General features: G+C 42.7%; 1 protein-coding gene across 1 annotated transcript; it reads left to right on the top strand.

Moving 5' to 3' along the window:
• Nucleotides 1-5,845: 5,845 nt before the first annotated feature.
• LOC120936193 (fibrocystin-like) lies at nucleotides 5,846-93,263 on the top strand. Its single transcript, XM_040348361.1, has 10 exons — nucleotides 5,846-6,034; nucleotides 8,779-8,875; nucleotides 12,317-12,451; nucleotides 24,255-24,390; nucleotides 28,089-28,335; nucleotides 40,221-40,398; nucleotides 43,352-43,547; nucleotides 90,722-90,790; nucleotides 92,686-92,811; nucleotides 92,999-93,263. The coding sequence occupies exons 1-10, from the start codon at nucleotides 6,015-6,017 to the stop codon at nucleotides 93,112-93,114; spliced, it is 1,320 nt and encodes a 439-aa protein (XP_040204295.1). The 5' UTR covers nucleotides 5,846-6,014; the 3' UTR covers nucleotides 93,115-93,263.
• The last annotated feature ends 50,916 nt before the right edge of the window (nucleotides 93,264-144,179 follow it).

The following is a 144,179-nucleotide window of genomic DNA, read 5'->3' on the forward strand; positions in this document are numbered from 1 at the left end:
GTAGATAAGCAGACCTAACTCAGAATCTAAGCCGACTTATGTTTAAGTGTATGCTCAAACAGAGATACACTTAAACATATCTAAGATACGACGGCTTGCGCCGTCCTATCTTAGATTGTAATATTTCGGATGGCCGATAGGTGGCGCTTCCATTGCGGTCGGCGTAGAATATGTAAATGAGTAGATACGCCGTTTCACGAACGTACGCCCGGCCGACGCAGTACTTTTACGCAGTTTACGTTAGAGATAGGCCGCCTAAAGTTAGAGCTAGGCCCTAATGGAATAGTAATGTTAAGTATGGCCGCCGTTCCCGCGTCGAAATTCGAATTTTTTACGTCGTTTGCGTAAGTCGTCTGCGAATAGCGATTTACGTAGTTTACGTCCACGTCAAAATCAATAGGCCTGTGCGGTGTACTTAGCCGCAATGCACACTGGGAAATGTAGGCGCCCGGCGCATGCGCAGTAAAAAAAAAAAGGCAAAAACGTAAGGTCAAGCCTTATTAACATAAAACACGCCCCTTACGCCCGCTTTAAGCTACGCCGCCGTAACATAGCAGGCAAGTACATTGTGAATCATGTACTTGCCTAGCTAACTTACGGCGGCGTAGCCTAAACACGCTAAGCTATGCCGCCACAATTTTAGGCATCTGTACTTGAATCTACCTATTTATCTTTCCCAAGAAAAATCCCCCACTCTTTACAATCACATTCACAATTATTTTCAAGGATGAAGCACACACAGGTCAAAATGAGAACCAAAATGTCTGAGAATTCATGAAACAGATATTGTATACTGTATACTGTATCTCACTACTTTTATTTTGCCTTCTTTTACTTTTATAATATAAAATATTAAAAATGTTTTTTATTTATTTAGCTTTATTACTCAGATAGGTACAGTGAGGAAAAAAAAGAATTTGATCCCTGCTGATTTTGTATGTTTGCCCACTGACAAAGAAATGATCAGTCTATAATTTTAATGGTAGGTTTATTTTAACATTGAGAGACAGAAATATCCAGAAAAACACATTTCAAAAAAGTTATAAATGATTTTGCACTTTAATGAGTGAAATAAGTATTTGACCCCTTCGCAAAACATGACTTGGTGGCAAAACCCTTGTTGGCAATCACAGAGGTCAGACGTTTCTTGCAGTTGGCCAACAGGTTGTACACATCTCAGGAGGGATTTCGTCCCACTCCTCTTAGCAGATCCTCTCCAAGTCATTAAAGTCCCATAAGGGGGAAATTCCTTCTCCACTTTCTAGACTTGTGGGGATGTAGGCCCAGCCTGTTGGTCAACCACACCACTGTCTCTTTTTTGTATTAAAGAGGAGTTCCCCACTTCCCTAGTGGGGGACTTTTAATTTTAGGACACTTACCTGTCCTGGAATCCAGCGATGTCGGCACCCTAGCCAATGTTTCTATCGGCTCTCGGGTGCTGCCGCCACCATCCAGAGTGAGGAATAGGGATGAGCTTTATGTTCGAGTCGAACATGAGTTTGACTCGAACATTGCCTGTTCGTCCATTCAGCGAACAGTGAACAATTTGAGGTGTCCGCGGCAAATTCGAAAAGCCGCGGAACACCCTTTAAAAGTCTATGGGAAAAATTGAAAGTGGTCATTTTAAAGGTTAATATGCAAGTTATTGTCATAAAAAGTATTTTGTGACCTTGGTCCTGCCTCAGGGGATATGTTTCAATGCAAAAAAAGTTTTTAAAAAGATGATTTTAATAATGCTTAAACTGAAACAATAAAAGTGAAATATTCCTTTAAATTTTGTACATGGGGGGTGTCTATAGTATGCCTGTAAAGTAGTGCATGTTTCCCGTGTTTAGAACTGTCCCTGCACAAAATGTAATTTTTAAAGGAAAAAAGTAATTTAAAACTACTCGCGGCAATACAGATCAAAGTCATTGAAAACAACGGCAGGGGTTCCCACCAGTCCATTTCCAGGCCCTTTGGGTTTGGTATGCATATTAACCCCTTAACGCCCGCCGCATGACTATTTACGTCCGCAAAATGGCACGGACAGGCAGAAGGGCGTATATATACGTCCTTGCCTTCTAGCGGGTGGGGGGTCCGATAGGGGAGCGATCCGGGAAGACAGCGCGGCTATTCGTTTAGCCGCTCCGTCGCGATCGCTTCCCGGAGCTGAAGAACGGGGAGAGCCGTGTGTAAACACGGCTTCCCCGTGCTTCACTGTGGTGGCGTATCGATCGAGTGATCCCTTTTATAGGGAGGCTCGATCGATGACGTCAGTCCTACAGCCACACCCCCCTACAGTTGTAAACACACACTAGGTGAACCCTAACTCCTACAGCGCCCCCTGTGGTTAACTCCCAAACTGTAACTGTCATTTTCACAATAAACAATGCAATTTAAATGCATTTTTTGTGTCAAAATTGGCCGAAGTGTCTGCCATAATGTCGCAGTCACGAAAGAAATCGCTGATCGCCACCAATAGTAGTAAAAAAAAAAAAAATGTATAAAAATGCAAAAAAACTATCCCCTATTTTGTAAACGCTATAAATTTTGCGCAAACCAATCGATAAACGCTTATTGCGATTTTTTTTACCAAAAATAGGTAGAAGAATACGTATCGGCCTAAACTGAGGAAAACAAATGTTTTTATATATGTTTTTGAGGGATATTTATTATAGCAAAAAGTAAAAAATATTGAAATTTTTCCAAATTTGTCGCTCCTTTTTTGTTTATAGCGCAAAAAATAAAAACCGCAGAGGTGATCAAATACCACCAAAAGAAAGCTCTATTTGTGGGGAAAAAAGGATGCCAATTGTGTTTGGGAGCCACGTCGCACAACCGCGCAATTGTCTGTTAAAGCGACGCAGTGCCGAATTGTAAAAACGCCTTTGGGCATTTAGCAGCATATTGGTCCGGGGCTTTAGTGGTTAAGGTTGTAACGGAACCCCAAATGGGACAGGGGTTAAAGCCGTTTAGGATATTCCATTCCCGCACACAAGGCAGCTATCGACACCCCACAATCCGGCGAACATGACCCATACAAATTCTCCCATTAACGAGACACAGCTCTGTTTGAGGTTCAACAGGAATAGACCCTTTATTGAGAAATACAGCTCTTTATATACAGTTTAGGATACTGCAGTAATCAAATGAACAATGACCCAACTCCACCCACAACATCACACAATGGTTCCTAATGGGCCCCAATACACATCTTTTAGTAGACATTCTGACTCCGGCTCTGACCTAATTTACATGAGCTAATTAACTACAGCTGATAATTCAGACACCTGACCTTTAGGCTGTCTGTTAACTCACAATACACATTATCATCAATAGACCTTCACACAATACAGGGTCAATTAGCACAAGCCACAATGAAAGATCCTTAGAAGCCATCCTAGATTCATTTACATCGCAACAGAGAGACAGGTGGACTGCAGTCTAAGACATATTCTGCATGTCCATTATTTTCTGGATTCAATACACATTTATCACAGTAGCAGACTTACCACAGCAAGCTTTATAGTACACAACAGCCAACACACAATATATATACAATATATACCGCATTAAATCTGACTAGCCCAGACCATAGTGGGGTTCTCATTCACCCTGTGCCCCTATTAGAGACACAGGGTGATCTACACATAAGAGGCATCAGGGAGCTTCTGGGTCCCACGGGCCCTTCCGTTACAAAGGGGAACCCGAACCCCCCAAAAAAGCATGCCCCCCCCCCAAATTCCATTTCAGGCCCTTCAGGTCTGGTATGAATTTTAAAGGGAATCCTGCACCATTTTTTTTTAAATGGCGTGGGGTCCCCCCAAAAATCCATACCAGACCCTTATTCGAGCACGCAACCTGTCAGGCCGCAGGAAAAGAGGGGGGTGAGAGAGCGCCCCCCCTCCTGAACCGTACCAGGCCACTTGCCCTCAACATGGGGACGATGGGCCTCATTCCCACAACCCTTGCCCGGTGGTTGTGGGGGTCTGCGGGCAGGGGGCTTATCGGAATCTGGAAGCCCTCTGCTAAAGGGGACCCCCAGATCCCAGCCCCCCTTATGTGAATTGGTAACGGGGTACGTTGTACCCTTACCATTTCACAAAAGAAAATGTTAAAAACCACACAGACACCGTTGGGATAAGTCCTTTAAGCAGAGATCCACCCATCCGCTCATCGGATTCTCCCCCCCCCTTCCGGTGCCACAATTGGTACCTTTCGGGGGGAGGGGGGACAGGATACCTGTCAAAGACAGGTATCCTTTCCCACTTCCTGGAGTCCGGCCATGGTCGTGACATCACCACAGGCCTCCCTCCTCCTCCCCTGGCCGCCGGGCTAATAGGAGAGAGGAGCGGAGCCTCGCGCATGCACAGTAGGGTTCTTGGCGTGAAGCCGAAAGGCTTCAATGCCGGGTTCCCTTACCCGCAATGGCAACTGCAGCACCCAACAGCTGCGGTGCCGACATCGAGGGACACCAGGATAGGTAAGTCTCCATTTATTAAAAGCCAGCAGCAGCAGTATGTGTAGCTGCTGGCTTTTAATATTTTTTTTTTTGCCCGGGGTTGCCTGGAACACCCCTTTAAAAAATAAAAAATAAAAAAACATTCCAGCGATGTAATCCATTCTCTATGTCCCGCGGTGATCCATTCTCCAGCGATGCTCCAGTCTCCACTTCACACGAAACCCGCCTGGCACGTAAGAGGGGGCGGGGTCACTCATCCACGTCATTGGGTAACCCCCGGCTTGCATAAGGAGAAAGCCGAGGGGGTTACCCAGTGTCGTGGATGGGTGACCCCACCCGTGACATCATGGGGCGGGGTCACTAAGTTGCATATTAACCTTTAAAATTAGCACTTTTGATTTTTCATGTTCGTGTCCCATAGACTTTAATGGTGTTCGCGTGTCCGAACAATTTTTTTGCCTGTTTACATGTTCTGGTGCAAACCGGGGGTGTTCGACTCATCCTTAGTGAGGAAACCCGGCAGTTTACAGCCAGTTCCCTACTGCCCATGCGCAAAGCACGCTGTGCTTTCTGAATGGCCCGACAGAGGGGGAAGGAGGTGGGAGCCGAACTTCCAAGTGATTGCAACGTGATTTCTCGTAAGTGGGGATGGGTATCTGTCAACTGTCGTTCCCACCCTCCCCCTCGGCAGGTGCTAAATGTGGCAGAGTGGGGGGAGGGGGCAGATTAACAGAGCTTCTATTTTTGGGTGGACCTCCGCTTAAGGTTTTGAGGCTGACGTTTGGTAACTCGAACCTGCAGCTTCCTCCATATATTTTCTATTCGATTAAGGTCTGGAGACTGACTAGGCCACTCCAGGACCTTAATGTGCTTCTTAACCTCTGCATTGGGTACATAACACACTCCTGAATTTTGCACTCTGTACGTAGAACACCCTGTAGCCCTTTGTGGGCAACCATACTGCTCATGCAGCCTGCAATGTAATTGGGCTTGAAACCCCTGCTCTAAAAGACATGTCTAGAGCTTAGGGAGGCAGAATTCAGAAGGAATCTTGTCTGGAGAAAGGATTGTCCCCCTCACTGGGAGGTGGCCAGAGTAAGCTGGAAGGTAGTAGCTGTCCTGGGGTTCAAGGGTAATGCCCCCCGAATTGATTGTTGGTGACTGGGTGCTTTTGGGGTATACTGTAAGTGCCAGTGGAAGCTTTGGTCTGAGACAGCCTCTGTACTGTTTGGGAAAGAACCAGTTAATATCAGAGGCCCCTGTGGGAGTAGCGCTACAGCTGTATATTGTGGCATGTCAAGAATTCATCCATGCAGACTTATAAAGCTACTTTAAAGCTGCAGCTTTATTGATAAAAAAAAAGATATTCTTCTCCGCAGTTCAATTTAGAAGGTTATTTTTTAAATGCATTCAATCACAAAATGACTTGGAGCATGACTTGAAGGATTGTTGGACTCTCTTTGTGCTTATGTTTTAGGATAACTGGGTGTGCAGCTCTGGTTATGGCTATTTCTATCATCTGTCATCATCTGGACCTTCCCAAGCGGTACTGGGCTCATTCAAGAACAACATGGCTGAATCCTGTACAAGGTGAGGAAAGAACCCTGAGATGAAACTGGATGTAGTAATATAGTATCACTAACAATTTGTTTAGTCACTTATTAGTTATATAGTCATGTGGATTTCCAGCCAAAGTCTAAGATGGAACAGCCAGGGGTTCATTTAGGATACTGGACAAGGCGAAGTACTGTAAGTCAAGCAGAGATGCCTAGGATGGAAAAGTTGGCATTACCAGATAGAATGGTCTGTCTGCCTGAAGGTCATAGTTGGATGATGTGAAATGCTGGTGGCTGTATATCCTTAAAGGGGTTGTAAAGGTTTGTTTTTAATTTTCTAAATAGGTTCCTTTAAGCTAGTGCATTGTTGGTTCACTTTTCCTTCAATTTCCCTTCTAAATGTTTTTTTTCTTTGTTTGAATTTCTCACTTCCTGTTCCTCCTCAGTAAGCTGTTCTGTCTGACTAACCCCCAGGGGGTGATGGGGGTAAGCTTACAGGAAGTGAGAAATTCAGAAAAAGAAAAAGAAAATTTAGAAGGGGAATCGAAGGAAAAGGTATGTGAACCAACAATGCACTAAAAATACAAACCTTTACAACCCCATTAAAGCTAAATTCCAGGTATGGATATTTTTTCCTAGTTAAGTTGGTCTAGCTTAAGCATGAAAGTCCATACCTGGCTGAGGAGGTTGAGAATTACTCTAGTAGCCGCTGCTACTACAGTGATCCTTGTTGTCCACCAGGTCCCGCCCTGAGCAACTGCCCTGCCGTGACCATAGGGGGTTGCTTGATTGACACAGGTGACAATCAGAGAACATTTTGCTTTTTTTTCTCAATGAATACAAGGAGTTTTCTGATTGGACAAAGTTGAGAAAGTGGCGATTGTAATGTCACTGGCATGCCTGCAATCAAGGAGCTCTTGAGAGAAATGCAAAGCATTCTCTGAATGGTGCATATGTCGAGTGAAGAACCCCCTGTGCAGGGCAACTGCTTGGCATAGGACCTAGAAGAAGAGGATCACTGTAGTAATTGTGGCTATTACAGTGATTCTTTGCTTCTACAGGGTTCAGTCAGGTATGGAATATGTATACTTACATTGGTCCACACCACATGTGTAGTCAGGCGAAGCAAAACTTCAAACAAATGCAATAGTTTTGGCATAGGCGTGCGCACATAGGGTGTAAGGTGTGCCTGGGCACACCCTAATCACCCTGTACTATGCAGATTCCCCCTGCTGCCTGGCTGCAGAGAAAGGGACTGGGGAATCTCTGTCCTCAGTCCCTTTCTCTGTCTCAAAAGTTAGACATTAGGGGTCTGTTTAGACCACTGATATTTCACCAAAGCCCCCAAACAGGGCTCCTAAAAAAAAAAAAAAATAATAATAATATTAAAAAATAAAATAAAAATACATTTGTAAAATAATAATAATAATAATAATAATAATAATAATACAAATAAAGATAAACTACTGACACCGATCTCTGCCCTGCTGACAAAGCCCTACTGACTTGGCCACTGCCATATATGGTATATTACACACGCATGTGTGTTTGAGCTTTGGTGTGCACACCCTAATGCAATAGGCTGCGCACACCTATGAGTTTTGGCTAGATGGCATTCCCACTGCAAGGCTTTACTCAGTGCTTACCTGACAGTATCTCAATCCATAGAAATACAGAAAGGAGCACCAGACCAAAAACAGAACATTAAGATAATTTTACTTGTTGTTAACTAGATCAAATAAAAACAGCCAACGTGTTTGGGGGAAAATCTCCACCCTTTCATCAGTGCTCAATACAGGATTAAACTTAGGGTGTGGTGGTCACAAGGAGGTCCAAGAGGTCTGGTCCCAAAACGACTGAGGGTAGCTCAGGTTGTCCACTGGAAAACAAACAAGGGAGATGGGAGAGCCCTTACAGTGTAGTAGGTTGGCCCAAAAAGAGACATTTATCGCAAAAGGTTGGATCACTAGGAAAAAAGAGAGAATAACGTACATCTGTTAGCAGTGCCGGGACAAAGTCATCCAGCGCCCAGGGCAAAGATGCCAAACTACGCTCCCCCTTTCCCTTAGGGTTAAGGTCAGGGTACCCCCTATCCATGCAATAAACCATTGCGCCAGGGGCAGCCTGCCCTCCTGCCCACTCCTCGCCACGTCCCTGTGTATTAGGATCGGGTCACTATGTAGGGTAGAAATATGCATCCTCCACGCAGGATGAATTTGGTTGCTCTTGATGCCACAGGGGTCCCAATCCTGGATCCACTTGTGGGGTTCTTAGGTGGATGGTTAAACTAGATAAGTTGGCTGAGGTCTAAAAAATACTTTTGGTGGTCCAATTGGCAGAGGCGCCTTTTTTTGAAGGATAACTCATAGTCATCTGATTTAATGAATTAAGATACTTTATTTCACCAATAAAATGCATTTTTGTTGCTTTAAATGACCACTTCAGGGTCAGGGTGATACAGATATATTTCACTTTGTTGTATCACTGTGTGTTGTCCAGTGGATGGGTGAAATCCAATCCATGTTTTGGATATTTTTAATCCACCTCCAGTTAAATAGATCTTGGATATGTTCACCTGCCACTTCTTTCTGTTAAGCGTTTGCACAAATTAAGGTGTACTACAGGCAGAACTTCCAACCTCCATGCAGATAGAACCCATGGTGGGAATTACACCCAAGACCCCACACTTGCAGCAAACCAAGGCAAATACTTGTGTCACATGTTTTATGACATTCCGAGTTCTGATTACAAAAAAAATCATATCAATTTCTCCAACAGATCTGGCTTCTGGATCCACCCTGAATACATGCCCATCAGCAATGATCCGGCCATGTTCCAAGACTTTACGGCCTGGAAAAGCCGAGGTGGAGCTCAGGTACCAAACGACGAACCCTATCTCTATCTCGAAATTGCGTTTAATTAGGACATGTTTCAGTGCCACCGCTTGGCACACGCCTCACAAACTGCTAATGTTTACTGCAAATCTCCAAATGTCTTTTACAAATTGGCACATAGAACGGAGAAAGAAACGAGAGCTCTTTCTTCGAAATCACACAAAGACATGAGGAAAATGGCATCCCTCCTAAATGGGGAAGATTAACATACTTTAGTGTTGCAAACAATCTGGTTAAATGATTCTAATTCTCATTTCTGGCTTGGCTTGCAGTTTAAACAAAAGAATGATTGGCTACAGTTCAGAGCGGCATTAGGAAAGATTAGTAGAGACTGGGGAAAATATCCAGATAAACCTGTTAAAGGGATACTAACCTAAAATAAGGTTCTGTGGTTAAAATATAGCTAAAGCCAAAACTTTTTTCCATTTTGGATAGAGTAGAGGAGGGTTAAAACTGTCATCAGGTTTTTTTGCCATCTGTGTCCCAATATGGAGATCTCCCTCTACTTCCTGTTCTGTAGACTCAACAGGAAGTTATGGGATATCTTGTCACTGTTAGAGCCTAACTACAGCTTTGCTATCACGTAAAATTATTTGGGAAAATGTACATGACATGCTGCCACTGTCAGTGCTGTGTACTGTATGAGCTACATACAGTGTACAGCAATGTTCTGGCAGCAGCACAGAGACTTCTTGTCCCATTGCTGGAGCTAAACTGAGTCAGTTCAACCATTCACTGGAAGCCTTGTATTTTTAATAATAAATGCACAGCTTCTTCTAATTGGCTGAACTACAGACTGTGACATCACCCAGCCGCCTCTTCACCTGTGTTGTGTTCATTGATAGGCTTCCTGTAAATGGTTGATAGCGCTAGCCTGACATGATTTTGTTTTGGAAACAGGATGGTAAGTCTCAGTGCCGTATTCTGTATAACCACCTCAACTCTGGAAGGTTTCGCCCCCTTCACGACCAGGCCATTTTTTGCTATTCAGCACTGCACTACTTTAAATTTCAATTGTGAGGTCATGCAACACTGTCCGCAAGCGTAATGTGTATAATTTTTTTCACACAAATAGAACTTTCTTTTGGTGGTATTTGATCACCACTGGGTTATTATTTTTTTTATTATATAAATGGAAAAATACAGAACATTTTGAAAAAAAAAGCAATATTTTTTTACTTTCTGCTATAAAACATATCCAATAAAAAAACAAAAAAAAACAAAACAAATTTCTTCATAAATTTAGGCCAAAATGTATCCTGCTATATGTCTTTTGTAAAATAAATCCCAATAAGTGTATATTGATAGGTCTGCGTGAAATTGGGTCTATAAACTGCAGTACATTCCCTTGAAAAAGTATTCATATCCCTTGAAATTTTCCATGTTACAACCAAAAAACGTAAATGTATTTTATTTGGATTTTATGTGATAGAAAGACACACTTTTCAGATATAAAATTTCTGTAGTTCAGCCCCACTGGAAGAAAAGGAAAAGTCACTTGATTTCCCCATCCATGTTAGGATGAATTGCAGTGTCAGCAAATTCTGAGGCCTCGTACACACGACCGAACATGTCCGCTGAAACTGGTCCGTCGGACCAGTTTCCGCGGACATGTTCGACCGTGTGTAGGGCCGACCGGACAGTTTTCCGGCCTAGCGGACAGGTTTCCAGTGGACAAATGTTTCTTAGCATGCTAAGAAACATGTCCGCTGGAAGCCTGTTCGTCGGACATGTCTGACGGTCAGTACGACTCATCGGAAATGTCCGCTGGCCCGAGAACCCGCGCATGGCGTCGAAGAACCGTTTTCATCGGACATGTCCGCTCGTCTGTACGAGGCCTGAGAGCCATCACTGTAGTGTAAGTTTCTGAAATTACTTGGTTTTAGCCTCTTACAGTTCCATATAAAGCAGCGCTCAGTGTGTGAGAGGAAGAAGCAGCACAAGGAACTAATCAGTTCAGGTTCTAACAAAGAATATGCTGCTAGGAGGAGAGAGTTGAGTTCATCATTGTGCCATTTCCCCTTTACTGTCCAGTCACAAGCTGGGGGGTGGATCCGTGACAGCCTGGGTTAAGAGAAAGTGGGTTGAATGATGCTGGCTGTCATTCAGCTTAAAAGACTAATGCCGCGTACACACAATCGGAATTTCCGACAAAAAATGTGAGCATTTGGTCGGAAATTCCGACCGTGTGTAGGCCCCATCGGACATTTTCTGTTGGAATTTCCGACAGCAGAAATTTGAGAGCTGGTTCTCAAATTTTCCAACGGCAAAAGTTCTTGTCGGAAATTCTGATCGTCTGTATGCAATTCCGAAGCATTAAAAATCCTACGCATGCTCGGATTCATTGAACTTAATTTTTCTGGGCTCGTCGTAGTGTTGTACGTCACTGTGTTCTTGACCTTCAGATTTTCAGACAACATTTGTGTGACCGTGTGTATGCAACACAAGTTTGAGCCAAAATTCAGTCTGTAAAAAATCCACGGTTTTGTTGTCGGAAATTCCGGTCAGATGTACACGGCAGAAGGAGATTTGGTGGCATAAAAAAAAAAACTGTGTAGGACAGCTCGGGAATAAAGGAGGGTATTGTTTTCCAATTCACTACAAGTGTTATGCCGCGTACACACGGTCAGTCCATCCGATGAGAACGGACCGATGGACCATTTTCATTGGTTAACTGATGAAGCTGACTGATGGTCCGTCGCGCCTACACACCATCGGTTAAAAAAATGATCGTGTCAGAACGCGGTGACGTAAAACACAACGACGTGCTGAAAAAAACGAAGTTCAATGCTTCCAAGCATGCGTCGACTTGATTCTGAGCATGCGTGGATTTTTAACTGATGGTTGTGCCTACTTGACCTATCGGTTAGGAATCCATCGGTTAAATTTAAAGCATGTTTGCTTTTTTTTAACCGATGGTTAAATAACCTATGGGGCCCACACACGATCGGTTTTGACCGATGAAAACGGTCCATCAGACCGGTGTCCTCTGTTTAACCTATCGTGTGTACGAGGCCTTAGTCGTGAAAAACAATATGGTCATCAAGGACCCCACTGACTAGTGACCAGCACAGAGGTCCTGCACTGCCCCAATGAAAATCAAACTCCATTGGCCCCTTTGATTTGTGATTTACCCGAATGTACCAAAAAATGTTATAACTAAGATGCATTAGGGTGCAGCACAAGTCCTCCAATCAAGCTGCACAGCAGCTGTATGCCTTAAATGCTCGGTTTATTGTTATCAAGAGGATCCTTTAACAGTAGAGTTGCTTAACTTACACAGGAAGCCCATAAGACAAGACTAAAGGAGAAAAACTTGACTTTTGTGTTGAAGCTTCCCCTGCCTCAGTACAAAAGCTGTATGTTAATATGGAGAATATCTTTACCGTGCCTTTAGCTGTCAATATGCTTTTACTGCCTAGATCTCTCGATGTGGAAACATCTCATTTAAAGGCTTCAGGATCTACTCCTGCCAAGAATTTGGGATTAATATCAGCGAAAGTAGAGGGAACACCGAGATTTCAGATAGTTTATTGCTTGGCCATTTTGATGGGGAGGTAAGTGATGAAATTTAATCTTTCCGTTCAGAGTTAGCAGGCATAAATAACCTTTTGACAGTTCCACTAAGACCAACCCGTCCGCTATGCTGTTGCCATATCAAAAAACAAGGCGAGTATAGCTCTAAGCTGTGGAGACAAATTTGATAAAAAGTAAGATTCCCGGCTTCACTTTTACTCATGTCTCAATCCTTCAGCATGTTTAATAACGGCAAAAAAATATTGTATTTTATTAGCTCGACTAATAATAACACTGTGTTTTTTTGTCCTGGAGCATATAGGTGATGGCTTGAACTGTATTTCATTATTTCACGCTCTCTAGGGATTAGTGCGATATACAAAATCTTGGGGATAAGCATAGCATACAGAATATATATATATATATATATATATATATATATATATATATATATATATATATATACTACTTCTGGGAAATACTTCTTGGTGCTTGACATGTATGACTTGTTGTATGCACATTAGAAATGGGTAAAAATCCACTCCAACACTGGCTTGAAAGTTAACTTGACTTGAACTGATGTCCATGGACCTCATAATGAGTTAATTTTTGCTTTCCATGCCTCCCCATGCTAAAAATGTCTTTCTTTTTGGATAGTGTGGGGAAGGATTAGAACCTCTGTCAGGATTTTGAGTATGATTCCCCATGTCCTGCCCTGTAACCACACAAAAAGTAAAGGGTTTGCTTTCCAATGAGGGCACCGACAGAGGTTCTAATCCCCCCACACTCTATTCAAAATGGAAGAAAACCGATCAATATGATCAATACTACAAGTGTGCAACTGGAATACTAATCCACATATCTTTCAACCACATGACTGCAGTGATGAAAAAGGTGTAAGTGTCTGCGCTGTGAATTAAACTAGTGATTGGGCGGGCAAAGGGAAGGGAGGGGGGGGGAGGGGAAGGAGTGGAGTGATGTGGACCTGGGGAGTGAAAAACGTAACAAACAAAATGGAAGGGACCTGGACGGTGATCTATAGGTGCAGACCTGACTGGACTGTGTTAAAAGTCCATGGTGTAAATACTCCAGTGAGAAACCATATACATAATGGAAAAGTGTAAATAAAAAATATAAAACTAAAAATTAAGATAAAAATAAGGTTTACTATAGTCCCGGATTAATCCAAGCAAACAAAAAACCACAGTCCCAGGTGAAGTTGATGACTGCAGCGCCACTCCTGTCAGAAGAAGCAGCAGTCAATAGCTGCTGCTGGAGGGAGGATTCAGCTTTCTCCTTCGTCCAGCCTGCATGGGGAGGAAATGAGCTGGCGCTGAGACAGAACTGTCCTCAGTCTCAACATGGCACTGATAAGGAAGGAGCAAGGACTGTGTGCTTGACCGGAGAGAGGAAGGACACACTGTAATTTCCATCTCCCAGTACAAGGGGGAAAGTGGAGGGGAAACATGGGACATTTGATGTACAGGGGTGCTGTATTGGGGACACCTGATGTAAAAAGGGAACTCTATTAGGACCACCTGATGTGAAGGGGGACTCTATTGGGGACACCTGATGTAAAGGAGGACTCTATTAGGACCAACTGATGTAAAGGTGGACTCTATTGGGGACACCTGATGTAAAGGGGGACACTATTGGGGACACCTAATGTGAAGGGAGACTCTATTAGGGACACCTTATGTAAAGGGGGACTCTACTGGGGACTCTACCTAGTGAGGGGGATGCCACAATTTGCCCTGAGTGCTTGATGACCTAGACCCGGCATTGATTGGATGAGAGGTAATGTCAAAGTAAAGCACCTTGGATTTCAATGTTGTAGAGTTGACCTGGTCTGACTATGCACATGTTAAAGAACGTTCATGTAGGCCTTTTTTCTTTACCCTGTCGATGCCCTCAGCTGTCCCCCACCATTCCCTATAGGCACAAACAAGGCACAAAGTTCTCATCAGTTAGATTGTTCAGTGACCATATCCTGCATTCATTACTCTCTGTCTGTAGGCAGCTTAAGGCTCTGAAAATCAGCTGAATCATTGGCCAGAGCCATAGTGATTAAAGGAGAAAGTCCAGAACAATGGTGAATCTATCTAGACGAATGTCACCATTACCAAATCACTCTATGGGCGAGCCCTAAAACTGCAAGTTCAAATAACTTCACAATACATTGGAGAGAAGCAAGATAGAAAAGTATAATGTAAAACATGGGAAGATTCATGTGCAATTCATCAAAATTATAATGGGGTTGCCCCCCTAATTTTCAGCAAAAACAGGTTCCATTATTTTGGGAAGGCTTTAAACACATTTTGGAATATGTCTCTGGAAATCTACGCCCATTTAGCAAAAAGAGCATTTGTGAGAACACATACAGATGTTTGAAGAAAAGGCCTCAGTGACTGGAATTTCAATTCATCTCTAAGGTGTACAGGAGGGTTGTGGTCAGGGCTCTGTGCAGTCCACTCAGATTCCTCTACACCAAACTCAACAAACCACAAGGTTTTGGATTGTGTCTGTGGGAAATGGTGCCTATCTAGCCAAAAAAGTTTGTTAAGTACAGATGTTGTCACAATTAGGCCCCATTCACACCTGAGCGTAGTGTTTTCAGGCAGAAAGTTGCGCGATTTTAAAGTGGTTTTGGCGCGATTTTTGCAGTGTTTTTTTACTGTGATTTTGAGGCATTTTTGCCGCAATTTTGTACAGGTCAAAAGGTCACCAATGTAAAAAGCAGAAAAACGCCCAAATCTGCCTAAAAAAAACTCCCAGAACTTGTTTGAGTTTCAGGCGTTTTGAAGTGGAGATGTGAACCATCTCCATAGAGGAAAATTTTATTTTTTCCCCCTCGTTTTGTAGCTTCAGGCTTCAAGCTACAAAACGCTCAGGTGTGAATGAGGTCTTACTGTGTTAATTTCATCCAGAGGTTCAGTAGGGTTGAGGTCAGGAATCTGAGCAGGCCACTAGAGTTCTTCCACACCAAACTTATCAAACCATGTCTTTATAAAGCTGGCTTTGTACAAAGGGGCAGACAGAAAAGTGCCCTCTCCAAACTGTTTTCACAAGGTTGGAAGCACAGAATTGTCCAAAATGTTTTTGTATGTTGTACAAGTAACCATGTCCCTCACTGGAAAGAAAACCCCTAAGCATAATAATTTGTGAGGGAAGCCTACACACTTTTGGTCATATGTAAGTGTAAAGGTCAGGTGTCAACCAACCTTTGGTCATATAGCTGCACAGAGCTTGAAGTCAGATTACAAGAATCCATTTAATTAGTAATTATTTTTCAAGTGAGATCATTTTGCATGGATAATCTCCCTTGCACACTGGGCATTTAGCCCTAGTGCAAAGGGCCCTGGCGTTCTTACTCTCATAGAGTATTACCTATTTACAACCCTCTGTTGTGTATGGTTTAAAGCTTAATATCTATGCCAGACATGAAGGGCCTGGTATGGAATTAGGGGGGACCCCCACGCAATATTTTTTTTAAATTTGGTTTGGTTCGGGGTTTCCCTTAATATTCATACCAGACCCAAAGGGCCTGGTAATGGACTGGGGGAAACCCATACTGTTTTTTTTTCAATTACTTTTATCCGTATTACCGAGACGCAACAATTCATTATAGCCGCGAGTAGTTTTAAATTAGTTTTTTTTCCTTTAGAAATGTAAATTTGTGCAGGGACAGTTCTAAACACGGGAAACATGTGCTACTTTACAGGCATTCTATACACCCCCCAGGTACAAAATGTAAATGAATATTTCACTTTTATTGTTTCACTTTAAGCATTATTAAAATCGCTGCTCCCGAAAAAAAATTCAATTTTTAAACCTTTTTTTGCATTGATACATGTCCCCTGGGGCATGACCCAGGTCCCCAAACACGTTTTATGACAATAACTTGCAAATTAACCTTTAAAATGAGCACTTTTGATTTTTCACGTTCGTGTCCCATAGACTTTAACGGTATTTGCGTGTTCGAACACATTTTTTGCCTGTTCACATGTTCTGCTGCGAACCGGCTCATCACTAAAAATATGTATATTCATATACAGGTGTTACAGACCACTAAAGTACAGTGCATTGGTTGACACTACATATAAGCATTGGGTTTCCATTCAGCACATACACACTGCACATTTTCACTTATACAGTACAATAATTTGTAGTGCAGGTCTTAGCGTGTGTAACTCTTCATGGAAAGATTTTAACCCAGCCTTTGCATTATCAAGTGATTACAGCAAGTTCAATTTCCCCACCTCACTTAGCATTACTTTTAGAAAATACTGGTCTATATTACATTCTCCAGAACAGAAACAGACAAGAATCTGCAATAAAAGTTGCTAAAATCCTTGTAATTTACAGTATATAGCCCACTGGGCCCAATTAGCTGCAGCCAATGATGTATCCTGGCCTAGGCCAACAAGGCCCAGGCCTAGGGCAGCACTTTCCAGGAGGGCAGCACCGAAAGAGTCCCCGCCGGATTGCGCTATACTTTATGGGGCATACTGGGCTGAGAGGCAGATTAGTCTAGCGCCCCCATATGCGGGCGGTCGGCATTCTGCAACTGTAGGGGGGGTGCCGCTTCTAATTTTGACTATCTTCTCATCCTGGACCACAAACCTTCCTCACTGTGCTATATGTTTTCTGCACCATTGGCATGGTTATATCTTCTAAAGCCCCGTACACACAGTCGGACTTTTGGCCAACCAACTTCAAAATCTGCAACTTTTCGAATTTGTCCGACCGTGTGTACGTTCCATCGGACCAACTTTTTTGGGTTTCATCGGACAAAAAGTTGGGTCTGCGAACGGACCAACTTTCCGGCAACAAAAGGACAAAGTACAAATGTGCATGCTCAGAACCAATGTTAAACTCAACCAACAATAGCAGAAGTTAACCAAAGGGTGGCGGTAAAGAGCAGAAAAACCATGTGATGTTGGGAAAGTGTTAGAAAATTTTGCAGAAAAGTCTGAGCGTGTGTATGCTATGGGTGTGATCGGACAAATCAATTAGGACAAAAATCGAAGGGAAATGTTGTTGGATGTCCGACCGTGTGTACGAACCTTTAGTCCTCCATAAAATTATCAGAAATTTGTGCTTACACTAGAACAATAGGCAACACTATTATTTTCATTTTGGATAGAGTAAGGTAGGGTTATAGCCCCTCTCAGTTATTTTTTTTACCATCCCTGTCCCATTACAGAGATTTCCCTTCACTTCCTGCCCCATAGCCAAACAGGAAGTGAGAGGAAATCTATGCAAATTAAGGGAATCCACTGCCCCCCAGGCCCTCAGAACTAGTGTCCCCACTTGAAAATTTTAGGGCGGGTCTTAAACAGCAAGGGGTGTGGCCTTGACAGGAAGGGGTGGATTATATTTAAATTAGGGGGTGCATGAGTTTAGTCAGGCCTAGGGCAGCACAAAACCTAAATTCACCACTGGCTGCAGCCATAGAATTCCTCACCCTGCAGCTACACATAACAAAGGGACGAGGTTGCTGGTGACATCACTGACCTAATACGGCCACATGGACACATTTGGTCATTGACGTTGTCCAAATATGACCATGTAGTCATAGATCAATGATGTTACAAGAATCCTTTTTTCTTTGTTATATGTGGCGGTGGGGCGGAGAATTCTATGGCTGCATCCAATTGAGTTGGCAGGCTCCCGCGGGTTCAGCCAAAACCTTAGCCCATCCCTAAACCCCACCTTTCTTACGTTGATGTAGAATGGTTGTTAGAGCTTGAACATTGGGAAGGCAACATGGCACCCAACGTTCAAAAGTGTTTGGCTGCTCAAGCACAAGTACTGTCACATAGGGGGGGTCATATGCTCCTGCATACCCATAATCCCTGATTTGATAGTGGTGCATAGCGTGTGGTGAACCATCAAGTAAGTATACATGCCTGAGGGGGTGGGCTATGTGCAGACATAAATTTGCAAAGTTACAGTGTCTCTTTAAGCACAGGAAATCATAACTGCACACTGATGGAAATGACTTCTCATAACTCCAATGTATTTTTAGCCTAACTAAACCGCTGTGACTTCATTACCGCTGTTTCTAGGTCAGGTTCCTGAGGTGTGCAGGGTTTTTTGTGAAAGAGGCGCAGTCCTCCTTTTTTTTTTTTTGCTATTGTTGGCTGAATGGTCCTTTCCAGCCCCGGAAAGACTGAAATAGCTCCGGCAGCACATGTGGCTTTTAATATTCCTGGTAAATTCAGCAGCTCGCACAGTGCGCGTGTTGGAAACCTTGGGGAAATGAGACACTTTGCCGTGAGTTTTGCCAGGGGTTCAATTATAATTGTTATTATCTTTGTTATCTCATAATAACATCCCCTGTGACATAATTTGCATCTTAATTTATGTAACGCTCCCATTAATAAGGATGTCTACTTTGCATCAATTAGGTAGCAGTGACATTCACGTTCCTCGCTTCTGCCACAGAGGCAATGGGACTTATTGTAAGATAAATATCTGGAATTAAAAAATATGTCTCTTCGTACAAGTAATTGCTGGAAATCAGATTAGCCAGTTAGCAATAATAGGAATGTGATCATTATGTTTTTCCTCACCTTCTGTTAATGTTTATTCTCTAGAAGTAATATGAACATGCATCTAATGATACTAAAGAGAACCTGTTTTGTTAACGTCTACCATATCCATAACAAGACTGTCTACCATACTATATCAAAACTAAGATCATACCAAGATACCATGGGGCAGATCCACAGAGATCTGCACCCGCGCAGCGTATCAGAGATACGCTACGCCGCCGTACCTTACATGGCTTTAGTTTGAATCCTTAAAGATTTTGCGCCATAAGTTACGGCGGCGTAATCTATCTCTGGCGGCATAATTCAAATTGGCGATTAGGGGGCGTGTTTCTTTCAAATGAAGCGCGTCCCCGCGCCGAATGAACTGTGCATGCACCGTCCCTAAATTTCCCGCCGTGCATTGCAAGGACGTCATTGTTTTAAACAAAGACGTGAATTACGTCCATCCCGATTCACGGACGACTTACGCAAAAAAAATTAAAAAATTCAAAATAAACGCGGGAATGACGGCCATACTTAACATGGCAAGTCTAACTATACGCCGCAAAACACCAGCTTTAACTATACGCTGGAAAAAGCCGACTAGAGACGACGTAAGAGAATGCGACGGCCGCACGTACGTTCGTGGATCGTCGGAAATAGCTAATTTGCATGCTCAACGCGGAAAACGACGAGAACTCCACCCAGCGGACGCCGAAGTATTGCATCTAAGATCCGAAGGCGTACGAAGCCATACGCCTGTCCGATCTAACCCAGATGCCGTTGTATCTTGGTTTAAGGATTCAAATCAAAGATACGACGCAGGAAATTTAAAAGTACGCCGGCGTATCAGTAGATACGCTGGCGTACTCGCTCTGTGGATCTGCCCCCATATCTATAAATTGCCTTGTGGTTCACATGAATTAATAAAGTCTCTTATGCCATGGTCATCTACCATATTTTACAGAGACCAGCTATCCTACTATACCAAGACCATATTAGGACTATACCAAAACCATCAACCTTACCATACTAAGATTGACTACCATACCATACCAGGACTATACCAAAACCATCAACCATACCATAGCAAGATCGTCCACCATACCATACCAAAACCATCAACCAAACAATAGCAAGTCAACCCAGTCTGCCTTAAGTCCTCTCTACATGAGAGCAGGGCTGAGAAAAAATAGCTGTATAGATGCTAATGAAGCCAATTTTAAGGACAGACTGCTTTATTATGCTTCCAGGGCTGTGGAGGTGAATGTATTAATTTGTGATGCAGATGTCTAAATAGCATGAAAGTAATGCCCTGTACACGGATGTTTTTCCCGACGGAATTCCACTCAAGCCTGCCTTGCATACACAAAGTTCTGTGAACTTTTGACTGCCAAGAATGCGGTGACGTAAAAGACTATAACAAGCTGAGAAAATGAAGTTCTATGCTTCTGAGCATGCGTTGATTTGTTTCCGAGCATGCATCGGAATTTTGCATGTTGGGATTTGTACATACGATCGGAAATTCCGATCAGTTTTTTTCCTGACGGGAAAAAAAGAGATCCTGCCCTTTATCTTTTTCCAGCAGTTTTTCCATTGGGAAAAAGTCTGCTGGAGCATACACATGGGCGGGAGTCCCGAACCAAAAGCTCTCATCAGACATTTTCCAACAGGAAAACGGATCGTGTGTACAGGGCATAACTCTTCCATGAAGGGAATCCAAGCACCACAAGGCAAAAGGTGGGCTCCAACCCTGGCCCCCATAACTATTTATACTTACATTCCCTTGCTCCCCTGCTACTCCATTCAGCTGGAGAAGAGAAGTGACATATTTGGTATTAGGGAATAGAACTAGAGCTAGGGTATGCTATATGTAGACAGTCCCACCCTTCTTTTTCATGATTTAGCCTCCATTCCCCACATGTACAGTATGCTGCTGGAGCCACACATCAATGATTTTTTTCTGGTGTGCATCTATTATGGTCTGCACAAGTTTTACAGTCTGCAAGATGTCATTTGGATCAAATCACTGTCTCTTAAGCTAATTAGACTGTAAGTTAAAGCAGAACTTTATCCAAAAGGGGAAGTTTCTGCTGTTCTTCTTCCTTTCCCCCTTCTCTGCTATTTTTTTGGGTGTGGGGGTACCTAGTTTTGACAGGTACACACTCCCACTTTCCCTTGGATCCGGGCAGAAGTTCTCCTCCCCCCTCCCTGACCAATCACAGCAGATCACATGACAATTTTACATAATGGTTGGCTTTCATTCATGACATCCATTGTGCACTATTGTGTTGATCTCTTTGATTGGTCACAGTGATCACATGGTACAGACAGACAGGGCCAATTACAGCTCATCTGCACCATGTGATAATATGTGTCCAATCAAAGTTAACCACAGTAGTAAACACTGAATCAATTTAATTCAGTAAAAATTGTTGCTTTATATAAGCACTGGTTGAAATTCACTGGTATAAGCAATCATGGTGTGTAAAAAAATTAAATAAAATCCTGATAATTTACCCAGAGTAGTACAATGTTATTACAGTAACACTGTATTGCTCTGGTCACAGTATGTAAATAGTAAAGAAAAAAAAAATGAAAAAAAGACAACTTCAAAAAACTTGTCATGCCTCTTACTAAATACCTTGAACGGTCTACTTTACAAAAAGGGGTAATTTGGGGGATATTTGTACTGTTATGGTGTTTTCGGGCCTCAAGAAATGAGGTGGATGAGAGTAAATCAGGATCGCTCAATTCTTATATATACGAATATACAGTGGCTTGAAAAAGTATTCACACCCCTTTAAATTTTAAATGTTACACATTTTGTCATGATAGACCAACACAAAGTGGCACATAATTGTCAAGTCGAAAAAAATTATAAATGGTTTTCAAACTTTTTTTGCAAATACAGATCTAAAAAGTGTGGCGTGCATTTATATTCAGCCCCAACCAGAGTCAATACTTTGTAGAACCTCCTTTCCCTGCAATTACAGCTGCAAGTCTTTTTGGGGATGTCTCTACCAGCTTTACACATCTAGAGAGTGACATTTTTGCCCATTGTTCTTTGAAAAATAGCTCAAGCTCTGTCAGATTGGATGCAGAGAAGAGAGATAGTGGTATTTAGGACTTTGAGTGAGATAATGGCTATAGGCGGCCAATGTCTCCATCCCTAGTAGTTGTATGTAGAGGGAAGGGAAGCGGGCAACATGGAGGGGTAGGGAAAGAATATGTAAAAAATAAAATAGCAAGGTAACTAAGGGACTATGAATGAGACAGCGGCCAGTGAACTAAGCCATGGTCTCTAGTCCCAATACTTGTAAGTATGATACCTGGGGAAGGGATAAAGGGGGGAAGGGAGGGAAGGTAGGAAAACCGGGGTGATCGGGATTGTGGGACTTTAAAATGAAAACACCACCGGAATATAATGAATCAATTGGTGAATTAAAATAACATTTATTGAGTACATCAGAGTATACCAAGCTGGATGCAGAGCGTCTGTGAACAGCAATTTTGAAGTCTTTCCACAGATTCTCAATTGGATTTAGGTCTGGACTTTGAGCTATTCTAACACATAAATATGCTTTTATCTAAACCAGGGATCTCCAAACTGCGGCCCGAGGGCCAGCTGTGGCCCTTTGCTAGCAGTTATCTGGCCCTTGGGGCACTATTCCTCCCACTGACACGAACAATGGAGCAATATTTTTCACCGATACTGATGATGAGATACAATTCCTCTTACTATTAGGGGCATTACTCCTTCTATTGACCACCAACTCTGAGGCCATATTTATTTTCACTGATGCTGGGCCCCTGACATTTTCTGCTCCCGCTGGCAACAATTTGGCAATCCTAAAGTCTGAAGGACAATAAACTGGCCCTTTCTTTAAAAAGTTTGGAGCCACCTGATCTAAACCATTCCATTGTAGCTCTGGCTGTATGTTTAGGGGGCTTGTTGTCCTGCTGGAAGGTGAACCTCTGCCCCAGTCTCAAGCCTTTTGCAGACTAACAGGGTTTCTTCTAAGATCGCCCTGTATTTGGCTCCATCCATCTTCCCATTTATAACCTAACCCCCCCCTCCCCCACCCACTTGAAACTTCTCCACAACTTTATGCCTGACCTGTCTGGTGTGTTCCTTGGCCTTTATAATGCTGTTTGTTTTCACACAAAGGAAGCAAACCAAAGAGAACAGCATACTTTTTCATACAAGTGCATGGTACTGATTAGGTGCTTCCTTCCCCCAAATTGTGGCTCCTGCCCTCCAAACCATTACAAGCAGACCGATCAGGAATATAAAATGTTGGGTTTACATATTCTTTAAGTAGTGAAGTAAGGATGAACTTGGAAGTCGTGGAGCTTACACCCTCAGCAAGAAGTCCTCAGGGGCAGATCTCGTGATTCTGTTCTGACAGGTTTATTTTATGTCATATATTGTACTTTCATCATAAGTCTAATTTCAATAAATAAAGGCCAAATGTCGGGACAAGGTTATTCAGCGCCCAGGGCAAACATATAAAATTGCGCCCCCCCCCAGTGATTTTGCTGTCACTACCCCTGTCAGCCTTGTAACAATAGCAACTGGCACAGGGTGCCCCATCCCTCCAATAAACCATTGCGCCCTGGGCAGCCTCCCCTCCTGCCCACCCCTTGTCCGGGCCCTGGTTACATGTAAGTTACCTTTTTTATATTTTTCCTTTATTCAGAATAATTTTTGGAGTGTGTAAAGGGATGTTTAAGGTGCCAAACAAATCAATACTACATCATATTAAAATATTATCAGTATTATTACATATTTCAACATTTAAAATCATCATAACAAGTCTCATGCAATTTAGATTTAAGTACAATGGTTTCTGCCCAACATGTTTCACCAAGATATGGCTTCTTCAGGAGGCTTTTGAGTTACTGTACACAATATTACTAGAAATATAGAAAAAAAAGAACCAAAACACAATAGAAAAACACATTTTATAAAAATGTATGCATCCATACAAGGCTAACTTCACAGATAGCCAGTGTATTGTGTGATATTGTGTGCAGTACCTCAAAAGTCTCCTGAAGAAGCCATATATTGGTGAAACATGTTGAGCAGAAACCATTGTACTGTACATCTAGATTGCATGTGACTTGATAAAAATCTTTTTATTATGACTTTAAATGTTGACATTGTTAATAAATTGATGCACTGGCTATATGTGAAATCAGCTCTCCAAATAATATTTTTTCTATTTCTTAGGATGTGGTGCCTCTGTGCCCGGACCTTTGGTTGATAGTCAATTTTAATTTTTCCTTTATTCATTCACAGGACATGGCTTGTATGATGTCTGGTGTTGCTACTCCGAAAAGGTTCCAGTTGGTCATCTCTAACACAACATTTGTGAACTTTGACCGTCAGACGTGCAGCGCTCTAAGCACATGTACCGGCTGTATGAGGGGACAAGGTGAGGGGGAGGAGATACACATTTACACACTGCTTGAAATCTGAGCTCCAGTCAAATATGAAAGACACAAATGAATGCAGTTCTATATTCATTAAATTTATTTATGGAAATGCACTTAGTGTAAGTACCTGAATGTGACTTGATATCAGCCTCTTGCATCCCCTGAACAGTACAGCACAGCTCAGACTGTGGGAGGGAGAAGCAGCACACAGAGCCAGTCAGTTAAAAAGCAAGGAAAAAACAGAGTGACAGAGCTCATTGCTGTGCTGCTACTCTTTTCACTGTCCAGTCACAGGCTTAGGGCCGGTCCATGAAATGTTTTGAATGATGCTGGCAGTCATTGAACATGGATGACTGAGGACATCTAGTGGCAGAAACAAAGTACTAAGTGATACTTTCTTTTTTTGGGGGGGCCCAAAAGCATTCACTTCTTCACCTATATTCCAAAACGTTCAGCATTGAAAGTGAGGATGTCAGCATAAAGTCCTCCTTTACATAATATGAAATGTGACCTCTGGCATGTGTGTGTATATATTGTTACTGCCCCTGGCCGCAAATGTAAGCTAGGTCTCATAAACATTGTAAGAACATCCATAGGGGCAACAGGGAAATGTACTAGGTTACAGGTAATACTTTTTTTTTTTTGTTGCGGCTTTGCAGCCGTTTTTACTTTACTTTATATTATTCGAACATATCAAATAGGGTTGCACCGATACCATTTTGTATCTGCAAGTACGTGTGCCGATACTTTGCGGAGTGATTTGCGTCAACACAAATAAATTTGGTGCAAATCTGACTGCAAAGAATCACATGCAATTTGAACAGGAATGTGGTGCGATTGCTGTCCGAAGTCCATGCAATTTCTCCCACTGCTCCTGTGTGTCTCTGTGTGTTTGTATAGTATGAGAAAAGCACCATCTAGTGCAAGGGTCTCAAACTGGTGGCCCTCCAGCTGTTGTAAAACTACAAGTCCCATCATGCCTCTGCCTGTGGGAGTCATGCTGGTAACTGTCATTCTTGCAATGCCTCATTGGACTTGTAGTTTTGCAACAGCTGGAGGGCCGCCAGTTTGAGACGCCTGATCTAGTGGGAAGTTTAATAAAAATGTTAGAGCTCACATTACATACTGTATCTGGCCAAATGCAAATTCTGCATAGGTGTCCCAGTCCAGCCGATGGTAGCAAATCACGACCGCTGGAGGTGCTAACAGGGCTGGAGGAGAAGTTCCTTGGCCCCCATGGGTACATCTCCTTCAGCCATTTGAGCAGCTCCAGTGGCCATGATTTACTATTATTGGCGGGACCGGAACACCTCTGCAGATTTAGTATTTGGCCAGATATGTACTGTGAGTTCTAAAATTTTTAATAAACTGCCCTCTAGATGGCGCATTTCACTTTCTATACACACACACTGGAGCGGTGGGGCAAATTGCATGCGATTTAGGCAGGAATCGCACCACATTCCTGTTCAAATCACATGTGATTCTTTGCAGTGTGTTTCCCATTAATTTTGTATTGACGCAAAGTATAATTTTTGGTATCGGGAGCATTTGCACAACTACCGATAGTCCTGCACTGCCGGTATCAGTGCATCCCTAATATAAAGGAACATTGGAATACAAGCATAGTCCGTTCCAAGAGAATGCTCATAATCCAAAGGCTCAGGAAGTATTTCCGAGTTTTTCTGAGTATTTCCAATTGGCTATGTTTGGCTCTGCTCCGGCGCCCCTGCACCTCTGGCCAAATGTGGTACTGCACACCACTGCGGCTTGAATCCTGCTTGTTTTGCGAGACAACACTCGCAAACCGAGTCAGGATTTAAACATTTCCTTAACCGCGCTACTCGCAATCCGAGGTTTCACTGTATCAAATATTGCTGTTAAGGAAGACCTGTACAGTGGGAGCTGTTATTTTTAAAAAAACAAGCAGCTGAAGGGGTGGAGGAAGCACAGATCCACAGAACGGATAAAGCAAAGGCAGGTAGATGCTTGCACTGCCAGTACTCAGGTACATCTTCTTCTCCAGCAAGGAGAACAGTGATCAGAACACTACTGACATCACAAAATCTCGCCTCATATATGGTGAGACTGGCAATCAGAGGCTACAGTGCTTTAGATAATCTCAAACTGCGCATTTCTAGCTAAAGGCCAGGAGCGCCTAGCCATAGGAGATGCATAGCTTTATTTCAAAAAGTATTTAAGACAAAAGGGCTCTGCTTAGGCAAAATTAACATTTCTAGATAGAACAATGAATAAATCAGCCAAGGATGAGTGGAGCAAGGCACAAAGGAAAATTGGGGAAGGGGACTTTAAAGGTGCCTGAAAAAAGTAGGACTTTAACATGAATAATAAAATTATTAAAATGTTTACATATATTAAAAAAGATATAACAATCTTAGTAAAATGTTGAATAAGACCAAAACATTCATGGTTGTATTGTATTACTGTACAGAAACGCAATTCTCGACATGTTTCGCTTAAGTATATAGCTTCTTCAGGAGTTCGTAATTGTCTTTGTACAACGTATTCACTGCAGTACATAAGAAATACATATGAGAAAATATACAGTAAAGACAAAAAATTATCCTAAAAAGAATAATTCCCCAATATATATATATATATATATATATATATATATATATATATATATATATATATATATATATATATATATATATACATACATACATATGCAAAAAACAAAATTATATTGTATCGGACGAACTGAAGCTGCTCTTACCCCTAAAATTGATTTCAGACCAGTATGCACCAGGACCACCAGACCAGATATACAGTGTATATACAAAATTGTATTGTATCGGATAAACTGAAGCTGCTCTTACCCCTAAACTGAAAAACTTCTATCATCATAACTCTTTGGCTCCCTCTGGTGGTTGATGAAGGAAATTCCAGCTTCCAAGTCTTCCAAGCTAGCTCTGTACATGCTTTAGGTATTTATCATCTGAATAGTTTACTACATAGGCAGATACCGTTATTGGAGCTCACTGGGGATTTTTTTCTAGTATATTGTCAATGATCTATATATGTCACAGTATATATTTTGAATTTTTTTAGATTTTAAAATGGGCACTGTGCCCCTCTTATGACATACTGATATCCTATTATTTGGTGGCCTGGTGGTCCTGGTGTGTTTGAATACTGACCTAAAATCAGTTTTGGTGTAAGAGCAGTTTCAGTTCATTCGATACAATACAATTTAGTTTTTTTGTATATATGTGTATATATGCATATATATATATATATATATATTTTTTTTTGGGGGGGGGGGGGGTTATTTATTTTTAGGATAATTTTTTTGTCTTTACTATATATTCTCTCTTATATACTCTCTTATGTATTGCAGTGAATACGCTGTACAAAGACAATTACGAATCTCCTGAAGAAGCTATATACTTTAGCGAAACATGTCGAGAATTACATCTCTGTACAGTAATACAATACAACCATGATTTTTTTTGTTTGAATCAACATTTTACTAAGATTGTTATATATTTTTTTTAATATATGTAAATGTTTAACATTTCCCCTTCCCCAATTTTCTATCATTTCTAGATGTTCCCTATAACGCATCATTCTTCTCTTTTTGAGTTCAAGTCTACTTCAAAGAACATTTTTTTTCTTCTGTTGCAGTCATTGTTTATTTCTTGATCATACCACATCTTCCATATATTTGTCTTAGGTGGATTCACAGTAAAATCCCAGAGACTTTTGTTCATAAACTCGCCCAGAAAACTGTTCTTTCCACGAGCTCATAGTGCCTTAATGGAAGACATTGATGGCTCTTTCTTTGGCTTGGAAGGGAGCCACCTGCTGGCCACCACGGACATCCTCCCAGGCTGCTGCCTCGCAAAGGCTGAAATCAGCAGTGGCAAACCAGCCAGTGTCTGCCCAGCCGACAATAAGTTCCACCGAATGACCATCTCTCTGTAAGTAATGGCAGCAGATAATGCGAAAATTCTAAATCCGGCTTTTCTTAAAGTATAAACGTTTCTTTTGGCTTTGGACAGAGTGGGAGGAATTTCAGCAGTTGTCTGTTATTATTGTTGTCTGTGCCCCCCATTTTACCAAGATTCTCCCTCTCTGTTTGTCCTGTTTACCATTATCAAAGAAAGTAAAAGAAAATCCCAAATTTTGTGTTGTCCCCAGAACAGGAATCTTCCAATGGAGACACTAGTTCTTGTGACCGCGGTGTCCCCAAGGAATTCCCTTAATTTAAAGACATTTCCTCTTACTTGCTATTTGGCTATGGGGCAGGAAGTGAATGGAAATCTCTGCAATGGGACCCCTTCTGCTTCTGGGCCCAATAGAAGTTACATGGTCTATTATGGCTCCAGTTACTGTATGTTCTTGTACCTAACAGCTTCTTATATCCCTAAAGCTGAACCCCAGGCAAACATCTAAATACATCTAACTGCACAGATGACACACATACAGCATATAGTATATACAGTGCAATCCGGAAAGTATTCACAGCGCTTCACTTTTTCAACATTTTGTTATGTTGCAGCCTTATTCCAAAATAGATTAAATTCATTATTTTACTTGAAATTCTACAAACAATTCCCCATAATATTAATGTAAAAGAAGTTTGTTTTAAATCTTTGCAAATTTATTCGCAGCCTTTGCCATGACACTCAAAATTGAGCTCAGGTGCATTCTGTTTCCGCTGATCACCCTTGAGATATTTCTACAACTTGATTGGAGTACACCTGTGGTAAATTCAGTTGATTGGACATGATTTGGAAAGGCACACACCTGTCTATAGAAGCTCCCACAGTTAACAGTGCATGTCAGAGCACAAACCAAGCCATGGAGTCCAAGGAATTGTCTGTAGATCTCCAAGACAGGATTGTATCAAGGCACAGATCATCCGTAAATGAAAGAAGTTTGGAACCACCCCGACTCTTCCTAGAGCGTGCCGCCCGGCCAAACTGAGGGGAGAAGTGCCTTAGTCAGGGAGGTGACCAAGAACCCATTTGTCCCTCTTACAGAGCTCCAGCATTTGTCTGTAAAGAGAGCAGAAACTTCCAAAAGAACAACCATCTCTCCATCAATCAGACCTGTATGGTATGAGTGGCCAGACGGAAGCAAATCCACAGTAAAAGGCACATGATAGCCCACCTGGAGTTTGCCGAAAGGCACCTGAAGGACTCTCAGACCATGAAAAACAAAATTCTCTGCTCTGATAAAACAAAGATTGAACTCTTTGGTCTGAATGGCAAGCGTCATGTCTGGAGGAACCCAGGCACCACTCATCACCTGGCCAATACCATCCGGTATTTCAGCGGCAAGAACTTGGAGACTAGTCAGGATCAGGGGAAAGATGAATGCAGCAATGTACAGAGGCATTCTTGATGAAAACCTGCTCCAGAGCGCTCTGAACCTCAGACTTGGGCGAAGGTTTACCTTCCAACAGGACAACAACCCTAAGAACACAGCCAAGATAACAAAGACGTGGCTACGGGACAACTCTGTGAATGTCCTTGAGTAACCCAGCCAGAGACCAGACTTTAACCAGATTAAACATCTTTTGAGAGATCTGAAAATGTCTGTGCACCGACGCTCCCCATCCAACCTAAAGCAGCTTGAAAGGTCCTACAGAGAAGAATGGGAGAAATTGTCCAAAAATAGGTGCACCAAGCTTGTAGCATCATACTCAATAAGACTTGAGGCTGTAATTGGTGCCAAAGGTGCTTCAACAAAGTATCGAGCAAAGGCTGTGAATATTCATGTACATGGCATTTATTTTTTTAATTTTTAATTTGAAAATAATGAATTTAATTAATTTTGGAATAAGGCTGTAACATAAAATGTGGAAAAGGTGAAGTGCTGTGAATACTTTCTGGATGCACTATGTGTGTGTGTGTATATATATATATATATATATATATATATGTTGTGAGGGGTTAGCTCGGTAGCGGGGGGTGTGACCCCTTGGATGGGTTCACCACACACTGAATTTCTACAGACTGGCAGTCGAAGACGGTTGAAAACAAAGTTTTTGGATTATTTTTCCACACAGGAACCTATCTATAAAGTCTAACACAGCCTACTGCTGGGTAGACAGTGCTGGCCATACAGCACAAAACAATAGTCTTTTGATTTTTTTTCACACAGCAAAATCAATCCTCTTCTCACCTTCACACAAGGCTTTCTGGCACTGCTCTCCTACTCACACAGACTCAGGATGTTGCAGCCAATCAGTGGTAATCCTTTGGACTTCTTATAGAGGCCTTTAATTGCCTCACTCTGAACAGCTGGAGTCTTCCAACGGCCCCTAGCCTTCCTGGCTATTTCTGCAGCCGACGCCCAATAATGATTGGTGTATTGTCTAAAGAAGGCAGAAATGTATGTTCCATCTGTGACAACACCCACAGATCTACCTGACTTCCTGTCACAATATATATATATATATATATATATATATATATATATATATATATATATTGCAAATAGATAGATAGAGTTATATAGGTATATATAGGAACATGTTTTTTCTCTGCTGCAGCAAAGTAGTACACCTACAGTACTCCGTCCCCAGCCTTTGAATGGACAGTGAAGGAGAATCAGCAGACCAATGAACTCAACTTATATCTCTTTCACTCTGCTGTCTCCTCCCATCAACATGGTAGCACATGTACACTGCAGCACAACTGACTGGCTCCTTGTGTTGCATATCTTTTTCACAGTCTAAACTCTGCTTTTTCAATCACTATTAACCCTATACAGGTAAAGTAGCGCTATAACATCCACGTTTGTATCCAGAAAATAAAACACACACAATTGTATATAAAGGAACAAAAATGTAATGAATATATGTAAAAAATTACAAATTAAAAAAAAATATACATCCATTGTCCACACGTGATTAAAAAGTCCAAAATAAACAAAAATATCCTGCGTTGTAGATTAAATCCTGTTCAACAATCCACCACATGCTTTAGTGACACCCACTCCCTGCAGAACACTCACTCACCAGAATGTATTGCTTTTAATTCTTATGATAGGCCAAATGCACTTTTATTCCTATAGAATTTATCAATCATCAGCTGGGTCATCCACTCATCCCTCTTTTGATGGTTATACTCTGCAACAGAAAAAGAAGGAAATCTAAAATAGTGTGATATTGTTAAAACACCTTAATTGAAATTTCCCTGCCATCACTGGGGCAGATTGAGGTACCTGCGCGCCTAGTTACGGCGGCGCAGCATATTGTATTTACGCTACGCCGACGCAACTTACAGGAGCAAGTGCAGTATTCACAAAGCACTTGCTGCGTAAGTTGTGGCGGCGTATGGTAAATGGGGCCGGCGTAAGCCCGCGTAATTCAAATGTGGAAGGGGGGGGCGTGTTTTATTTGTAATGTATGATGACCTGACGTGATTGACGTGTTTTACGAACGGCGCATGCGCCGTCCGTGTACATATCCCAGTGTGCATTGCTCTCAAGTACGCCGCAACAACGTATTGGTTTCGACGTGAACGTAAATTACGTCCAGCCCTATTCGCGAATGACTTACGCAAACGACGTAAAAAATTAAAATTTCGAAGCGGGAACGACGTCCATACTTAACATTGGCTGCGCCTCCTAATAGCAGGAGCAACGTTACGCCGAAAAAGCCTTACGCAAACAACGTAAAAAACTACCGCCGGGCGCACATACGTTTGTGAATCGACGTAACTAGGTAATTCGCATATTCTACGCCGAAAACAACTGAAGCGCCCCTAGCGGTCAACGTAATATTGCACACAATTATACGTCGCCGCATTCAAGTTATGTCGGGCGGAGGAAGCCTATTTTTTTAGCGTATCTGCCTTTGAGAATCGGCGTAACGGTACGCCGGCACATATTTCAAATTACGGCGCCGTATCTGGAGATATGCCGCCGTAAAAGCTACCTGAATCTGCCCCACTACTACTCACAATTAAAGTAAAAATAGCCTACTCAGAACATCCACCATAGAAGTAACCAACATAAATTCCTCCCTCCGCCAGAGCACCAAAGTGTGGGAGCATGGACTGGTGTAGACAGACACTCTCACTATCTCTCCAGAGCCAATACCTCCATCAAATCTGGTATGCCACGTTCAGTACGGTGTATGTCGCCACTTCCAGTTGTCGTACAGCCATTGCTGATGCGTTTCGTCATTACAACTTCATCCAAGGGGATTGGCTGTACGGCGCTGCAAACTTCCATTTATGCCCTCCTGGGATAGACCTGTTAACACAAAGTGAACGAACTTAATGATGGCCTCTAACTACAGGAGAGTCAGGACGCCCACTAACACACATCTCCTTTCTCTATCTGCAACATAGAGAGCGTCCTGACTCTCCTGTAGTCCATGGTATGGGGCGAGCACGACACTCCACACCAGGGAGAAAGCCTCGCATTACTGTGTGGAGTTACAGACAGAAGAACGGGAAGTAAGGATTTCTCAGAAGAAATAAGGACATTTAAAAGAAAAATTGAAGGATGAGGTAAGTGAAGGAGGACTGCACTAAGGTAAATGAAGCTATTTAGGAAAAAAATTACCTTTACAGCCCCTTTAACCACTTCCCGACCGTCGCATGTATATATATACGTCCACAGAATGGCACGTACAGGCAAATGGGTGTACAGGTACGTCCTTGCCTTTCCGCTCCTTTCCGTTCCTTGACCCCCCCCCCGCTACATGCAGCGGTCGGATTCCCGCGGGGAGCGATCCGGGACGACGGCGCGGCTATTCGTTTATAGCCGCTCCATCGCGATCGCTCCCCGGAGCTGAAGAACGGGGAGAGCCGTATGTAAACACGGCTTCCCCGTGCTTCACTGTGGCGGCTGCATCGATCGAGTGATCCCTTTTATAGGGAGACACAATCGATGATGTCCGTCCTACAGCCACACCCCCCTACAGCTGTAAACACACACTAGGTGAGCCCTAACAACTACAGCGCCCCCTGTGGTTAACTCCCAAACTGCAACTGTCATTTTCACAATAAACAATGCAATTTAAATGCATTTTTTGCTGTGAAAATGACAATGGTCCCAAAAATGTGTCAAAATTGTCCGAAGTGTCCGCCATAATGCCGCAGTCACGAAAAAAATCGCAGATCGCCGCCATTAGTAGTAAAAAAAATAAAATAATAAAACTATCCCCTATTTTGTAAACGCTATAAATGTTGCGCAAACCAATCGATAAACGCTTATTGCGATTTTTTTTTACCAAAAATAGGTAGAAGAATACGTATCGGCCTAAACTGAGGAAAAAAAATGTTATATATATTTCTGGGGGATATTTATTGCATTTTTTTTCAAAATTGTCGCTCTATTTTTGTTTATAGCGCAAAAAATAAAAACCGCAGAGGTGATCAAATACCGCCAAAAGAAAGCTCTATTTGTGGGAAAAAAGTACATCAATTTTGTTTGGGAGCCACGTCGCACGACCGCGCAATTGTCTGTTAAAGCGACGCAGTGCCGAATTGTAAAAACACCTTTGGGCATTTAGCAGCATATTGGTCCGGGGCTTAAGTGGTTAATATGTACAACCAAATTTATTAACATACATTAATTACTCATTTAACCCCTTAAAATAGGACCTTAAAATCAGGTCACTCCTAGTATATAAATAAAACCAATTTAAAATCAATTCAAAATAAGTAAAATAATGTATAATAATCAATACAAAATTGTACTTATAATCCCACTGATAATAAATAATCACACTTATAAGAATACTAATGGCAAGTGGCCAGTCGAGAAGACGTTTTTCACCCGCCCTCCCTATGATTGTGGTGTTTCGGCTATGTGGTTGTCATGGCAGCCTGGCAGTGGTGGGTCTTTGGAGGAGGAGGACAATTCTGAAAAATAGGGAGCTCTGGACCCATCGTGGTATGGAGTTCTCAGGTACATTCTGGATAACAAAGGGGTTTAACTCGTAAATGGAATATGTAAATGAAGGTCTCTGTGGATAATGGAGGCTTATGTTTAAGAAAAGATTGTCCTAGTGAATTGTGTTGTTGCCCTCAAAGACCACCAAGCTTTATTTTCTCAGTTTCTGTATAAGGAATGTTATGTTAGTTTATGTTATTTATTGGAAGTTATGTATTTTGTTAAATAAAATGCTGCGATGGCCATTTTACTCTAAAACCTTGTTGTGTCTAGGCTTGGGTCAATGCATGGAGGTTATCTATTCTACACATGTCAGAAATTTGCTAATGAACGGCAGTAGGTCCCCTGCAGCCAGTGACAATATACCCCCTGAGCAACAATAGATCTCCCCAGCAACATTAGATCCATCCCGGCAACTATAGAGCCTTACAGCAACAATAGATCCACTCTGCAACAATATATCACCCCAGCAACAATAAATCTATCACAGCAACAATACATCCACCAACAACAATAGATTCCCCGAGCAACAATCGATCACCCACAGCTAAATACTCCCAGGCAACAATAGATCCCCACAGTAAAAACAGACCCCATCAACAACAATATATCTTCCCAACAACCATAAGTCTCCCCAGCAACAATAGGTCTCCCACAGCAACAATAGATCTCCTTTGCAACAATAGAGCATAGGTATAGGTATAATTTTTGCGGCAGCTATGAAGCGAAGTTTTCATGCTGCGTCATGTTTACCACCCCATCCAGCTGCTGTGTTTGGTTAAAATAGGTGGTTGTGGGGGTAGTAAAACTGCAGCTCAGCCACCTATTTTTTATTGCCCCTCCCTGCTGTAAGTGTAAAGGAGGTCTAATGGCTCTAAAAAGGTATACAAAACTGAAAGGGAAATGATCTTGGCTTTAGATACATTTGAAAGTAAGACTTGTACCATGCGTTTTGTGATGCAAGAATAAAGTATTGCTTCCCAGAACAGATTGTTATAGTTCTGACCTTACATTTCCGCCTATTATTTGTCCGTTTATAAATACAAGGCACGTTTGGCATTTAGTCCCCCTTTATTGACAGTGCAGACAGGCGGCTAACACTTCAAAGCTGGTGTTTTAGGAGGCAGTGAAAACAGAATACATGGCAAAGCAGAAACATAACAGATCTATTGCACCTCGCAAAAGTCAACTTGTAAAAGTCACCTCACCTCCCAGTAACGGCTTCTGGGCCTGCGAAGGGAGGATTAGATTGTGCGGTTCATTTTCCTGGTTACTGGCTAATAAAACCAAACATACAGCCCATTAATACACACATACATGTGTAAAAATTATTTATATCACTGAAACGGAAGTCTCAGAATCGAACAATTAAACATTTAATATGGCGGGCAAGGAAACAGTAAATACAATGGAATGCCTTGTATATAAATACCCACATCGGAATTTCACTATGTGGTCAAGTATGTGGACATCCCTCCAAATCATTGAATGTTTCGAGTGAAGTGTTCTGTTCATCTACATCATACAAAGACATTTTTAGACAATTGTGCAACCTTGTGGGAACATTTTGGTGAAGGCCCTTTTCTGTTCCATCATGACTGTGCTCCTGTGTAAGAAGCCAGCTACATAAAGTCATGGTTTGATGAGTCTGCTGTGGGGCAACCCAAGTAGCCTGACCTCAACCCTACTGAAGTTTGCGATGAACTAGAGCCTTAGTTGTGACAACATCCTTACCTAACAAAGGCTCTTTTGGCTAAACAGGCACCATTTCCCACAGACACACTCCAAAGTCTTGTGGTTTGTTGTGGAGGAACCTGAGAGGCCTGCACAACCTTACAAAAATATGTGTTTAGACAATTGTGCATGTCCAACCTTGTGGAAGCATTTTGGTGAAGGCCTTTTTTTTCTATAATGACTATGCTCCGGTGTAGGAAGGTAGCTAGATAAAAAAAACTTGGATGGGTGAGTTTGGTGTGGAGGAACCTAAGATTCCTTCCTTTCACCCTACTGAACTTTGAGATGAATTGGAACCCTAATTGTTCCCACAGACACACGCCAAAGTCTTGTGGTTTGTTGTGGAGGAACCCAAGAGGCCTGCACAGAGTCTTTAACTTCACCCTACAAAATGTTGAGATGAATTAGAACCCTGTGTCAACATCCATACTTCACAAATGCTCTTTTGGCTAAAGAGACAATTTCCCAAATACACACTCCAAACTCTTGTCGTTTGATGAGTTTGGTGTAGAGGGTACTGTTAATACTACACCATACACAAATATGTTTTTAGACAGTTGTGCATGTCCAGCCTTGTGTGAACATTTTGGTGAAGACCCTTTTCTTTTCTATAATGAGTATGCTCCGGTGTAAAAAGCCAGATAGATAAAGACATTGTTTGATGAGTTTGGTGTGGAGGAACCCAAGAGACCTGCACAGAGTCCTTCTCGTCACCTACTGAGCTTTGAGATTAATTGGAACCCTAATTGTTTCCCACAGACACATGCCAAAGTCTTGTGGTTTGTTGTGGGGGAACCTGAGAGGTCTGCACAGAGTCTTTACCTTCACCCTACTGGTTTTTGAGATGAATTAGAACCCCATGTCAACATTCATACTTCACAAATGCTCTTTTGGCTAAAGAGACAATTCACAAATACACACTCCAAACTCTTGTCGCATGATGAGTTTGGTGTAGAGGGTACTGTTAATACTACACCATTCAAAGATATGTTTTTAGACAATTGTGCATGTCCAACCTTGTGGGAACATTTTGGTGAAGGCCCTTTTCTTTTCTATAATGACTGTGCTCCGGTATAGGAAGCCAGCTAGATAAAGACATGGTTTGGTGAGTTTGGTGTGGAGGAACCCAAGAGACCTGCACATAGTCCTTCCTTTCACCCTACTGAACTTTGAGATGAATTGGAACCCTAATTATTTCCCACAGACACACGCCAAAGACTTGTGGTTTGTTGTGGAGGAACCCGAGAGGCATGCACAGAGTCTTTACCTTCACCCAACTGAATTTTGAGATGAATTAGAAGTTAGAACCCTGTGTCAACATCCATACTTCAGAAAGGCTCTTTTGGCTAAAGAGACAATTTCCCAAATATACACTCCAAACTCTTGTCTGATGAGTTTTTTGTAGATGGTACTGTTAATACTACACCATACAAAGACGTTTTTAGACAATTGTGCATGTCCAACCCTGATGGTTTGGTGTAGATGAATCTAGGTAGCCTGCACAAAGTCTTAACCTCAACCATACTGAACTTTTTTGAGATGATTTGAAATGCCAATCACTGAGGTCTTCTCTTCCAACATCAGTACCTGACCTTACAAATGCTCTTTTGGCTGAATGGGCATAAATTGCCACATATACGTAAAAAATACTGCGGACAGCTATCCTAAAAGAGCAGAGGCTGGCAGAGGCACAAAGGAATTGCAACTTTATATTAATACCCATGGTTTTTAAAATATGATGTCCAACACGCATATGTATGATGGTCAAGTGTCTGCAAACATTTGGCTATATAGTGTAGACATAGTGTAGGCAGCCTCTATTTTTGTTGTCTCTCCTCCACTTTTTTGTTACAGCAGTTGTGCAGGGTGTCTAAATATGACTATGCCCTGACATAGGTTCCTGAGTTAAGCTTGCCATACATGGATCGAAATTCGGCCAGTTCATCAGGGACAGGCCACATGGGAAGACTGGTTGTACACAAGACGATCTAATGATCAACTTGTGTACAACCAGCCTATTGGACATTTTTCTTTCAATCAGCGCAGCCGGCTATAGGGCCTAACCCTTCCCCACTTAATCCAAAAACAATTTAGCCTATAGATATGCATTAAGGCTGATGTAATACAAGAGAAATTTGTATTTCTGCACAACTGTTTAGCAAATTTACCTGCTACAGGGCGGCCGCTCTGTGCAGAATCACATATATAGATGGTACATATACATGTTTTGGGCTTGAGCATGCACTGCCTGCGGCTCTCTCCAGCTGTTATTTTAAGCAGCGGGTCCCACATACCCGATGTCCGCCAAGACCCACTGATCATTTGGTACTTTGACAGAAGGACAGTCTGCCTATGTAAACAAGGCAGACTGTCATTCCATGAGTCCAGAAGACTTGGATCAGTGTTCCTGTAAAGCAGGAACACCGATCCATTTCTTCAAGTAGTAAAAGCACCTCCCCACAGTTAGTAAGCACTCCCTAGGCACACATTTAACCCTTTGATCGCCCCTGATGTTAACCCCTTCCCTGCCAGTGTCATTAGTACAGTGGCAGTGCATATTTTTAGCACTGATCACTGTAATTGTGTCACTGGTCCCCCAAAAAAGGGTAAAAAGTCAGTTAGTGTCCAATTTGTTTGCCGCAATATCAAGCAATCAATATACGCTTATTGGGATTTTTTTTTTTTCACCAAAAATGTGTAGCATTATACATATTGGCCTAAACTGATGAAAACATTTGATTTTTTTACTTTTTTTTTTAAAGTGTTTTACAGCAGAAAGTAAAAATATAGGCCCAGATTCTCAAAGGAGACACGACGGCGTATCTCCAGATACGCCGTCGTATCTCTGAGTCTGAGCCATCGTATCTATGCGCCTGATTCTTTGAATCAGTTACGCATAGATTTGTATTAGATCCGACCGGCGTAAGTCTCTTACGCCGTCGGATCTTAACTGCATATTTACGCTGGCCGCTAGGGGCGTGTACGCTGATTTACGCCTAGAAATATGTAAATCAGCTAGATACGCGAATTCACGAACGTACGCCCGGCCGACGCAGTACAGATACGCCATTTACGTTGGGCTTTTCCCGGCGTAAAGTTACCCCTGCTATATGAGGCGTACATGCGGCGTACCAATGTTAAGTATGGACGTCGTTCCCGCATCGAATTTTGAAAATTTACGTTGTTTGCGTAAGTCGTTCGCCAATAGGGCTGGGCGTCATTTACGTCGAAAGCATTGGCTTCTTGCGGGTTAATTTGGAGCATGCACACTGGGATACTTTCACGGACGGCGCATGCGCCGTTCGTAAACAGCGTCATTTGCGTGGGGTCACATAAAATTAACATAACACACGCCCACACCTACCACATTTGAATTAGGCGGGCTTACGCCGGCCTATTAACGTTACGCCGCCGCAAATTTTGTTTGAGAATACGGCACTTGCCTGTAAAAGTTGCGGAGGTGTAACGTAAATAGGATACCTTACGCCCGCACAAAGATACGCCGCTGTACTGTACGTGAATCTGGGCCATAGTTTTTCTTTTCAAAATTGTCGGTCGTTCTTTGTTTCTAGCACAAAAAATAAAAACCGCAGAGGTGATCAAATACCACCAAAATAAATCTCTATTTGTGGGATAAAAAGGACTTAAATGTTATTTGGGTACAGTGTCGCACGACCGCGCAATTGTCAGTTAAAGCAACGCAGTGCCGTATCGCAAAAAATGGCCTGGTCAGGACGGGGTTAAATCTCGGTGTGCTTTGCGTATTTCTTTCAGATCTGTGTAGTAATCCAGTATACTCCTCTGTGCAGCAGCTTCCTGTAATAAAGACCAGTCATTGCTGCTCTCTCTTCTTCTGCAGTGTGACTGGTCTTGTCTCCGCCCCCTGCTGTAGTTTTCTGCAGGGAGCTTGTAGTGGGTGGATACTTCTGAGCTCCTCCCATAGCTCTGCTGTTTGCAGAGGCTATGTACAGCACAGTGCTGATGTCACCCCTGCTTTTGCAAGGTAATATCTAGGTTTTTAAAGTCATTTTGGCTATTAGGAAATATATTCATATAAAAAAATATATATAGCTTTACCCAGAATTTACAAAACCTTTGTCACTATATGAAGTATGCGGAGAGCATCTCCCAAACCCTGTCCAGTCAGTTGCAAAAATAATTTTGTGAATGTGATTTGTGAATCTGTTTTCTCTTTTTTGATCTGTTTTAGAGGACACTCTCCCAACGTTGGTTACAGCCTGACAGTCATCAACAGCAGAAATGACAGCAGCACTGTGAACTATGTAGAAGACACTCTGTCCAGCTTATACGGCTGGCAGGCCCTGCTCCTGGATAAAGAGACCTATGCCCTCATATTCCATTCCCCAGACAGGAGGAACACTTTACATGTGAGTCGATCAGCAATCATACAGACATACTGTAAGAAGGAAAGTGCAAAACTGACTAACACTTAAGTCAGAGGTTGAAGGTAGGATCCAGCTTTCAGCAAGGGACATAGGCATCTGACACTCCCAGAAGTGTCAAATGTTGAAGGTAACGATGGCATAGTTGCCAACTGTCCCGAATTTCCCGGGACATTCCTGGGATTTAGACCCTTTTCCCCAATTTTTGCATCCCGGGAAATGTCTTTCTTGTCTTTTTTCACCGCCGCTCGCCACGTGACAGTTGTCTCCGCCGGCCCCCATTTTTAAGATGACCAGAAGTCATGTGGCTACAATAGAAATTAAGCTGCTGCTAAGGCCCCGCCCTGTCTGTGATCTGTTGTGGAAAGGAGTGGGGCTGGGAGTGGGCGGCGCCTCAGAGGCTTAATTTCTAGTGTAGCTACGCGGCCGGCTCTGCTGCCATTACGGTGTAGCATGAAGATAAATAGAGACGGAGCCGGCCGCGTGGCAACACTAGAAATTAAGCCGCTGCCGCGCTGCCCACCCCCCGCAACGCTCCTTTCAATAACAGATCACAGACAGGGCGGGGCAGGGCTGCAGGAGCAGCTTAATTTGTATTGTAGCCACACGACTTCTGGTCTTCTTAAAAATGGCGGCCGGCGGAGAGCTGCTATACCCAATGTAAGGAGGGGCTCCAATGAGGGGAGCCTGATGTAAGGGGGCTCCAATGGGGGAACATCTGATTAAGGGGTCTCCAATAGGGGGAACATCTGATTAAGGGGTCTCCAATAGGGGGACGCCTGATGTAAGGAGGGGCTCCGCTGGGGACACCTGATGTAAGGAAAGACTCTGCTGGGGACACCTGATGTAAGGAAAGACTCTGCTGGGGACACCCGATGTAAGGAGGGGCTCCGCTGGGGACACCCGATGTAAGGAGGGGCTCCGCTGGGGACACCTGATGTAAGAAGGGGCTCCGCTGTGGGCACCTGATGTAAAGAGGGGATCCGCTGGGCATGCCTGATGTAAGGAGGAGCTCCGCTGGGAATGCCTGATGTAAGGAGGGGCTCTGCTGGGGAAGCCTGATGTAAGAAGGGGCTCCGCTGCGGGCACCTGATGTAAAGAGGGGATCCGCTGGGCATGCCTGATGTAAGGAGGAGCTCCGCTGGGAATGCCTGATGTAAGGAGGGGCTCTGCTGGGGACGCCTGATGTAAGGAGGGGCTCCACTGGGGACACCTGATGTATGGAGGGGCTCTGCTGGGGACACCTGATGTAAGGAGGGGCTCCGCTGGGAATGCCTGATGTAAGGAGGGGCTTTTTGGGTACCCTGCACCCCTAAACCATCTCTCTTGAAATTGAGTTCAGCAATAAATTGTAAAATGACTGGCGCTCAACTTATTTTTCAATGCACCATACACCAAGGACCCTGAGATGAAAATGTTAGCTTGCCATATTACTTAGGGGTCATCCCACAACACCCTAAGAGGAGGAGTGCTATATAATATAGTTGAAGTTGTATTGCTTGTTGATCCTGCCAGTAGATCTTTTATTCATCTACTACTACACTGAGTGACATCCTCTTATTCTAAATGCGACCCATTACAGTTTGGAGCACTGCTCAAAGTGCCAGACATTACTACCCTGGTGATCTACCACTCAGAAGGGTGCTGGCGTGTGAGATACTCAATCAAAAAGCATAGGGCCAGATTCACAGAATCAGTTACGCATAGATAGCCATAAGATCCGACAGGTGTAATTGACTTACACTGTCGGATCTTAGGATGCAATTCTATGCCGGCCGCTAGGTTGCGATTCCATTGCGGTCGGCGTAGAATATGCAAATGACTAGTTACGGCGATCCACGAAGATCCTCGCGTTCGTCGCAATCCCGTACGTCGTCGCTTGTCGTTTTTACCCGTTGCAAAGTTACACCTGCTTTAACATGGCTTATCTTTAGATCAGCCATGTTAAAGTATGGCCGTCATTCCCGCGTCGAATTTCAAATTTTTTTTTTTTTGCGTTAGACGTCCGGGAATACGAAACGCCGTAACGCACGTCGCATTTAAAAAAAAAAACGTCGGGGGGCCGTAATTTCGCGCAATGCCCGCCCACAATTGAATTAGGCGGGCTTGCGCCGAGCGCATTTACGTTACACCGCCACAAGTTTACAGGTAAGAGCTTTGTGAATCAGGCACTTACGCTATAAACCTGCGGCGGTGTAACGTAAATGGGATACGTTACGCCGCCGCGGAGTAACGTAAGTGTCTGTGAATCTGGCCCATAGTGTCCATGTAGTGTGAAGACGCCACACAACCACAGTTCAATATTAAACCATGGTGAGAAGCGTCCTCAGAGTCCAATCCTTTCTCCTAGGCCATTTTGCCCCAACCTCCATAGCTTGGTCATGGAGATACATATACTGGGGGTAGGGTGAACTGCATCATATGGCATGGTCAAGGAGAATTTACAGCTGAGGCTACTTCTTGTCATGCTTTCACATTGAATTGTGGTTGTGTTGCGTCTTCACACTACATAACCCTCTTTGTCTTAATCTGTATAATTTAATATGAGTGCCAATTGAATAACATGGGATTACAGAGTATATGGGAGCCAAAACTGAAACAGTAAACATTGTCTATTTCTAGACGTTTTCTGAAACACTAGGGCAGAATGAACAGGCTGCATATCGCATACTGTAGCTGCTTACTAATCTTTTATGTGCCTGCTGGGTTTTTTTCTGCAGCCCCCATTTTCGCATTGACTTTGTCGGGAATATAAGCCCAGTGACTGATAAGTGTGGAATGCCATGAAATGATGTGAAAAACCACACTGTTGACCAAAGCACTTCTCTCTGGCCATATTGATACTCTTAGCAATCTCTTTATTGTGCCTTTTTATATTTTACGTCACCTATTCAAATATACCATGCTAATGTTAGCATTTCATTTTTCATACATACAGTATTCTGCCACTTTTGACGATTTTGAAACGGGAAATTACATGTTGGTGCAGCACTGGAACCTGCCGAGATCCGTGAACATCTCTATAACTTGTGGGCTGAAACCTAAGAGACCTCTCCAATTTGCTCCTCTGCCAGGGAAGAGTGAAGCCTGTGACTGGTACTACAACGGTACTCTCGGGATACTGACCTACATTGGTAAGAGGGTCTTTCAAAGGGAAAATGGCACAAGAGTCTGAACACTGATAGTGGCCAAATTCTTTTTGTTTTTATTATGAATAAGGTCATAATACAAGATATTTCCAGTGGTAGAAAATGTACAAGTGAGAGAGTCATTATGATTATACATTATATATGAGTATTGACATATCATATTAGAAAATACATATATTAGATTATAAACCCATATTGCATTTGTGGGAAAGGATCTAGAGACGTGCTTAAATAAAATAACAGTAGTGAACACTAAACCAGAAGTGAGGTTATCCATAGAATCCATTATTTTTGTTATATATGCATGGTGTCATATAATGTGTTGGGTATTCTTTCTGATAATTTGATGTTTGCCATACGGTTAAGAACCTGTGGCCATGGTACGTTGGATGAGCGCCAGTTGAAAGAATGGTTCAGTGGATAGAGATAAATAGGGTGTGGATTAGTCTGGAACTGGCTATTGGTATATCTGGTATGGGGGGAATAAAATACTGTATTTGCCGGCGTATAAGACAACCCCCTATTTTTCCAGGAAAAAAATTTGGTTTTGGGATATACTCGCCGTATAAGACTAACCCCTTCCTACTAGTCTGTCTGGAAGCTGAGGGGTAGCCAGAGCAACCGCTGACAGGAACAACCACTGACAGAAACAGGCATTTTTCAAATCTCACTGTGCCATTCCATTACATGCCTCACTGTGCCATTCCATTACATGCCCCACTGTGCCATTATATTACATGCCCCACTGTGCTATTCCATTACATGCACCACTGTGCCATTCCATTACATGCCCCACTGTGCCGTGCCATTACATGCCCCACTGTGCCATTCCATGCTCCCACTGTGCCATTCCATGCCTCCACTGTGCCATTCCATTCCCCCATTGTGCCATTCCATGCCCCCACTGTGCCATTCCATGCCTCCACTGTGCCATTCCATGCCCCCAGTGTGCCATTCCATGCCTCCACTGTCCATCCCATGCCTCCACTGTCCATCACATGCCTCCACTGTCCATCACATGCCTCCACTGTGACGGCCAAGACGATCTCCCTACCTTATTTTTTTACTGCAGACATCCATGTTTCAGGCTGCGGGCATCCATGATTCAAAAGCTGCGCCTCCTCCTCAGACTGTTCCGTGATAGACGGAACACTAATTTTCCCAGCGGGGCCTCTGTTCAGTGTTCCGCCTATCACGGACGTCCTCTCGTTGGAGGATGAGAAGGCATCCGTGATAGGCGGAACACTAAACAGAGGCCCTGCTGGGAAAATGAGTGTTCCGCCTATCACGGAACAGTCTGAGGAGGGGGCACGGCTTTTAAATCATGGATGTCCGCAGCCTGAAACATGGATGTCCGCAGCCTGACGGAGAAATCCGGTGTATAAGATGACCCCCGACTTTAATGCATTTTTTTGCATCCAAAAGGTCGTCTTATACACCGGCAAATACGGTACATATTTGGGGTGATAGTGGGAACTTTCTGCTTGAAATTCGTTCGATCATGAGACTTGCATTGTGCCAAATGTTTTTTAGATGGGTGCAATCCCAAAATATATGTAGTAGTGTCCCATGTGTAGGGCAGCCCCTAAAACAGAGTGGGGATGTTGATGGGTAGAATGAGTTGAGTTTGGCAGGGGTGAGATACCATCTATAAAGCAGTTTGGTGGCAGATTCTCTGATGGTGGTTGTTTTGGTGCATTTGTGTAGGTTTTCAAATATGGTATCCCATTGTTCAGGGAAGAACGATACATTTAGGTCTGATTCCCATTGCAGCATGGGGTGTGATTTTTCAGCTATATTGAATTAGTTTCGATTTTTATAAATTTTGGAAATTAATCCTTTGTCTCGTGGGGAGGAAATACAAATCTGTTTCAATGGTGAGAAAGGGATAAGGAGAGTGAGTGAGTAGTATTTTTGGTAGAAGTGTTTTATCTTTGTATAATTTTCATGTTCTGTAGGTGCAAGATCATATTTTGCTTGTAGTTCAGTAAAAGAGTGAAATGTATTGTTATGGGTGAGCGATTTTAGTTTTTTTTAGATTATGCAGTTTCCACATTGCTAATGAGTTTTGGTTATTTTCTGAGGAAGTGAAGTGGGGGTCTGCTATGAAGGATGCTAGGGGAGGGATGTCTGAAGACATGTTAAATTTGGTATTGTGTCTGTTCCACAGTAGGGAATGTGTTAAAATTGAATTTAATGGTCTTATTTTCTGTGGTAAAATAGACTTGGACCAGAGTAGTCCTTGTAGGTGGTATGGGAGGACTGATTGTTCTTCGAATAGGGAGGCTGGGGCATACCATTGTGCTAGTTGGGTGAATCTGGCTGACAGGTAATATAGCCATATGTTTGGGATATTTAGATCTCCTTTTAGTTGGGGCTTGAATATAGTGGCCAAATTCTAAAGGGTGCTAGTTATGGGGTAAATCAGACACATTAGACAGATGGGATGCTAAATGAACAAATGGTGCTTGGTAGTTTAAGTGTGTTTTTAATTTTTGCACTCATAGTTGTACTGCTAATGGCAAGTTAAACTTATTAATTATGATTTAATGATCAGTGACATTAAAATGCTATTAGCAATACAGCTAGATCAGCCCCCATCTATGCATGTCAGACCTCAGATCAGCCCCAATGCATGAACTTCAGACCTCAGATTGGCCCTAATGCATGCAATGCAGACCTTAGATTAGGTCCAATGCATGTACTTCAGACCTCAGATTAGCTCCAGTACATGCACTTCAGACCTCAGATCAGCTGAAAAGCATGAACTTCAGACCTCAGATTAGATAAATGCAAGAAATGTAGGCAACCGGCATGCCAATTAACAATAGTGTGTTGTAGTCATAGTTTGTTTTTGCACTCATGGTTGTACTGCTAATGACAAGTTAAATTCATTCATTATTATAGATTAGTGCTTTCCTAGCACTGCAGTACAGCTATGAGTACACAAAATTATTAACTTAGATCAGCCCCAATGCATATAATTTAGACTTTAGCTCAGCCCAATGTATGCACTTCAGACCCCAGATCGGCCACAATGCATGTACTTCAGACCCCAGATCAGCCACAGTGCATGTACTTCAGACCTCAGATCAGCCACAGTGCATGCATTTCAGGCCTCAGATCAGCTCCAATGCATGTACTTCAGACCTCAGATCAGCCCCAATGCATGCATTTCAGACCTCGGATGAGCCCCAAATGTATGCGCTTCAGATCTCAGATCAGATCCAATGCATGTACTACTTCAGACCTCAGATCAGCCCCAATGTATGCATTTCAGACTGCAGATCAGCTCCAATGCATGCACTTAAGGCCTCAGATCAGCTGCAATGCATGCACCTCAGACCTCAGATCAGCCACAAGGCATGCACTTCAGACCAGTGGCGGCTGGTGCTCAACATTTTTTGGGGGGTGCAAACAAACGAAAAAAAAAAAAACAATTGCAGCCACACTGTGCCCATCAAATGCAGCCACTGTGCCCATCAAATGCAGCCACTATGCCATGCCATCAATTGTCGCTACTGTGCCATGCCATCAATTGCCGTCACTGTGCCATGCCATCAATTGTCGCCACTGTGCCATCAATTGTCGCCACTGTGCCATGCCTACAAATGCAGCCACTGTGCCATGCAACGCAGCCACTGTGCCATCATTTATCACCACTGTGCCCATGAATTGTCATCACTGTGCCATGCCACAAACGCAGCCACTGTGCCATCAATTGTCGCCACTGTGCCATGCCAAACACAGCCACTGTGCCATCAAATGCAGCCACTGTGCCATGCCTTCAAATGCAGCCACTGTGCCATGCAACGCAGCCACTGTGCCATCATTTATCACCACTGTGCCCATGAATTGTCATCACTGTGCCATGCCACAAACGCAGCCACTGTGCCATCAATTGTCACCACTGTGCCATGCCAAACGCAGCCACTGTGCCATCAAATGCAGCCACTGTGCCATCAATTGTCACCACTGTGCCCATCAATTGTCACCACTGTGCCATCAAACGCAGCCACTGTGCCAGGCCATCAATTGTTACGACTGTGCCCACATCAATTGTTACCACTGTGCCAACATCAATTGTCACCACTGTGCCCTTTAATTGTTGCCACTTTACCCTTTAATTGTTGCCACTGTGCCCTTTAATTGTTGCCACTGTGCCCTTTAATTATTGCCACTGTGCCCTGTAAAATGCTGCCCCCTTGCCCCCCCTCCGCCCGGCACTTACCTTTCTGCGGTCAGCCATCCCCCTTCCACAGTCCCTCAATGTCTTCTCCCGCCCTCGATGACGCTTCAGCCAATCAGGTTACCGGTAACCAGAACCGGTGAACCTGATTGGCTGAGACGCCTGTCAGTCTTATCCAAGGAACGCACCCCCCGTGCGTCCCCTGGATAACTATTTGGAAGCCGATTACAGCCTGAGGACTGTAATTGGAAAGCCTATCAGAGCCACACTTCAAAAGCCAAACGGCTGCCGTTATTCAGATGTCCGGCCCTCACCTGGGGGCCTGCCATCTGAATAGTGGGTGGCAGAAACAATACACAGATTCATGCAATGCATGAATCTATGTATTGTATTCAGTGGCAGGGGGCGGCGCTCCGACGCCCTCTATGGACGCACCGTCACTGCTTCAGACCTCAAATCAGCCCCAATCCCTGTACTATTAGGAAAGCAAGATATCACTGTAGATTTATAGGCAAATTTCGTCCGCACAGCATGCCAACATCATCAGTTGATGGCAGGCTTTCAGTGACATCAGGGAGGTAGGTGGGGGGCCACTTTTGTTTTCATTGCGATAAACTTGTAAAAAACCTGTTAGAAGAAAACAAAATCCTGGCAACACAGATGTTTATAGTGGTTAAAAAAAGCACTTGTGGGCTTTGCCCAGTTTTTCTAGACCTTTTTATCTTGGGGTTCATCTAGAAAATGTCATGGGCCCGCATCAGTGAGAAAAAAATATGGCCTCGGGGTTGGTGGTCAATAGGAGGAGGAGTATTCCCCCTATTAGTAGGAGGAATAGTGTCCCTTCATTGGTATCGGTGGATGATATAGTGCCCCATTGTTGGTGTCAATGGGAGGAATAGTGCCTTATGTCAGTGGGAGGAATTGTGCCCCAAGGGCTGGATAAAGGCTAGCAAAGGGCCACATCTGGCCCTCGGGCCGCAGTTTGGAGACCCCTGCTCTAGAAGCTGCTAAGGGGTCCTTGAGAAGTGAGCAGGGGCAGCTCAATCTTCTGCCTATATTGACCTGTAAATGCAAGGGATCTTTTTCACTTTGACCATCAGTGGAAGTAGTCTCTACAATTTTATTTTCTGTCCATTGTTAATAAGTTTAATTTCATAATTAACCTGCCTAGCGGTATTCCCAAGTATGGGGTTCCTTGAGCATTAAGCAATTTCTGACTCCCAGGCCTCGCACACACGACCGAAGAACTCGACGGGCGAAACACATCGTTTTGCTCATCGAGTTCCTTGTTAGGCTGTCGAGGAACTCGACAAGCCAATTTTCTCCATTCCCGTCGAGGAAAAAGAGAACATGCTCTCTTTTTGGCTCGTCAAGTTCCTCGACAGTTTCCTCGTCGAAAAGTGTACACACGACCGGTTTCCTCGGCAAAAAAAAAAACAGCAAGTTTCTTGCTGTTTTTTGCCGAGAAACTCGTGTCGTGTGTACGAGGCCTCAGATAACTTACCTCTGACACCATTGATCTTTTTAGCCATCTATAAGGTGCTAATTCATCCCAACATCTACAAATGTAAGGAAAATTCTTCTGACTGACCATCACACTAGTGTATAGTGGATTTTAGATATAGTAATTTTCGGCAGGGGTTCCCTGAGATTAGAAAGTTAGTTCAAGGGTTCCTTTGTCTTGAAAAGTTTGAGAAAGGTAAAAAAAAAAAAAATGTAATTTTAGGGCAAGCAAATGCAACATATTACCCTTTTTTTGTAAAATATAAATGATGAGGGTGTGCTGAGTAAATAACGACCAAACATGTAGAGCTTTAAATCTGTACGCCTGCAAAACGACATCAGTTTTCCATAGGCAGTAATTTCAAAGCCTCTGCAGGTTATCGGTAAACTATGAATAATGAGCCTACAATTATCGGTCTCACTCGACGTGCATGATGCGACATGCTTGACGATATATAACATGTGGGGCTCAGTTTTTAAGTGCTTGGGTGTAACTTGACTTTTTTCCCATTTTTTTTTTATTTAACTTTATTGATGTTGCATAGGGGACCCGTATGTAATATCATTAGACTATTAGACCATTGATATTCCACCTGCCGCCCACTGAAGCTAATGGAGCGCAGACTGCACTCCATTATCTACTTCTCTGACTACAACAGCCAGAGAAAATGACAGCGGAATTTGGAAGTGATTGTTTCGAACCTTCTGCTGTAGTAAGCAACTCTCAACCTGTCATAATTTTCTTTAATGTAACATGAATTAATTAAACCTTTTAATAGCATGGCTGTTGGAGAATTCAAATGCAAAGATGCCAACACTAAGGCCTTGTACACACGAGCGAACATGTCCGATGAAAACGGTCCGCAGACCGTTTTCATCGGACATGTCCGCTCGGAGATTTTGGTCTGATGGTTGTACACACCATCAAACCAAAATCCCCGTGGACAGACAGTGCGGTGACGTGGCGGTGACATTGACGCCGCCACCTCCGCAAACCCGGAAGTTCAATGCTTCCACGCATGCGTCGAATGACTTCGACGCCATGCGCGGGTTCTCGGGCCAGCGGACATGTCCGATGAGTCGTATTGACCATCGGACATGTCCGACGGACAGGCTTCCAGCGGACAAGTTTCTTAGCATGCTAAGAAACTTTTGTCCCCTGGAAACCTGTCCGCTAGGCCGGGAAACTGTCCGGTCGGCCCTACACACGACCGAACATGTCCGCGGAAACTGGTCCGACGGACCAGTTTCAGCGGACATGTTCATCGTGTGTACAAGGCCTCAGAGTCCCCATCAATTATAGTGTAGCACTACTCCTGCAAGAGCTGCTGGTAACTGCCTCGCCCATTCCTGCACAGTCAGGCACTGTGCATTTTTCACTTACATCCGAACACAAGAAGTTTGTCTCTGAGCTTTTTTTGTTCATAAAAGCGGAGGTCCACCCTAAAGAAAAAAAATAAAATATAGCCAAAAAGGCTACAAAAAATTGAAAAAAAAATAGTTTTTATACTTACCAGAAATGGCTGTTACTAGGCAGATCGTCCTAATCTGCCACTTCCTCGTCCGCTGTGGTCTTCTTTCTTCTCCTCCTCGTGCTGCCTCCTGGGAAATGGGGAGCGGTGTCTTCTGGGACCTTGTTTGTGTCCCAGGAGACACAAAGGGAAGTAGGGAAGTGAAGCCGCAACACTTCACTTCCTGATTCCCTCTCCGAGGATGGCGGCGGGGCAGTCGAGACCTGATCGATTACTCGGCTTCTGGTGACGACATCGCGGGCACCCTGGACAGGTAAGTGTCCTTATTAAAAGTCAGCAACTACAGCGTTTAAGGGTAATAACTTGTATGGGGTAGAGGGTTATGGGATGCCCAACTTGATGAAAAATTACTGGGGAAAACTTCCTTCCTCTGTACAAAGAAAGGATCCTGGACTGTTCTCCTTCCTAGGCACCCATAATCAGCAGCAAAAAGTCCCTTGAGGACTAGGAACACTTAGTCCCCTGGCTGCTAGTCTACCAGCCCACCTGGCTGTTCCAAAGATTTCCCAGGGCAAGGGATAAAAAGGGATACGCACAGCACTGTTCTTCTTAAAGCTTGCGACAACTGGCAGTCTCTCCCCTTGTGAACCCCTGGGTGTTCTGATGTATACACTTTGTCCTCTTTGCTCCCTGCTGCTCCTTAGGCAAAATTCCTTCTCAAACCAGCCTGTGCCCAGCCTGAAGGTGGAGCACCCCTAGACCCAGGGGTCCCCTCTTAGGCCACATACAGCCTCATCAGCACCCTATCTTCCACTCAACCTCCTGCTGGCTCACCATTTTTAAGGACATTTTGCCTAGGTATTGGTCAGACTCCCCTAGGTGTGCAAATAAGGACCTCCTGGCCTCCGCCCACTAACTTCCAGAAGCTTCTACAAACTTCTAGATCCAGAGATCTGCCTCTGTAGAGCCATCCAGCCTGACCTGAAGTAACCCTGACCCAATTTATGACTCACAAAACTTACCATCAGTCACCAGCTTAACTTTGCCTACACTGGCACTAGTAATACAAATGACCAGTACCTACTCAAAACTAAAGTTGGCCATAGATGGATCAAAATCCCCGCCAGTTCAGCAGGAGCTGGACAACTTTCGATCCATCTATGGCCAGGCTGGTTGTATTTTGGTCTGATCTTATTTAGATGTATATAAAATGCACTTTGCATCTATCAAAAAGTGTTTTCCAGCACTAAACCATTCATCTGATTTCTAAATTGCTGCATTTGTAAATTCCAAAATATAAAGGAATAGCAGTGGTAAAAAAAAGCCCATGTGGGTTTAACCCATCTTGTTTTTTTGTACAATTTTCCTTTAAGGGGGTGTGGCAAGGGGTGTGTCCCATGCCTACAAAATGTTGCTGGTAAGTGTCCCTCATTCCCATCCCAAAAAGTTGGGAGGTATGCCTATGTTGATGGGTGAATTAAGTGATTTTTTTTTTTTTTTTTTTTTACCCGTGTTTGAAGGAAAGAAAATTGCATATTTTATGGATAGCCTCAGATCGGAACTTCAGTGGGCTTACCCTTAAATATACAGTGTCTGATAATACTAATAGCTGGCAAGATGTGCATCCAGGCCCTACAATAAAACCAAAACCACAAGGGAACATAAAAATGTGGGACCTTTTCAGGGACAAAAAGTTCCAAACATAAGTACTGTCACAGTAAATTAGGACAGTTCTTTCTTATTTCTTTGGCCATTGTTGTGAATTTCTTGCTCCATTTTTTTGTAAGGGAAAATGTCAATACAGTACATGACCCCCATGTCCTACTTTATTTGTTTACAGAAGAAGCAAATGCTAGTTTTAAAGGGAAAGTGCGGGGTGATGCCGAGGTTACAGAACGCTGCACAGCTGCTTGAGGTCAATAGAGAGAAGTCCCTGAACTGCTGGTTTCCTACTGGCTACAAAACATTGTTCTATTTTAGAATATTCCATTTAAACCAGAACTGTAAGAAAAACATGAATTACAGAATAATAGAATATGTATCCGGCTGGCAAGAGGTTGATTTTGCTCAACAGAGCATATGGTGGCCATACACTTCGATAAATGATTTATTTATTTTCTTATCGGTCTCTTCTGATCAGAATTTTTATTCTACAGTCAACAACCCATTTGATCGATATGCCACACAGTGCATTTCAAATAAACTGTTAGGGGCAGATCCGCGTACCTGCGCGTAAGAATCCGCCGGGCGCAGCGTATCTAAGATACACTACGCCGCCGCAACTTTTTTTTTTTTTTTTCGAATCCTCAACGAATTTGCGCCGTAAGTTACGGCGGCGTAGTGTATCTTTTGGCAGCGTAAGGGCACGGAATTGGATGTAATGGGGGCCTGTTTTATGTAAATACGCCGTGACCCGACGTAGACAACGTTTTTTTTTAACTGCGCATGCGCCGTCCATGGGGGTATCCCAGTGCGCATGCTCTAAATTAACCCGGAAAAAGCCAATGCTTCTGACGGTGACGTCATTCTACGCAAATCCCTATTCACAAACGACTTACGCAAACAGCGTAAAAATTTCAAATTTCTACGCGGGAAGGACGGCCATACTTAACATTGAGTACGCCTCATAATAGTAGCTTTAAATTATACGCCGGAAAAAGCCGAACGAAAACGACGTAAAAAAATGCGCCGGCCGGACGTACGTTCGTGGATCGCCGTAAATAGCTAATTTGCATACTTGACGCGGAATTCGACGGTAACGCCACCTAGCGGCCGCTGAAATATTGCACCTTAAGATCCGATGGCGTACTAAGACGTACGCCTGTCGGATCCCTCCGAGATGCCATCGTATCTTGTTTTGTAGATACAAAACAAAGATACGACACAGGAATTTTAAAATTACGCCGGCGTATCTATTGATAATCCTTTTGTGGATCTGCCCCTTAGGATGTAATCGTAATTTATGAGCATAACTTATCGATCACATTTCTGTTTCCACCATGTAATCTCATAATCTGATTGATCCTATTCATGAACAAAGTATATAGCCCAAACTCGCTCATCCATGTCGTTATGAACCTTCCTTTGTGTCATGTTGAACAGGAAGGGGTCATCTCCAAACTGTTCCCACAAAGTTGGGAGCATGAAATTGTCCAAAATGTCTTGGTATGCTGATGCCTTAAGAGTTCCCTTCGTTGGAACTAAGGGGTCAAGCCCAACCCATGAAAAACAACCCCACACCATAATCCCCCTCCACCTAATTATTTGAACCAGTGCACAAAGCAAGGTCCATAAAGACATTGATGAGTGAGTTTGGGGTGGAAGAACTTGACTGGCCTGCACAGAGTCCTGACCTCAACCTGATAGAATACCTTTGGGGTGAATTAGAGCGGAGACTGTAAGCCAGGCCTTCTCGTCCAACATTAGTGCCTGACCTCACAAATGTGCTTCTGGAAGAATTGTCAAACATTCACATAGACACACTCCTAAACCTTGTGGACAGCCTTCCCAAAAGAGTTGAAGCTGTTATAACTGCAAAGGGTGGGCCAACTCAATATTGAACCTTACGTACTAAGACTGGGATGCCATCAAAGTTCATTTGTGTGTAAGGGCAGGCGTCCCAATACTTTTGGCAAAATAGTGTGTGTATAAATAAATAAATATATGTATATACTGTGTATATATATATATATATATATATATATATATATATATATATATATATATATATATATATATATATATATATTTGTTTTTATATATACAGTATTACAGTTGTTTGTGTTTTATTATTACATTTATGATATTCTATATCAAGTGGTACAGAAAGTTATATAGCAGCCCCTTTCATCCAGGGTCCTGTACAGTCATAGGGTTATGAACCATTAACTTTTTAGCTGTCTGTAAGAGGGGGAGAATCATTCCACTGATCAACTATGGGCCCCAGTTCTCAAAAAGGATATCGGGGAACAGGAGAGAGTTCATAGAAGGGCAACTAAACTCATACGAGGCATGGAGGAGCTCAGCTATGAGGAAAGATTAGAGGAACTGAATTTATTCTCTCTTGAGAAGAGGAGATTAAGGGGGAGGATATGATCAACAACATGCACAAATATATAAGGGGTCCATATAGTGAACTTGGTGTTGAGTTATTCACTTCATAGTCAACACAGAGGACAAGGGGGCACTATTTACGTCTAGAGGAAAAGAGATTTCATCTCCAAATACGGAAAGGTTTCTTCACAGTAAGAGCTGTGAAAATGTGGAATAGACTCCCTGCAGAGGTGGTTCTGGCCAGCTCAGTAGATTGCTTTTTAGAAAGGCCTGGATTCTTTCCTAAATGTACAGAATATAACTGACATTTAGAGATAAAGTTGATCCAAGGAAAATCCGATTGCCTCTCGGGGGATCAGGGAGGAATTTTTTCCCCTGCTGTAGCAAATTGGATCATGTTCAGATGGGGTTTTTTGCCTTCCTCTGGATCAACTGTGGGTATAGAATTGGGTATATGGGATTGTACAATATTTTTTTATTTTATTTACTGTATGGTTGAGCTAGATGGACTTGTGTCTTTTTTTAACCTGACTAACTATGGGCCAGATTCACGTAGAATCGCGGCGGCGTAACGTATCGTAGATAACGTATCGTAGATACGTTACACCGCTGCAAATTTTCATCGCAAGTGCCTGATTCACAAAGCACTTGCGATGAAAACTACGCCGGCGGCCTCCGGCGTAAGCCCGCGTAATTTAAATGGGCGTGTGCCATTTAAATTAGGCGCTCTCCCGCGCCGGACCTACTGCGCATGCTCCGTTTCGGAATTCCCGCCGTGCTTTGTACCAAGTGATGTAATTTTTACGAACGGCGACGCGCGTAGCGTAATTACGTATTCCCGGACGGCTTACACAAACGACGTTTATTTTTAAATTTCGACGCGGGAAAGACGGCCATACTTTATACAGCAATACGATTTCTGTGTAAACTTAAGGCACCAAAAACGACGACTAACTTTGCGACGGGAAATTAGACTAGTGGCGACGTAGCGAATGCGAAAATCCGTCGTGGAGTGTCGTAACTCCTAATTTGCATACCCGACGCTGGTTTACGAAGCGAACTCCCCCCAGCGGCGGCCGCGGTACTGCATCCTAAGATCCGACAGTGTAAAACAATTACACCTGTCAGATCTTAGGGATATCTATGCGTAACTGATTCTATGAATCAGTCGCATAGATACTCTGAGAGATACGACGGAGTACCTGAGATACTCCGTCGTATCTCCTTTGTGAATCTGGCCCTATGTAACTATGTAAGGGTGTCCTTCTTCCACTGACCACTAAAACAAGGGGGTCCTTCTTCCACTAACAACACAAATAAGGGGTTTCTTCTCCCATTGACCATTAAAATAAGGGTGTTTCTTCTTCTGATCTTACCCCACTGACCGATAAAATAATCTGATCTTACCCCACTGACCAATAAAATAAGGGGGGCCTTTTCTCATTGATCACTAGAACAAGGGGGTCCTTCTTCCACTAACAACACAAATAAGGGGTTTCTTCTCCCATTGACCATTAAAATAAGGGTGTTTCTTCTTCTGATCTTACCCCACTGACCGATAAAATAAGGGGGGCCTTTTCTCATTGATCACTAAAACAAGGGGGTCCTTCCACTAATCACAAAAATAACCTTCTCCCAATAACTCCACAAATAAGGGAGTTCCTTCCTTCTCACACTGACCATTAAAATAAAGGGGTCCTTCTGCCACTAACAACTAAAATAAGAAGGTCCTTCTCCCACTGACCCTAAAATAATGGTTTCTCTCTCCCACTGACCACTAAAATAAGGGTGTCTTTCTTTCACTGATGACTAAAATAAGTGGGTCTGTCTACCACTGACCCCTAAAATAGGAGATTCCTTTTCCCACTGACCACTAAAATAAGTGGGTCTTTCACCCTCTGACCACTAAATTAAGGGGTTCCTTCTGCCACTGACCACTAAAATAAGTGGGTATTTCTCCTGTTGACCACTAAAATAAGGGGGGCTCTTCTCCCATAGACCACTAAAATAAGGGGGTTCTTTTCCCATTGACAACTAAAATAAGGGGTTCCTTCTGCCACTGACCACAAAAATAAGGTTGTCTTTCTCTCACTAACCACTAAAATAAGTATTTTTTTCTTCCACTCACCCCTAAAATAAGATGTTCCTTCTCCCACTGACCACTAAAATAAGGGGGTCTTTCTCCCACTGACCCTTAAAATAAGGTGTTCCTTCTCCCACTGACCACTAAAATAAGGGGGTTCTTCTCCCATTGACCACAAAAATAAGGGGTTTCCTCTCCCACTCACCATTAAAATAAGGGGGTTCTTCTCCCTTTTCCACTGACCAACTCATTTAGGCTGGTGCTTTGCTCACAAGAGCCTTTGGGCCAGATTCTCAGAGCAAGTACGCCAGCGTATCTACTGATACACCGGCGTACTTTCAAATTTGCCGCGTCGTATCTTTAGTTTGAATCCTCAAACCAAGATACGACGGCTTCTGGCTTCGATCTGACAGGCGTACGGCTTTGTACGCCTTTGGATCGTAGGTGCAATACTTCGGCGCCCGCTGGGTGGAGTTCGCATCGTTTTCCGCGTCGGGTATGCTAATTAGCTTTTTCTGTCGATCCACGAAGGTACGTGCGGCCGTCGCATTCTCTTACGTCGTCGCTAGTCGGCTTTTCCCGGCGTATAGTTAAAGCTGCTATTTTGTGGCGTATAGATAGACTTGCCATGTTAAAGTATGGCCGTCGTTCCCGCGTCTAATTTTGATTTTTTTTTTGCGTAAGTCGTCCGTGAATAGAAAAGGACGTAACTCACGTCTAAGTTCAAAAAATGACGCCGGTGCAACGTCATTTCGCGCAAAGCACGGCAGGAAATTTCGAAACGGAGCATGCGCATTTCAATCGGCGCGGAGACGCGCTTCATTTAAATGAATCACGCCCCCTACCCGCCCAATTTGAAATACGCGCCGAGAAATACACTACGCCGCCATAACTTACGGCGCGAAATCTTCCTGGATTCGACTTAGACTCTGATACGCTGCGCCAGGGCAATTCTCTGTGAATCTGGCCCTTTATTTTTATATTTTACCTTTTTTGAATATTACTAAAAATAAATGTCAGAAAGAGGAAGGGACATTAAAAATGATTTGTCCTGGTTGTCAAATAAACTAGGTAAGTCACTTTTTTAATTTCTTATTTATAAATTTATCTTCAAATTACTGATCATGATATGGCACCAGGAGCTGTAGTAATCATTTTATGGGTTCCTCTGTATTAAAAAAATTCTTGAGAAAGGTGGGTATGTAGGAAGAAAATTTACAGTTTCTGAGAAGTATTTTTGCTTAGCATGTTGTACTTTACAAAATGAACATTAGAGGAGGATAAACAAGGGGCAGTAGCTAAATAGTCTCTCCTTAAATAGTATTTATAAGTTACATACATTTAAACTTGCATTTTATTTTGTCAAAACCCCTCAGCTCTTTGCCCTAATGTATTTTTAGAGCAAAAGGCTATAAAAAGGTAAGCAATTTTTTTTTATTTTTTTTATTAATTAATAATGAATTTGAGAAAAAAGTGTCTCCAAACGAACCCAAAAATATCTATGGAGGGGAAAAAAGAGTGTATTATACAGTAAAAAAAAAAAATGCACAAGTCATAGCTTTAGTGCGATACTAATTCCAAGATTTTTTTTTGCTGCAAAGTCTAGTTTTGTAAAGACGTCAAATTTCAGAAGAATGTATGAAAAAATAGGCTATAGAACAGTTTAAAAATGGAAGACACATCGATTGAAATGCCAAAAGCCACCCTTTAATGAGCTATATATTTAGGACAAAAAAAAGTAGACACCAGTAGAGTCTTTTCAATTTATCAATTTACTTTATTTATTAACCTCCTGGGCGGTGTTCCCGAGTCTGACTCGGGGTGAGATTTTTGGGCTAGGATCGGTAACCCCGAGTCAGACTCGGGCTTGCCTCGCTGGATGTACAGGGAGTTTTACTTACCTTGTCCCTGGATCCAGCGATGCCACCGCGCTGTGTGAGCGAGCGGGACCTCGCTCGATTCACACAGCGTCCTTCTGTGCCGCCGATCTCTGTTCCCTGCGACGTTACGACGCACGGGGACGGAGAACGGCTCCAAATTTAAAAAAGTAAACAAACACATTACATACAGTATACTGTAATCTTATAGATTACAGTACTGTATGTAAAAAAAAACACACACCCCCTGTCCCTAGTGGTCTGCCCAGTGTCCTGCATGTCATTTTATATAATAAAAACCTTTTTTTCTCCCTGCAAACTGTAGATTGTCCATAGCAACCAAAAGTGTCCCTTTATGTCAAAAATAGTTTTAGATCAGCTAGAAAACAGCGATAATAAATTATAATCACTTGCAGAATTGAGCGATAGCAATTTGTGGGGAAATTTGTCATAAAAAAAAAAAATAATGACAACGACAATTCTGCAACTGAGCAAATTTCAGTGATTTTGAGTTGATTACATTATTGAATAATTTTTATTATAATTATATTATTATTTGTTATAATTATTTATAGTTATTTATTATATTATAATTTATAATTTTGTTTTTAAAAAAATGTCATACCCGGGATGCCTATTAGAATCTTGTTTGGTCAGATTTAAGTGAGTTATTTCTAAAAATTACAGGCCTACAATATAAAACGCCAAATTTCCTTGCAAATAATGGTACCGCTTTCAGCATGTTTTTTCTGAAAGAATCATACCGCCAGGGAGGTTAAAAGAGTTGTAAATAAAAAAAAGAAAATTGGCTGAAATGACTGTTTAAAGGGTATAGAGACATAATAGTTAACTGATTCCTTTTAAAAACAATTAAAAATAGATAGAAAATTAATCATATAATGTGCCTGTAGTTTCTAGTTTCGTTTTTGCATGTTGTTTCCTGCCTCTCTGCTGTACAGAGCCACAGAGCAGTGATGCATACCTCCCAAATTTCTGAGATTGGAATGAGGGACACCTATCGGCAAAAGTATGCAGGCATAGGACACACCCCTTGCCACGCCCCCTTAAAGGAGAATTGTACAAAAAAATAAGATTGGTTAAACCCACAAGTGCTTTTTTTACCACTACTATTTCTTTATATTGGCTTTTGGAATTTACAAATGCAGCAATTTAGAAATCAGATGAAAGTTTAGTGCTGGGAAACACTTTTTGATAGATAAAAAGTGCATTTTATATACATCTATATAGTTCAGACAAAATGAGGGACAAATGAGGAGAATGAGGGACAGAGGGACATTGCTCCAAATCAGGGACAGTCCCTCGAAATCAGGGACAGTTGGGAGGTATAGTGATGGTTTGGAAAACTAAACTGATCCAAAGGGGAGGTGCTGTGGGGTTTTAGACACACAGTAATCACACCTCCTTGATTAGTGACCACAGAGAGAAAGCTCCCAGCACTGTGGTTATGAGGAAACAGACAACCAGGAAGTGTGGAGATCAGAGAAGAATTACAGCAACTTGAGAGCAAAAACGAACAATGAGGACATGAAAACAGCACTGCATTAAGGTAAAGGAAGCTATTAAGATAAAAAAAAAATCCTTCACAAACCCTTTAACCACTTGACATCTGCCCGCCGTCAAATGACGGCGGGCGGAATGCTCTACTGTTCTGACAGGACGTCATATGACGTCCTGCCATTTAAAGCCTCCTGTCATTTAAACCCTCTAGTGCGCGTGCCCGGCGGCCGCAATGGCCGCCGGGCACCCGCGATTGCCCAGTAACTGAGCAGGGACGTGGAGCGCTGTGTGTAAACACAGAGCTCCTCGTCCTGTCAGGGAGAGAGGAGACCGATCTGTGTCCCTTGTACATAGGGACACAGATCGGTCACCTCCCCCAGTCACCCCCCTCCCCCCACAGTTAGAACACACCCAGGATACACATTTAACCCCTTCCCCACCCCTAGTGGTTAACCCCTTCCCTGCCAGTTACATTTATACAGTAATCAATGCATATTTATAGCACTGTTCACTGTATAAATGTGAATGGTCACAAAAATGTGTCAAAAGTGTACGATGTGTCCGCTATAATGTCGCAGTCCCGAAAAAAAACGCCGATCACCGCCATTCCTAGTAAACATTAAAATAAAAAAAAATCAATATGTCCCCTATTTTGTAGGCAATATAACTTTTGCGCAAACCAGGTTATTGCACTTTTTTTTTTTTACCAAAAATATGTAGAATAATACGTATCGGCCTAAACTGAGAAAAAAAAAATATTTTTTTAAAAAATGGGATATTTATTATAGCAAAAAGTAAAAATATTGTGTTTTCTTTCAAAATCGACGCTATTTTTTTGTTTATAGCCCAAAAAAAAAAAAACGCACAGGCGATCAAATACCTCCAAAAGAAAGCTCTATTTGTGGGCAAATAAAGCACGTCAATTTTGTTTGGGAGCCACATTGCACGACCGTGCAATTGTCAGTTAAAGCGACGCAGTGCCGGAAGCTAAAATCTCGTCTGGGCAGGAAGGGGGTGTATGTGCACAGTAGGCAAGTGGTTAAAGCTTATTAAGGGTCAAGTGAACAATCTTTATTTATTAGCTCTCCACATTTACCCTCTGTTATTTGTATTTTGTTAACATTTGGCAAATTGGTATTTACAAAGCAGATAAGTTAGAATTTTCTAAGAAAAAAAAAAACTTGAGGAATAATATATCAGATGTAAGTGGTGTACACATTTATTGCAATACAAAAAAAGAAATTTTTTGAAAAAACTGACAATTTAAAACTTTATAAGTTGGCACTAGTAGAGTCTTTTAAAATGTTCAATTTTAATTTTTAATTGTTTTTTGTTAACATTTGGCAAATTGGTATTTACAAAGCAGATAAGTTAGAGTTTTGTAAGAAAAAAAAAAAACTTGAGGATTAATATATCAGATGTAAGTGGTGCAAATTTATTGCAATACAGACCTCTCCCTTTACCTCAAAAACTTTGCCATTTTTTTTTTACTTTTTTTTTACTTTCTCAACAAAAACAAGCTGGTTCTGTCGATCCCTGTTTTATAGCTACATGGGGGAAATGTCCTGTAAAGTCTGACGGAAAACAAGCAAAGCAAGAAATCGTGAACTTGATGCACTTTCCAATCCCCTTCATAAATAAATCCCCTTAAATATGTATGGCGTTTCACATTACCACAAAATCATATCCTGTACAGTACTTGCACGCAGTGATAAAACAACAACCACAGCAATAAAAAAATAAGAAATAAAATACATAGCCATGAAAGTTTCCGATATTTACATTTTTTTTTTTTTTTACAAATCTCTAAATATCTAATTTCGGTAAACCTTCATCAATTCCTGTTAGCAGCATTTTTTTTTTTTACTTAAAGGATTCTCTCACACGGTACTTTTTAATTAGGATATAGCAATGATATATTACAAGGAACATTCCTAAATCATTAAAAAGATTTTAAATTTTTGTCTTTGTCAATTTTCCGTTATTTTTAGTCACATTTACGCCATGATATAATTAGTCAACCAAATAATCCAGTTTACAAGCTTTGTAGAATTCTTAGGCTGCCAGTCAAGGAAAAAGCCCGAGGCCTCTCCATCAAGTTTCCCCATGCATGTGACTCGGTCTCCATGGCTACGGGCTACATCTGCTGACACCCAGCTTACTATTTACTGCTTAATTAAGAATTTCACGCTCAGACCTTTTTTTCTGCCTTCAAGAACAAGAAGTTACTGTTGGAGAAACTCCACATTTTCAGATACCGTACTAGGAATGTCTTTTCTTGAAGACTTGACAGTTAAGAGTGCATCAAAAAAAAAATGCCCTTTAAGCATCGAAGATGTCACCCTTCCATCAAAAAAAAAAAAAAAAAAAAAAATGAAATGGGGTTGGGATAATGAGCGTGTAGGATATCAAACGAAGGATGTTTGCTTGAGCTTTGGAGAAAGAGAAGAGAAAAAAAAGTGGAAAAGGCCTTCAAGCATTTGCCACTTCAAAAGGAGAGGGTCTGCCTTGTCAGCAGCCTTATAAAGCATCATTTGTTCCCATTTGACTTATGCAAAGGGTCTGGTATGTTAGTGTGCTAGTGTCCCCCCCGTCTTGCAGACGGACGCAACTCCCCTCTCCGAGTCCCGTGCGTCAGCAGTTAGGCAGCTGGGCCCAAAACAACATCACTCAAAGCGTATAATCACTTGACTAAGTGTTAACAATGGAGACTTGTAGGGGGGCGGCTAGGGGAGGTCTTCATTACAATAGAAACACAATTATTGCAGCTGCTGGGAGGGCAATAACTCTTCATATAAAAGGCTTGAGACCTCATGAACGAGGGGGAAGTCTGACTTTTTATTATTTATATCCTGACTTTTTGGACGCACGGTGCCAGTGCCGACGGGGTGCCTCCAGCTGCCCGTTCTTCCACCTTCCCCAGTAATTGTCCATTCTGTCAGGGGGTTAAGTTACTTTTGACCCCGCGTCTTTATCTCAATGAACGATTTTTAAGGGTAACACTGTTAAATAGTAGCAGGGGTGCATTAAACCACAAAGGGATGGTTATAAATTCATATCAGATGCTACTTGATTCACAAGTGGGCTTGTAAATTCACACGGGCCTGTCTCAGATGGGGGGGACAAGGGGATTATTCAGAGATTGAGCAGCTGAAAACAAGGTTGTCAATGATGCTTTTTGTTATGCCTCAAATAAGGAACTTCGATCGAGAGGAGAACCTGGATCTTTAGTCCGTGTAAGGAAACGTCTGCAATCAAAGTGAAAGTGAACATAAACAACCCAGATGCTACAAGTCACTTAGAGCCCTCCCATCCCCTCCCAGCTTATACGTAGGGGCAATGAAACTGAAAAAGAAGATCTAGCGTAACAGTTTTAGGCTGTAGATGTGGGAACGTAAGGAAAAAGGATTGCCTTTAAAATTAATGACTATACACTGTATAATATTTTCGTTGCTACCTGAAATCTTAATAAAAAGATTGATACAAAAAATAATAATGACTATACAATACCTAATAAAAAAAGAAATAAAAAAAGTAGATTTATAGATGTATTTTGCAATACATTTAATATGATAGATAGATAGATTAACAGACATAATTTTAATTAAAAAAATATGCATGTAAACATGCATTATCTAATTACATAAAGTAGATTTAGAGATTTATTTTGCAATACATTTAATACGATAGATATAAATGGATAGATAGATTAACAGACATAATTTTAATTAAAAAATATGAATGTAAACATAGGTAAAACAAAACACAAAAAGTAAATAAAAAGTAAAAAATGTATACATAATTAATGGTAGTAAACGGAAAAAAAGTTTTGTGTGCTGCTCCGATGTTTTTTTTTTTTTCAAATCGTTTTTTTTCTTTTGCTGTTTTGGTCACACCTGATTTTTCAAATAATCTATTGTCCCTCCATATATTTTTACACACAAAATGAATATGAATCTTTTTTTTTTTTATGGTCGCATATTCTTTTTTTTTTCTGGGAGTCTCTGAAAAATGTTAACATTATTTATGGAAGAAATGTTCTATAATGGAACCAGATTACAAAATACTGAGGTTATAGCAATACATACAAGAAATATAAAACGCTATTCAGAGTCTTGAGTTGAGTGATCTTATTTTTCCGACTTTTATTGTGGAATAATAAGTAATTCATTAAAAATAGATTTTTCTTTAAATTTAAGTATTTTCTGTTCATGTACAGAAAATATAATATGGAATATACATATATATTATACAGAAATTTTAACACAAACATCTCATTGGGATTTAAGGCCCCTTAATAATAGTGTATTTTAAAGAGTACCCGTCTGAGTAGTCATTGTAGCATTTACACATTACAAAGTCATTTTTGGTTTTACTTTTTTATTGTTTTGCTTACTGCTCCATAATTTTAATAATGAACTTCAGATTTGTACAAAGATTTGTGGGTGTTCCCTCAAGAGGCCATCTCTATATCAGCAAATGTGGCATCAGTGAATAATAACTGTTAAGATAAGCTCAGTTAACACTATAGACATAGGCGTGCGCTCAGGGTGTGCCAGATGTGCCTGGGCACTCCCTAATAACTCTGTGTGGTGCATATTCCCACCCTTGAAATTTTACTATAACGGGGCTTTAAAAAAACAAAAAATTGTAAAAAATAATATAAACTAAAATAATAAAAACTGCTGACATCGTCCACTGCCCTACTGACCAATCTCTGCCCTACTGACACCACCTATTGATCTACTGATGCTGTCAGTATATATATACACATACACACATGCATATGTGTCTGATTTTTTGGGGTGCACACCCTAATCCAAACTACAAGTCCAAAGTGCACTTGAAATTGCAATGAATGTGCACTTGGAAGTGCAGTCGCTGTAAATCTGAGGGGTAGATCTGAAATGAGGGGAAGCTCTGCTGATTTTATTATCCAATCAAGTGCAGGCTAAAATGCAATGACTGCACTTCCAAGTGCACTTTCAGTGCAATTTCAAGTGCAATTTGCACTTGTAGTTTGCGCTTGTAGTGCAAAGTGGATTTGCCTTTAGTAAATAACCCCCTATGATTTGTTGTCATGTGTTGCAGCGTGTATATTGCCTTATGGCTCGTAAACAATCCGAATATCGTACAACAACTGGCATCTGAGGAAGAATCGTACGATAATCGGATCATTAGTACAGAGCTTTCGAGAGCCGATCATGACAATTCATCCGATAATATTCGATTGGAAAAGCACGAAAATGTTCCTCGTACGATACCAGATCGTACAATTGTCATTTAGTCAGTGCAGTTGTTGTCTGAAAATACAATACAAATACATTACAACACATGAAATCACTTTTTTCTGTCATAGGAGAATAGTGACCTATTCAATTTCTACTTGCGACTATTATGCGAAAAAAGTCGGACGACCTGTTGTCTGATGTTGGGATCGTGTGTACTGGCCATTATGCCGCATACACAGTACTACACACGGTCGGAATTTCCGACAACAAATGTTCGATGGGAGCTTGTTGTCGTAAATTCTGACTATGTGTAGGCTCCACCGGACATTTGCTGTGGGAATTTAAAAAAAAAAAAAATTTGAGAGCTGGTTCTCAAATTTTCCGACAACAAAATCCGTTTTCGTAAATTCTGATCGTGTGTGGACAATTCCGACGCACACAATTTCACGCATGCTCTGAATCAAGTATAAGATGGAAGCACTCGGTCTGGTAAAAGTAGCGTTCGTAATGGAGATAGCACATTCGTCACGCTGTAACAGACTGAAAAGCACAAGGCTGAAAAGCGTGAATCGTCTCTCACCAAACTTCTACTAACACAACTGGTATTGAACTTCCCTTTAATAGTGCTGTCGTACTTCTTGTATGTGACCGCGTTCAGAATTTCCGACAACATTCGTCGGAAAAAAATCCACTGTTTTGTTGTCAGAATTTCCAATCATCTTTATGCGACATTAGTGTGTTGGGGAGCAAATCAAAATGAGTAGCATCCCAATGCATCAATAGATGTAATGTGTGTTGCATCTCATTGTGGAAACATGTGGGTTAAACCGGGTGGGTATACACACTTCAATTTCTTTCTTTTTTTTTACCAGCATGCTGAATGAAAAAAAAAAAATGATTTCTTATCCTCACAGGTGTGGTGGATGCAGGGATCTTCCCCACTGCATTATTGTATTTTGACAGAGGGGATCGAAATAAAGCAGAGTTCCAACGGCATTTAATTTTTTTTTTTTTATAAAACAAATAACAGAACATTGACACTCACATCTTTTGTAAATTTCTTCTCCCAATGTCCAGTTTAATATAAAAAATTAACTTATATAATTTCTTCCTGGCCGTTTCCATATTGCTTGTGGGCATGTGAAGCCCACAAGCATAATGTTCTGGAATACGGTGAAGCTGAGTGACCAGCATGCCCCGCCTGTTCTCGCGCATGCGCAGTATGACCGTATCGAAGTGCCGTAAACTTCCCACATTGCCATCACAATGGGTGGCGTCGTCGGAAGTGCCCGCCCCATTGTGATGGCAATGAAGCCCTTGGTGCTGCCTACTGACTCCTAGGAAATTGACACACATCTCCCAGGAGGACTTGCGAGCACGGGCGCAGAGGAAAATGACATCAAGCGCCAGGGAGAGGAAGAGGCAGATTACAAAGCACCCCCTAGCAACAGCCAGGAAAGAGTAAGTAAAAAAAAAAAAAATCCAAATGTTTTTACTTTTTTTTTTTTGCTGATGAATAATGCAAAGTAAATGTTAAAGTATATATACATTTTAAAACAGTAGTCTTTGGGTTGATCTGTTTTTCTTTTCTAAACTTTTTTGTTGTATGAGTATAGATCTAAATGCTCAAAACAAACAGAAAAACATAGAAAAAAAAACCACATAAACCAAAAGAATTTAATAAAAAATGGGGCAGACGCAATGGACCACTTGGTCCTTCAACTCCCTAATTTGCTCTTTTATAGTTTGTTAAAGTATAACTTAAGGGAAAACTTTCTGTTTTTGTTTTGGATAGAGTGGAGAGGGATTAGAATACCTGTCAGTTATTATTGTTATCTGTGCCCCCATTAGGGAGATTCATACTCTCTATTAGTCCTATTTACGTTTACCATTGAAAGTGAAAGTAAAAGAAAATCTCAAATGTTGAGTTGTCCCTATAAAGTTAAAAGAGGGCATATCTTCCAATGGGGACACTAGTTACAGGGACTGGGGGTCCCCAAGAGATTCCCTTAATTAGCAGGGATTTCCTCTCACTTCCTGTTTTTGGATACACAGATGGAAAAAAATAAACCTTACAGGGGTCATAACTCTCCCTTAGGACCCGTACACACGACCGGTTTTCTCGGCAGAATTCAATTCAGAAACTAGATGGGAGACGTATTCTGCCGAGAAAACCGGTCGTGTGTACACTTTTCGCCGAGAAAACCGACGAGGATCTCGTCGGGCCAAAAAGAGAACATGTGCTCTATTTCCTCGTTGGGCAATGGGAAAATTTGGCTCGCCGAGATCCTCGGCGGCTTCACAAGGAACTCGACGAGCAAAACGATGTGTTTTGCCCATCGAGTTTCTCGGACGTGTGTACGGGGCCTGACTCTATCCAAAAGGAAAAAAAAAAAAAGTTTTGCCTATAGTTCTACTTTAGGGTATTCCAACAGTCCCATTCAACAGTGGTTCTGTTGAACAAGGAAGCAACTACATGGATCAAAATTCAGCTACTTCAGAATTTTGATTATTATTACTAAAGACAAATTTGTCATATAAAGTACATGTGTTGGAGGAGGGAGTTAAGTACATCCCATTTATTCTCTTTTATTAAAAATTCTGTACAACCTACAGAGTGCACTAATGTGTCAGAAGGTGTAGATATTATTTTTAGGGGGGGGGGTCCTGAGAACTAAAAACTATTTGTTGCATTCCTCTATTAAGGTAATCTGTTCTAGAGTCTCCCTTTAATTGACGGCTACAGTGCGGATCCCAAAATCCAAGTGGATGTCAATTGACGTCCGCCCAAAGGCTCCAGAGCGCGCAGCGGGGAAAATCTGTGTTGGCCGTGTCCCTTGGACACAGCCAATTACAGATCGCCGCAAACGGCCAATCAGAGTGGCCGTTTGCGATGCGATCTGTGCGGCCAATGAGAGATGATCTCATATGTAAACATATGAGATCATCTCTCATTGCCGTTTTACACAGAGACAGCGGTGCTGTCTCTGGAGAGGAGACCGATCTGTGTCTCTTTTACATAGAGACACAGATCGGTCACCTCCCCCAGTCACCCCCCCTCCACCTACAGTTAGAACACTTTATAGGAAACATATTTAACCCCTTCCTCACCCCCTAGTGTTAACCCCTTCAATGCCAGTCACATTTATACTGTAATTGGTGCATATTTGTAGCACTGATCGCAGTATAAATGTGAATGGCGCCAAAAATGTGTCCGATGTGTCCGCCATAACGTCGCAGTCGCCATAAAAATCGCAGATCGCCACCATTTCTAGTAAAAAAATAAATAATAAAAAATAACAATTCTGTCCTCTATAAAAATATGTAGAAAAATACGCATCGGCCTAAACTGAGAAAAAAAATGTGTTTTTTTTTTTAAATTGGGATATTTATTATAGCAAGAAGTAAAAAATATTGTATTTTTTTCAAAATTGTCGCACTTTTTTGTTTATAGTGCAAAAAATAAAAACCGCACAGGCGATCAAATACCACCAAAAGAAAGCTCTACTTGTGGGGAAAAAAGGACGTCAATTTTGTTTGGGAGCCACGTCGCACGACCGCGCAATTGTTAGTTAAAGCGACGCAGTGCCGAAAGCTGAAATTTCACCTGGGCAGGAGGGGGGTATATGTGCACAGTAAGCAAGTGGTTAAATAGAGAACTGACATACCATTGGAAGATATGCGATATTGAGATTTTCTTTTACTGTTAATGGTAATATAATCCTTTTTGCAAGCAACATCATGCTGTCTTTTAAATATAAAAAAAAAATTAAGTGAACTAAGAACTAAAAATAATTTGGTGCGTTCCACCATTAAGGAGTTCTAGAGTTTCCCTTTAAATAGAGAATTGAACTCCAGCTAAAAATAACATATCATTGAATAGGCTAGATAAAAATAAAATAACTCAATAAAAATGTATGGAATAAAAAAATTAAAAAAAATAAATAGCAGGTTTTTGCTGCAATATTTTCCTTCAATCCAGAGGTGCCCCCCAAAATACTGCCACCAGATATCCTCAGTCTAATGAGCAGCATCACTAACCCCACTTTTACGTCCTTGTCTAATCACGTGCAATCCTTTTTTTTATAAATAAATGCTTTGCAAATTATTGGATCTTCAGAATGAATATAGTCACACCATATTCACTTTGCAAAGTCAACACTTCTTTTAAAACCAATGCACTTTTTTTCTTCCCCCCTCCTCTCCCCTTGTTTCCAATAAATCAACTTCACCAAGGTCACCATGCTAATGCAAATTCATTTGTTATTTACCGTATTTATCGGCGTATACCGCGCACTTTTTTCCCCTTAAAATTGGGGGGAAATCGTGGGTGCACGATATACGCCGATACCCCGCTGTCTCTGACATTGTCCGAGCCGAGTGTACTGCGCACTCGGCTAGGCTCGGCTCCGCCCGCAGCAATGCGAGAGGAGCCGAGAGGAGCCGAACACACAGGAAATCCGCCTCCTCTCGGCTCGCGCCAAAATCGAAAAACGAACACCGGACACCGGAGACGCTCACCTGGATGGAGGCCGCAGACGGACACGCTGGACGAGACGGACACCTGGATGGAGGCCGCAGACGGACACCTGGATGGAGGCCGCAGATGGACACCGCCAAAGCTGCAGACGGACCTCGCGCAAGGAAGCTGCAGACGGACGCCGGACAAGGCCGCCGATGGACGTAGGAGAAAAATGTAAGTTTTCTTTTTTTTTCTTTTTTACCTTGCTGAGCTTGGGGTGCGCGTTATACGCCGGGGCACGGTATACCCCGATAAATACGGTACTTCTTAGAGTATATTTAATCCAAAGAACAAAAATGTAATATATTGTAATTTACCCGTCCTTAGATATGGTGAATTACATTTATTTTTCCAGGATTTTATTTTTATCTGTCTGTATCTGATGATATATATACTGTGTATATGTATGTATATATATATATATATATATATATATATATATATATATATATATATATATATATATATATATATATGAAAGTGTTGTCACTCTTAGGACAGGAAGTCTGTTAGGACTACAGAACACCTCTCCCTTTCCTTATGTTTGTAAAACAGAGGGGAGGTGCTGTGTAGTGCACAGAAAAAACTGAGCTCAATGGTAACTGATAAAAGTGCAAAACATGCAGAGAGCACAGGAAGCTCACTGAATTTCTGACAGAAGCAACAGATATTTACAGATATAACAAAGTCATGTTAATGGCATATTTAAAGTAGAATTATAGACAATATATGATTTTTTTTTTTTTTTTTTTGAATAGAGCAAGGGTTGTAAGATTTTTTTTTTTTACCATCTGTGCCCCATTGCAGAGATTTTCCTTCACTTCCTGTCCCAGAGCCAAACAGGAAGTGAGAGGAAATCCCTGCAAATTAAGGGAAATTCTTGGGATTCCTTCCTAGTGTCCAAATTGGAAGATTTCCCCTCTATTACTTTTCTGGTGACAACCAAAATTTGGAATTTTTGTTTACTTTTACTTTCAATGATAATGGTAAACAGAACTAGAAAATGCATTCCCTGAGGAAAATGCGAGTGGGAATGCTGAATAGCTGAGCCCCCACCAAAGCCATTCACCATAACCACTACACTATCTTTAGGACACACAGCTCCTTTCTCTATCTGCAAAGTAGAGAGTATGCTGACTTCCTGGTCGCCCCTCCCCCCTCAAGAGGTTTCCCCTCCCCCCAGGTCAGTGAGGAGGAATATTGCACTGAGGTAGAAAGCTATTTATGGAAAGAAATTCCATTACAAACGCCTTTTAATTCACAGACCAATACATTAATTACGCCTCCAAACAAAACGTAATAAATCCACAACCGTACATGCGATCGATACAGCGACTTCACCGTTTGAAAGACACGGCCCTTGTGAACGCATCGATATGAAATTTATGTTGATAAACTTAAAATTGTGGCCATGCCAGCGATTTAGAAAAGAGCGTCTTTGTGTGTTTTGCAGGAAAATGTTTTAAATTTTTAACATGGACGGTCAATGAGAGTGGTTTTGTCACTCTTGTCCTTTAGAAGCTCCTGGAACTAAAACTAAAATACGTATCACAAAACTGATCACATTGCCTGAAACCAGACAAGCATACCTACGTTTTGATATATAAATTGTGTATGACAAGTAGATCTTGTGGGCGTGAGAGCAATTTGTTCGCCCTTTTTTTAAAGATAATTTTTGTTTTCAAAGATCTCCACTCTAAAGGTCACATGACACACTCTAAACCTGCTCCATAGGATTACATTATAACCGATAAAAAAATCACTAAACGTAAATTGCGTTTTCACAAAAACCGTATAAGATATCAATCTAAAAAGTCATGTTTGGATAGCTGAATATTTTGTGACCGCTTTAAAGTTTGTTTGGTGTCTGTAAGTGAAAGTATGAAGGAGCTGAAACTTTTGGCAGAACGTGTGTTTTGAAGCAGGAAAAAGGATGTTCTCATTGACTTCAATGTTAAAAAAAAGTGTCTAAAAGCTTAATATTTTAAAAAGTATAAATAGTACAAAAAAACTTGAAGAAGTCCCATCGTTAGCTGAATGAGACGAACATTTTAAAAGTTAAATGGTCTCAATAGCTGAAAGTATGCAGAAGTTACGCAGAGCCAAAAAACGTACGGAATAAAATTAAGAAGAAGAACTAGAAAATGCATTCCCTGAGGAAAATGCGAGTGGGAATGCTGAATAGCTGAGCCCCCACCAAAGCCATTCACCATAACCACTACACTATCTTTAGGACACACAGCTCCTTTCTCTATCTGCAAAGTAGAGAGTATGCTGACTTCCTGGTCGCCCCTCCCCCCTCAAGAGGTTTCCCCTCCCCCCAGGTCAGTGAGGAGGAATATTGCACTGAGGTAGAAAGCTATTTATGGAAAGAAATTCCATTACAAACGCCTTTTAATTCACAGACCAATACATTAATTACGCCTCCAAACAAAACGTAATAAATCCACAACCGTACATGCGATCGATACAGCGACTTCACCGTTTGAAAGACACGGCCCTTGTGAACGCATCGATATGAAATTTATGTTGATAAACTTAAAATTGTGGCCATGCCAGCGATTTAGAAAAGAGCGTCTTTGTGTGTTTTGCAGGAAAATGTTTTAAATTTTTAACATGGACGGTCAATGAGAGTGGTTTTGTCACTCTTGTCCTTTAGAAGCTCCTGGAACTAAAACTAAAATACGTATCACAAAACTGATCACATTGCCTGAAACCAGACAAGCATACCTACGTTTTGATATATAAATTGTGTATGACAAGTAGATCTTGTGGGCGTGAGAGCAATTTGTTCGCCCTTTTTTTAAAGATAATTTTTGTTTTCAAAGATCTCCACTCTAAAGGTCACATGACACACTCTAAACCTGCTCCATAGGATTACATTATAACCGATAAAAAAATCACTAAACGTAAATTGCGTTTTCACAAAAACCGTATAAGATATCAATCTAAAAAGTCATGTTTGGATAGCTGAATATTTTGTGACCGCTTTAAAGTTTGTTTGGTGTCTGTAAGTGAAAGTATGAAGGAGCTGAAACTTTTGGCAGAACGTGTGTTTTGAAGCAGGAAAAAGGATGTTCTCATTGACTTCAATGTTAAAAAAAAGTGTCTAAAAGCTTAATATTTTAAAAAGTATAAATAGTACAAAAAAACTTGAAGAAGTCCCATCGTTAGCTGAATGAGACGAACATTTTAAAAGTTAAATGGTCTCAATAGCTGAAAGTATGCAGAAGTTACGCAGAGCCAAAAAACGTACGGAATAAAATTAAGAAGAAGAATAATAAAAAACGAATATCAATACTGGGAATGCTTATTAAAGCATTCCCACTAATAATAAAAAACGAATATCAATACTGGGAATGCTTATTAAAGCATTCCCACTAATAAATAGAGAGGGTGAATCTCCCTATCAGGGATACAGACAGCAATAAAAACGGACAAGCATTCTAATCCTGAATCCACTCTATCCAAAACAAAATAAAAAGCTTTGCTTTTAGTTATATTTCAAAACAGCAAATTAGCATAGTTCCCAACTGTCCCTGATTTTGAGGGACTGTCCCTGATTTGGAGCAATGTCCCACTTTCCTCCTCATTTGTCCATCATTTTGGTCTAATCCATATAGCTGTATATAAAATGCACGTTTTATCTTTAAAAATGTGTTTTCCAGTGCTAAACCTTTCATCCAATTTCTAAATTGTTGCAAAAAAAAGTCCTTGTGGATTTAATTAACCTATTTTTGGTTATTTTCCTTTAAGGGGGTGTGGCAGGGGGCGTGTCCTATGCCTACATACGTTTGTTAGTAGGTGTCCCTCATTCCCATCTCAAAATGTTGGGAGGTATGAATTAGAGAGTCAGAAGACCAAGTGGACCTTTTTTGTCAGAGTATAGATCTATGTTTGTCTTGAGCATTCTTGAGCATTTGGATCAACAAAAAGTTTAGAAAAAGAAAACTAAATGCAAATAATTTGATAAAGGTACTAATGTTTTAAAATGTAAAATTATGTCTAATTATATTTAGCAGATCAAAAGGGAGAAAATATAGAAGTTTATAGTAAAGATTTACATACATGTTTACACACAGTTCTCCCCGTTCTTCAGTTCACGGGGACCGTTCGCGGTACTCCAGCGGCGATCGGGTCCGCGGGTCCCGCGGTCCCGGTCACGGAGCTTCGGACTGGGTCGCGACCCACGGCTGGGCTTAAAGATCAACGTACATATACAGCCATTCTGCCGACGTATATCGGCGTTAGGCGGTCCTTTCGTTACAAAGTTCTTTTTGTAACGAAACATGTCGGGATGGACTACTGTTGTTCCTGCTACCCTTGTTTTATGAGCTCGATTGACCATTGCAAAATGTGAGTTACTCTCTTTTAAAATAAATACAGATTTTTTACGGAATTATGCTATGTGCGCCCTGCTTTCTCTTTTTCATACTTATCGGTTGGATCACTGATATGCCCTCTGTGTGACCTGTTGAAAATCGCTGTCTGCTGGGAACCATTGAATTACTGTATCGGCCTGAGGTTTTGTCTTCATTGATCGCATTGACCGAATCGCATGACGTGTATGGTGTACCTGCCTCAGTGTTATCATCTTTAACCAAGCTTGATTGGCCTAGTAGGTATATGCCTATCTGGGTCCAATCGATCCGGTAAGCCCCATGTCATAAGTGGTGGTGGATTTTTCACTTCTTCATGAGTTGGATTTTGTGTTTCTTTTATTCAGTGGAATAGACTCACTGATTCAGCTCACATTTTATGGACTTCCATAATACCATTCATTCACATGTGGTGTTGTATGATATTATCTACATTGTTTTATCACAATTTGTTTCAATTTTAGCGCTACACTTTTCCACATATATTACATTCAGCCGAGTTGTCCTAATGACAATCGGCTGTTTTTTTTTTTTTTCCTTACATACCGTATTTCACTGCCGCTTCCGTGTATGTCTTCTCCGGGACTGGGCGTTCCTATCTGATTGACAGGCTTCCGACCGTCGCATACAGCGCATCACGAGTTGCCGAAAGAAGCCGAACGTCGGTGCGGCTCTATACGACGCCTGCGCACCGACGTTCGGCTTCTTTCGGCAACTCGTGACACGTAGTATGCGACTGTCGGAAGCCTTTCAATCAGATAGGAACGCCCAGTCCCGCAGAAGACATACCCGGAAGCGGCGGTGAAATACGGTATGTACGAAAAAAAAAAAAACAGCCGATTGTCATTAGGACAACTCAGCTGAATGTAATGTTAAAAATTTATTTTTTGGGTGAACCTCCACTTTAAGTGGTTAAGGACCTATGAATAAATGGTTGTGAAACAAATCATTTGAGTTTCCATTATTTCTAATGGGGAAACTCGCTTTGATATACAAGTGCTTTGGATTACAAGCATGTTTCTGGAACAAATTATGCTTGCAATCCAAGGTTTTACTGTACTTTATTTTAAAAGTATTTAGGCACCAACAGCAAAAGGATCATAGAAACATAGAAGAGCGATGGCTAAAAAAGACCAAGTGGTCTATTGAGTTTGCCCTTTTTATTTTATTTTTATATAATTTTATATGTGTGCTAATATTTTAAAAAACACTATTAGCCAGATTCAGGTAGACGTGCCTAACTTTAGGCAGGCGTAGCGTATCTCATATACGCTGCGCCGCCGTAAGTTAGAGAGGCAAGTACAGTATTCACAAACAACTTGCGTCCTAAGTTTCGGCGGCGTAGTGTAAATGTGCTGGCGTAAGTGCGCCTAATTCAAATGTGGAAGAGGTGGGCGTGTTTTATGTAAATTAAGCATGACCCCACGTAAATGACATTTTAAACGAACGGCGCATGCTCCGTACGTGGACGTAACCCAGTGCGCATGCTCCAAATTACGCCGCAAAGACTCATTGGTTTCGACGTGAACGTAAATTACGGCCAGCCCCATTCACGGACGACTTACGCAAACGACGTATAAATTGAAAAATTTGACGCGGTTCCGACGTCCATACTTAACATTGGCTACGCCATCTTTTTGGTGGATTATCTTTACGCCTGAAAACGCTTTACGTAAACGGCGTATCTTTACTGCGACGGGCAAGCGTACGTTCGTGAATAGGCGTATCTCGCTGATTTGCGTTTTCTAGGCATAAATCAGCGTACACGCCCCTAGCGGCCAGCGTAAATAGACAGCTAAAATACGATGGCGCCGGTGGTTGTATCTTAGCACCATCTCAATTTGAGAATACGCTTAAATATACGACGGCGCAGATTCAGAGTTACGACGGCGTATCTACTGATGCGCCGGCGTAACTATACCTGAATCTGCCTATATGAGATTGGTTTGCTAAAACTGGAGAGTGCATAATCTAGTGCAGCTCTGCATGGTATCCAATCAGCTTCTATCTTCAGTTTGTTCAATTCAGCTTTAACAAAAATAACTGGAAGCTGATTGGTGCAGAGCTGCACCAGATTTTGTACTCTCCAGTTTTAGTAAAGCAACCCCTATCTCTACATATAAATTACAATGATATATATAAATGAAGGCTCTGCTTTGTACTCGTGCCATGCTGCTCCCCTTATTGACTACTAGATGACGTTTGTCTGATGCAAAGCAAGAGATTCTGTATAGTCTGTAATAAAAAACATATACAATGCTCATAGGAGCCAGAGATCTAACCTTTGTTTTTAATTTTGGAAGGGTTAGACCTGTAAGGTGTGCATTCACTTTCTGCCCTGAATATACTACAAGCCAGAGAAAATCCCTTACAAGTGGGCAGAAATCCAAATTGTCACCAAAACACATGTCCCCATCGAAAGATTTCATCTTTTTTTTCTGTTCTGGGGACAAGTATAACATTTTGAAATTACCAACCTGGTTGACAGGACACGCAGAGAGTGTGATGACACGGCACTAAAAACCTAACAGGGGTTCTAAAGCATCTAACTCATCTTTTCAAAACCAAAAACGTTTTTGGCTATATACGCCTTTAAAGCTGACCTTCACCCCCTTCCTTAATGTCCTCTCTCCTGCCACCCCCCATCCTTACACAATTGTAGATTTGATAATGTAGTTGAACCCTGCGCATAGACGGAAACAGCTTGGGTCTTTGCTTGTAGTATGGCTGAGCTCCCCCCGGGGTGTCTGCCCATGCACACGATTTGTCGAAGTGCCTCCTGGGATTGTGTGATTTAAATATCTCCGGAGGCATTTCACAAGATTTTCTGCAGCCATATTACTGGCACAGACACAAGCCTATTCTGAGGTGCATTGAATCCATTTACATCATCCTCACCTAGGACTGAGGATATAAAGTAAAGAAGATGAAAACACAGTATTTTCCTTAAATAAAAAAAAATCTGCAATTGTGTAAGCATGGGCTGAGGGGGTGAGATGCAGGAGAGAAGGACTATGGGACCTGGTAGAGACCCGCAATGTGTCTGCACATGTGCTAGATCTCATTTCAAGATGGTAGCACTGGAGGAGAGTGGTATAGTGAGAACTTTGCCTGCACATATGACAATGCTGAACTCCATGGACTAGTAAATATGTTTTTTTTTATTTTTATAGGGACAAGTGTTAAGTATGTAATTTTTGATAGGTAGGGTGGAGTTCCTCTTTATTCCACATTTTGATGCAAGTTTGAAAATAGTGCCGTATTTGTTGTTTGGCTGTCATCATAATCTTATAGCTTCAATGTCCCTGATCCTTTACATCGATGTTTCTCAGCTAGGGTTCCTCCAGAGGTTTCTAGGGTCAACTAGGGTTCCATAAAACCCTAGGCCTCCTCCAGAGGTGTCTAGGGTCAACTAGGGTCCCATAAAACCCTAGGGTTCATCCAGAGGTTTCTAGGGTCAACTAGGGTTCCAAAGAACCCTAGGGTTCCTCCAGAGGTTTCTAGGGTCAACTAGGGTTCCATAAAACCCTAGGGTTCCTCCAGAGGTTTATAGGGTCAACTAGGGTTCCATAGAACCCTAGGGTTCCTCCAGAGGTTTCTAGGGTCAACTAGGGTTCCATAGAACCCTAGGGTTCCTCCAGAGGTTTCTAGGGTCAACTAGGGTTCCCTAGAACCCTAGGGTTCCTCCAGAGATTTCTAGGGTTTCATAAAACCCTAGGATTACTCCAGAGGTTCCTAGGGGTTCCCTGAGCAATTAGCAATTTGTGCCTTTCAGATAAGTTCTCACTGACATCATTGATCTTTTTAGCTATCAGTAAGGGGGGAGTTCTTCCCAATGTCCACAAATGTAAGTAGCATTCATCTCACTGACCATCACACTAACGTATCATGAGTTGTAGAATTATACATTTTTAACAGGGATTCCCTGAGACCAGAATGTTATTTCAATTTCCTCTGTGTTGAAAAGGTTGAGAAAGTCTGGGACATGTTTGCAGATCATAAATTCATACAATATGTACCATTAAGATGAATTTATTCAGTGGCAAATTTAGTGTTGCAATACCCTTATTTGGTCACAAGAGGGCATCAAAGCATGGCTACTGCTCAGCTTCGATTCTAGTCCCATAGCCTGGAGCAATGACATACTTGCCTGAGGCTATTACAAAGTGGAGCCAAGTGATAACATTTATGCATGATTCCCATCTCCCCTAATATTCCCTTGCTTGAAAACCCAGCATTGTTTGAGGAAGGACCATGGGCCACTGTCTTCAGGGTCCCATAATGAAAGCATGAAGGCTTCGATAATGCAATTATTAATAACTTGTACAGTTAGAAAAAAAAAATATGTGCATATTTTTATACAATATATATATATATATATATATGTGTGTATATATATGTATAGTAAAATAGTAAAATGCCGGAGTGATTAACCTCTAGTGGCGTATGCGATTTCAGGAACACTTGTCAGTCCAGACTGTATTTTAAAGGCTTGGCAGCCCACTTTTATTTTAAGGAAACAAAGTTCAAAGAAAATAACAGCAATTTCTCTTGCAGGGGGGTTCCACCATTACTGTATATTTCATATCTTCAGCAGCCAGTTGGTTTGAAACACAGCAGCCAGTTGGTTTGAAATTGTGCGAGTTTAGCTGAACTCACGTGATTTCAAACCGGCATTTTAGTCTGACTTCGGGGGGCGATTTGACAGACATCTGTGCGGGTTCATGCATAGATATCTATTCAAATCGCCCCCCAAAGTCGCCAAAAATAGTGCAGGACCTATTTTTGGGAGTCGGCGTCGCACTGATTCGGACTGTGCCCTTGCTGACAATAGATGGCGATTTGACATGCAATTCGACATGTCAAATCGCATGTCAAAACGGCCCGATGTGAACGTGGGCTTAGGGTTCATAACCACTTTAATGCCGGGGAGGTGCTGTGGCTTCTGCACCATGTGACCACTTTGATTCCTAGTAGATGATAGGCTCAGCAATGGCATGCAATGCCAAGCTGATGCTAACAAAGCAAACAGAATATTAGCATGCATTAAAAAGGGGATTAACTCCAGAGATAAAACAATAATTCTCCCGCTCTTCAAGACTCTGGTCCGGCCGCACCTAGAGTATGCTGTCCAGTTCTGGGCACCAGTCCTCAGGAATGATGTACTGGAAATGGAGCGAGTACAAAGAAGGGCAACAAAGGGTCTGGAGGATGTTAGTTATGAAGAAAGGTTGCGAGCACTGAACTTATTCTCTCTGCAGAAGAGACGCTTTAGAGGGGATATGATTATAGTTTACAAATACCATACTGGTGACCCCACAATAGGGAAAAAAACTTTTTCGCGGAAGGGAGTTTAACAAGACACTTGGCCACTCAATAAAATTAGACAAAAAGAGGTTTAACCATAAACTACATAGAGGGTTCTTTACTGTAAGAGCGGCTAGGATGTGGAATTCCCTTCCACCGGCGGTGGTCTCAGCGGGGAGCATCAATGGTTTAAAAAAACTATTAGATAAGCACCTGAAAGACCACAACATACAGGGATATACAAGGTAATACTGACATATAATCACACACATAGGTTGGAATTGATGTACTTGTGTCTTTTTTCAACCTCACCTACTATGTAACCTACTATGATTGGCTCTGCAGTTTCTCTTTAAAGATCAGGTCCGCTCTCCTGATAGACAAGCGGTGAGTATTGCTTCAATGCATTTTTTTAAAAACGGGGGTGGGGAAATTATAATGAGAAAAAAATAAATAAAAATAAAATGATAATAAATAAAGTTCTGCTTTAAGTGTGAAGCCCATGACTGGTTCTCTTTAAAGCTTTACCTTGCTCCTATTTTCCCTGTTTATCTCCTTGCATTGTATAGTGCACCTCTTGGGGGGGGTTTATTTATAACCACAAGGTAACAGCTTGTGTAAACTGAGCATCAATCAATGCTACAATATAATGGGATTTTACACCAACATTAACAGCCATGATAAATATATCAGTTTGTTACAACGATTCTCGGTCACAAGACGCTGCTTCCTGTGACTTGGGGGGGTCAAAGTCAAAGTAAACAATAGATACCGGCAGCCTTGTGCCAACAATTGCTCCTCTGGAACACAGCTAGGGGCATTCTCTTATACAGGAAAGCTGAATAGAACACTCCACACTGACCATGACAATGGCTTTGGTATGTGAACATTGGGCATAGCGTTATACATATACTATACCTTACAAGTAGGGTGAGTGAGATTGAAAGTTTTCCCTTTACCAAAATGTTTGCAAAATGTCTCCATTGGAGGCATTAAGGAAAATAAAAGTAAAAGGTATCGAAACCCAAAACCCCAAAAAATATTGCAGCTCTTTAGCCCTTAGATGTGATCCTGCCAGTAGCACACTTCCTGTTCTAGAGTATAGGCAGGTGCAGTCCACTTTCTCCACTGCAGGTGGCGCTCTTGAACTGAGTGTGTGTCGTCGTTGCCGCCGCAACACGCTGCACCCACCCACAAGTGTGACAACACTTGCTCATTGTGCAGTATCTGTGGAGGAGCTGCGTTGTCACGCTAGGACAGGAAGTTTGTTAGGAATGCAGAACATCTTCTCCTCCCCTCATCTCCATTACATAGGGCAGAGGTCAGCAACCTTTTTCCACTTAAAGGCCAGATTCAATGTATGTGAATGCATGGAGGGCCGCATTCTCCTGATAATAAAGGAACATAATAATCTGGACCCCTTTACAATACACAGCCCCTGCACTTCTGGACCCTTTACATTACACAGCCCCCACACTTCTGGACCCCTTTACATTACACAGCCCCCGCACTTCTGGACCCCTTTACATTACACAGCCCCCACACTTCTGGACCCCTTTACATTACACAGCACCCGCACTTCTGGACCCCTTTAGATTACACAGCCCCTGCACTTCTGGACCTCTTTACATTACACAGCCCCCGCACCTCTAGACCCCTTTACATTACACAGCCCCCACACTTCTGAACCCCTTTACATTACACAGCCCCCGCACTTCTGAACCCCTTTACATTACACAGCCCCCGCACTTCTGGACCCCTTTACATTACACAGCCCCCGCACTTCTGGACCCCTTTACATTACACAGCCCCCACACTTCTGGACCCCTTTACATTACACAGCCCCCGCACTTCTGGACCCCTTTACATTACACAGCCCCTGCACTTCTGGACCCCTTTACATTACACATCCCCCACACTTCTGGACCCCTTTACATTACACAGCCCCCCGCACTTCTGGACCCCTTTACACTACACAGCCCCCACACTTCTGGACCCCTTTACATTACACATCCCCCACACTTCTGGACCCCTTTACATTACACAGCCCCCCGCACTTCTGGACCCCTTTACACTACACAGCCCCCACACTTCTGGACCCCTTTACATTACACAGCCCCCCACACTTCTGGACCCCTTTACATTACACAGCCCCCACACTTCTGGACCCCTTTACATTGCACAGCCCCTGGACTTCTGGACCCCTTTACATTACACAGCCCCTGCACTTCTGGACCCCTTTACATTACACAGCCCCTGCACTTCTGGACCCCTTTACATTACACAGCCCCTGAACTTCTGGTCCCCTTTACATTACACAGCCCCCGCACTTCTGGACCCCTTTACATTACACAGCCCCCACACTTCTGGACCCCTTTACATTACAAAGCCCCCCCCCCCGCACATCACAAAGCCCCCCCACCCACTCTTTGCTTGAAGCAGTAGCATTGCAACCCATGATAATGTTATGTCTTCCTGTCCTGGTGGCAACCCCCCCCCCCCCCTTACCAAGCATATAAACCAAAGGAAAGCCTCCCCGATGGGATCACATAATTTTACTTCCCTGGTAAATCCCTGAAGTGAAATTTACTGACAGGACACCCACAATTTACAATCCGCAACAATTTTTCCCGGACAAAAATCATGAAATTTACTGACAGACACATTTTTTACTGAAAATTCTAAAAACTACAGCAAATAACAGTTTTGAGTACAAAACAATGCACATATCAATATTTAAGCTACAAACCTAGTAGCTAGTGCTTTTAGCAAAAAAAGTAAAAAAAACATATTTCTCCATTTACACAAAGGTCATGTTAATATAACCCAGCCAGCACAGAGTTCCCCCTTACATCGGAGTCTGCAGAATTCCCCCTTACAGTGCAAGGGGAACTCCTGTGTAAAAAGGAATGCTGAAGACTTTGGTGTAAAACAGAACTCTGATGTAAGGGGTCCACAGCGTTCTCCTTTACATCAGAGTTCCCAGTTAAATCAGGGTCTGCAGCATTGCCCTTTACATTAGAGTTCCCCTTTACATCAGGGTCTGCAGAGTTACCCCTTGCGCTGTAACCTCCTCTCAAGTGCACTATGTGGGGCTCAGTCAGAAGGTCCTCTCTGGGCTCCAGCTTGCCAGCTCTAACCTATATTCTGCTCTCCACAGTCCACATCCGTCTGACTCCTCCCATGACCTCTGTCCCAGTGGCACTCCCACTCTTGACTCCTCTCCAGGCTCCCCCTCAGAGACTGTGGGCATGATACAAGACAAGAGATAGTTAGAGACTGTGGACATGATACAAGAGATGGTCAGAGACTGCAGGCATGATACAAGAGATGGTCAGTGACTGCAGGCATGATGCAAGAGATGGACAGAGACTGTGGACATAATAAAAGAGATGGTCAGAGACTGAAGATATGATACAAGAGACAGTTAGAGACTATGGAGGACATGATACAGGAGGTGATTAGAGGCTACAGAGCTCATGATATAGGAGAAATTTAGAGGCTGTGGAGGACATGACACAGGAGATGGTTAGAGGCAGTGGTGGACATGATACATGAGATGGTTAGAGGCAGTGGAGGACATGATACAGGAGATGGTTAGAGGCTGTGGAGGACATGACACAGGAGATGGTTAGAGGCAGTGGTGGACATGATACATGAGATGGTTAGACGCAGTGGAGGACATGATACAGGAGATGGTTAGAGGCAGTGGAGGACATGATACAGGAGATGGTTAGAGGCAGTGGAGGACATGATACAGGAGAAATATAGAGGCTGTGGAAGACACAATGCAGGAGATAGTTAGAGGCTGTGGAAGACATGATACAGTAGATGGTTAGAGGCAGTGGAGGACATGATACAGGAGATGGTTAGAGGCAGTGGAAGACATGATACAGTAGATGGTTAGAGGCAGTGGAGGACATGATACAGGAGATGGTTAGAGGATGTGGAGGACATGATAGAGGTGATGTTTAGAGGCTGTGGAGGACATGATACAGGAGATTATTAGAGGCTGTAGAGGAAACAATACATGAGATGCCTGCCTGGCCGATCATGTCCAAGCTTGCCCGAGACCAGCCATCTTTTGGAACTGAGCAAGAGCAGTTCCAAAGTCAGCCCACAGCCATATTTTTACAGGCAGTTGCTGTCCATAATGGACATTTACAGACAACCCCTACATCAGTTGAATTTTACGGGCTGTCCATAAATTTATGGATGGTTGGCAACCCTGTACCCCACCCATCAAGATGCCAATAAAATATTTCCATTTTCATTACATCAATGGGTCGCTGTGCTATTGCAATTTGAGCCAATCATGGCTGGTAAGTGGGGCCAGAGGGTGTTGTACATAGCTTCCTTAAATCATCCCAGCACCCTGCCTTAGTATTCCTCTAAAAAGCCTTTAGTCCTGGTGCAAACAGTAGGCTGGTTTTTGAGAGGAGCTTTGGAAATATCAATATGCTTTGATGGATGGATGCCAGTCTGGAGAAGTGAGCATTCCTAGGAAGGCTGCATTTGCAAGCAGGCCAATCCTCATGTGATTGTGAGTAGGGATGAGCTTCGAGTTCGAGTCGAACTCATGTTCGACTCGAACATTGCCTGTTCGCCTGTTCGGCGAACAACGAACAATTAGGGGTGTTCGCGGCAAATTCGAAAAGCCGCGGAACACCCTGTTAAAGTCTATGGGAGAAATCTAAAGTGCTAATTTTAAAGGCTAATATGCAATGTATTGTCCTAAAAAGTGTTTGGGGACCTGGGTCCTGCCCCAGGGGACATGTGTCAAAGCAAAAAAAAGTTTTAAAAACGGACGTTTTTTCGTGAGCAGTGAATTTAATAATGCTAAAAGTGAAACAATAAAAGTGAAATATTACTTTCAATTTCGTACCTAGGGGGGTACGTTAGCTTGTGAAATAGCGCATGTTTCCCGTACATAGAACTGTCCCTGCACAAAGTGTCATTTCTGAAAGAAAAGAAGACATTTAAAACTGACTTGCGGCTATAATGAATTGTCGGCTCTGGCAATTCAGAGAGAATTCATTAAAAAAAAAAAAATAGCGTAGGGGTCCCCCCAAATTCCATTACCAGGCCCTTCAGGTCTGGAATGGATATTAAGGGGAACCTCGCCGTCAATTTAAAAAAAAAAATGACGTGGGGTTCCCCCAAAATATCCATTCCAGACCCTTCAGGTCTGGTGTGGATTTTAAGGGGAACTCCACCCCAAATAAAAAAAAAAATGGCATGGAGTTCCACCAAAAATTCACACCAGCCCCCTTATCCGAGCACGTTAACCTGGCCATCCGCAGAAAAGAGGGGGGACAGAGTGCGGCCCCCCTCTCCTGAACCGTACCAGGCCACATGCCCTCAAAATGGGGAGGTTGTCCCCATGTTGATGGGGACAAGGGCCTCATCCCCACAACCCTTGCCCGGTGGTTGTGGGGGTCTGCGGGTGGGGGGCTTATCAGAATCTGGAAGACCCCTTTAACAAAGGGGACCCCCAGATCCTGCCCCCCCCCATATGAATTGGTAATGGGGTACATTGTACCCTACCATTTCACGAAGGAAGTGTAAATAGTTGGCCAGGAGGAGCGGAGGCCGTAAAAACACGGCCTCCCAGAGATTTAGAGCCACCCCGCGGCCGTATAAAGTCGTACGGCCGTCGGGAAGTGGTTAAAGTCACCTACTTATTTCTTATGTCTCTGAGGGGCTCCAGCAGTGAGATCTCTCCTCTGGAGTTCCTGTACTGGACGCCTGGTATGGATAGTTTGAGGGGATCCTGCTCTGTTGTTTGATGCAAAGAGAGATATGGAAACATCAAAGGTTTAGTGGCAAGATCAAAAATTCCAAAGAGAGCATGAAAGAGAAACCGCTCACTCATTATGAAAATCTACAAGAAATAGACAAAAAGGCATACAGACTCTATCTTTTTTTGGTTGGACTAACCATCTAATATCAATTACTGGATCTTCTTGAGCAGTATTTCACAACCAGGGTTCCATGGAACCCTAAAACTCTGTACACAGAATCATAATATCATACAAAAAAATAGCACTTTCGGAGATAATCTGATCTTTAGTAAACCGCTATTATCTGAAATTTTCCGAAGGGACAAACATGGAAAATGTTCATGTATGATGCCAGATCATGCGATTTTCATTTAATCAGTACAGTTTTCATCCAAAAATACAGTGCACATACATTACATCACTTCCAAATTTTTATTCTGTCGTACGAGAATTTTCGTATTTTATTAACCTATTTCTTTTCGATGTGGAAACTAGCATTAAAAAAAAAAACAGACTATCATTTGTCCGATAATCTCATTATATGTACTAGGCTTTAGGTTCCTCCAGAGGTTGCTAGAGGTTCCTTGAGTAATGAGTAATTTATGCCTCTCAGATAAGTAAACAATTACAGCAAATGATCTTTTTAGCTATCTGTAGGGGGGATTCTTCCCAATGACCCCAAGTGTAAGGAGCATTCTTCCAAGTAACCTTGTACGATGCCAGGTCGTACGATTTTCATTTATTCAGTACAGTTTAGGTCCGAAAATACAGTGCAAATACATTACATCACTTCCGAATTTTTATTCTGTCGTACGAGAATTTTCGTATTTTAGTAACCTATTCGTTTTCGATATGGAAACTAGCATCCAAAGAAAAACAGACAATCATTCGTCCGATAACCTCATTGTATGTACTAGGCTTTAGGTTCCTCTAGAGCAGCGGTTCTTAACCTGGGTTCGATCGAACCCCAGGGGTTCGGTTAGTGAGTCTCGGGGGTTCGGCAGAGGTCACACAGGGCCGCTGGTACAAGGCAGGGGCGGACGGGTGCCCTGGGCGATACCATCTCGTATAGGAGGGGGGGGCACAGCCGCAGGTGAAGCTCTGCCACGGCCGCAGCCGCCAGCGTGGCCAGCGGCTCTGTACAAATTGTGTGCCAAGTGCACTCCTGCATCCGGGACCGTCACCTCCCAGCTCCCTTTCCTGTCTTCTGCAGCCTGTTTACTCCCCCTATGAAGGAGTCTCTTGGTCCCTTCCAGCGGCGTGACCTCACTCCACTCACGGCCGGAAGGGGGGGACTTGTAGCGCTGCGCAGAGAGCTGTGTGTTGGCGCTGCCTGTGATGAGCTAGAGAGGCAAGGACTAGTCTCGAGGAGCCTGCCTGACTAGTGGAATTTGAACCTAGCAGACAGTGTTCTAAAAAAGACTACTGAACTTGTTTAAAAGTAAGTAGAACCTCTTAAGAGCATATCATTAAAGCGGGGGTTCACCCGCACATGACACTTTTTCCCCTTAGCTTCATGCTCGTTTTGTCTAGGGGAATCGGCTAGTTGTTTTAAAATATGAGCTGTACTTACAGTTTACGAGATGCATCTTCTCCGCTGCTTCCGGGTATGGGCTGCGGGACTGGGAGTTCCTATTTTGATTGACAGTCTTCCGAGAGGCTTCCGACGGTCGCATCCATCGCGTCACAATTTTCCGAAAGAAGCCGAACGTCGGTGCGCAGGCGCAGTATAGAGCCGCACCGACGTTCGGCTTCTTTCGGCTACTAGTGACGCGATGGATGCGACCGTCGGAAGCCTCTCGGAAGACTGTCAATCAAGAAGGAACGCCCGCTCCCGAAGACCCATACCCGGAAGCGACGGAGAAGATGCATCTCGAAAACGGTAAGTACAGCTCATATTTTAAAACAACTAGCCGATTCCCCTAGACAAAACGAGCATGAAACTAAGGGGATTGTTTGAAAAAACAGTTTAATGGGTGAACTCCCACTTTAAATGGCTAGATGGGGGGGAAGGGAGGAGGCTGACTGAGGTGAGGTGACCAGCACTTTATTAATATAAAATAGCAGATAAAAAAAATGTTTTTGTGTTATTTTAAATGAGCCTTCTCTGACTAGCAAAAAAATATATATATATATAAATTGCAGCCTCACTATGCCATCACATTCAGCCTCTGTGCCATCAATTGTCGCCACTGTGCCCATCACATGCAGCCACTGTGCCCATTAAACACAGCCACTGTGCCCATCAAACGCAGCCACTGTGCCCATCACACGCAGCCACTGTGCCCATCACACGCAAAATCATATTTTATTTTTCCAATTAAGAAGGGTTCGGTGAATGTGCATATGAAACTGGTGGGGTTCAGTACCTCCAACAAGGTTAAGAACCACTGCTCTAAAGGTTCCTTGAGCAATGAGTAATTTCTGCCTCTCGGATAAGTAAACAATGACAGCAAATGATCTTTTTAGCTATCTGTAGGGGGGATTCTTCCCAATGACCCCAAGTGTAGGGAGCATTCTTCCACGTAACCCTAACACTAACGTACCATTAGCTGTAGCTAGTGTAATTATTAGCAAGGGTTCCATGATAATGGAAGGTTATTTCAAGGGTTCCTTCATTTGGAAAACGTTCAGAAAGGCTGTTCTAAAGATTCAATTTGAAAAAAATCCTAGAAGATATAAAACCAATACTATTCAAATTTCCAGATTATTTCTGCCTTGATTGAAGTTCTCGATTAAGGTTGCAGGAAGGCTTTGGGCTCATTGAGAGTGATCTCCAGCAGTTTTGGGAGTCCGTCCAAGCTTGCCATGCTAGGTATGTGTCCCAGATTCCTCATTAATTAGGTGTCAGGTTAGCCAGTGCTGATTATTTAATAATGACATCCTCACTGGGCATTTCACATATGCTACGTTCCAAGGCTTATCCTTTCTCTGACAGCCAAGTGTAATTATCTGAAAGATTGAAGTCTTCATTATTTCCACTAATTTATTGAACTCTTAAAATTAATGAACCTTTCGTCTTTTTTAAATGTGCATGATTACCATGGGAACGCTGGGCAAAAAAGAAAAAAGAAAAAAATTAGTCATTTCGCCAAAAAGATTGATGAGGAATAAATGGATCTTAAATTATGCAAAATATTTTACACCGAAAAGTCACACAAAAACACGGGGTGGCTGAAGAGGTGATAGATGTTGAAGGCTAATAGGGCAATGTAAGAAGAACGATGGGATGAATTTGACACTCTCAATGTATTTTTATTGTTAATGGAAATAATTTAAGCGCATTCCATAACATAATAAAGACTGAATGCAGAAGTTCTGAGGAAGGATCAAAGAAAATAGGTGTGATAAATAGGAATGAGTAAAACTGGAAGTTTTTGCTTTGCGTAATTTTTTGTGGACAAATAGAACATTTTAGTAAAATTAGCCATTTTACCAAAATGCATTGGAGTCAATGACAAAGGAAAAATTAACTGCATTTAACATTTACTGCGGGCAAGAGGCACAGCCAGGCTGTATCACATGCATGTATGTTTTTCAGCTTCTTCCAGGTTCAGTGTGCCCATGTGCGTTCCCCCTGCTGACCAGTGTTGTTACTGCAATTTTGTCAGCAGGTCCCAGCCAATGATTTTGCCATGGAGCTGCTGATTGGCTGTAGCCAATCACAGAACAGAGTCCTATGTTTACAAACACACAGGACTCTGTACACAGAGCAGTGATTTGGCCAGTGGCGGCTGGTGCTCAATTTTTTTTGGGGGGCGCAAACAAACTGACAAAAAAAACATAATTGCAGCCACTGTGCCCATCAAGCGTAGTGACTGTGCCCATCAAGCGTAGTGACTGTGCCCATCAAGCGTAGTGACTGTGCCCATCAAATGCAGCCACTGTGCCCATCAAACGCAGCCACTGTGCCCATCAAGTGCAGCCATTGTGCCCATCAAGTGCAGGTTACTGTGCCCATCAAACGCAGCCACTGTGCCATCAAACGCAGCCACTGTGCCCATAAATTGTCACCACTGTGCCATCAAATTGAGCTACTGTACCCATCAATTGCTGCCAGTGTGCCCATCAATTGCTGCCAGTGTGCCCATCAATTGCCGCTACTGTGCCCCATCAATTGCCGCTTCTGTGCCCCATCAATTGCTGTCAGTGTGCATCGCTCGGGAGTCGGGACCTACCTGTCTCACAGCGGGTCACGGGGGCGTCCTCCACACTCCTCGATGTCTCCGGTCCTCTCTATCAGGCGTCCAATCCGCGCCTGTTTCAGCCAATCAGGTGACTGGTAACCAGAACCCGAGCACCTGATTGGCTGAGAGGTGGGTCAGTGTTAGGGAAGCAAATAAATCACTTTCCTAACACAACACTGAGTAAACAGTGAACGCACAGCATTGCGCCCGCTGTTTACAATTTTGGAAGTCTATTAGAGCGTACGACTCTAATCGGGACGCCTTTTAGAGCCCATGGCTCAATGCATGTATCTATCTATGGTGAGAGAAAGGTGACAGGAGAGAGGGGGCGGCGCTCCTGCACCCTTTATGGACGCACCGCCACTGGATCTGGCTGTTTCTTCTCTGTGAAAAAACTTGATTGCCCCTACGGTAGATGTTAACCTTTTCCCAGCCAGCATCATTATTACAGTGTATAGTATTATATCGGATATATTGTATTAGTGTCACTAGCAGGGTCAGGGTCAGTTACTGTACCTCCCAGGGACTGTTAGCACCAGATTGCACACCCCCTTTCACAGTTACGCTATAAGTCGCTGATCACCGTCATTACCAGTATAGCATAATGGCTGAAAAAAAAAAAAAAACACTTTTGCATTGGCTGACCCTTTAAATCAACAAGGCCCCACACATCCACTTTTGGACAGATTATCTCCAAAAAACGCTCTTACAGAATAACTAAAGACTTGGCTGGCCTGCCCAGGATATCATTAATGATTTGAGAGACTCCTAAAATAATTCTATTTGACATTGGAAGTGTAGTAAGATCTGCAAATTATTATGTATTGAGTCAGGGCTTTGATGCTGATCACCATTTCTGGAGACATCAGATTTTCAAAACATATTAAAGAAAACACGGCAAGAACAGCCCGAGCAAATTATCCACAGATGGTCAGGAGGGCTTAAAAAAAAAAATCTTTCAAAAGCTGTTTTATTAATAGAGCTGGAGAAGAGCGGATAGCTCTTCTCACTCTTATCACCAACAGCTGTGTAATCTGTATGTGTTTCCTTTGCAGTCTCTGGTGAAGGCCTAATCAGAGTGACGCTTACAGTAGAAGAGAGTATGGCACCACCAACCACACCTGGTATGTTCATGTAATTTGTCTTGTGCGCAGGTAACTTTAGTAAAAAAAAATCCATATACTCCTATGGGGCTTGCCCCAATGGCCCTTGCTTTGTAACGGCTACTACAATTGGCCATACCTGTAAATTTTGGTTGGAATATCTCACAAGAGATATAAACCAATTTCAACTCACAAGGCAAAGCAAGATGTCTACTTTAAATTAGCCCTCCCTCCAATAGCTAAGGCTTGGGTATCCCCATCATTATGTCTCTTGGAAACTAAGAACAGGGTTACCCAAGCCATGATCCATGGTTAGATTGAGGCTACCATATGGGATAAGATTCCACAGCACCTGAAAGTTTGGCAGCCTTGGGTGAACCACCAACTTTTGATCTCTCGCTCAGAGAACCATATTTTCCGTATTTCCGCTTTATAGCGTACAGATAACCCCCTGCCACTTGGCAAGCTGGCAGTCTTACTCTTTAGCCCTGTAAACACGGGCCAGAATCTCGTCAGGAAAAAAAAACGTAGTTTAATTTCTCGCCGCCCAAGTGTACAGACACTCCATTCAAAAGAACCGCGGTTCTTTTGACTGGCAAGAACGCAGTGACGTCATCGCGTACGACAAGCATGCGCTCGTCACATTCGATGCCGTCGCCGCTGTCTTGCTGCACCCTACCTATGCTTAGGAAGCTACCGCGCATGCATTGAAGTCATTTCGAGCATGCGCAGGTTTCCACGGCGACAGGTAAGTATACACACTCTCGGGTTTCTCGGCAGGAAAACACTGCCGAGAATCACAACGAGAAAATAGAGAGTAGGTTCTCTATTTTTCTCGTCGAGATTTTAGGCAGTTTTCTTGACGAGAAACCTGAAAGCCTCGTACACACGCTCGGTGTACTCGGCAAGAAATCTCTGCCAGCAGTTTTCTTGCTGGTTCTTGCCGAGTAAGCCGAGCGTGTGTACGAGGCTTCACTCTTCTTCTCTTTCTCTCCTCTCTTTTCTTGCTGTTCTTCCCACTCACTCTTTTTCTGCTCTGTTCCTCTTTTTCTTTCCTATATGCTCAGGACATATCGTCCTGGTCTTCCGTGTAATGTTTTATATACCTTACCCACTATACGGAATGTTACACATTTCTAGCTGGCATACGCACCTAGATTGCATTCTCTGCATTAAGGTAAAAAAGCCCCACTACTATACCTACCCACCCCCATCCCTACACGTACCTGACTCCTGTCACTGCTCCAGCACTGCGGTATTGTTGAGTCATGTGCTCCTTGAGCCATGTTTTAGAGCAAAAGGGGGTCCTACCCCATATTAGGTGGGTGGTCATAAAGTTATCTGATCGGTGTATATATTCTATGGCTATTAAAGAACATATTTAAAGCAGAGGTCCGACATTTTTTTTTTAAGTCAGCAGCTACAAATACTGCAGCTGCTGACTTTAAAAATAAGGACACTTACCTGTCCTGGGCGCCCGCGATGTCGGCACCCGAAGCCGATCTCTCCCTCAGCTCTTGGATGCTGCCACTGCCATCTTCGTTAAGGGAATCAGGAAGTGAAGCCTTGCAGCTTCACTTCCTGGTTCCCTACTGTCCATGTGTGAGTCGTGGTGTGCAATCGGAAGGGTCCCTGCTGTCTTCTGGGACCTGTGTGTCTCCTAGAAGACAGCGGGGGGGGGGCTATCTATGCCTGGAAGTGGGAGCAAATACCTGTATTAAACAGGTATCTGCTCCTCCCTGAAAGGTTCCAGATGTGACACCATAGGGGGGGTCTGAAAAGCGGAAGTTCCATTTTTGGGTGGAACTCCACTTTGAATAAAAAGTCTTGTGCCCGATATTCGGCTTTAATATTGTCAGGTGCTTCCTGTTTATCCAATCACATTTTATATAATTGTATTTTTCATTTTCTTGCAGCACCCGATCCTCTGCCTCTGGTCCTCTACTGGTCCTCTCCAGATTCTTGGGTTGGGGTTGGAGAAGGTTGGGGAGGACATGACTCAACAATACCGCAGGCTGGAGATGATGTTATTATCCTACCCAGTAAGTACATTAGGAAAAAAAAAGTTCTACAAGAACTAAAATTTCAATAAACCTTTGCCGGGGGCACACAGACCCTTTATTATGACTATGGTGTCTTGCTGTGGGCTTGCAGTTTGTTGCTAATTTACGAGCCACCCAGTATTTTGTAGTAATCTTTCTTTGAATACCGTTTCCCCGTCTGTATCAGGTTATCTCCGGCAGATGGAAGTCACTATCCAGCTTGAAGATGATCAATATGGGGAATATGATTCATATCATTACCAAAGTAGTTGGCAGACCACTACATGTCCCTTCTGGCAATGAAGGAGCAAATTTAAAACCAGAATAAGAAAAAGGAGTTTATCTCATCTGACAGACTGGAGGATAAGAAAAATAGAATGCTTTTTAATGTATATTTTTTACACACATTTCCATTCCATTAACCTTTTTTTTAAATACACTATTAGCTCTTTTATTACAGCGTTTCTTTGTGATGTCCATGCTTAATTGTTAAACTCTCATTTCCTTTATAAAGAATTGTAAGGCTTATTTATGCAGTGCATACTACTTGCCAAGACCTTAGCTCTACCTCTTGGCCCAAACCTGGGATACCCACTATTTGTCTTGCCCTGTGCAGACAACACAGGTCTATGTTTAAAGTGGATGTAAACCCCAAAAAAAAAATTGATGTCACAATGTACAGTATGTGCCCAGTCTTGCCACACAGAGTTAATCCACCTCTGAGCAATCCTCTTTTATTGTTCAGTGAAATACAACAGACTTCCAGATAAAAACCAAAGTCCTTGCTTCTGAAAAAAAGTGCACAATTCACATCCCCTCCCCTGTGTTTTGATTAAATGTTTTCAAAATATGGGGTGAGTCACAGTTCAGTGCCATGAGAAAATGCAACAGCCATCAGAATATACATAGAGCTGGAGGGACGAGGGGAGGGGGATGTGAATTGAGAACTTTTTACAGAAGCTGTGTATGTCTGCAAGCAGTGCACAAGATATGTAAATAACCTGTCACTCAAGCAAGGACTTTGGTTTTTATCTGGAAGTCTGTTTTATTTCCCTGAACAATAAAAACAGGATTGCTCAGAGCTGGATTAACTCTGTGTGGCAAGACTGGGCACATATGATGGGAAATCTTATTCTCTACATTGTGACATCACACGTGGTTTACATCCACTTTAAAGCTTAAATCTAGGCTAAACAAATATATTTTAATTGTACAGTACAGGATACGGGCAAAATATTCATAGACTCAGGGTTATAATTTCATGTGACTGGACGCTGGCAGAGCTTTCGAGGACATGCTTCCTGAGAATCTGCCCTATAACCCTACCCCACTCATTGAGTCCTCCCTTTCTGCTAGTATCCAAAAGTGATGGACCTCTTCTCCGTTGTGGAGAAATCAATCTTAGCTTAAAGTGGTTGTATCTTCTCCGTTGTGGAGAAATAATTTTTAGCTTAAAGTGGTTGTATCTTCTCCGTTGGGGAGAAATCATTTTTAGCTTAAATTGGTTATATCTTCTCTATTGGGGAGAAATCACTCTTAGCTTAAAGTGGTTGTATCTTCCCTCTTGTAGAGAAATCACTCTTAGCTTGAAGTGGTTGTATCTTTTCCATTGTGGAGAAATCATTCTTAGCTTAAAGTGGTTGTATCTTCTCCATTGTGGAGAAATCACTCTTAGCTTAAAGTGGTTGTATCTTCCCTCTTGTAGAGAAATCACTCTTAGCTTGAAGTGGTTGTATCTTCTCCATTGTGGAGAAATAATTTGTATCTTAAAGTGGTTGTATCTTCTCCATTGTGGAGAAATCACTCTTAGCTTAAAGTGGTTGTATCTCCTGCGTTGTGGAGAAATCACTCTTAGCTTAAAGTGGTTGTATCTTCTCCATTGTGGAAAAATCACTCTTAGCTTGAAGTGGCTGTATCTTCTCCATTGTGGAGAAATCCCTCTTAGCTTAAAGTGGTTGTATCTCCTGCGTTGTGGAGAAATCACTCTTAGCTTAAAGTGGTTGTATCTTCTCCATTGTGGAGAAATCACTCTTAGCTTGAAGTGGCTGTATCTTCTCCATTGTGGAGAAATCACTCTTAGCTTAAAGTGGTTGTATCTCCTGCGTTGTGGAGAAATCACTCTTAGCTTAAAGTGGTTGTATCTTCTCCATTGTGTAGAAATCCCTCTTAGCTTAACCACTAGAGGCCCGCGCTATAGCCGAATGATGGCTACAGCACGGACCTGAAAATCCAACTGGACGTCAATTGACGTCCGCCCCTTTCCTCGTTCCCCGCACGCGCTCCCGGGGAAACTCTGTGCTGGCCGTGTCCCTTGGACATAGCCAATCACAGATCACCGTGAACGGCCAATCGAAGTGGCCATTTGGTAGGCGATCTGTGCGGCCAATGAGAGATGATCTCATATGTAAACATATGAGATCATCTCTCATTGCCGGCTCTCACAGAGACAGCGTGCTGTCAGGGAGAGAGGAGACCGATCTGTGTCTCTTGTACATAGAGACACAGATCGGTCACCTCCCCCAGTCACCCCCCTTCCCCCACAGTTAGAACACTCCAAGGCTACACATTTATCCCCTTCCTCACCCCCTAGTGTTAACCCCTTCAATGCCAGTCACATTTATACAGTAATTAGTGCATATTTATAGCACTGATCGCAGTATAAATGTGACTGGTGCCAAAAATGTGTCAAAAGTGTCTGATGTGTCCGCCATAATGTCGCCATCCCAATAAAAATCGCAGATCGCCGCCATTACTAGTAAAAAAAAAATAATAAAAAATAATAATTCTGTCCCTTATTTTGTAGACACAAACCAGTCGCTTATTGCGTTTTTTAAAAAAATGTTTTACCAAAAATATGTAGAAGAATACTTATCGGCCTAGACTGAAAAAAATGTTTTTTTTTTTTAAAAATTGGGATATTTATTATAGCAACAAGTAAAAAATATTGTATTTTTTTTCAAAATTTACGTTCTTTTTTGTTTATAGCGCAAAAAATAAAAACCGCAGAGGTGATCAAATACCGCCAAAAGAAAGCTCTACCTGTGGGGAAAAAAGGACGTAAATTTTGTTTGGGAGCCACGTCGCACGACCGCGCAATTGTCAGTTAAAGCGACGCAGTGCCGGAAGCTGAAATTTCACCTGGGCAGGAGGGGGGTATATGTGCCCAGTAAGCAAGTGGTTAAAGTGGTTGTATCTTCTCCACTGTGGAGAAATCACTCTTAGCTTAAAGTGGCTGTATCTTCTCTGTTGTGGAGAAATCACTCTTAAGCCTCGTACACACGGTCAGACATCGAACAAACTTTCCCTTGGATTTTTGTCCGAAGGGAGTTGTCCGGTCACACCCATAGCATACACACGCTCAGACTTTTCTGCAAACTTTTCTAAAACTTTCCCAACATCAAGTGGTTTTTCTGCTCTTTTCTGCTCTTTACCGCCACCCTTTGGTTAACTTCTGCTATTGTTGGTTGATTTTAACATTGGTTCTGAGCATGCGTATTTGCACTTTGTACAAAAGTCCGATGGCTTGCTGTACACACGCTCGGACTAGGCACCATCGGACTTTTGTTGCCGAAAAGTTTGTCCGTTTGCAGACTGAACTTTTTGTCCGATGAAACCCGAAAAAGTTGGTCCGATGGAGCGTACACACGATCGGACAAATTTGAAAACTTGCAGATTTTGAAGTTTGTTGGCAAAAAGTCCGACCGTGTGTATGGGCCTTTAGCTTGAAGTGGTTGTATATTTTCCATTGTGGAGAAATCACTCTTAGCTTAAAGTGGTTGTAAAGCTCAAACATGAAATATGAACAACGCATATCTCTCTATACGGTACTCTGTACTTGTCTCAAGCCAGGGCATCAAGTGTCATTTCTGTCTGCTGCTTTGTTTTCAGCATTTCTCATTTCTGAAAAGTTTTCCTGACACCAAGGGAAAAAAGGTGACAGGGGAGGCATGACACACGCAGCCTGAGATTGGCACCTTAGCTTTGTTCCTGTGTGCTGTGTGCTGAGTGTTAGGCCCCTTTCAGACGTGCGGACCATATGTCCGCATTTTCATCCATCCCTTGCGGATGAAAACGGGACATACATTGGTCCCTATGTGATTGCGGGTGTCAGAGGATGACCATCCGCTGACACCTGTAATCACCCGCCTCCGCCAAGCTCCACAAAATCAGACGGAAGAAAATCCTATTTTTCTTTCGTCTGGCGGATCGGATCGGGTGAACACGGACATACGGTCCGTGTTCATCCGATCCCCCCATAGGGGAGAGCGTAGGAAAGACAGGGCGGTCCCTGCACAGTGTGCGGGGACCGCCCTGTCAGCCGACGGCTCAGCGGGGATTTTACGGAGGATCCCCACTGAGCTTGACGGACACACGGAGGCGGATCATTACTGATCCGCCCCGTGTGAAAGGGCCTTTAGAGTGATAAGATCCGGGTCCCCTACAGGAGGGGGGGGGGTAGTGTCTGTTTCCTCCAATCAGCTCTCAGAGTTCTCCTCACTGAGCTCTGCAGTGTGTAGTTTCTGCTCTCCGCCCCCTATTTTCTGACAGCTCAGATAGGCTTTATAATTTCTGGAATATGAATGGATGTAGAGAAGAGAGCAGATAAACAGGTACAACTTTTGTAGGAGGATTTGTTTCATCTTTGTGTATCTCCCGAGGATAGTCCCTTCACTGGGTATATGGAAGGATTTACAACCTCTTTAACTAGTTTATTATTTTAAGAAACAACTCCTGTAATATGCAGGAGCTTCCTGTAATAAAGACCAGTCACTGCTGCTCTCTCTCCTTGTGCAGGGTGACTGGTCTTATCCCCACCCCCTGCTGTAGTTTCCTGCAGGCAGCCTGTGTTGGTGAAGCCTGCTGGGTCCCTCCCCCAGCTCTGCGCTCTACAGGCTGTGTGTAGTACAGTGATGGTGTCACCCCTACTTTTTCAAGGAAATAACTGTGTTTGCAAAGGCACACCAAGTGATTTTTTTTACCTTGTGTGACCATTGAGGTGTACAGTATGTTTAAATTACAGTTTTTGTGCCCTTAGTTTAGCTTAAATTCAATTGAACTGCATAGCTGTAAGTTGGTGTCTGGTCACATTTTGGGTGTGCAGCATTTTTACAAGGTGCTATAAAATGTAGTATGACAACAGTAAATTGGCATTGTCTTTTTATTTTGTTTTGTTGTTTTGTTTTGCTTAGACTTGTTCAGAGGGTGAAAGGGTTAGAACCTCTGTCAGGTTTTTATTGCTTACATTTTTATCAGAGAGCGCTAGATTTTCCTTGCATGAGGGTCATCCTGGTTGGATGGATGATTCTTGTGCAATATTTTGAGGCTGCTCTGTATTGTACAGGTGCTATTTCAAGGTGCTTTTACATAGTTATACTTAGTGGCCCAGATTCACGTAGGGAGCGCGTATTTGTGAGCGGGCGTAACGTATCCTATTTATGCTACGCCTCCGCAACAGGCAAGTGCAGTATTCACAAAACAAAGTTGCGGCGGCGTAGCGTAAATAGGCCGGCGTAAGCCCGCTTAATTCAAATGTGGAACATGTGGGCGTGTTTTATGTTAATTTAATTTAATTTAATTTGTGACCCCAAGTAAATGACGCTTTTTACGTCCGTGAAAGTATCCCAGTGCGCATGCTCCAAATTAACCCGCAAAAAGCCAATGCTTTCGACGTGAACGTAAATGACGCACAGCCCTATTCACGAACGACTTATGCAAACAACGTAATCAACGGAAAATTCGACGCTGCCCAACGTTCATACTTAACATTGGCTGCACCTCATATAGCAGGGGTAACTTTACACCGGAAAAAGCCTAACGTAAACGGCGTATCTGTACTGCGAAAAACCGGGCGTACGTTCGTGAATAAGCGTATCTAGCTGATTTACATATTCTAGGCGTAAATCAGCGTACACAGACCTAGCGGCCAGCGTAAATATGCAGTTAAGATACGACGGCGTAGGAGACTTACGCTGGTCGTATCTTAGACAAATTCTGGCGTATCTGATTCTTTGAATCAGGCGCCAAGATACGACGCCTCACACTCAGAGATACGACGGCGTATCTGGAGATACGCCGTCGTATCTCCTACGTGAATCTGGGCCAATATAGGTATATAGGGCCAGATTCACAAAAGAGATACGACGGCGTATCTCTGTTTCTAACTATGCGACTGATTCATAGAATCAGTTACGCATAGATAGGCAGAAGATCCGACAGGTGTAATGGACTTACACTGTCGGATCTTAGGATGCAGTACCGCGGCCGCCACTGGGGGGAGTTTGCGTCGTAAACCAGCGTCGGGTATGCAAATTAAGAATTACGGCGATCTACAAAGATTTTTCCCGTTGTTACGTCGTCGCAAGTGTTAGATTTCCGTCGCAAAGATAGGGCACCTTTAACATGGTGTAAAATTACTCCACCATGTTAAAGTATGCCCGTCTTTCCCGCGTCGCTTTTGAATTTTTTTTTCATTTTTTCTTTTTCCCGGCGTAAGTCTTTTTGTCACGTCGCGATTCACAAAACGTCGGCGTGTCGTAATTTCGCGCAAAGCACGTCGGGAGATTAGCGACGGGAGCATGCGCAGTACGTCCGGCGCGGGAGCGCGCCTAATTTAAATGGTACCCGCCCCATTTGAATTGGGCCGCCTTGCGCCGGACCTGTTTACGATACACCGCTGCAAATTTCCAGGTAAGTGCTTTGTGGATCGGGCACTAAATCGGAAAAATTGCGGCGGTGTAACGTAAACCGGTTACGTAAACTTGCGCCCGCTCTACGTGAATCTGGCCCATAGTTACATAGTTACATTGAAAAAGGACACAAATCCATCTAGGTCAACCAATTAAAAAAAAAAACACACACACAAACAAATAGTAAACCCACATATACAGTGGGGAAAATAAGTATTTGAACACCCTGCTATTTTGCAAGTTCTCCCACTTGGAAATCATGGAGGGGTCTGAAATTGTCATTGTAGGTGCATGTCCACTGTGAGAGACATAATCCAAAAAAAAAAATCCAGAAATCACAATTTATGATTTTTTAACTATTTATTTGTATGATACAGCTGCAAATAAGTATTTGAACACCTGTCTATCAGCTAGAATTCTGACCCTCAAAGACCTGTTAGTCTGCCTTTAAAATGTCCACCTCCACTCCATTTATTATCCTAAATTAGATGCACCTGTTTGAGGTCATTAGCTGCATAAAGACACCTGTCCACCCCATACAATCAGTAAGAATCCAACTACTAACATGGCCAAGACCAAAGAGCTGTCCAAAGACACTAGAGACAAAATTGTACACCTCCACAAGGCTGGAAAGGGCTACGGGGAAATTGCCAAGCAGCTTGGTGAAAAAAAGGTCCACTGTTGGAGCAATCATTAGAAAATGGAAGAAGCTAAACATGACTGTCAATCTCCCTCGGACTGGGGCTCCATGCAAAATCTCACCTTGTGGGGTCTCAATGATCCTAAGAAAGGTGAGAAATCAGCCCAGGACTACACGGGAGGAGCTGGTCAATGACCTGAAAAGAGCTGGGACCACCGTTTTCAAGGTTACTGTTGGTAATACACTAAGACGTCATGGTTTGAAATCATGCATGGCACGGAAGGTTCCCCTGCTTAAACCAGCACATGTCAAGGCCCGTCTTAAGTTTGCCAATGACCATTTGGATGATCCAGAGGAGTCATGGGAGAAAGTCATGTGGTCAGATGAGACCAAAATAGAACTTTTTGGTCATAATTCCACTAACCGTGTTTGGAGGAAGAGGAATGATGAGTACCATCCCAAGAACACCATCCCTACTGTGAAGCATGGGGGTGGTAGCATCATGCTTTGGGGGTGTTTTTCTGCACATGGGACAGGGCGACTGCACTGTATTAAGGAGAGGATGACCGGGGCCATGTATTGCGAGATTTTGGGCAACAACCTCCTTCCCTCAGTTAGAGCTTTGAAGATGGGTCGAGGCTGGGTCTTCCAACATGACAATGACCCGAAGCACACAGCCAGGATAACCAAGGAGTGGCTCTGTAAGAAGCATATCAAGGTTCTGGCGTGGCCTAGTCTCCAGACCTAAACCCAATAGAGAATCTTTGGAGGGAGCTCAAACTCCGTGTTTCTCAGCGACAGCCCAGAAACCTGACTGATCTAGAGAAGATCTGTGTGGAGGAGTGGGCCAAAATCCCTCCTCCAGTGTGTGCAAAACTGGTGAAAAACTACAAGAAACGTTTGACCTCTGTAATTGCAAACAAAGGCTACTGTACCAAATATTAACATTGATTTTCTCAGGTGTTCAAATACTTATTTGCAGCTGTATCATACAAATAAATAGTTAAAAAAATCATACATTGTGATTTCTGGATTTTTTTTTTTGATTATGTCTCTCACAGTGGACATGCACCTACGATAACAATTTCAGACCCCTCCATGATTTCCAAGTGGGAGAACTTGCAAAATAGCAGGGTGTTCAAATACTTATTTTCCTCACTGTACATTATCATATACCCACAGCTGATCCAGAGAAGAAAAGAAAGAAAAAATACACACTAATTTGGTCCGATTTTGATGCCACTTACACAGGTATTCCCTGAAATCGCGGCAAAATCGTGCACCTTTAAAGTCACAGTAATGTGGAAGGGGCCTAAATACCACCAAATGAAAGCTCCACCTCCCTCAAAACAAATGATAAAAATGTAATTTAACCACTTGGGACCCGCGCTGTAGACAAAAGACGTCCACAGCGGGTGGACGTCTTTGGACGTCCTCTTGTTTACATTCCCTGTGCGCGTCGCTGGGGGCGCGCAGCGGGGAAACACTGTGCCTGGCGCATCGCTGGGAAGCCGATGCGCGTACCTGGCGGCCGAGATGTCCGCCAGGTACCCGCGATCGGCGGTGACAGCAGGGACATGGAGCTCTGTGTGTAAACACAGAGCTCCACGTCCTGTCAGGAAGAGAGGAGATCGATCTGTGTCCCTTGTACTTAGGGACACAGCATCGGTCACCTCCCCCAGTCAGTCCCCTCCCCCCACATAGTTAGAACACACCCAGGATACACATTTAACCCCTTCCTCACCCCCTAGTGTTAACCCCTTCACTGCCAGTCACATTTATACAGTAATTAATGCATATTTATAGCACTGATTGCTGTATAAATGTGAATGGTCCCAAAAAAGTGCCCGCTATGTCCGCCGCAATATCGCAGGCCTGACAAAAAAAATGGCAGAGCGCCGCCATTTCTAGTAAAATTTAAAAAATAAATCATAAATCTATCCCCTATTTTGTAGGCGCTATAACTTTTGCACAAACCAATCAATATACGCTTATTGCGATTTTTTTTAACAAAGATATGTAGAAGAATAAGTTTTGGCCTAAACTGAGGAAAAAAATATAAAAAAATAAAATAAAATTGGGGATATTATTATAACAAAACGTAAATTATTATTTTTTTTTTCAAAATTGTCTGTCTTTTTTTGTATATAGCGCAAAAAATAAAAACCGCAGAGGTGATCAAATACCACCAAAAGAAAGCTCTATTTGTGGGAAAAAAACAATAAAAATATAATTTGGGTACAGTGTTGTATGACCGCGCAATTGTCATTCAAAATGCGTCAGCGCTGAAAACTGAAAATTGGTCTGGGCACGAAGGGGGTTTAAGTGCCCAGTAATGAAGTGGTTAAAAAAGTGACAGCAGAAAAAATAGTCAGTCGCTCCATCAAGTCTACCCATTTTTTTTTTTTACGTCAACTTTTTGTCTGAGTGTAAATCTATGTTTGTCCCAAGTATTTATAAAACCCCTTAAGCCCCGTACACACGTCCGAGAAACTTGACGGGCAAAACACATAGTTTTGCTCGTCGAGTTCCTTGTGAAGCTGCCAAGGATCTCAGCGAGCCAAGTTTCCCCATTGACTAACAAGGAAATAGAGAACATGTTCTCTATTTTACTCGACGAGTTCCTCGTCGGTTTCCTCGGCCAAAAGTGTACACACGACCGGTTTCCTCCGAAGTGTCCGCCATAATGTCGCAGTACCGATAAAAATCACTGATTGGCGCAATTACTAGTACAAAAAAATATATATTAATAAAAATGCCCTATTTTGTAGACGCTATAATTTTTCCGCAAACCAATCAATGAACGCTTATTGCAATTTTTTTTACGAAAAATATGTAGAAGAATACGTATCGGCCTAAACTGAGGAAATAAAAGTTTTTTTTATATATTTTTGGGGATATTTATTACAGCAAAAAGTAAAAAATATTCATTTTTTTTTCAAAATTGTCTCTCTATTTTTGTTTATAGCGCAACAAATAAAAACCGCAGAGGTGATCAAATACCACCAAAAGAAAGCTCTACTTGTGGGAAAAAAAGGTTGCCAATTTTGTTTGGGAGCCACGTCACACGACCGCGCAATTGTCAGTTAAATCGGCGCAGTGAGCGAATCGCAAAAAGTGGGCCGGTCATTGACCAGCAAAATGGTTCGGGGCTGAAGTGGTTAAGATTAGTTTTGAACTTTCCTGCAGTTAGTTTGAGGTCATGTCCCCATGTTCTTGATCTTGGCTTCATATTGAAAATACTGCCCTCCTTAACCTTATTGACTCCCTTGAAGTATTTAGGTTAAGGAGGGCAGTATTGTGAATGGTCCCAAAAAAGTGCCCGCTATGTCCGCCGCAATATCGCAGGCCTGACAAAAAAAATGGCAGAGCGCCGCCATTTCTAGTAAAAAATAAAAAATAAATCATAAATCTATCCCCTATTTTGTAGGCGCTATAACTTTTGCACAAACCAATCAATATACGCTTATTGCGATTTTTTTTAACAAAGATATGTAGAAGAATATGCACTCTTTCATTTCTTTACTTCAGATTGAACATATTAGGGCCCATTTACACCTGAGCGATTTTCTGCTTGAAGCTTGTAGCTCTAAAACACAAGCCGAATCCCATTCATTTCAATGGCCCCTGTTCACATCTGAGTGTTCTGTCTCCTGAAGCTCCAAAAAGAGCTTCTTTTTGGCAGATTACAAGCATTTTTGGGTCCCATAGACCTCAATAGAAATGCCTGACTTGAGCATTTTACAAGCATTTTACAAGTGTTGTCTGCTCAAATACCAGCTCTCCATCCCTAATGTCCTCTCCCTCTCCTCCCCCTAGTGCTTTCTATTGGCTAAACAAATATGCCTGAAGCTGTAAATCGCTTGTAACACACCTCTAAAACCCCTTAAAAAAAATCTTGTAAGGAGCTTAAAAATGTCTGAAAAATCGATACACTCATGCCCCGTACACACAAGCGGTTTTCCCGTCAGAAAAAAAAAACGATGGTTGTCCCGATGGAATTCCACTCAAGCTTGTATTGCGTACACACGGTCACACCAAATTCCGGCAGTCAAAAATGCAGGGTTGTACAACACTACGACGAGCCGAGAAAAATTAAGTTCAATGCTTCCTAGCATGCTTCGAATTGATTCTGAGCATGCGTGTTTTTTTTGCGCGTTGAAATTGAATACAGATGAACGGTTTTCACGCTAGGATTTTTTCCTGACGGGAAAAAAGAGATCCTGCAGTGCGGCAGTCTTCCTGTTGGAAAAAGCCCGATGAAGCATACACACGGTCGGGATTCCCGGCCAAAAGCTCTCATCGGACTCTTTACTGTTGTATCCCTCATACCTTTCACCATATTTGTTATCTGTCTCTGGACTCATTCTATCTTATCAATATCTTTGTGTAAATGAGGTCTACTGGACACAGTATTCTAAATTAAGTCTCACTAAAGATCTATATAGAGGAATCAGGAACTCTTTCCTCCTGCTGGTGACCCCTCTGGTGATAACTAAAGATCTATATGGGGGAATCAGGACCTTGTTCCTCCTTCTGGTGATCCCTCTAGCGATAACTAAAGATCTATATAGAGGAATCAGAACCTTCTTTCTCCCGCTGGTGATACCTCTAGTGATAACTAAAGATCTATATAGAGGAATCAGGAACTCCTTCCTCCTGCTGGTGACCCCTCCAGTGATAACTAAAGATCTATATAGAAGAATCAGGAACTCCTTCCTCCTGCTGGTGACCCCTCTAGTGATAACTAAAGATCTATATGGGGGAATCAGGACCTTGCTTCTCCTTCTGGTGACCTCTCTAGTGATAACTAAAGATATATATAGGGGAATCAGGAACTCCTTTCTCCCACTGGTGATCCCTCTAGTGATAACTAAAGATCTATATAGAGGAATCAGGAACTCCTTTCTCCCACTGGTGAACTTTCTAGTGACAACTAAAGCCCTGTACACACGATCGGTCCATCCGATGAAAACGGTCTGATAGACCGTTTTCATCGCTTAACCGATGAAGCTGACTGATGGTCAGTCATGCCTACACACCATCAGTTAAAAAACTGATCGTATCGCTTCTGTTGTTGGATGAGATCCCGGGCGGAGGGGAGAGGATGATTCACAGGGTACCGGTATCCACAGAATTTAAGTATCTTGGCATCCAGATTACCTCTGAACCACGCGATTTTCTCGCACTCAATTTGACACCATTGCTGAATAGGATTAGAGATAAGGTTAAGATCTGGTCGCGCCTTAAGATGTCCCTAGTGGGCAGGGTCAATCTTATTAAAATGATCTTTATGCCGCAGCTCCTATATATTCTGCACAATACCCCGGTGGTCATCCCTCTGAAGATGTTCAGGATTATTAATTCCCTTTTCAGGACTTTTATCTGGCAGGCCAAGTCCCCTAGAGTGAAGTTGGAGCAGTTTCAGAAGCCTAAGATGGCGGGAGGCCTTGCCCTTCCCAATCTTTGGGTCTATTATTTGGCGGCTCAGGCGCAACACATCGCCAGGGCTATGCCAAGGGGTCAGGTCCTTGAGGGCGGTGGGGAATGGCCGGATCCCATTAGGGCCCTGATGTGCTATGCCACTGGCTTTGATAGCGTACCCACTGGTATGGAGGCCCTGGCGTATGCATTATCCAACAAAAAGTATCCCACGTATGTGCTGATGCAAAAAATTTGGAACAAACTAAGACAGATGCAGGAGGTAGAGGGGTTCACAGGTTTCAGCCCGATCTGGGACAATAGGTATTATGGGGAGTTGCTCTCATTGGACTGTGGTGCGCGGTGGAGAAGACATGGGATTACCCTTTTGAAACATATTTTTGTTGCGGGGGAACTGATCCCCTTCCCTGAATTGAGGGAGAGATATCGCCTTCCGCAGTCCATGTTTTTCCACTACATGCAGTTGAGACATGCGGTGATGGCGCAGGCAGGGGGAGCCCCGTGGGTTCTTTCGAAAGCGCCGATTTTCAAATTTATGGCCGAGGTGACTCAGTTTAAGGGTTTTATTTCTGACGCTTATTCAATGATTTTAAATATCTATCTAGATGACTTTCCCCTTGGGGTGTCCACGAAGTGGGAGAGGGACGTGGGGACCTTCGAGGATGAACAATGGGAGGAGGTACTTCAAGCGGTGCAGCTGTGCTCCATGAATGTGGCACAGTGGTTGTCCCAATTGTATATTGTGCTTAGAGTGCATTACACACCCACCAGACTATTTAAAATGGGGATAAAGCCTGACTCCAACTGTACTAGATGCGCAAGGGACCATGGTGACCTAATTCATTTACTATGGCGGTGCCCCAAGTTACATTTGTTCTGGTCTGGGGTCGTGGCTCTCCTTAACAGAGTTTATCTGACTAACATTCCTGTTGACCCGAAACCGTGTCATCTTGGAATTATAGATGATATGTCACTGGACGATAATAGCAGGCAGGCCATACTGAGAGCTCTGTTTCAGGCCCATAGGCTAATCCTTCGGCATTGGAAGGCAGTTGATCCTCCAACGTTGAAGGAATGGATTACACAAATGGGAGACACCATAAGAATGGAGAGGTATGTCTATCAACACAGGGGTTGCTCGAGAAAGTTTGAACAGGTGTGGGCCCCATGGTTAGATTCCCCCGGCTTGTCTCCGGTAGATCTGGTCATGGATAGGTTACTTAGGTAGATGAGGGGGGTAGTCGGCCATGGGGGGCAGTCAGAGGGTGGGGAGTTTGATCCACTGGATTTACTGTTTGTATGTGAGCTGGGGGATGTAGGTGCTCCGGTGGGGCTAGTGCCTTTTGAATAGTGACCTCCGACCAAGGTTTTATGCCATATGGGAGTCTGCGGTGCTTTATGTGTAAACTGTCATTTGCATTGATGGACTGTTTCGGTGAAGTGTTTATGAGCTGTGTATTGGCTGTGATTTTCTTTTCTGTTTAAAGAAATTCTTTTTTTTTTTTTTTTTTCAATAAACATTTCTGATTTAAAAAAAAAAAAAAAACGATCGTGTCAGAACGTGGTGACATAAAACACAACGACGTGCTGAAAAAAATGAAGTTCAATGCTTCCAAGCATGCGTCGACTTGATTCTGAGCATGCGTGGATTTTTAACTGATAGACGTGCCTACAAACGATCGTTTTTTTTTCTATCGGATAGGTATTCATCAGTTAAATTTAAAACAAGATTGCTTTTTTTTAACCTATGGATAAATAACCGATGGGGCCCACACATGATCGGTTTGGTCCAATGAAAATGGTCCATCAGACCGGTCTCATCGGTTTGACGGATCGTGTGTGCGCGGTATAAAAATCTCTATAGAGGAATCAGGAGCACTTTTCTCCCGCTGGTAACCCCTCTAGTAATAAATAAAGATCTATATAGAGGAATCAGATACTTTTTTCTCCCTCTTATGATCCCTCTAGTGATAACTAAAGATCTACATAGAGGAATCAGGAACTCCATTCTCCCGCTGGTAATTCCTCTAGTGATAATTAAAGATCTATATAGACGAATCAGGAACTCTTTTCTCCTGCTGGTAATTCCTCTAGTGATGACTAAATATCTATAGAGAGGAATCAGGACCCCCTTTCTCCCACTGGTGACTCTTCTAGTGATAGCCAACAATGTATATAAAGAAATCAAAACCTCCTTCTTCCTGCTGGTGACCCCTCTAGTGATGCAACTTAGAATTCTATTTTATATACCCACTGCCTGGTCACACTGTTTACTCGTTTTGCAATCATTTGAAATAAGTACCACCACATCTTTTCCTCTGTAGTGCTGGGCAACACCATACCCCTAATGTTGTACTCTCTTAAGGGATTATTTCCCCCTAGGTGCATTTGGGTGCAGTGTTGCATGACTGAGTAATTGGTGTTCAAAGTATGACAGCACTGAGAGCTGAAAATGGGTCCTGGGCAGGAAGGGGGTTAAAGTGTCTATTGAAGTGGTTAATGCACATGTGTGAAAACACGTTATGGTGTGTGTTATGGTGTGTGTTACCGTTTTCAGTGTTAAGGCTCTCTATTCATTTGAATAAGATGCCTAACATACCAAAAAATGTGAACATACTTTTTATTATAAAGCTGCAAAAATGTAATTGGTAGTTAGTACCTCAGAAGGAATGGCAGACACCTCCCATCATATTTAACAAGAAAAGCTGAAATTGACACTGCTATTTTGCCTACATGGCAATGGACTTACCGAAAGCGTGCCTTAAGAAAGCATGAGTTTGAACCTTGGAAACCGTCATTGATTGATGGATTTTTAGAAAGAACGATTTTTGTTTAATGTGTACCATTTTCGTATGATTTTCGCACGACAATTAGCAGATACGAAAGACTGCGCATGATCAGAAACAACAAATGGCAAAAAAAAAAGCCTTTATCATATGAGAATTTTCCTACTTTATTTCTATCCTTGGTTTCGACTTGCTGTGAAACATTGAGGAAAATCGGCAGATCATTTGCCCGATTTTTTCATAGTGTGTACAGGGCTTTAGTGTAGTTGTGATGGTCAGGTATCCACAATCATTTGGCCATATAGTGTGGGTGTGATGGTCAGGTGTTCACAAGCAGCTAGCCATATTGAATGGGTGTGTTGGTCAGGTGTTCAAAAGCAGTTGGACATATACCGTATTTATCGGCGTATACCACATACTTTTTTGCCTTCTTTTGCCTATATGTCGGCAAAGTGGTTCAAACACAGCGCAGGAAGCGGGGATTCGACTCGGAGACAGCGCGGGAGGACACCAAGAAAACCATGATGGCCTGCAGAAGGACGCCGGACCGGACAAGGCCGCCGATGGACGCCCTTTCAGGACACCAAAACTGTAAGTATAAAACATTTTTTTCCAGGAATTTCAGGGCTACATTAGGGGTGCGCGCTATACGCTGGAGCGCGTAATAGGGTGATAAATACGGTAGTTTGGGTGTGATGGTCAGGTGTTCACAAGCAGTTGGACATATAGCGTGGGTGTGATGGTCAAGTTTTTCACAAGCAGTTGAATATATACTTTGGGTGTGATGGTCAGGTGTTCATAAGCAGTTGCACATATAGTGTGGGTGTGATGGTCAGGTATCCACAATAATTTGGCAATATTGTGTGGGTGTGATGGTCAGGTGTTCACAAGCAGTTGGCCTTGAAGTGTGGGTGTTCATAAGCAGTTGCACATATAGTGTGGGTGTGATGGTCAGGTGTTTACAAGCAGTTGGCCATATAGTGTGGGTGTGATGGTCAGGTGTTTACAAGCAGTTGGGCATATAGTGTGGGTGTGATGTCAGGTGTTCACAAGCAGTTGAATATATAGGGGCAGATCCACGTACCTTCGCGTAATCTTCCGCCGGGCGCAGCGTATCTAAGATACACTACGCCGCCGTAACTTATTTATTTTATTTTGAATCCTCAAAAAATTTGCGCTGTAAGTTACGGCAGCGTAGTGTATCTTTGGTGGTGTAAGGGCGCGCCATTCAAATCTCTGTGATGGGGGCGTGTTTTATGTAAATACATCATGACCCGACGTAATCGACATTTTTTTTTTAACTGCGCATGCGCCGTCCGTGGGGGTATCCCAGTGCGCATGCTCGAAATTGACCCGAAACAAGCCAATGCTTCCGACGGTGACGTCATTCTACGCAAGTCCCTATTCGCGAACGACTTACACAAACAACGTAAAAATTTAAAATTCATACGCGGGAACGGCGGCCGTACTTAACATTGAGTACGCCTCATAACAGCAGCTTTATCTATACGCCGGACAAAGCCGAACGCAAACGGCGTAAAAAAATGCGCCGGCCGGACGTACGTTCGTGAATCGCCGTAACTAGCTTATTTGCATACTCGATGCAGAGTTCGACGGAAACGCCACCTAGCGGCCGCCGAAGAAATTGCAGCTTAGATCCGACGGCGTACTAAGACGTACGCCTGCCGGATCTAGCCAAGATGCCGTCGTATCTTGTTTTGAAGATACAAAACAAAGATACGACACGCAAAATTTGAAATTACGCGGCGTATCAAGAGATACGCCGGCGTAATACCTTTGTGGATCTTCCCCATAATGTGGGTGTGATGGTCAGGTGTTCACAAGCAGTTGAACATATAATGTGGGTGTGATGGTCAGGTGTTAACAAGAAGTTGGCCTTATAGTGTGGGTGTGATCATGGTCGGGTGTTCACAAACTTTTAACCATCTATATTATCTATGTTACAGTCACTATAGTTTTTCTTTAAGCTTGTCTTTTGCATACAGCAAAAAAATTATATTTTCAGAGACTAAAAATTCAAAGACTAAAAAAAATAAAATAAGTTTGTATTAAACTTTATCTCCTCTTTCTCTTTTGACTGGTCCAGCCCAACCTGCAAACTCATAAACTTTCCCTTATCGCTGACATCCAACCGGAAATCTCTCTCCTTGTTCTTGTGCTTTGCTGGGCAGCTGCCATCTGCACGCAGATAATGAAACAGTCTAATTTCTGAAAGCTTCCTAAAGCCCCCCGAATGGAAGATGCATTTTCAGATTTTCAAAAATGACACGTTTCTGACACCAGACACATCGACTGGAATGAAAATATGTTCTAATTCTGAGCGAAAAGGAATGTTGTTTTGAAGGGTATAGATATGATATCATGTAGCCTTGGGCAATTTTTCTCTTTTTTTTTTTTTTCTTTTTCTTTTTTTTTTTTTTACTGTTGGAATCCACTCTGTTATTCATTTTGCGTTTTTCTTTGAACTTTCTCTGTTTGAAGAGATGAATGCCAAAGTACTGTATCTTACATAATGGCTCTTGTGTTAGACCTGATTTCCATTGAATGGCATGCTATGATGTTTTATATAGAAATAAGGCTGATCAAAGGCATTTGATGTCGGAGCCGCAGTCATTAGTGGCTTCTCAAACTCGCACGCTTAGCATTTGCTATGTACCTGTGAATTATCATATTAAAACAGGTTTTTGTCTGTAATTTTCTTTTCTTTATTTTTTTTTATTTTTACTGTACCTATGTGAGCCGTTGCATCAGGAGTGATGAACAGATCACATTGAATGAATTTAGATTTGATTTAGTGCATTTTTGTTTCCACATCACAAGATCTTGTTAACTAATACGCAATGCTTCTCTTGTGTTGCAGTCGGCTTCTAGGACTCTTTTCCCTCTTCCAGGCTGTCCATCAGAATCTATACTTTGAAATGGGTTGAGACTGTATGTGCAGGCCATATTTAAAAAGAACTGCACATATACTATATGTTGGTGCAAATTAATAAGATAACTAATGTATACAGGGGAATATAAGGCAGAATTTTTAGCTGCAGAAATTTGTGGTTTATAACTCTCCAGCCTTCCTCAACGTGTAGCACCAGTAAAGCCAAAGCGATTGCCCTGGGCTCCCTGCCATAAGGGTCCCCCTCTAATTAAAAATGTGTTTCTTTTCATTACATTTCAACTTTTGAAACAATATTGGGGCAGATCCACAAAGATCTGCCCTGGCGCAGCGTATCTGAGATACGCTACGCCGCCGTAACTTACTTTTTTTGGTTTGAATCCTGAAAGAATTTGCGCCGTAAGTTATGGCGGCGTAGTGTATCTCTCGCGGCGTAGCGGCGATTAATTCAAATCGACGAGTAGGGGGGCGTGTTTTATTTAAATGAAGCGTGTCCCCAGCGCCGAACGAACTGCGCATGCGCCGTCCCTAAATTTCCCGCCATGCATTTCGCTAAATGACATCGCAAGGACGTCATTGTTTTGACGTGGACGTAAATTCCGTCCAGCCCGATTCACGGACGACTTACGCAAACACATTTTTTTTTTTAATTATACGCGGGAACGCCGGCCATACTTAACATTGAGTATGCCACCAAACAGCAGCTTTAACTATACGCCGGAAAAAGCCGACTAGAGACGACGTAAAAGAATGTGACGGGCGCTCGTACATTCGTGGATCGTCGGAAATAGCTAATTTGCATACTCGACGCGGAAAACGACGGGAACGCCACCCAGCGGACGCCGAAGAATTGCATCTTAGATCCGAAGGCGTACGAAGACGTACGGCTGCTGGATCTAACCCAGATGCCGTCGTATCTTGTTTTGAGGATTCAAAACAAAGATACGACGCGGGAAATTTGAAAGTATGCCAGCGTATCAGTAGATACGCCGGCGTACTCGCTTTGTGGATCTGCCCCATTGTCTTTAATTTTAAACAAACTTTGGTGGCTGAAGTAATATAGCAAGCTTGCACCCTTAACCCTTTTTCGACTGTCCAAGTACCCCTTTTAGAGAGACCACTCCCTTGCAACGCTCTATCTTGGCCTAGGCCAACAAGGCCCAGGCCTAGGTCAGCACTTTGCAGGGGGGCAGCATGAAAATAGTCCCCGCCGGCTTGCGTTACACTTTTAGAGTAGCGCCAGATTTATGAGGTAGACTGGGCCACAAGACAAATCGGTCTGGCGCCCCCATAAAGCGGCCACACTGCTGCCGGTATGATAGGGATGGTGCAGACACAAGGGACACTGACATGGACATGGTTATATCCTCTTAGTCCTCCATAAATTTAGCAGAAATTTGTGCTTAAAGTAGAACTATAGGCAATACTTTTTTTTTCCATTTTTTTCCACTTAATTTCCTGCCCCATAGCCAAACAGGAAGTGAGAGGAAATCTCTGCAGATTAAGAGAATCCCTCCCCCCAAGGCCCTCAGAACTAGTGTCCCCACTGGAAAATTTCAGCGCGGTGTTAAACAGGAAGGGGTGTGTCCTTGACAGGAAGGGTGGATCATATTTAAATTAGGGGTTGCATGAGTTTAGTCAGGCCTAGGGCAGCACAAAACCCAAATACACCACTGCTCCCTTGATGATGTCAGTGGGTGGAGTTTTGTACCCTTTATATTATGGTGTGGGTGGAACCCTGGGCAGGAGGTGAATGGGTCTTTACTTTCCCTGACCTACAGAACCTAGGTTTGTATCTTAGATGAGTGGTGGACCTGTTGGGCCTTGGCCCACAAAGAGATTCTATGTGAGGATCCATTGCTGGAGGACTCACCAAAAAGCATTTTAGAAGGTGGCTGGATTTTATGAGTTCGAGTTGGTGGCAGTAAAATGTGTTGCACTTTATTTCTGAAGATGTGAAGTTGAGAAGTTGACGTAACCTGTTATTGCCTTTGATGCTCTCTACAGTATTTAGGAAGGTGGGACGTGTGCCAGAAAACTGTGAGTTATGGGAGTGGGACTCAGGCCTGAAATGAGTCAGACAGAAAATGGCAGAGTAGCCCTCAAGGACAACTTTTTGAGATTGGAACGAGGCACACATATTAGCAAACGTATGTAGGCATAGGACACACCACATGCCATGCCCCCCTCAAAGGAGACTTAAAAATATATATATATATTAGTTAAACCCACAAGTGCTTTTTTTTACCACTACTATTTCTTTATACTGGCTTTTGACATTTACAAATGCAGCAATTTAGAATTAGGATGAAAGGTTTAGCACTGGAAAACACTATTTGAAAGATAAATAGTGCATTTTATATACAACTATATAGATCAGACCAAAATGAGGGACAGATGAGGAGGAATGAGGGACAGAGTGACAGTCCCTCAAAATCAGGGACAGTTGGGAGCTATGGCATGCCCTATCTGAAGAAGAAGCTGGGCAGAGCCATTGTCAGGAACTAGCTAGCTAACATGCTGACTGAGCTGTAGGCGGATATAAAAGTCACAGGTTACTACAGCTTTGTATTGATTAATACTTAATAGATCAAATATATTAAAGATCTAGAAGTATTTTGTTACATTCAGCTTGACTTGTTCTGCAATCTTAAAGACGTTTCATAGTTTACCAAGCCACTCTTCAGTTTCTAGAGTGTCAGGAGTATACCCCAGCATTTATATTCACACCTTATGCCCCATACACACGATCGGAAAATCCGACAGTGTGTATGTTCCATCAGAGTAATTCCTTCGGAAATTCCGATGAATTACATCGGAGTTTACATAGAGAACATGTTCTCTTTTCCTCCGATGGAATTCCGTCGGAATTACGATGTGAATTTGGTCGGACAAAGGTCCGATCGTGTGTACGAGGTTATAGGATAACCTAATCCAATCACCATGGAATGTGTAAATGTTGATAGCCCAAAAACAAGATGGGAGATATGAAAGCTGTGATGCCATCTTGTCCTGATTACATAACCCCATTGTTGGTGTTAGGAGGTCTGCGTAGGTCTCAGTTTCTATCTTCCATTATGTTCTTGGACAATCAATACTTACATATTCCATGGTGATTAAATACAGTTGTGTATCTACCCGATACTCTAGGAATTGTGTTGGTAAGCTATGAATTGAGAAACTAATAACAACTTCTGAATGTGACTAACTATTACTAGATATACCATGACCTGGAAAAATGATACCCTTCACAGGCACATCATTAAACATATTCCATGGGCCAGATCCTCAGAGCGAGTACGCCGGCGTATCTACTGATACGCCGGCGTACTTTCAAATTAGCCGCGTCGTATCTTTAGTTTGAATCCTCAAACCAAGATACGACGGCTTCGTACGCCTTCGGATCGTAGATGCAATACTTCGGCGTCCGCTGGGTGGAGTTCTCGTCGTTTTCCGCGTCGGGTATGCAAATTAGCTATTTACGACGATCCACGAACCTACGCGCAACCGTCGCATTCTTTTACGTCGTCTGTAGTCGGCTTTTTCCGGCGTATAGTTAAAGCTACTGTTTTGCGGCGTATCGTTAGAATTGCCATGTTAAGTATGGCCGTCGTTCCCGCGTTTAATTTGAATTTTTTTTTATTCTTTTTTTTTTTTGCGTAAGTCGTCCGTGAATCGTAATGTACGTAATTCACGTCTAAGTAAAAAAAATGACGTCCTAGCGACGTCATTTAGCGCAATGCACGGCGGCAAATTTCGGAACGACGCATGCGCAGTTCATTTGGCGCGGGGACGCGCTTCATTTAAATGAATCACGCCCCCTAATCGCCAATTTGAATTACACCGCCAGAGATACGCTACGCCGCCGTAACTTACGGCGCGAATTCTTTGAGGATTCAAATCTGCCAAATGTAAGTTACAGCGGCGTAGCGTATCTCACATACGCTACGCCGATCTAAATGTATGTGGATCTGCCCCCATGTATTTAGTGAGTTCCATTTTCTATACAGTAGGGATGGAGTATGAAAGGAAGAAGCAACACAAGGAGCCAATCAGCTAATGTGCTGACTAGAAGTATACTGGTAGGAAAAGTAAGCAGGGTGATAGAGAAATTATCAAATCAGTGTACTATATCTCTTTTCACTGTCCAGTAACAGACTGGGGCAAGTCCAGGATGACCTGGGCTCAGAGGAGGTAGGTTGGGTGAAGCTGGCCATCAGATGGAAACAAATATTGCAGGTGAACTATTTGGATTGAAGGTGAATATTGCAGAAAAAGACAGTTTTATCAATTATTATTCATTTTTATCTTTATTATTTTTGGCTTGATTTCTACTTTAATGTATACAGACAATAGTTCATGCTGTTTGGACCGATACCTTAGAATGACAGACCGATACCTTAAAGTGACTGATATTTTGAAAAAGTGAAAATCATTGCTTATAAGACAAGCAAGAGATGAATGCTTTCTTATTCTGCTCACACTGCCAAACTTCTTTATCAAACAACTTCTGCATTTGATACACCTTTGCATCCAATACTGTGCTCTAAGGGTTATCTCCTCTAGCCCATATATCACCACAGGACACAGAAGAAATCATAGGAGTGGGGGGCGCAAGGCATCGAACACAAATATGTAGTTGGTTACTGAAGATATTTCAACAAGTTTATTTCTTCAACTGAGGGGTGCTTTGACCGGTAGTATAGCTGTTTTACAGGGAGCACAAATTTTCACATTTTAAAAATAGAGAACATGTTGGACATGTAGACCAGGAGTCTCCAAAAAATTTTAAACAATGGTCCATCTTTGGTATTAGGGGGAGGATAAGTGCTCCAGTGTTGGTGTCAGTTGGAGGAATAGTACCCCATTGTTGGTGTTAGTGGGAGGAATAGTTTTCCAGTAGGGATGAGCTTTGAGTTCGAGTCAAACATGATTCTGATAAGCCCCCCGCCCGCAGACCCCCACAACCACCGGGCAAGGGTTGTGGGGATGAGACCCTTGTCCCTGTCAACATGGGGACATCCTCCCCATGTTGAGGGCATGTGGCCTGGTACGGTTCAGGAGAGGGGGGGGGGCGCACTCTGTCCTCCCCTCTTTTCTGCGGCCGGCCAGGTTAACGTGCTCGGATAAGGGTCTGGTGTGGATTTTTGGGGGAACTCCACGCCATTTTTTTCAAAAATGTGGGGTGGAGTTCCCCTTAATATCCATACCAGACCTAAAGGGCCTGGTAATTGAATTTGGGGGGACCCCCACGCTTTTTTTATTTTTTTATGAATGAATCATCTCTGAATTGCCGGGAGCCAACAATTTATTAGAGCCACAAGTCCGGTTTTAAATGCCTTTTTTTCCTTTCAGAAATTACACTTTGTGCAGGGACAGTTCTAAGTACAGGAAACATGCGCTTTTTCACATGCTAACTTTACACCCCCCCTAGGTACGAAATTTAAAGGAATATTTCACTTTTATTGTTTCACTTTTAGCATTATTAAATTCACTTCTCCCGAAAAAACATCCCTTTTTAAAACTTTTTTTTTGCATTGATACATGTCCCCTTGGACAGGACCCAGGTCCCCAAACACTTTTTAGGACAATAAATTGCATATTAGCCTTTAAAATTAACACTTTATATTTCAAACGTTCGAGTCCCATAGACTTTAACAGGGTTCTAAAGTTCACACGAACGTTTGGTGTGTTCGCAAGTTCTGGTGCGAACCGAACAGGTGGGTGTTCGGCTCATCCCTATTCTCCAGTATTGGTGTTTGTGGGAGGAATAGTGCCCCCTTGTTGGTGTCAGTGGGAGGAATAGTTAGTGCCCCATTGTTGGTGTCAGTGGGAGGAATAGTGCCCCATCATAAGTGTCAGTTGGAGGAATAATGGCTCATTGTTGGTGACAGTGGCTGAAATGATGCCCCCTTTTTGCTGTCAATGGGGTGAATAGTGCTTCGCATCAGAAGGAAGAATAGTGCCCCAAGGGCCGGATAAAGATGAGCAAAAACATGTTGACCCCAGACCGCTCTATATCACACAAGGTAGATCAGGAGCAGTTGTTTTTTTATTATTAACGGAAGGGAAGGGGCTCTTGAATTGACAAATATTGATGTTTTGGTGTTAAAATCCAGGGGCCCTATTCAGTTTCCTGCTGTGTCACTTAAATTTCGAGATTTGTGTTCCTTTAGGTAACTTCTGCCTCTGGAATCCAGGCTGTCTTCACTAAAGCTGAGCAATTAGAGAAAGGGATTATACGTTGTTGTACATGACAAAACTCTGAGTATACAGTGTTATGTATCTGCAGGAAGAAACATGACAGTCTCTAATAACGGAAAGGGGGGGTAGGAGTTGTTCTATTGTACTTGACTTTCTTTTATTGAAAGAAAAAAATAAACAGTGTCAAAAAGTAATACACAGGCTTATATAAACCTTATGTCACTAATAATCATACTGTACAAACCCTTAATGCGTCTTGAAATTTAAAGCAATTAACTTGACTAAGAAATTGCAGACACTGCACCTTTACAAATTTGCCTTCAATACCAAACAATCATTTTACCCCACCCAGTGAGTTTTATTTTGGAGTCAAATAGCCATAGTAGTCATTAACTATACATACAAATATGAAAATAGATACAAAAAACACATTATACATGATAAAGCAGAACAACCAAATATAACTGACCTCCTTACAGGTCTAAGGCCTCGTACACACCACCGGATCTATCCGCTGGGATTTATCCGCAGATCAGTTCCAGCGGATAGATCCGGTGGTGTGTACGTCCGAGCGGATATTTTTCCGCGGATATATTTCCGGCCGATGGATTTCCAGCGGATATAAATTTCTTAGCATGCTAAGAAATCTATCCGCTGGAATCCTGTCCAGCGGATTGATCCGGTGGTCTGTACAGACTCACCGGATCAATCCGTCCGCTCCTCTCCCTCGCATGCGTCGTAATGATTCGACGCATGCGTGGAAGTCTGTATCTTCCAGCGTCGCGCACGACGGCGCGACACGTCACCGCGGATGGATTCCGCGCGGATTTCGATCTGATGGTTAGTACAACCATCAGATCAAAATCCGCCAGAGGATTTATCCGCGGGAACGGTCCGGAGGACCGTTTCAAGCGGATAATCCTCTCGTGTGTACGGGGCCTCAGATCTCTGAAGGACCGTATTATGATCAAACCAACTGTTTTATCATAATACAGCATTTGTGTTAAGGCCCTAGCCATTATTACATTGCCTTGTGGGAAATCTACTACCAATTTACTCCATACACAGCCTAAAAGCAACTACCATGTTACCATTGTAACCTTCTTTGGGAAGGAACACAATAGCTGGGTTGTGCCTAACCCATTATTGACCACATTTTTCCTACAAGTACCACCTTCAAAGACCCAAGACCCTTGCCTAGCTGCCATAATAGTTGCAATAAACAGAAAAGTGAGCATTTGTCATAAAGCATTACCCATGGTATTGAACTACTGCCATATAGGCGTACATGAGATGTCATCATCATATGACAAGAAAAATAAAGAGCAGAATTCTGCAGGAAAAAAATATTGGATCATGAGAGGAAGGGTGGGGAAAAAACTTGCTGGTAAAAGCCAAGACAAGACTTACTGCTGCCAAGACACCATCCAACATAATCTCAAAAATATTCCGATTGCACACCTTCCGGCAAAATAGCCAAGTAGTAAAAGGGTGCTGAAACGATCACCGGCTGGGAACCGGAAAGCAAATCATATATATATATATTCGCCAGCACACCAGGGATCATCTTAAAACAACGTCCAAAGATTTAATGCATATCTATTGATCCAAAAAGAGCTCTTTTTGGATCAATAGATATGCATTAAATCTTTGGACGTTGTTTTAAGATGATCCCTGGTGTGCTGGCGAATATATATATATACCATCCAACATAATTCTGCCCTTCCAATCATATAATTGGTTACCCCTTCTTACATATATTTAACCTTGATCTTACCTAAACCTCTATTGCAATTCCCAGTCATGTCGCCTTTCACTTAGCTTCACTTTACATTTAGCTATTATGCCCCTTCTTGATTGTACCCATACTCATTCAGATGGGGGGGGGGGAAATCTTCAGCCCCCTTGTTAAAGAGGGCTTCTAGATTCCGATAAACCCCCACCTGCAGACCCCCACAACCACTACCCAGCCAGGGTTGTGGGGAAGAGGCCCTTGTCCCCATCAACAAGGGGACAAGATGCTTTGGGGAGGAGCCCCATCCTGCCCCAAAGAACCCCCCCCATATTGAGGGCATCTGGTATGGTTCGGGGGGTGCTCGCTTGACCCTCCCCATTTCCTGACCTATCAGGCTGCATGCTCGACTAATGGTCTGTTATGGAGTTGAGGGGACCCTGGGCCGATTCTTTGTTTTTCATTTTGACATGGGGATGTCCTTAAAATACATACCAGACCCGAAGGGCCTGGTATGAATTTGGGAAGACCCCCGCGCTATTTTTATATATATTTTTAATGCCGGCACTGATTTGTTTATATTCTGCTGTCAGCGGGACATTGGGCTGACAGCAGATGAGTCATAGTTGTTAAGAATGTAGTGGCCATAAGGCCGCCCTGCTCCTTAACAACCAGCTATTCCTCACACAGCAATCGCATCAAGATTTTCTATTCAATTAAAATTCAAACCCATCGAAACAGTTGGAATTAGTTCAAAAACTAATAAACTAAACTAAATGAATTCAATAAAACAAAATAAGTAATGTAACCAATCTATCCAAAACTAAACACATTTTTCTGTTCTGCACTACTGTTCTACTTCTAATGATACTATATCCATTGGCAAATTCTTGGATATGGTCCGTTTTTTTTCCTTTCAATCATTTACATACTATTGATGTTAGACTGACCGGTCTGTAGTAACCAGGTGTAGCTTTCAACCCTTTTTTGAATGTTGGTACCACATTAGCTTTTCACCAATCAGCTGATACTATTCCAGTCAGTAAGCTGTCCTAAATAATTTGGAATAATGGTCTGTCAATGACAAGTTCTTTGGGGACACTTAAGGTGTAAGCTGGTCCTGGTAATATATGCACATCGATGTTTTTTTAGTCTTTTTTGAACACTGGTCTCTATCAGCCACAAAGGTGCATTCAATATACTGTTATCAACATTACTGTCCTGTTTTTTTATACCCCCTTCTTATCATTCGTATAAACATATCTATTTATATGAAAAAGGTAACACACAAGCTGGCTGCAACCAGTGAGGTTTTGCATTTTTTTGTGTAATGCCAACATGGAACCAAGGTATAATTACTCACATGTCATCTGACACACCAGTTTGATTTTTTTCACTTTTAAAAATTCAGAACCTATTGCATAGGCAAGATTTATGTTAGTTGACATCATTCACGCCTTGGCACCATAAGCCTCTTCGAACATGTTTTTTATGGTTTCATGCACCCAGTGTTTTTTGTTTTTTTTTACCCGGAGAGTCTACCTCATAAGTGGGCCTTGCCTTTTGATGCAAGGTCCACATTAATTTCATAGCAGTTTGCATTTAACTGTATAGCAATTACCAAAATTCACCCCTGGGAGTGGAAAGGGGAGAACTCTCCAGGTTAAACCAGCCTTGAAAAAAGCTAACATCTCATAAAATGACTCACTCCTTAAAGACCTTTACCAGTCATTGTCTTTCCTCTCTCCTTGTGGAACCTGTTATCCAGACGTGATTAATACCTGTAGGCAGTTGCAGTCTACTTTCTCCACTGCATGTGACGCTCTTCTGCAGCGGCACTGCAATTGGAAAAGAGGTCAGAAGGAACACATTTCCTCTATGGTTTCCTGGGTCACTGGGAAAGCTATCCAATTACATGCTGTGACCCCATGTGACTCTAGCAGCCATCTTAGGTCAGGCAGAGCCTATTTAAAGCCCTGGCTCCCAGGTTTGGTGCGCATTTGAAGAGTTAACAGAGTAGGGACAGGCACCCCGCCTGGTAGGGACAAAACCAGTGGTAGGGAAAGGTTCCTGACAATGAGGGAACGAGGAGGGCCCACAACTTCTCCTGCTTGTGCACAAGATGTCCAGGCCACATTCTGCTCCTCTCAACAGGGACTGTCAGTTTGGCTGAATGCTGCTCTCTCTGCAGACTTTTGGACCTGTGAGTCTTCCCACTAGGTTATTTGTGAACTGTCTTTGCATTAGTTCAATACAAGTTCTTTCATCGCACTGGGACTCTGTGTATTATTACCACCACGTGAAAAGGCATTATAGGAAACTGGCCTGTTAGTTTCCATCCTCTGAAACCTGTTTTGTTTATTTTAGCTGCAGAAATATTGACACGCAATTTTTCAGTACATTTTCAGCACTGATAGCTTGTGTCATGTGTATTATACACTTTTCGCACCAGAAAAATGTGTTAATTACGTGGAAAAATTAATTTATCATGCCCAAAAAATGAATAGGACTTGAATAATTAAAGCTGAAGTTTAGTTAAAAAATGTTTGTTCTCTACAGCTTTAGTTGTATTGCTTACTCATGTTGTGCTGGCAGCTTGATTCTGTAGAAATCTTCACTGCAGGCCAGCCCCGTCCTTTTCTTGCTGCTGAACTTTTAGCACTGTGATAGTTAACAGCTCTGGGTCTCCAGGCTCAGCTGCACTAAAAATCGTCCAACAGGGACCCACCGCTCCTGCCCTCTCCTTCAATGAGAAGGGTTCTTCCACTGATTACGCTGTCTGTAACACGATCTGTGAATGGGGAAGAGTTTAACCAGTCACAGGTTTCTCTTCCCCATTCACAGATCATCTCTCGGATTCTCTCTCTCAATCAGATTTCTACTGTACCGGATTGCAGGAGGTTGATACAAAGTCAAATTTAACTGCTTCCTTTGCTTGCATTAAAAATGTATTTAATTTATTTGTATTCATTCATATAGAGTTGCATTAATTTGTGTATTTTCTATCTCATTGAAGTTTGGCTTTAAGGCCTTTGTCAATGGGTTTTTACTTTCTTCAAGCAGGTTTTGGACTTTAATGTCACGTACACACGGTTCGGAAATTTCCAACAAATGTTCGATGTGAGCTTGTTGTTGGAAAATCCGACCGTGTGTATGCTGTCGGATTTGCTGTCTGAATTTCCAGCAACAAATGCTTGAGAGCTAGTTCTCAATTTTTCAGACAACAAAAGTTCTTGTCAGAAATTCCAATCGTCTGTATGCGATTCCGAAGCACAAAAATCCTACGCATGCTCTGAATCAATTTGACGCATGCTTGTAATCATTGCACTTAATTTTTCTCACCTCGTCGGGAAAAAATCCATGGTTTTGTTGTCGGAATGTCTGATCCTGTGTACGCGGCATAAGACTCCTTTCCCACTGAGGCAGTTTTTAGGCATTTTAGTGCTAGAAATAAAGCCTGAAAACTGCCTCCCATTCTCTTCAATGGGTGCTTTCACACCCAGGCGGTGCGCTTGCGGGATGTTTCGGAAAAGTCCTGCAAGCAGCATCTTTAGGACGGGTTGGGGGAGCTATATACAGCGCTCCCAAAACGCCCCTGTCCATTGCAATGAATGGGCAGCGCTTCCGAAGTGCCTAAAAAGCGTTTAGAAAGCACTGCAACACGGCAGTTTTTATCGTGAACGCCCGCGGCTCCAGTGTGAAAGGGGTCTTATACAAGTCTTTGGTAATGCAAATACAAACTTGAGGCAAAGCAAAAGCAGGTCAGAAGGTGGTCAACTGCAAGCCAAATGCACCTGTCTGTGACTGAAGGAACTCCGAAATGTCTCAAAATAATCCCATTGACATTAGCTTAAAGAAACACTAAAGGTTTGTTTTTTATTAGATCAATTGATTGATGTAAGCTAGAGAATTTAAATATCACTTACATCGTTTTTTCTTTTGACCTCCAAAATACAGTAATCCAGGTTTGAAAATGCAATTTCCTGTCTCTCCTCTTCTTGCTTTCCACCAGCATCTGAGCTGTTTTGCATGGTGGAAAGCAGATTGTGCTCACCCCCTCCCTATGACTACAGCCCTGCGTGAAGATGCTCTCTTATCCCTCACAGGCATGGAGGCTAAGCCTAATGGGAACTTTAGTTCCCATTAGGCCGTGATGTAGCAAGAATGAATGCGCACCGCAAACCAGGAAGTCAGTGAGAATAATGATTCAGGAGTGACGGAGGTGAATAAAACAGCTCGATTTCAACAGGTATCAAACTAGTTATAATGCAAAACATTACTTTTTACTTTATCAGCTACTGTCAGACTTTAATTTAAGAGGAAAATATTTTTGTCTTTGCAAACCCCTTTAAAGCCGATCCCTACACACCCTTAACCACTCGCTTACTGGGCACTTAAAACCCCTTCCTACCCCGGCCAATTTTCAGCTTTCAGCGCTGTCGTACCTTGAATGACAATTGCACGGATATGCTACACTGTACCCATATGACATTTCTATAATGTTTTCCACACAAATAGAGCTTTCCTTTGGTGGTATTTAACCAATACTGTTTTTTTTTTTTTTTGCTAAATAAAAAAAAAAAAAAAAAACAAACATTTTGAAAAAATAAATAAAAGTTTTCATAGTTTGTTATAACATTTTGCAAACAGATTATTTGTCTCCTTCATTGATGGGTGCTGATAGGCTGCACTGATAGGCTGCTCTAAAAGGTGAAACAGATGATGAGGCACTCATTGGCAGCACTGATGGGCACAGGTAGGTGGCACTGGTGGACATTGATAGGTGGCACTGGTGGATACTGGTAGGTGGCACTGGCGGGCACTGCACAGCAGTGCTGATATGCACTGGTAGGTGGCACTGGTGGGCGTAATCGGAGTAAGGGGCCGAGATTGGCTGATCTGTGATCAGACTGAGTTTTATGGACTCGCTGATCAGAGCGTGCCCCACAGCTTTGGCTGTATTTCACCATTAAGTTTTTATAGCGCTTAAGGAATGTTATAGCGTCCTCTTATGGTCTATTATCTCTTGTGATAAGATTGCTTGAAAGACAGTTTAGTACACCGTTTGTTTTATTGCAACTAAATCAATCTTGTATATAGTGGCCCAGATTCAAGTAGAATCGCGCAATATTTGCGTGGGCAAAGAGCAAATTTTTTTCTCTGCGCCCACGCAAATATTGCGCTTTGCCCGCGATTCACGGAGCAGTTGCTCCGTAAATTGCGTGGGCAATATGCTAAGCAGCCGGGCGCAAGGCTGCCTAATGTAAATGATCCCGCCGGGGGCGGGAATCATTTAAATTAGGCGCGCTCCCGCGCCGAGCGAACAGCGCATGCTCCGTCGGGAAACTTTCCCGACGTGCATTGCGGCAAATGACGTCGCAAGGACGTCATTTGCTTGTAAGTGAACGTGAATGGCGTCCAGCGCCATTCACGGTTCACTTAGGTAAACGACGTGAAATTTGAACGTCGCGAGCGGGAGGCGCAGCTATACTTTAGCATTGGCTGCGCCTGCTATAGCAGGAGCAGCCTTATGCTAAAGGCGCCGTACGGAAACTCCGTACCTTGCGTGAGAAGGGCCCGCGCAACTTTTGTGAATCGGTGGTAGTATGCAATTTGCATACTATACGCCGATCACAATGGCCGCGCCCCCTAGCGGCCAACGCAAGAATGCAGCCTGGGATGTGAAGGCATAAGGAGGCTTATGTCTGTCACATCCTAGGCTGCAGTCGGTGTAACGAGGTTCCTGAATCAGGAGCACTCGTTACACCGGAGCAAGTAAGCCCTTGCGCCGCGCAACCTATGGTTGCGTGGGCGCAAGTGCTTCTTGAATCTGGGCCAGTCATCCTGTGACTCAGCCCTACCCACACATCTAACTCCTAAACCTAACACTTAATGAAAACCTAACCTCGGAATAAATGCTAAACCTCAGGAAATACTTATACTATTATGGCAATATATATTATATTTTCATGGTAATAAATGTATTCATGGTGAAAATGTCACACCAGCAGCTTAGGCCTCTATTAACAATGTGGTGAATTATCAGTTAAAAATGTTGTCTTGTTAATTTCTGTTAAAAAAATATATATATTTTGTCTTGTTAATTGCATGCCAAAATGATATGATCAGTAGAGAAATAAAGCCCTCTCCTATGTATCCTCCTTATTAAAAAAAAATGTGTGTATATGCTTTTTGTTCTCTGTGGACTGATTTGAATGGATCTCTATACTCTGTAAATCACAGCATAGTATGTTGGTGCTATATGACTACAGGAATTAAATTAATACAATTGAACCCCTTACTGTATTGTACATTTTCACCCTACATACGGCCGGTTTTCCCGGCGGTAAAAAGTTCACCGTGAAAACTGAGGGGAAAACCGAGAACCTGCTCGGTAGCTTTTTCCCCCTACACACGGCCGGGTTTCCCGGCAGGAAAACTGCCATGAGAGGTTTGGTCGGGAAACCCGGCCGTGTGTATGCTCCACTGCAGGTTTTCCCCATAGGTAAACTGCCGGCTGAAAAACCGCCGGTAATCCCGGCTGGAAAAAAGACTTATTTTTCCCGCCAGGATTCCCGGCGGTTTTCCTGTCGGGAAAACTGTGATGGAGCATGCACACGGCCGGTTTTTCCGGCCAAAAGCTGTCATGGCCGATGGGAAAACCGGTCATGTGTATTAGGCATTAGCCATCGTTCTTGTTTAATTTTGTAGTCTATACTTCTCTTTATTACTCTTGCCTTGCTGTTCTGTCTGCCCTTCTAACTTTCTTCTACAAATTATCATTTGACTTCTAATAAAACTGGACTGCCCCATGGACATTTTAATGATCATGCCATGTGAAGGGTTGTAAGAAAACTGCTTATGTGTGAAATGAATTAATCGTCTTGTTCCTTTATCCCCAGACAGAACTGTCATCGTTGATATTGCTCTGCCTCCACTTGGTGGTCTCTATGTCCTCGGAAATCTGGAGTTTCCTTCGCAATCTAGTAATGTTTTAAATGTCACCTGCATTCTTATTTCTGGAGGGGAACTAAGGATTGGTAAGTGTTAGTAATTATAAATGCACCATTACAGTTTCTTTTATATTCAACCTTAATGTTGATCAGAAGTTGAAACTAAACAATAGCATAACACTTTGGTATGATGCTGTATTGCTACTGTTAAGCATCAGCTCCCACCAAATCAGAGAGTCTAAGGCCATAGATTTTGCGATTTTGTTTCCTGCAATCACGGGTTATGGGAAAAGAAATCGCTTGATTCTCCCATTAACACAGTCAATGTTGATGGGGGAATCCCTCCTGCAGAGCTATTGTGTTCTCCTGACAAGGTTACGGGGAGCCGTCCCTGCTGGGAGAACACAGCGATTACTACTAGCAGCGAAACAGTTTTTTTTTTTACATTTATCGAACGGATTTAACAAAACCCTTCATATGGTATATATAACAGTGATGTCTGCTTATTCTTTTTTTGTAAATGTATTTTTATTGAAGATTTTAATACAGGCATATAACATTAAGCCGTACAGCGCGGCAACGCAAACAACCAGGTCACATTGGTTGTAACCAATTCCCAAAAAGCAACTCCCCCTCCCCCCAACTCAGTCAACCTTTGCCCATAGAAAAAAAATAAAAAATTAAGGTGTCTGAATAAAATATGTCGCTGTTCACTTGGTGATATTCTGATGAGGATCTTCTTGTGTACTTTTGTGTTGTGTATCATTTTTGTAGAACGTGCACGTTCACAATGGTTGTCTCTCTGGGACTTCTTGGTCCATTTGCACTAAATATGGATTGGATTAGTGCTGGGATCTCCTCCTGTTGGACACTACTCATATGGAAGGCTACATGTCTTCTTTTGCATTATACAGTACATCGCAGGGAACTTTTGTGTTTTTTTTTTTGCTCTGACATCATTTCAGTGAAGTGCAGACAGGGCCGGTGCCACCACTAGGCAAACTAGGGTGCCCTGCTGCCTAGGGCGCTCAGCCACTGGTGTTCCTACTCTCTTCTCTCTGCAGTAAGTGACCTAGTCTTAGCATCAGCAGGCAGTCGCCGCTCTATTCGCACATAGTGTCAGAAGTGCAGCGCCGGTGAATGAATGTAAGCAAGCAAATATTCATTGATGGGTGCTGGTGAGGCTTCATTTGATAGGTGCTGGTGAGGACGCATTTGATGGGCGCTTCATTAAAAAGGTGGGGTATACATAGGCAGGGCAAAGGCGGTGGGGTCAGGGGTGGAACCAGGGGGGCAGCAAAATGAGGATTCACCTAGGGTGTCAAAAATTCTTGCACCAGTCCTTAGTGCAAATGTGGTAAAGGCACTTCTATTTTTCTTCTTCTTTTATGAAGAAAAGTTTATTTTGCCAATTGGACACAGAGAACTTTTAGTAATGTTTATAAATTTCTGTAAGCAATAACATAAAAAAACATAAATTCCACATCATAGTTTAATTATTCCTAGACTAATCCTAATAATCTGAATGATCTTGATGTTTGTAAACGTACTAATGTGAAGATCCCCACACTTTGACTTCCATGAATTTGGTGACATGTAGTCAATATTCTTTGAGAGCAGCCACTGCAGTGTCAAACAGTTCACAAAGCCTGCCTTCTAAACTGCAGAGCTGCTGTGAGGAGGAGTTTCAGGAGGTGGATTCAATACAGGAAACACTGCTTGTAGGCAGCAAGGTACTATGGGATATGTAGTCCTTAGAAATTGAAAGCAAGCAGCAAAGGAGCAGCTGCAAAGCATGCAGGAATTCCAGAACATTGGGGAAAGTGATGGCCAGTAGACAGGCAGAACTCACAGCATGAAAGAAGAAGGCCAAAAATCTATGGGCCAGATTCACAAAAGAGAATCGATTGTCGTATCTATGCGCCTGATTCATAGAATCAGGTTACCCATAGATAGCCCTAAGATCCGACAGGTGTAACTGTGTTACACCGTCGGATCTTAGGCTGCAATTCTAGGCCGGCCGCTAGGTGGCGATTCCATTGCGGTCGGCGTAGAATATGCAAATGACTAGTTACGGCGAATTCACGAACGTCCGCTTTGCCCGTCGATCTAAATTTACGTCGTTTCCGTAGAGATGCGTCGCGTAAAGCTAAGCATGCCCTCTAGGTGGTCTAACCAATGTTAAGTATGGCCGTCGTTCCCGCGTCAAATTTTTAAATTTCACGTCGTTTGCGTAAGTTGTCCGTGAATGGCGCTGGACGCCATTTACGTTAACGTCTAAACCAATGACGTCCTTGCGATGTCATTTAGCGCAATGCACGTCGGGAAATTTTAGGGACGGCGCATGCGCAGTACGTTCGGCGCTGGAACACGCCTAATTTAAATGGTCCCCGCCCCATTTGAATTAGGCGGGCTTGCGCTGGGCGGATTTACGATACGCCGCCGCAAGTTTACAGGTAAGTGCTTTGTGAATCAAGCACTTACGCTGTAAACTTGCGGCGGTGTAACGTAAATGGGATACGTTACGCCGCCGCAGTGTAACACAATTCTCTGTGAATCTGGCCCTATCTATCTATCTATCTATCTATCTATCTATCTGTCTGTCTGTCTGTCTGTCTGTCTGTCTGTCTGTCTGTCTATCTTTCTATCTGCCTGTCTGTCTATCTCTCTGTCTATCTATCTATCTATCTATCTATCTATCTATCTATCTATCTATCCAAATCTATACATAGCTTTAATCTATTAATGGAGCCTACAACTCTTCTGGACTGTAGCGGTGTAGTATGTGCTCATGATTTTTTAATAGGTGTTTATTTCAATCATATATATGAAACAAAGAAGAAACGTACAGCCATTGACATCACAATATGACCAAAAGCAAAAAGACTATGGGGTAGATTCATAAAGAAGTTACGCTGGCGTATCTATTGATACGCCGCGTAACTTCTAGGTTGCTCCGGCGTATCTTTTTTCTGTATTAAGAAAACAAGATACGCCGGAATTTGGCTAAGATCCGACTGGCGTAAGTCTCTTATGCCGTCGTATCTTAGTTGCATATTTACGCTGGGCGCTAGGTGTCGCTTTCATCGATTTACGCAAGGAATATGCAAATTAGGTAGATACGCCGATTCAGAAACGTACGTCCGCCCGGCGCATTTTTTTACGTTGTTTACGTTAGGCTTTTTCCGGCGTAAAGTTACCCCTGCTATATGAGGCGTATCCTATGTTAAGTATGGACGTCGGGCCAGCGTCAAATTTTCCGTCGATTACGTCGTTTGCGTAAGTTGTTCGCGAATAGGGCTGTGCGTAATTTACGTTCACATCGAAAGCATTGGCTTTTTGCAGGTTAATTTGGAGCATGCGCACTGGGTTACGTTCACGGACGGCGCATGCGCTGTTAGTCAAAAACGTCATTTACGTGGGGTCATGTTTTATTTACATAAAACACGCCCACCTCTTCACAATTTGAATTAGGCACGCTTACGCCGGCAGATTTACGCTACGCCGCCGTAGGCGCAGGTTCTTGGTGAATACAGAACCTGCCTCACAAAGTTACGACGGGCTATCTGAATCTAGCCCTCAGTTGATCCCTAGTAAGCATAAGTATGTGCTTGATTTAACAGGGGGTCCACTGTGCTCTTTTTATCTTGAGCAGCTGCCCCTGATACAGAGTTAGGTCAGCTATGACACTGACAGTGAAACTTCAGTATTAAAAATTGGAAGAGGTTCTTACCCCAGCTCTCCCCACTTCCCCATCACAGCATCTGAAGCAGTGTCCTATGTCTTGGCCTATGTCTTGGCCTGCCTCTGATGCACCCTTTGAATCAATACATACTGGCCCAGATTCAGGTAGATTTGCCCATTACTTACACCTGAGCCGCTCAGCTGAATTTCTCTGCGCTGGAGCAATTTTGCCAAATTGCCACCTGATTCAGGAATCGTTTGTTCATTTAATTTGCTCCTGTTTAAGGCAAAGCTGAGGGCGCAAGGCCGTGCAAGTCAAAGTGGGTGTGCCCCTATGTAAATGAGGAATTTTCGGCTCAGCAGAGGTTTGCTAGCATAATTTCAGGGCAAATCCTGCTCAGCTGCTTGCACTGAGCAAATAAATAGGAGCAGACTTGCGCAGGTTCTTTGCTGAATTTCATCCTGCTTTTTCCTACCCCCCCTGAGCAAGGAAATTCAGCCCTTTTGCAAGACATGGCACCTCCCAAAGGGACCAAAAAAAGGAAGGCCAACTTTGTGGCTGCAGAGATGGACATCCTGATTGCTGCACTCCAGCAGCATAAGGAAGTCCTATATGGTGCCCAGCGGGCAAACACCACCGTTGCCCAAAGGAGGGCTATATATTAAGCCATTGCCCTGGACATCAATGCCCTGGGTAATGAAGTGCGTACCTGGGATGACATCCAGAAGAAATTAAATGATATGAGGCGCAGGGTCCGTGAAAAACTGGCTCTTATCAGGAAGCATACCGGTGGCACGGGAGGTGGTCCGCGATGTATGATCCGGCTCAATCAGGAGGAGCAGCTTATTGCACAAACGTTCGTGCAGGAACAGGTGGAGGGACTTGAAGGGTACGACTCCACTGTTGGGAACTTGGGGACTGGTAAGTTATTTTTCTTTCATATCTGCTGTGCATCATGGGAGGGGGTACAAGTGAACATATTTGTGGGTAGAAGTGAAGATGTAAGTATTATTTTTCTTTCATATCTGCTGTGCATCATGGGAGGGGGTACAAGTGAACATATTTGTGGGTAGAAGTGAAGATGTAAGTATTATTTTTCTTTCATATCTGCTGTGCATCATGGGAGGGGGTACAAGTGAACATATTTGTGGGTAGAAGTGAAGATGTAAGTATTTTTTTTCTTTCATATCTGCTGTGCATCATGGGAGGGGGTACAAGTGAACATATTTGTGGGTAGAAGTGAAGATGTAAGTATTATTTTTCTTTCATATCTGCTGTGCATCATGGGAGGGGGTACAAGTGAACATATTTGTGGGTAGAAGTGAAGATGTAAGTATTTTTTTTCTTTCATATCTGCTGTGCATCATGGGGGGGGGGGGCAGTCATACCTGACACCCATGTCACTCACCAATCAGCCAGCTGTCTCCATACATGTTCTGGTCAAACTCGGTTGGGATGGGGCTGTGTCGGTAAATAAAACTGTCATGGCTTGACCCTGGGTGTTTGGCACGGACATGCCATATGAGGCCATGTGCATCCACAATCATCTGCACATTTATCGAATGCCAATGTTTCCTGTTGCAGTAGATATGCTCGAGGAGCCGGGGGGGGGGGGGGCGTAGTGCCACATGGGTACAATCTATTGCACCCACAGTGCGTGGAAATCTGGCTAATAAATAAAAATCACTGATTGCCTTCTGCCGCACGTCAGCCGTGGTTGGTTTGATAAATTGTGTGCCCATTCGTCTGAGTATTGCAGGGATCACTTGGTGCACACACCTGCTCATGCTGGATTGGGACATCCCCGCCACCACTCCACCTGTGCGCTGAAATGAGCCACTTGCCAAAAAATGAAGGGTTGCCACTACCTTCACCAGTGGCTGCACTGCCTGTCCCCGATGGGTCGGGCTGCTGATGTCATCCTGCAGGATTGTTACCAACTCAAGGATGACTTCAGGGCTAAAGCGAAACATGCGATACACCTCAGTATCAGTCATCTGAAAAAGGTTGTAGCGCCCTCTGTAAATCCTCTCCCGTGCCCTCCTACGAGTCGGCTCAGTCAATAGAATATCAAGAACCATAGCTGCCCCTGGCATGTTGGTGCACAGATGTGAGGTCCCGAAAATGTGGGTGCTCTGCTTGTTCAGATCGTCTGTCTAGGTGCTGCTGAAGTTGCGCGCTCCTTCAGATGACATTTGGCCATCTTTTGCTAACTTGCCCCTGCTTTTAACAGGAGCAAGTTTGCCCAGGGAAAAAAGCTTGCACGCTTCCAGCGCAAGATGCGCATCACACGCGCATGTTTCTGAATCATCGGCAGTACCTAATTTGCATATTCGCTGAGGGAATTCCATGAAGGCGCAACTTACACCCCGCGCAAAATTGCGCGAAAATTGAGCTGGAACAGCTAGGCTGCGTGCGCGGGAAAATGGCCGCATTTCAGGCTTAACTGGTTTACAGAATCAGCCGCAAATTTGCATAGGAGCAAATCAGTACTTGCGCGGCGCAAATCACACTTGTTCCCGCGCAAGTGCTTCTTGAATCTGGGCCACTGAGTCCATGGCCTGTAATAAGTATGCAAATCAAGATGAAAGTAAGAGTTGTATAAGCCTTGTATGCTTGTTCATGACTAGCAAGGGCATCCTCTCAAGAAAAGATTCCTTTAAAAGCAGTGCTTGGAGATTTGCAATATTGAGCTGTGAATGGACACTCTTACCATGCAAACTATGAACCCTATTTGGAGGAAAAGTGAAGCCTTGCTCTTGGAACCAACTTGGTGGTGGCTTTAGTGACAAATGTAGTCTGATTGCCTTCTGAAGGCAGAATTTCTATTCTGCTCTTTGCTATTCCCCTAGAAATAAAAACGCTCTTCGCCAACTTGGAGACTTATCAACCTCCACCATTAAAACCCATTGATTTCTTGCAAACGTATTTTTATTCTATTTAAAAATTAGCCCCCTGGAGTCTGATCTTCTGAACTGTAACAAAGGGATTCTTCTTTTTTTAGGTCTGCATGTTCCAGGCCTCAGAGTTGATGCTTGGCCCCCATCTGTCCTTGTCTGTTTGTTCAAACCCCTCAGGGATTTTCCTTTCAATCCATCTGTCCACATTCCACCACACCCTAAAGAAATTCCAACACTGCAGATAATGAGGTATTTTTGGTAAACAATTTTAATGGAAATTGACATTTCTATTGGTAAATCCATTCTTCGGCCTTGTGGCTCTCTTTCCACGTATATGTCCATTGCAGAACTTACCAATCAGGCGCGGCTAACATATGACTCCACGACTTAGCATCAGACCTGTCAGGCTATGTTCTGTCTCATAACTCAATCATCTCAGCTGACGTGGAAAGCCAAGAGCAATATGAAATGCCTCTGATGTGCTTATAATGACAGGTCAACAGTTTTAACTGTTGATTGTCTTAATTATGTTCAGTTGGCTTCATTTTCTCCAACTGTGAAAAGAACATGAATCATAGTAAAAGTGGATATTACTCTGTGGAGAACCACATGTTTTTGAGGTCCAAGATCAAGGGTAGCCCATGATTAGAGGTTTCCAGTAAACTTGCACCCTGCCGGTCGGGCCCCAAATAAAATACACTAAGCACTATTGCTGTAGAGCCGAGAATCAAATAAAATTTGGGTGTGAGGAATTAGATTTGCTTTTTGATCCTTAAAGTTTCATAAACGGGCATAGCAAAATAATTTGATACACAATAGGGCCAAAATCTTGTGGATACTCAGTCATTACACCTACTTATAAAGCCGGTAGTCATGTGTACACCCCTCAGTTCAGATGTTTCTTGTGAAGGTTATGATAAATGCTAGAGAAAACAGGAAGGTCCTTGTCTGTTCCAGCATGTCTGTGCACAATTTCTGGTCCATGAAGATATGTTTTGATAAATTTGGCTTGGAGGAAATCGAGTGGCCTTCTCAGAACCCTGGCTTCAACTCTATTGAACACATTTGGGAGGAATTGGAAAGTCCTTTGAGACTGTGAGCCAGGTTTTCCCATCCAAAATTAGTACCTGACCTCACAAAGCTCTTCTAGTTAAATTAGCATAAATTCCAATTATACTTTCCCTAAAACAGTTGAGGCTTTAGGGGCTGCAGTAGTTGCCAAATCCATAATAATATCCATGGTTTTGGAATAGATGTCTAACAAGCTCATATAGATGCGATAGTCAGGTATCCACAAACATTTGGCCATATAGCCCACATTGTGTAGAATGCAAGGGTCATCCTTAATACATCCTTGTAACGGTCACCACCATTTACGACCTTTCATCCCATCCATGACAGCTCATCTGACACACAGACAAATCAGCAGGCATCCCATTTTCCCAGAATCAAGACGAGACACAGCTCTGTACTTGTTCCAAATGTAATGACAACTTTAATGGTTTCTTCTCAGCTTTTTATGCAGTTACAATCATGTGACAATATTCAAAGGGACAATGAGATCTCCACCCCCCTAATCACACACTAAGGCTAATTACTAAACATTCTAGACGTGTCGGCGCCGGCCTATAATTATCATAAATCCCAGCAACAAACAAGCCGAGAAAAACTAAGTTCAATGCTTCTGAGCATGCGTCTACTTGATTCTGAGCATGCGTGTTTTTTTCTCCGTCGGAGTTCCACACAGATGATCGAGTCATCCAGCATTGTAGTTTTATTTAATAACATGTATTGCTTTATAATTTTTATCATCCCTTAGTTCCCCCAAATCAGCTCCAACTAATACATTTTACCTAATATACCAATAATATTTACACTTTTTTATTTATTTTTTATTAGTTTATTAGTTTTATTTGTTATTAGTTTTTATTTTTGTGTTACATTAAAAAAGTGCAAGATTAAAAAAAACTGACTTTATTTCACTTGTTAATGATTTTGCAATGCTTTGTAATGCTTTGTACCAGAATCATAATTAAATACTGGGCACTTTTACCCCTTTCCTGCCCAGTAAAATTTTCAGTTTTCTGTGCTGTTGCACTTTGAATTACAATTGCGCGGTCATGCAACACTGTACCCAAACTAAATCGTTTTCATTTTGTTCACAAAAATAGTACGTTCTTTTGGTGTCATTCAAGCACCACTGGGTTCTCTTTTTTTTTTTTTGCTAAATAAATAAAAGAAAAAAAGACGTCTTTCATTATTTCTGTTATAAAATCTTGAAAATAAATAATCTTTCTTCATGAATTTAGGCCAAATTGTATTCTGCTAAATTTTTTTGGTGAAAATAACACAGATCAGTATATATCATTCAGTCGGTAGGAAAGTTTTATAGTCCACAAACTATGGAATATATATTAACATTGATCAGTTCTGGTGTACGGATGGCCCATTTTTCAAGGCTTAAAGTGGTTGTAAAGCCTTACAGACCACTTTCACCTACAGGTAAGCCTAGATTAAGGCTAACCTGTAGGTGCTTGAAATATCTCCTAAACCTACACGGTTTAGGAGATATTTACAATTGCCCCGTATTGCGATGTCTTCCGCGCACGCACTGGTATATTTGGCGCATGAACACTATAGAAAGGACACGCTGTGTCATTTCTAGATGGGGTAATGCCATGACTGGTGGCTCCCGCGGGCATGCCAGTCAAAGAGCCGGAGTTTGCAGCCCCCGGAAGGAAGAGGGGTGAAATATGGACGCTTCCAGCCAGCGAGGAAATCGGGGACATCGCAGGTTTCAGTTTCAGGTAAGTGACAAATAATGGGCTACTATGCGATGCATAGTAGCCCATTATGCTTTACCTTTGCAGGGAAACAGAGAGGAAGTCAAACCCATGAGGGTTTACTTCCTCTTTAAAAATGTCAGGACTAGAATTGGGCGAACAGTTAGAGCCGAGCCTGCATATCGCCTGTTCACTCGTTTGGCAAACACCCGTCAGTGGGAGGTTCAAAGATTTTCCCAATCAGGGCACAATGAAAAGCTGGTTGTTTAAAAAAAAAAGGACTGGGGTAAAGTTGGGTATCTATATTTACTATTTACATTTTGTTTGTGAATGAGTAGAGATACATTGCACCACTTACTCATTAACATGGGGGGAGGGGCAGGATCTGGAGAACACCCTTTTTTTTAGGGGGGTTTCCAGATTCTGATAAGACCCTACATGCAGACCCCTACAACATAGGGACTAGATGTTTTTCCAGGAGTGTGCTCCCTGGCTAGGTACCTTCCCCATGTTAATAGCATGTGTCTTGGTATGGTTGAGGAAGAGGGGGCCACAATGCATGCTCACATAAGGGTCTGGTGTGTATTTTTGTGCATGGGTTCCCTCAAACCCTTCAGGCCTAGTATGAATTTAGAGGGGGACCCCATGCAGCTTAATTGTTTAACCCAACCGCTGCCCCATTGTTTACAATCCACTGTCAGTTGTCGATCTCTGGCTGAGAGCTGAATGTGCAGTGGATGCGTTACTGGTAGTTAGGAAGCTTGTCGGCAGCCAGCTCCCTAACTTCAAGCCTGAGCTGGAAGCTATCACATTTAGCAATAGTAGCAATACAGCTGCTAAATATTTCATTTCCCACCATAGCCGAACACCCATTTAGTCCAATCAAGCAATATTCAGTCTGAACCTTACCGACACCTTGTCCCTAGTAACATTTAATATACATACAGTAATAAGGCAGATATTTATAATATTTATTTATTACTGCCTCTGCTTCCTAGTAGTACTACACATCAATTCTGCCCTAGTCTATGGGTACAATCTGAAACTTTAATAGCAGAATTAAAATTGTGTGCAATTGATTGCATACTTTTCTTTGTATTCTGTAAAATTCTTAGCATTTTTTTATTTATATTATTGTACAATCAACAGGATGACCCTCCAAACAGTGTCATCCAATAGAAGCATTTTTAGCATCTCTTGAATGGGCAACTGTGATTAATCACACAAGACCGCAAGACACAAGACAGTGGATTGTAAATAATGGGGCAGCGGTTGGGTTAAAAATGAAACTGCATTGAGGGCCCCCTCTAAATTCATACTAGGCCTAAAGGGTTTGGTATGAATGTTAAGAGTAGGGTTGTCCCGATACTAGTATCGGTATCGGGACCGATACTGAGCATTTGTGCGAGTACTTGTACTCGCGCAAATGCTCCCGATGCCTGACCCGATACTTTTTTTTTTTTTGCAGAGAGCTGGTGGAGAGGGGGTGGAGTGCGGGTGGAGAGGGGGTGGAAAGGGGGCGGAGAGCGGAGCAGAGCAGTCCTCGTATGGAGGACAGGAGAGCTGCTGTCGCTGCCGCCTAGCCGCCCCCCCCCCCCCCGCCGATGCCGACATCTAGTTAATTTGCGCTGGGGGAACACAACAGCTTTCATTTGAATAGCTGTGTGTTCCCCGCCACGCCTCTCATGTATAGACACTCCCCCTTGCCCAGAAACGTTGAAAGACAGATCACCCGTCCCAGGATTGGACGGGTGATCTGTCTATCAAAGTGCCCGGGCAAGGGGGAGTGTCTATACATGAGAGGCGCGGTGGGAAACACACAGCTATTCAAATGAAAGCTGTTGTGTTCCCCCAGCGCAAATTAACTAGATGTTGGCAGCGCCGGGGGGGGGGGGGGCTGACTTGGCTTTCTTTTAGGGGACACACGGCTGCATTAGGGACAAAAATAGAGTGTAGGTACCCTGCGCTGCCAGAAAAGTTTGTTTGTGTACTAGCTGCTAACACAGCTTAATTGAAAAAAAAAAAGCAAAAGGAAACAGTAAAATAAATGTGTAGCGCTTATGCAATAATATTCGTGATGAACATCATTGAATGTAATTTACATGAATATAGCATACATCAATGGACATAATGATGGACATAAATGCTAATATTTAATGAATGAGTGACAAAGTCCTTACGAATCATCAAAAATGTGTAAATAGTCAGCTGGATCAATTAACCACAACGTGGACCCATAAACACAGCAGCATCAATGTAAACACAAATCACTTGTAAAACAACTGATCAAAAATTGATAAATAAAGTCCAAGATAAGGAGTCAATCAAGTGAATAGGTGAAATATATAAAATAAGTGACTTCTTCAGTGTACGATATTCCCATCACCAGGAAAATTGCAGGCTTACCAGAATGTATGGACTTAAGGGACGTATGTCACCGAAAGTTGGAAAGGCTTGTAATGACAAATGTCATAAACGATCAAATGGAAGGATCACAGGTTAGCCAATTAGGGACATGGCTGAATTTAGGGACATGACTGAATTAGGGACATGGCTGAATTTAGGGACATGACTGAATTAGGGACATGGCTGAATTTAGGGACATGACTGAATTAGGGACATGGCTGAATTTAGGGACAAGGCTGAATTTGGGGACACATGGCTGCATTTAAAAAAAAGTATCGTAATCGGTATCGGCGAGTACATGAAAAAAAGTATCGGTACTTGTACTCGGTCCTAAAAAAGTGGTATTGGGACAACCCTATTTCAAGAGGGAACCCATGAACCAAAACCCAAAATATCACAGAATTATGTACAATTGTACTTTAATGAAGACAAAATGAATGCAGCTCTTTATTCATTAATACATTTTTTTAACGCAAGCCTTGTTTCTGTACTTTAATGTTCAGAAAAGGAGAAGCAGCAGAATGACAGAGAGATGGGCTCATCAGTCTGCTGCTTCTCCTTTCGCTGCACAGTCATTGGCTGTGAGAGGGACAAGACCTGTAAACGCTACTTAACAGCATTAGGGAAAAATCAAGTCTTCTCCCCATTCAACAGCACTGTGCTCTGTATTGCCGTGTACACACGGTCGGAATTTCCGACTGAAAAAGTCCGATAGGAGTTTTTCAACGGATATTTTGACCGTGTGTATGCCCCATCGGACCTTTTCTGTCAGAATTTCTGACGGACTTAGATAGAGAGCAGGTTTTCTATTTTTCCATCAGAAAAAATTCCAAATAGAAATTCCGACTGTCTGTGGCAATTCCGACGCGCAAAATTCCGATGCATGCCTCGGAAACAATTTGACGCACGCTCGGAAGCATTGAACTTCATTTTCTCGTCTCGTCTAAGTGTTGTACATCACCGCGTTCTTGACGGGCGAAAGTTCCGAGAACTTTTGTGTGACCGTGTAAATGCAAGCCAAGCTTGAACGGAATTCCGTCGGAAAAACCAATTGTGTATGGGGCATAAATGTCCGGACTGGATGGACAAAAATGCAAATGCTTGAAAAGGTAAAACAAATCCCATATATCCATGTAGCTCTTCCCGTGCTAGACTATAAGGCCTCGTACAGACGAGAGGATTTCCGCTGGAAAGCATGCTACAAAATTTTTATCCGCTGGGAATCCGTCGGCTGGACAAATGTCCGCCGAAAATTGTCCGCTCGGGCCTACACACGACCGGATCTATCCGCTGGAACTGATCCGCGGATAAATCCCAGCGGATAGATCCGGTCGTGTGTACGGGGCCTTAGTCTGCTGAGACCAATTTTGACTATATATAATAACATTTTGATTTCCTGATCGTTGGTTGTATCACACCCATTAAATGCCCCCACTTTACTTCCTTATAAATACATTTTAAAGGCTGTAATTTTATTTATATTAAATATCACAGTCATATTTTTTTCCTTCCCAGTTAAAACTCATTTTTTCCAATATATGTTTCCACATCTGTTGTATAATTGATTTAATCCCCAACCAAAGGAATGTTGGAGTCTTATGCTGGACTTTAAATAAATCCCCCAAAGGCATACTCTGTCCTACTTCTCTCTCTCTCTCTGCTGCAATATCTGTTTGGAACATGGTCATGTTAATAAAAGTGTAAACATTGTTGAGATTAAGGAAGTCGTAATCATTTTTACTGTCAGGCTGGTCAAAACCAACACGGTCTTATTAGCTGAGTGAATTAGAACGCGTAGAAGGTATAAAATATCTTCTCCGTCTTTCCGTGAACGAGTAATTAGTCATTTCTATTTGCAAAATAAATTATTTCAACCCCCTCTCTTTCATTTATCTTTTTCCTTTTCAGTGTTACAGACAAAAAAGGCTACTGTATTAATATAAATTTTACACATCGAAAGCATTAGCCAAGCTTTCGTCTGTCAGATATTTAAATATATAGGAATATTTTAGCCTTTCCTATGCCGGGTATGAGTTTATTTTATCATCCTGATGAGATGGCATTTAGAAAAAGGCTTTATTATACTGATTTTCTGAAATATGTACCGTATTTATCGCACTATTTTGCCCTGAAAATCAGGGCAAAATCGTGGGTGCGCGATATACGCCGATACCCGCTTTCCCGCCACGAGTTTGAATACTGCGCCGGCATATACCGAGCGCAGTACACTCGTGAATCTTCGGGCAGTCTTGGCGCCTCTCGCACTGACGTCCTAAGCGTACAGGACGTCAGCGCGACAGTTGCCGAGCCTGCCCAAAGATTCACAAGTGTACTGCGCTCGGTATATGCCGGCGCAGTATTCAAACTCGTGGCGGGAAACGAGCGGGGAGGACGCGAGGACGCCGCAGAAGGACACCGGACCCGCCGAAGAGGACACCGGACCCGCCGAAGAGGACACCCGACCCGCCGAAGAGGACACCCGACCCGCCGAAGACGGACGCCGGACCCGCCGAAGAGGACACCCGAAGCCGCAGAAGGACGCCGGACCCGACGAGGCCGCCGATGGCCGCCGCGCAAGACACCAAAACTGTAAGTACAAAAAAACAAAAAAACTTTTTTTACACAGGATTGGGGGCCACTTTAGGGGTGCGCGGTATACGTGGGAGCGCGTTATACCGCGATAAATACGGTACATAATATAATTAATGGTCACTTTTTTTTATAATGTAAATTTCAATCCACTAAAGTAACAGATAGAACAATCACAGATCAGCTATCAAAAATCTTTGTGTAGACCGTACCCTAAGCAATGGTGTCCCTAATATAAATGTAGTGCTGCTAGGCTGTATTCAGCCTGAGCATGAATTGATTATGCCTCTTTCAAATGAACATTCTGATCGGGTCCGCCTGTCTGTTTTTCGGGTGGACTCGATCGGAACCTCCATTCTTCTCTATGTTCGTTTACACCAGTCTACATCTGATCCATCAAAATGAGACAGATGGGGATCCGTTCCCCTTTCTTCCAAGGGATCGGACAGGTGGTGTCCGCTCAGCTATTATTAAGCACCTTCATGTGGTGTGAAACGCGTCAGCAGCTTTTCCTGTTTTCTGTAACATGAAGTGACTGTATTTGATTTCATCTGCAACAGAAGATATCAATAAAGATGCCTTCAATGGTGTGCGGCCATCCAGGATTTTTTCTTCCTTCAGCTTTGCAGAAGTGGGGATCAGCAGGCAGATCCCCTGATGAGCAAGCAGATCTCAACCGCAGTCCGCCACATGTAAAATTCTGATTTCCTCAGGTTTCCCTAACTTATTATTGTTTACTAGACATGTGCACACTGAAATACTGTATTTTATTTTGGAATTTCGTTTTCGTCCGAAAAAGAAATATATTTAGTTACTCCCGAAATTCGTTTTTTTATTTTTTTTCATTATAAAATGCATTCGTCCGAAAATCCGAATTATTTAAGGTCGAATCGGTCAATTGAAGGCTTATGGTGTCTGTCGAATGTTCTAAGAAGATTTGACGGAGCAGCTAAACTGTACGACGCCGCAATCGTACATTTCCGGTTGAATGTTCCGCCTACAAGCTATGTTGTATGACAGTAGTAATAATTATATTTATGAATTATTATTATCAGTCAACTAACATTCAAATTCTTCTATAGCCTATGGGCCGAGCATTTGACCGAAAATGTATGATTTCAGCGTCGTACAGTTTAACTATTTGTCGAATCTTCTTAGAACTTTCGACAGACACCATAAGCCTTCAATGACAGATTCAACGTTTGTATATTTTTCTCTGCTTCGTCTAATCTTCGTCGTTAATGTCGAATGGTCTACCCCAAAACTGTCTCTATAATGTCGAATCTTTCCTCTCTATGTACAATAATCTTGGACTAATACATAAAGTTACATAGTTAGTCAGGTTGAAAAAAGACACAAGTCCATCCAGTTCAACCACAAAAAAAAAAACACAATACAATCCCATACACCCAACTCCATACCCACAGTTGATCCAGAGGAAGGCAAAAAAAAAACAGCAGAGCATGATCCAATTTGCTACAGCAGGGGAAAAAATTCCTTCCCGATCCCCTGAGAGGCAATCGGATTTACCCTGGATCAACTTTACCTATAAATGTTAGTACTCAGTTATATTCTGTACATTTAGGAAAGAATCCAGGCCTTTCTTAACTAGTTAAGCCCCAAGCCTGTTTTTCAGATTCGGTGTTTACGAGACTAAAACATTTTTTTTTGCTATAAAATTACTTAAAACCCCCAAACATTATATATTTTTTTTCTAACACCCTAGCGAATAAAATGGCAGTCATTGCAATACTTTTTGTCACACCGTATTTGCACAGCGGTCTTACAAGCGAATTTGTTTTTGGAAAAAATTCACTCTTTTAAATAAAAAAATAAGACAACAATAAATTTGGCCCAATTTTTTTACATATTGTGAAAGATAATGTGACGCCGAGTAAAATGATACCCAACATGTCACGCTTAAAAATTGCGCCCACTCGTGGCATGGCGTCAAACTTTTACCCTTAAAAATCTTGATAGGCGACGTTTAAAAAATTCTACAGGTTGCATTTTTTTAGTTACAGAGTAGGTCTAGGGCTAGAATCACCTGAAACTCCCCCCTCTTCGAGGGATTGCACGCCTGGTGATCAGTTTGCTGTCACGTTTTATGTATTGTTTTATTAATATATGTTTTTAATTCTTGCTTTTTATATTATGTCAATAAATTTTGTTAAACTTATTCCAATCATAGCTTGATTTTCATTGCATCTACTTGATCAAGTACCGCTATAGTCCTCCCCGCTCATCTTTACTGTTGGTGTTTCAGGGTTTACGGGGGTTCCCTGAACCCTTCATTTTTTTTTTTTTTTGCTCTCTAACCTCCCAGACTTGCTGTCTGGAGAGGACATGTGCTTTAAAAGAGAAGTATGGGACATTTTAAAACATAAACATTTATATAGGCTTTCCTCACACAAGGCTCCGTTCCAGCGACCAGGTTGTTAAACAAATTGGTCGTTAAATGAGGATATATAGTAACTATATTGCGCTTATCCTAAATATCCAGAAAGAGTAGGCAGCCAACACAACAAAAGGATATAATGTGATAAATTATATAAATAAAGTGAAGCGCCAAATGTGGAGCCCGCAACAAAGTGGGTTCCAAATACTGTGCAAAAAGGGGGAATGACACCCTAAAAAAAGTATACTGTATACCTAATCAATGTGACAACACACTGTGAGGCAATGTTACGAGTGTCTGGACAACAACTCCCATGTGAGTGAGTTAAAAATTAAATTTGTGAGTGAATAAATACTGTACATATCTCCCAACTGTCCCTGATTTTGAGGGAGTGTCCCTGATTTGGAGCAATGTCCCTCAGTTCCTCATTCCTCCTCATTTGTCCCTTATTTTGGTCTGATTTATATAGTTGTATATAAAATTCACTTTTTATCTTTCAAAAAGTGTTTCCCGTTGCTAAACTTTTCATCCAACAACATGAAACAAGCCATTGTGTTTGATGGTACTTGGGCCCTACTCACACGTGATCAATTTAAAGTTCAGTTTATATCTTCATCATATGCAGGCCTTTTTTTCAGCTGGCACTTGGTGGAACTCAGTTCCACCACCTTTGGCTCAGGCCCTCTGTTCCCTGCTCACCACTATCACTAGTAAACACAGAAGTCTGGCTTCTGTCTTTACAAGTGACAGATTGTCTCCCAATGGCTCCCATAGATCTGATCTCCTGAGCTTGTCTCCCAATGGATCCCATAGATCTGATCTCCTGAGCTTGTCTCCCAATGGATCCCATAGATCTGATCTCTTGAGCTTGTCTCCCAATGGCTCCCACAGATCTGATCTCCTGAGCGGCTTCTTCTGAGTGCAGGATGGGGACAAGGGAGATGCTGGTGCGCGGGGTGCAGTGCGGATGCCGACACCCCAACTGGGTGGTCTCCCTGCAAGTGATAGGGGCAGAGCCACCTACAGAGGGCGAGGAGGTACTAGAGCTGACTGGGTGCTTCAGCTTAATACAGCAACAAAAGTAAGACACATAAGAGATGGTGGAGCTTTTAAGGAGGGGGGAAAAAAGATAGGGGCAGTGGAGGGGGACGGTTGTATGCGGAGGTCAGACCTGAAGAGGGATCTCTACGTATGTAGCGCACCCCTGAACTTTTCACTATGTACGTAATGCACCCCTGAACTCTGCACTATGT

Source organism: Rana temporaria, chromosome 4, assembly GCF_905171775.1.
Source record: "Rana temporaria chromosome 4, aRanTem1.1, whole genome shotgun sequence".
In the NCBI taxonomy this organism is placed as follows: Eukaryota; Metazoa; Chordata; class Amphibia; order Anura; family Ranidae; genus Rana; species Rana temporaria.

What these genes read in the sequence shown, in the direction of transcription:
- LOC120936193 (XM_040348361.1), top strand. Translation starts at nt 6,015, where the DNA reads ATGGCTGAATCCTGTACAAG. An exon ending in CGGGATACTGACCTACATTG is followed by an intron (nt 43,548 to 90,721) that starts GTAAGAGGGTCT and finishes TTTCCTTTGCAG; the next exon opens with TCTCTGGTGAAGGCCTAATC. An exon ending in GGCACCACCAACCACACCTG is followed by an intron (nt 90,791 to 92,685) that starts GTATGTTCATGT and finishes ATTTTCTTGCAG; the next exon opens with CACCCGATCCTCTGCCTCTG.